General features: G+C 33.3%; 17 protein-coding genes and 2 long non-coding RNA genes across 25 annotated transcripts; 10 read left to right on the plus strand and 9 right to left on the minus strand.

The window, feature by feature from the left end:
* Window positions 1–298: 298 nt before the first annotated feature.
* On the minus strand, window positions 299–2,717 carry LOC123197063. Its single transcript, XM_044611247.1, has 3 exons — window positions 2,380–2,717; window positions 1,733–1,756; window positions 299–800 (listed from the first exon to the last, which is right to left on the minus strand). Exons 1-3 carry the CDS (start codon window positions 2,570–2,572, stop codon window positions 454–456), a joined length of 564 nt encoding a protein of 187 aa, XP_044467182.1. The 5' UTR covers window positions 2,573–2,717; the 3' UTR covers window positions 299–453.
* A 1,343-nt stretch (window positions 2,718–4,060) lies between these two features.
* Window positions 4,061–7,477, plus strand: LOC123196965. 4 transcript variants are annotated; one of them, XM_044611131.1, is made up of 4 exons: window positions 4,061–4,508; window positions 4,709–6,226; window positions 6,501–6,570; window positions 7,158–7,477. In XM_044611131.1, the coding sequence occupies exons 1-4, from the start codon at window positions 4,185–4,187 to the stop codon at window positions 7,256–7,258; spliced, it is 2,013 nt and encodes a 670-aa protein (XP_044467066.1). In that variant the 5' UTR covers window positions 4,061–4,184; the 3' UTR covers window positions 7,259–7,477. The 4 variants fall into 4 exon arrangements, with proteins under 4 accessions (XP_044467066.1, XP_044467065.1, XP_044467064.1 ...); XM_044611129.1 differs by having other exon boundaries at window positions 4,062–4,508; window positions 4,709–6,427; XM_044611130.1 differs by lacking the exon at window positions 6,501–6,570 and having other exon boundaries at window positions 4,709–6,427; window positions 7,158–7,308.
* Window positions 7,478–8,063: 586 nt separating this feature from the next.
* Window positions 8,064–12,445, minus strand: LOC123196576 (cell differentiation protein rcd1-like). Its single transcript, XM_044610629.1, has 9 exons — window positions 12,284–12,445; window positions 11,202–11,273; window positions 10,919–11,008; window positions 10,315–10,357; window positions 9,609–9,715; window positions 9,405–9,500; window positions 8,854–9,044; window positions 8,694–8,763; window positions 8,064–8,347 (listed from the first exon to the last, which is right to left on the minus strand). The coding sequence occupies exons 1-9, from the start codon at window positions 12,443–12,445 to the stop codon at window positions 8,243–8,245; spliced, it is 936 nt and encodes a 311-aa protein (XP_044466564.1). The 3' UTR covers window positions 8,064–8,242.
* Window positions 12,446–17,406: 4,961 nt separating this feature from the next.
* LOC123196164 (cellulose synthase-like protein B4) lies at window positions 17,407–21,830 on the minus strand. The gene is made up of 9 exons (XM_044610069.1): window positions 21,513–21,830; window positions 21,109–21,433; window positions 19,731–19,856; window positions 19,507–19,623; window positions 19,198–19,392; window positions 18,973–19,084; window positions 18,635–18,819; window positions 18,162–18,512; window positions 17,407–17,993 (listed from the first exon to the last, which is right to left on the minus strand). Exons 1-9 carry the CDS (start codon window positions 21,767–21,769, stop codon window positions 17,469–17,471), a joined length of 2,193 nt encoding a protein of 730 aa, XP_044466004.1. The 5' UTR covers window positions 21,770–21,830; the 3' UTR covers window positions 17,407–17,468.
* A 6,771-nt stretch (window positions 21,831–28,601) lies between these two features.
* Window positions 28,602–32,890, minus strand: LOC123196166 (cellulose synthase-like protein B4). Its single transcript, XM_044610072.1, has 9 exons — window positions 32,540–32,890; window positions 32,144–32,468; window positions 31,770–31,895; window positions 30,868–30,984; window positions 30,583–30,777; window positions 30,327–30,438; window positions 30,039–30,220; window positions 29,577–29,927; window positions 28,602–29,262 (listed from the first exon to the last, which is right to left on the minus strand). Exons 1-9 carry the CDS (start codon window positions 32,794–32,796, stop codon window positions 28,753–28,755), a joined length of 2,175 nt encoding a protein of 724 aa, XP_044466007.1. The 5' UTR covers window positions 32,797–32,890; the 3' UTR covers window positions 28,602–28,752.
* A 3,783-nt stretch (window positions 32,891–36,673) lies between these two features.
* Window positions 36,674–40,196, minus strand: LOC123196167 (cellulose synthase-like protein B4). The gene is made up of 9 exons (XM_044610073.1): window positions 39,881–40,196; window positions 39,468–39,792; window positions 39,140–39,265; window positions 38,845–38,961; window positions 38,609–38,755; window positions 38,390–38,501; window positions 38,088–38,269; window positions 37,610–37,960; window positions 36,674–37,323 (listed from the first exon to the last, which is right to left on the minus strand). Exons 1-9 carry the CDS (start codon window positions 40,138–40,140, stop codon window positions 36,814–36,816), a joined length of 2,130 nt encoding a protein of 709 aa, XP_044466008.1. The 5' UTR covers window positions 40,141–40,196; the 3' UTR covers window positions 36,674–36,813.
* LOC123196165 (cellulose synthase-like protein B4) lies at window positions 36,674–60,409 on the minus strand. 2 transcript variants are annotated; one of them, XM_044610071.1, is made up of 10 exons: window positions 60,120–60,409; window positions 59,707–60,031; window positions 59,379–59,504; window positions 59,083–59,199; window positions 58,798–58,992; window positions 58,579–58,690; window positions 58,277–58,458; window positions 57,799–58,149; window positions 57,000–57,512; window positions 36,674–36,810 (listed from the first exon to the last, which is right to left on the minus strand). In XM_044610071.1, exons 1-9 carry the CDS (start codon window positions 60,377–60,379, stop codon window positions 57,003–57,005), a joined length of 2,178 nt encoding a protein of 725 aa, XP_044466006.1. In that variant the 5' UTR covers window positions 60,380–60,409; the 3' UTR covers window positions 36,674–36,810; window positions 57,000–57,002. The 2 variants fall into 2 exon arrangements, with proteins under 2 accessions (XP_044466006.1, XP_044466005.1); XM_044610070.1 differs by having other exon boundaries at window positions 59,707–60,034.
* On the plus strand, window positions 47,352–49,027 carry LOC123196172. Its single transcript, XR_006497624.1, has 3 exons — window positions 47,352–47,414; window positions 47,518–47,577; window positions 48,679–49,027. It is a non-coding gene; the product is annotated as an uncharacterized LOC123196172 (long non-coding RNA).
* Window positions 54,307–55,833, plus strand: LOC123196171. Its single transcript, XR_006497623.1, has 3 exons — window positions 54,307–54,346; window positions 54,450–54,509; window positions 55,611–55,833. It is a non-coding gene; the product is annotated as an uncharacterized LOC123196171 (long non-coding RNA).
* Window positions 60,410–67,131: 6,722 nt separating the features above from the next.
* Window positions 67,132–68,783, minus strand: LOC123196168 (putative pentatricopeptide repeat-containing protein At1g10330). The gene has a single exon (XM_044610074.1). It carries the CDS (start codon window positions 68,721–68,723, stop codon window positions 67,335–67,337), a length of 1,389 nt encoding a protein of 462 aa, XP_044466009.1. The 5' UTR covers window positions 68,724–68,783; the 3' UTR covers window positions 67,132–67,334.
* A 1,874-nt stretch (window positions 68,784–70,657) lies between these two features.
* Window positions 70,658–74,496, plus strand: LOC123196960 (protein usf). The gene is made up of 5 exons (XM_044611122.1): window positions 70,658–70,857; window positions 70,983–71,125; window positions 71,268–71,397; window positions 72,541–72,732; window positions 74,019–74,496. The coding sequence occupies exons 1-5, from the start codon at window positions 70,699–70,701 to the stop codon at window positions 74,223–74,225; spliced, it is 831 nt and encodes a 276-aa protein (XP_044467057.1). The 5' UTR covers window positions 70,658–70,698; the 3' UTR covers window positions 74,226–74,496.
* Window positions 74,497–83,884: 9,388 nt separating this feature from the next.
* LOC123195535 (probable WRKY transcription factor 31) lies at window positions 83,885–86,445 on the plus strand. The gene is made up of 5 exons (XM_044609302.1): window positions 83,885–84,467; window positions 84,547–84,639; window positions 84,751–85,224; window positions 85,311–85,424; window positions 85,541–86,445. The coding sequence occupies exons 1-5, from the start codon at window positions 84,087–84,089 to the stop codon at window positions 86,267–86,269; spliced, it is 1,791 nt and encodes a 596-aa protein (XP_044465237.1). The 5' UTR covers window positions 83,885–84,086; the 3' UTR covers window positions 86,270–86,445.
* A 3,186-nt stretch (window positions 86,446–89,631) lies between these two features.
* Window positions 89,632–96,545, plus strand: LOC123196311 (aspartic proteinase A1-like). 2 transcript variants are annotated; one of them, XM_044610286.1, is made up of 14 exons: window positions 89,632–89,786; window positions 90,591–90,967; window positions 91,067–91,127; window positions 91,767–91,861; window positions 91,943–92,055; window positions 92,261–92,469; window positions 92,564–92,628; window positions 93,134–93,247; window positions 93,430–93,494; window positions 93,626–93,782; window positions 93,858–93,977; window positions 94,609–94,697; window positions 94,869–94,977; window positions 96,205–96,545. In XM_044610286.1, exons 2-13 carry the CDS (start codon window positions 90,599–90,601, stop codon window positions 94,951–94,953), a joined length of 1,542 nt encoding a protein of 513 aa, XP_044466221.1. In that variant the 5' UTR covers window positions 89,632–89,786; window positions 90,591–90,598; the 3' UTR covers window positions 94,954–94,977; window positions 96,205–96,545. The 2 variants fall into 2 exon arrangements, with proteins under 2 accessions (XP_044466221.1, XP_044466220.1); XM_044610285.1 differs by lacking the exon at window positions 96,205–96,545 and having other exon boundaries at window positions 94,869–95,138.
* Window positions 96,546–101,824: 5,279 nt separating this feature from the next.
* LOC123196697 (mitogen-activated protein kinase kinase kinase 18-like) lies at window positions 101,825–103,195 on the plus strand. The gene has a single exon (XM_044610779.1). It carries the CDS (start codon window positions 101,929–101,931, stop codon window positions 103,192–103,194), a length of 1,266 nt encoding a protein of 421 aa, XP_044466714.1. The 5' UTR covers window positions 101,825–101,928; the 3' UTR covers window position 103,195.
* A 1,542-nt stretch (window positions 103,196–104,737) lies between these two features.
* LOC123196577 lies at window positions 104,738–108,106 on the plus strand (the record flags this gene model as incomplete). Its single annotated transcript, XM_044610630.1, has 7 exons — window positions 104,738–104,876; window positions 105,070–105,191; window positions 105,329–105,396; window positions 105,769–106,191; window positions 106,273–106,899; window positions 107,492–107,712; window positions 107,887–108,106. Coding segments are annotated over 4 exons (453 nt in total), but the record flags the coding sequence as incomplete, so codon positions are not given.
* Window positions 108,107–111,378: 3,272 nt separating this feature from the next.
* On the minus strand, window positions 111,379–113,191 carry LOC123196896 (S-type anion channel SLAH1-like). The gene is made up of 2 exons (XM_044611046.1): window positions 112,056–113,191; window positions 111,379–111,748 (listed from the first exon to the last, which is right to left on the minus strand). The coding sequence occupies exons 1-2, from the start codon at window positions 112,932–112,934 to the stop codon at window positions 111,476–111,478; spliced, it is 1,152 nt and encodes a 383-aa protein (XP_044466981.1). The 5' UTR covers window positions 112,935–113,191; the 3' UTR covers window positions 111,379–111,475.
* Window positions 113,192–122,721: 9,530 nt separating this feature from the next.
* On the plus strand, window positions 122,722–124,509 carry LOC123196980 (B-cell receptor-associated protein 31). The gene is made up of 2 exons (XM_044611144.1): window positions 122,722–123,195; window positions 123,943–124,509. The coding sequence occupies exons 1-2, from the start codon at window positions 122,913–122,915 to the stop codon at window positions 124,323–124,325; spliced, it is 666 nt and encodes a 221-aa protein (XP_044467079.1). The 5' UTR covers window positions 122,722–122,912; the 3' UTR covers window positions 124,326–124,509.
* Window positions 124,510–127,606: 3,097 nt separating this feature from the next.
* On the plus strand, window positions 127,607–131,321 carry LOC123196102 (dihydrolipoyllysine-residue succinyltransferase component of 2-oxoglutarate dehydrogenase complex 2, mitochondrial-like). Of its 2 annotated transcripts, none has more exons than XM_044609984.1 (14): window positions 127,607–127,881; window positions 127,973–128,038; window positions 128,122–128,182; window positions 128,281–128,308; window positions 128,494–128,567; window positions 128,654–128,728; window positions 128,918–128,973; window positions 129,084–129,128; window positions 129,262–129,552; window positions 129,666–129,760; window positions 130,069–130,159; window positions 130,277–130,387; window positions 130,619–130,813; window positions 130,919–131,321. In XM_044609984.1, exons 1-14 carry the CDS (start codon window positions 127,846–127,848, stop codon window positions 131,108–131,110), a joined length of 1,416 nt encoding a protein of 471 aa, XP_044465919.1. In that variant the 5' UTR covers window positions 127,607–127,845; the 3' UTR covers window positions 131,111–131,321. The 2 variants fall into 2 exon arrangements, with proteins under 2 accessions (XP_044465919.1, XP_044465920.1); XM_044609985.1 differs by having other exon boundaries at window positions 127,610–127,881; window positions 128,497–128,567.
* A 37-nt stretch (window positions 131,322–131,358) lies between these two features.
* LOC123196101 (DNA repair protein RAD16) lies at window positions 131,359–139,222 on the minus strand. The gene is made up of 17 exons (XM_044609983.1): window positions 139,031–139,222; window positions 137,850–138,131; window positions 137,398–137,514; window positions 136,051–137,102; window positions 135,599–135,721; window positions 135,437–135,510; window positions 134,523–134,583; window positions 134,281–134,427; window positions 134,100–134,185; window positions 133,859–133,928; window positions 133,441–133,566; window positions 132,773–133,003; window positions 132,342–132,446; window positions 132,113–132,265; window positions 131,865–131,953; window positions 131,683–131,763; window positions 131,359–131,595 (listed from the first exon to the last, which is right to left on the minus strand). The coding sequence occupies exons 1-17, from the start codon at window positions 139,074–139,076 to the stop codon at window positions 131,523–131,525; spliced, it is 2,916 nt and encodes a 971-aa protein (XP_044465918.1). The 5' UTR covers window positions 139,077–139,222; the 3' UTR covers window positions 131,359–131,522.
* Window positions 139,223–140,925: the final 1,703 nt, after the last annotated feature.

Here is a 140,925-nt window from a genome sequence, read left to right on the forward strand (position 1 = left end):
GGGGTTCTGAATAGTGTTATGAGCCTTACCATGCTATGGGCTGACATAGCGTGCACTTTGACAAACCATGACCCTGCACAGCTCGTGGGCACAATAGTCCTCGCCAAATATGCCCCAACATGTGGCTGTGTCTATTTGGAAGTGATGCCTATGGTTACCCCAACTGCAAATCTTAAAGCTGAAAAACTTGGCTTTTATCTCGCATCTGTTTCATTTTACCGTAGGGTACTTTTAAGTGTTACAAATGGGAACTAACACAACAAAACAAGCTAATTTGAGCTTTTCCAGAGAAATTTGGTTCCTTCAAAGAGCTTCATTTCATAAATGACAAAATGCGTATAATAGCTATTAACCACAATATAAAGAAATGAGATTTGAGAGTTCTATCAAATTCGTGAATGTCATGCCCTTGGGGCAGACCTCATGAATATTTATACAAAACCATGGCCCAATCTACGCAGCTTGGGTTGCTCCCTGAGTCTGAGCACGTGACTTGGTCATCCCTTCTTTCCATCCTTTCTGACGAGCCCTTTGCTCCCAAGTTGCTGTCAGTTTCTTCTGCGCCTCTAATGCTGCTTCAGCTTTCTCCCTTGCTTCTTCACATGTTTCCATACCTGAATTACACTTGTCTGCTTCCTTCTGGTACTGTGAAGTTAATTTCTTAGCCTCCAGCAGAGCCATGTCAGCACGTCGCTGATTCTCCACAGCTTCAGCTTCTCGGAGCTTCAGTTCCTCTGTCAGTAACTCTGCAAAATTCCTTTCATTGTCTTCACTCACTTCTGGGTCATGCTTTGCACAATCTGCCCAATAAACACATTGAACAAAAGATATAGGTTTCACAAACAGAGTGCACGTAAGGAATCAAATAGATCAGAGACTAGAAAGATTCTATAAGTACATCATTGACTTAAAATTTCTGAACCAGCCAGTACATACAGTAAAAACAAAAATGGAAATTAGACTTCTAACTTGAAATTCCTAATACAAAAGTTCGTGAAGCGAACAGAACTACAGAATTTGATATCTAAATTAAAAAAAATGATATTGATGATTATGGGTAGTTATTTCTAAGGGTTCTTTCATTGGTAATTACCTGTACGTGAATATGGGTTCAAGCAAAATGAAGAACAACAACTAACACCAGGATTAGGCTATGAATACATAAAACACACATAAATGACCAAATACCATCAATAAATTAGCTACCATGCCTTTTGCTTCATCATCTCAAAGCTCAGTCAGACTGTTCTCAAGTTAAAAGCAGTTGAACATCAACAGTTTGGCCTCATCACAAGGTTAGTTAATTCATTTGCAGGGAAACCAGGATTTGGTTTCTAAAAACAGCTTCTCATGAGCGTATAAAAGCCATCTATGGGCAATAAGATTTAGTTTATGGGTCCAAGACTATAACAGGGCAAAGGAGAAATATATTGGTACCATTTTTAGGATAGGAATGGTAGAAGAAAGCAACCAGAAAACGCAAGTTGCATTTTTTCTTTGATCATACCAAAAAACCAAGGAATTTTCATAAAAGTTCATTGAATTCAAACCACATTCTATTGCTGACCAAGCAACAAGATGCATTAGAATAGCTTGAAACTGAAGGGTATTAGGGATTGTAACAATTTTATCTATGTTCCTAATCTTATGCATACATACATTTAACAAAAATATAAACAAACTGAAATCAATAACATCCTAGTCTAACTAGACATCTGATGAAGGAACTAACCTGTGAAGGATGCGTTGCTTAATCCTGCACAACCATAGACAAAGACACTGATATAAGTACAAGTTTGATGCTAATTCGAATTGACAAAAAAAAAGTAGCAGAATGTTAAAAAGTCTATATAACTCAACTTATTAGATTATGTAAATGCTGAACAAGTTCCTCGGTTACACATATCACACACAAAAAGCCATCACAATACATTCACATCAAATGCATATTCAGAAAAACTAAGACATACTTGCTCAGGTCTGCGCACACAGCACAAAACTATCAATACACATGAGATAAGCAAAATTTAAACGCTTATTTACGCAAGAGAACCAATTTTGCAAACTTGATCAGGACCAATACATTAAAAAATGTTACTCAACAAATTAAAGTATTTATTTTTCTCAACGAATCATGTTAAACTATGGTCCATCTAAAATCAATTACGCTTTAATAAGAATTTGCAAAAGCATACAAATCAACAATAACCTGAAATAATAATTAAGCATTTTTTTCAAGTTAATTAAAGTAAGAATTATAGTAGAAAAGGTTACTAACATTGAAATCACATATGAAAGGGGCAAAATTAGAGTGCAGATCAAAAAGAATGAGAGGAAATCAGGGATCTGGGGAGATCGGAGCGCAAAGAAAGAAAATACCGTCAGGGATGGAAAGGAGAGGCTGAGAGGAGCAATCACAGGGGCAAGGATCGCAGTTGGTGGAGGAACGGCTCACAGTGGCTAAACCCTCCATGAAGTGCCAGTACAAAGGTCGACCCACTATGTAACCGAACAAGCACACTCCCATTAAAACCAAGCCCACTTTCAGTATTGCCGCTTGGTTCATCGGCATGACTATGGAGAATGATATGACCGTTCGTCCCTTTCCTCTTCCAATCACCTATGCTCGTATTTTATAATATTTTTTTGCTCTACGCGGTAAAGAATTGGGCTGTCAATCACCGGCAGTGCACGGTGCATTGATAACCGCAGATTGAATCATACGTATTTTGTAAATATACTGATATACGTATATATTAGCCAAATTTTGAGTATACAAATATTTTATTATATCTGATATTATATTTTTAATTCAAAATCATTCGAATATGTAGTAATATACATTAAATATATATTTATTTGCATACGCAAAGCGGATACGTATGGTTTTATTAAGGGCCAAAGAATTTATTTTCACCTAACTTTTGATATATTTTCAAAGTCTCACTTATGAGTTTCAAAAACTCAAATATCCATCTATAAGTTATACGATGTTAACTTTAATCAAAATCGTTAATTATATTGGATAAAATCATTATTTTATCGCTAAACTTTAAAACTCTAAGAATTTACATTTTCTCCCACAGTTTATAAAACTAATAATTTTTTCTCCATCCAAAAGTTTAAAAAACTCATCGCCCCACCCCAACATTTTCTTCTCTAGCCATCAACCTTTCCATCGGAGCAAGTTCGATAGACGAAGAGTCTCTTCGTCTCTTTGGTCAAACGAAGATGAATTATCTTCATCTGATCGATGGATTAGTATAAGAAGAATCTTCTGATATAGATCTATCAATTGAATGAAGACGATTCGTTTTTGTCCGATGAACCTACTCTGATGGGAAGGCCAATAACCGAGAAAAAGTTGTTGGGGTGGCCAGTAGATAGCGATATCGGATTCTGATTGTCTAAGAATGAAAAAAAAAAAAAGGGAATTTTTCAAACTTTTGGATGAGAGAAAAATTGTTAATTTTTTAAACTAGGGAGAAAAAATGATATAAAAATTTTATACTTTATAATTAATGAATTTAGTTAAGGTTTATAATTTATAAGTGGGTATTTGAGCTTTTAACACTCGAATATAGAACTTTGGAAACCGATCAAAACTTGGGTGGCAACATCCCTTGGCCTTTTATTCGGCCATTAAATACACAACTGAGGCTTGGTCAGTTTATGGACGAAATTAACCTCTTCTCCCATTTTGTTAAAATTTCAGTCCATACAGTTTAGAGATTTGGATAAAAAGCCCTTGGAAAAAAACTATGCTGGTTAATTCAGTTTTGACAACCGTCCAGGGGTTAAAAAGAAGAGTAATGTTATGTGTATTTATTTTTTGTACATAATTTATGTATATAGTAATGTGTCATCATATAATTAGATGATTTTAAAACATGTGTTATCATATGATAAAAAAATATCTAATCATATGATAACATCTTATTTGTGTACATAAATTATATACTAAAAATAAATACACATAATTTTATTGAAAAAAGAAATCTGATTTTGTAACACAACTTCAGAAAAATTCAGTTTTACCAGCGATGAAACGTAGCGTTTTATATCTGCCACTCGAGGAACGACATCGTTTAGAGAAACGCTGAAGCTCTGTCCTGTCTGGTAACACTGAAACATAACTAACTTCCAACGCATAACCGCCGATCTGGATCTCACGAACCCTAACAATGTCGGTCGAAATTCCGTACGATCTAATCAAACAAGTACAGTTCGCAGTTCTCAAAGAAGCCAAACTCTCCTCATACGATCCAGACGACGTGTCGATTCCTAAGTTACCGTCCTTTGAATCTTCCATTTCTGAGCTTGACCCATCTCCGCCGTGTCTCCGATGCAGGCATTGCAAGGGAAGACTGCTCAGAGGTGTAATGTCTTTAATATGCGTGTTTTGCGGCAAAGAACAAGTTCAAGAAGAAACGGCACCTGAGCCTCTTAATTTCAAGTCCACGTTTGGCTGCAGTTGGTTACTTCAATCCCTTGGCTTAGATGGATCTGTAAGTCCTGTTTTTAACAGTGAAAATTCAATTGAATTTTTAACAATTTTAATTTTTGTAATTTACGATTCATAGCGTTGTCTTCAATTTGCCGATGCTTTTGTTTGTTTATATAAGTATTTATGAGTAACTTGAGTGGGTGAGGAGTTAATTCTGGTGCATGAATGATGCGTTGTTAGAACTGGGACTTTGTATTGTAGGAGATTGCTGGGGTGCCTGTTAAAGCAAATGAACTAAACAGAGGACAGCGTACAGGACAGGAAGAGTTTCCATTGTCGGATACTCTAGATTTAGAAATTAAATGGCAGCCTGATTTGGAAAAAGTTGAGAGTGAGAGTGATAAAAATCCTTTGCATTTAGTTGGTATCAATCTTGACAACTTTTTCACTGAAGGGGACAAAGACATTGTCTCAGAACAGCAGGTGGTGGAAGACGAAAATGATGATGCTAGTGGAGATCATGATTTTCAAGTTCGGGATTGTCATAGTTCTTTTGAGAATGTTAAGCATTTTGAGCCAGCTGTGAGGTCTACAGAGGATGTGAGTGGTGGTGACTCATTTGAAGGTTGGGAGGCTACCTTCCTATCTGCTGATGATGGAAATACTAATGAGGAATCTAAATTGGATTATCCTGTTGTGGGGTTGTCAGTAGATCTTTCTGCCCACATGGATGCAGTGTTTGGATCTGAAAATATTGGTTCTTCTGCAACCAAAACTAATGACTGGCTTCAAGATGATCTATGGCATAGTTCCAACTCTGGGAAATCAAGCAAATCAAACCAGGTTGATGTGACTGCAACTACGGGCGATTTTGGAATGGGGGAGAATGTGAATAATTCTTCTTCCACGAGTATTAATTTTATTCAAGATGCCCAATGGAAAAGTGAAAGCAACATTGCACCTGATAACAAAATCATTCATGACGAAGATGATTCATTTGATGCTTGGAATGATTTTGCTGGCTCGACAACTTTGGAAAATCCTACTAATATTGGTGAGGCCAAGCAGTTTAAAGTGACTGCAGTTGTTGAAGATGGCGGAGAAGTGGAGAAAGCAAATAATTTGTCCTCTGGAGGTGTTGATTTGGTTCAAGGCGATCAACTGCAAACTGATAACAATGAAATACATGATAATAAAGTCATTAATGATGAAGATGATCCATTCAATGCTTGGAATGATTTTGCAAGCTCAAATAGTGTACAAGATACATATAACATACAAACTGGCCCGGCCAAGCAGTTTGAAGTGAATGCAAATATTAAGGATGGCGAAATGGAAATGGTTAACAATTCTTCTTCCATTAATGTTGATTGGTTACAAGATGATCAATGGCAAACCACCAGTAAGAAAGCACCTGATAATAAAAATGCTGATGTGGATGATGATCTCTTTGATGCTTGGAATGATTTTGCGAGCTCAACTAGTGCACAAGATACTTTGAAGAAACAATCAGGTCAGGCCATGCAGTTTGAAGTGACTACAACTACCAAGGATGATGAAATGGTGGGAAATGCCAATAATTCCACAAGTATTGCTTGGATTCAAGATGATCATTGGCCAATTAGCAGCACCAAGACTCTTGATGGTAAAATCATCGGTCAAGGCATTGATTTATTTGATACTTGGAATGATTTTAGAGGCTCAACAAGCATGCAAGATGTTCCTAATCAACAAACTGATCCAGCCAAACAGTCTGAAATCACAGCAAATGTTAAGGAGGTGAATAATTCTTTTTTTGATTGGTTTCAATTTGATCAAGGGCAAACCAACAGGAACAAGGCCCCTGGTGACAAAACTACTGAGGAAGACTCTGATTCATTTAATGCTTGGAATGTGTTTACAAGCTCAACTAGTGCTCAGGATCCTTTCGTTAAAGAATCTGTTAATCATGTGGCATCATCTATTGAGCAGACTTCAGAGGTCAAGTTTATAGGAAGTAACAACAATTTGAATGATGATTTTGGTAGTTTTACTCAAGCACATTTCATTTCAGGCACACTCAGTGATCAAAATGGTTCTAAAGATGTTAATTTTATACAGTCACAGCCTTCTGTCTCAAAAGGGTTTGCATATTTGAGCTGCCTTCTTCTTTCTGTGGATTAGAGTTTACTTGAATTTAAGTTTTTGTTTTCAAAGCACCTACTAAATTGCATGGGAAACTTATCTAAAATCCTTAGGTGATATACAGACATTAATTTTAAGATAGTATCAATACTCTTTGTCATATTTTCACACACAAACTGTCTCAGGTTATATAACACTTCTAGGAAGAAAGTTAGCAGCAGAGATTCGCTTTTAGCAGAAATATAGTTTTGCAAGGTAGTTGTTTGCTTGGGTTAGCCATGCTGCAGGTTGTTTGATGGTTAATCTGTGAACCACTGTTTTTTGCTAAAGGACATAATTCAAGGTTGATTACAGTAGTGAATAGAAGGATAAGAGGACTTTTGGAATTGCATGATAGTGCAGAATGGCACTTGGTACTTCATCTTTAGTTCCTGACAGGATTTTAAATGTAAAGCACTAATAAAGTTTGTTAAAAAATGATTTGCCTGCAACATGCAAATAATCTGTTGGCCTTCCTCTGGTTCTGCTTGTCGAACAAAGAATTGAAGCAAGTAACCTTTTTTTCATATTTTCTGTCTTGTTTCAGCATGCTTGATGTTAATGCAACAACTGGCGGAAATGCTGGAGAAGCTGCAAAAAGTGAAAATGTTTCGAATACAACCACTAAGTCAACAACTAATGATGTAGAGATGCTAATGTCAAAGATGCATGACTTATCATTCATGCTTGCTAGTAATCTCTCGGTTCCATCAAAACAAGATGAATTTGGTTCATTTTCTAAACATTGAGACATTTTCTTTTACTTCAGTTAATCAGTATATATTATTCGACGTCTACTCTGTGTTCTATGCTGTTTGATCCATATTCCAGTATTCCTTTATGTATTAAAGTCAGCATATGCCTTCATCTTCTGCCCTTTTGTTTTATTCATTTTTACTCCAAATCATATATTTTCTTCTGTTGTGTATTGATTAATATCTTGTAGTCATACTGGAAATGATATAATTTAAAACTTGGGATATGAATGTTTTATAATGCTTAATTATTTTTAGTACCTCATTTTTAGGGGTATTCACAAATTTGGAAACTTGGGCAACATTAAAGAATAGAACGTTGGTTTTCAATTTTATTTTAATTTTTTTGTCGTCCACATCGTCATTGTCGGGCATTGGAGCAATGAGTAATAGACGCAGGCAAAATAATAGCCAAGAACACGAAAATGATGAACTGAACTTTCCCATTGCTTTTGCCATCTTTCTCTGATAGTAGAAAATTTAGTCTCATTTTCAAACTGGATTTTGGGAAAAGAAACTCCACAAGATAAGTGGCATGATTGCAGAAACAAACACTTGGACATCTGCTAATATTTTCTTTGATTCTTCCTGATTGAACTGGATCATGGGCAGAGCTGTGTATGGCTGTGCCATTTAAACACTAAGATATGGGTGTGTGTGTGAAGGTACACACTTGAAAATCTGGACAAATTTCATCATATTCAGAAAGATAAATTAAAATTTATTAGGCATCACGTCTGGCCTAAATATGGTTTACAGTTAAAAGATGCATAGTTTTCTGGTTACACTAAATTACATCTCTCTTTAACACATAAAGCATCTGGATGCGCATTGATAGCACAACATAGATAATATTAGATGATAAAGGCACAGTGCCCTAGCCTCTGATGCGAACATGTGATTCCTCAAGAGCTACTGGTCGTTGTCTGACAGAGACATTGTTGATCAATTTTCTAAGGCATTCCATGGTATTGGGGTCACCCTAAAAGTGAAAGAAGCACAAGAAAAGGTCTAAGTAAAATAGTATTTGTGAAATTTCTAAATAATAATCATGCTGTTGCCAATATTCATGCAGTTCATTACAATATCAGCAAAACTACTGATCTCAAAACAGATTAAGAGATTCGGAACTCTGCCCTCTCTCTCCCTTACATAAATGAATTTGAAGATCTAATATTGGGCACATTTTTTTTTTATATTATAGACATCAGTTTTACTGCAGACTAGATATGGTAAATCCATGTCTGTGTTTGTAGATAAAATGAACTACTTTACTAAGAAATTTCTTAGTAGCTAACAGGAAGAAGAAAAGTTTCGGAAGAGCATACTTGTAGGAGGCCAAAGAAGGTACTGTCTGTTAAACTTAGAGGAAAACAGCATCTTAGTCCATCGCATGCTCTACGTGTCAAAATAAAAATCTAAAATTACAAATCTATGCTGGCGTTGTGTGCGTGAATTGTATCGAAAATGCATTTAAATTGTATTAACCTTGGATTTTCTGAGAGTCTAAGATAACAACCAATAATAAGTTTTAGCAGCCGTTTGGAGGGTTCTTCTGCAAATTTTTCAATCATTTGCCTCAAAAGACGAGCCACTGCAAAAAACCTTTCCGCAAAAGTGCAGCAATACTTCAAACCCTCATCATCCAGTAAGATTTTATGAACAATAAAGGTGGCAACCTGTGAAAGTTGATGCATAAGCAGAGTTCATTAGTGTACAGAGACTTGCAATACATTTTAAATGAATTGTTCAAGCCATATATCATGAAGAAATTTGTATCTATAATTCTCTAGACTCATAGATGTCAATAAATATGTTTAAAAGGGAAACAAAAATAGAAAAACTTTAAATTTGTGAGTTGTCAAGCTTTTATATCATGATTTAAAGAAATCAAGAAATTTCACTCCCCAAAGAGGATCCATCTTAATCTATTTTTTGGATCCATTGGCTCAAGCTGTTGTGTAATTGCTTGTATGCTTTTACTTTTGATATTGCTATACTGTACACTAACAATAGTTTGAGAAGTAGCAGTCACTTACTGTTTTTGATAGCTCAGTGCCCACCTCCATGCTGACCAGGCAACTAGGAAATGCTTGAGTGTCAAGAAGGAAAAGAACAGCTTCTGGATCATTGGACTGCACAGAATGAAAACATTCAATACTTCTGTTTTGCTACTTTCAAATAGAGAACTAAACTCTGCAGAAGTAGGAATTAATAGTTAAAGAACAAAGCAGAATAACTACCTTCACCAAGGCACCGATCACACCTAAGCTGGCAAGCCTCAGATATTCATAAGCCTTTTCTTTGTTCTTAATGTTCAGAAAGGGGTACAAATACTGCGGCAATTGAGCTGCAAAAGACGAAATTGAACTACTAAAGAGGTCCAGTCTCATATGTAAAACTAGACGAATTGATGATGCTATCTTAGCTGAATGAGATAAATACTCTTGAACAGCTATATCAAGTTATGCATTATTAAATATATTCCCTAATCATAAACCTGGAAGAAAATATCTTCAGAAGCCTCTTCTTACAGTGCTCATAATTAAGTCAATCAAATACATACCTTAAACATTGCAGAAGCAAAAACTATATATCTCTGGAATCACTTGTGTGAACAGAATTGTAAATATTATGTTTTAACTCAAGGAGGTGAAGCTCAATGCATTATTACTACTGAAGCATATGACAATCAGTAGGTCTATGTGATAGTCAAAACACCGTACGAATCGTATAAAATTTTGCCGAATAATTGAAAACAGAATTTGTAAAGTATGCAGTGTCAATGGATGTTAACAATAAGTACACATTTAAAACCTATCGTTTGACGCATATGTTCGTTTTAAATTATCTCAACTATATTTAACTAAACTGAGATATTACTTGAACTTCACAAGATTGAAGCCATGAGGTTCTTGTACATTTGAAGGATAAGAAATGTTAAATTACCCTTGAGAAACTTCTTTCTTGTATCTGGGTGGGAAGCTATACACTGCAGAACAAAATAATGCATCAGTTATATGTCATGGTGATTGAGATTGATAGAATGCATAAAGCAGCCTATGCTCACTAAACTGAAAATAGATTAAAAAAAACTGGCAGTAATGCTAAGGTCAAAAAAAATATGGGGCATATATATTCTGCTGCTTAGATGGTATTGTTTCTTGACCATTTAGCACTTCGCAGATTCACTGCAAGCATCAAAGGCGGTAGGCCTTGAGCCAGTGTATAGACCTCTCACCTAGAGTTATTCTTTTGCATAATTTTCTGATACTATAATCTTTTCACTGAAACTAATTAAGTTGTATTAGAATAATCATCTCGGACCATCCAAAACCTTGCCAAATACTAAGAACCATAAAACTCAGAATCTGTGTCCACATCAAACATAGGAACAATGCTAATTTAATGAAAACTTTGAAAGGGTTAACATCACAAATTTTCTCCGAAACATCTATCAAACTTAAAGAGAATAATAAGCAAAGCATATATATATGTGTGAGTATTTAGGAAGGGGGTTGCAGAAGAAAATTTTGAAACTTTAGAATACAACCTGAAATAAAGCAAGGGCATTAGATACCCTGTTTGATACTCTCTCTGTAAGATTTGAAGAAGATAGCAAAACGTATACCGATATTATTTCCTAAAATAATGATAAAAACAATTTTTGTGATTAGTATCATCACTAATATATTATACGCTGCAATAACTCTCCGAACTAAAGTGTTTATAACACCAGAAACCAGGGAAAATACTAGTATGTATGATGCATTACAAGGAAAATTTATTACTACAGAAGGCATCCATTAAATTTGCAGCCAAATGCAACACCCTACCTGTAACAGCAAAGTAACTGTGCCAAACGAGTCCCATAACAATGGCGCCAAATCTTCACGATTTTCTCTAACCTGGGAAAACAAGTACTTACATAAATTGTTCAAAAATATTAGGCACAAATAATGCATATGAAGTGGCAGTAATCTTTCCTTGTAGTCATTTTGAAAAAAACTTGGCTTGGGATTCAGATAGAAAATTTGATTCTTACTATTGCAGTATATGTCACATATAGACTTCAGGTGGCCAGAGCCTCTAACTACATGAGGCGATAAGAGATGGACTGCATCAACAGGAAATTTTTTTTTGTTGATTCTTATGATAATTACATGTTACTTTATTTTCTGATTACGTGTCAAACGAGATCTAAGTTGATAATCATTGTTCGATTTACAACTATGATTATCAGTTTATAGAGAAAAATCTATGCATTTAATTCGAATGCGACAAATCCTAATGATTGTTAAGTACACAAGTGAAAGACAAATATATAAAATTGATATATCATATATATAAATAACAAAATATATGGTTATGTGGTTCGCTATCTTGAGTTTGAGATCAATGACTTTAATTTCTCAACCGAATCCTTGGAGGTTATCAATATATCAACAAATCAATCAGATTGATTAAAGAAGTGTGTTACATTAAAATCAAGAAAAGGAAAATAGAAAGTGTCAGCCTACCAAACAGCCCTTTCACATATTTAGCAAAGTAAGTACATTAGAATGTGATCATTGTTTCTCAATCAGGATTAGATTCAAATCAATATGCCATATCTTAAACCCAATTAAGGATCTCCATTCTATATTAATCTAGTTCATGATCAAGAACTAAAAGATGAACAAAACAATTAATCAGCTAATTGCTGATCAAAAATCAAAACAAAACAATAACGATGAAACAATATGTTGTGACTTATGGTTTGGTGGTCGTGTTTGTTTACCGAGAAAACAAATATCAAACTAACAGATATTGCATGTTAGGAATTCTCTTTTCTGCCATCCTTTTTTTTTTTTTTTAAATTATTATTCTCAGTTGTTTTCTCGGTAACCAAACAAGTCCAATCCCAAAGAGATTTCACCTTAGAAAGGACAATGAGAGCACGTTCTCGGGTTTCATGGGATTGGAGAGCCTTAATCCACTGCTCCAACGCTGCCAATCTTTCAGCATTAGCGGCAGTAGACTTGTTTGGACCCGCCACTGATGGTGAGTCTCCCCATATCGATTCTGGTAAGTTTGCCATTCCCCACAGAGAATTATTTTCTTTCAAACAAGATAATTAAAATATTTACCAGAAGTTATAATCTTATATAAATGTCGAATTTGTCTCTTCTGTGTTGACCAATATTATATGAGTTGAGTGGCACCACACGACTGGAGCAACCAGAGTGAAGACAGAGTTACTCTAGCGTAATGTTTTTTGTCAGGAGTCTCAGTCTTCCCATCTTGACTAAACTTTTCCCCGGTATTAATTCAATGGATTTATTGTTAGGGTTTTTTTTTTTTTTTTTTTTCAATAACACTAAACATACCGATCACATAATCACATAATCACATCTAGGGTTGGCAGTGAAAGGGGATGGAAAAGATCTCAATTTTCATTTTTATCCCTATTACGAGTATAAAAATAATCCTATACCCTTTCATTATAAAAAAAAGGTCTTCTCTTTGTCCTTGTCCTGTTCTTGTTCTTATCTTAGTTCTCATGAAAAAAAACTTTTTTTTTATATTTTCTAAATACAACATAAATATATTAAATAATAAAATTAACTAAAATTAAAATTAAAATATAATTTTAAATATACCAAATATTATATATCAATTACATTAATATATATAAAAAAATATAAAAAAATTAAAAAATATAAAATTATAAAAATATATTAATATTTTATATAAATATATTAATATAAAATAATGATGAAGGAGACGAGGATGGGGCATAAATAAAACAGGGAGATATAATAATTTTTTTGTCTCTATCTTAATCTTTTTTTTCCATTTATATTGAAAAATTCCTTTTTTATTAGAATAAAAGACTTTAAACTCAAACCAAAATTACCATCTTTAATCACATATATATAACTTGAACTTGGTCCGCCCATGGTTTTAATTAATAATTAATTAATTGCCAGGATCTTTTTACCAAAATTGAATTTTAGAAAGTGGTTATAATTTATTATACGCAGAATCCTAGTCCTCAGAAGTGCAGTTGGTCTTATATATATTTATGCGTATGAATTTTGGTCTGAACAAGTGACGTCAGAGGGTGGTGAAGTGGATGCACGTGTGGCTCATGCAATATATGTATTTATTGTTAGCCAAAAACTAGAAGAAGACAAAGCTTAAGAATGATGGCTTCCGGTTTTGATTGACTCTTGAATTTCCACGTGGTGATAATAAGGTGGTTCAGTTGACCACTTTTCGTTTCTCTGGAGTCAACTATTGGTTCTGTCGTCTTACAATGACCTGGATTTACAGATCTTCCTCTGAAGATTGGTACTTTCTAAGGTTCCTAGTAAACTACCCTGTCAAAAATTGCCCTTTTTTTTATATTTAATTATTTTATTTTATTTTTTATAAAAGACTAAAAGACAATGCTTTCACCTAATATCTCAAATAATCATCTTTATCTTAAATAAAAACACTCCAATAAAGACAAAGATAGAATCTGATTGATAGAAAGAGATAAATAAAAAGAGAGTTAATAAGACTGAAAATGATAAATTTTATCGTATTTGATAATAGTTTCAAAATCTTAAGAAAAAATTATTATTTTTCAAATTTTAAGTGAAAAAAAATTATTATATTTTTAAATTGAGGAGAGAAAATTTAATAAAACTTTAATTTTTAAATTTTTTTTATTAAATGACAGTTTTATCTTTAACTGAAATTTTTAATAAAAATTTTCTTATGGGTGAGACTTCGATTTTTTTAAAGTTGAAGAGTATGAATTAGGTTTACACCTAACATTTGGGTGGTTTTATAAAAAAATTTTGAAATTTATATATATATTTTATTTTTGGGATAGTATCTCTAAATTTACTCCTCTCAATTTTTAAATCTTTGTGTTTTAGGTTTGGAGTCACTAATAATACTTGATTTTATAATAATTATAATAAAAATAAAATTTATTGTTCATAAGTACTCGTATTCATTTTTATTTTTGTTGGATGAAAAAAATAAAAGATTATATGCAATGTTAATCTTAGGGTGCGTTTGGTTGACGGTTTTTAAGTTTACTTTGGTAATCTATCTTTTATTCCCTTGTTTGGTTTATCAGTAATAAAAGATTACAGTAATCTTCTATTACCAATGCTGACGTGACAGGTAATATAGATGGTAATCTGATTACCACCTTCACCTTAGGTATTTAAAGATTACTGGGGTAATCTTGAGTTTATTATAGAAAAATTATTATTTATTAATTTTTTGAGATAAAAATAAATTTATTTTTAATTAATATAACAAATAATATAAAAAATATTTAAAAATAATTATATTTAAAGACATTTAAGCAAAATAATTTACTAGTAATCTTTTATTATCTTTAACCAAACACAATAATTATTTATACCTATCAAATTTTATCAAACACAATAATTATCTTCTAAGTAATCTATCTTCAAGATAATCTTTCTATTTTAGTAATCAAATATTACCCAAACCAAACGCTCTCTTAAAGTTATGTACAAAGAGAAAAGACAATCCAGCGGACTTGCAAAATGTGGACATGGGAATCCCCCCTGGGCCCTGACCCCCGCCAACAATGACCAATTTATGGTTGCAGCCCCAGTAAACCTGTTGCTAATGCAGTCAACTGCACCATTAAAATAGTCATGCCTGGTACAAGCATGGGGGACTCATCGAAATGTCATCTCCATAGGAAGAAGTAGATTGGTCGCTCTGGATAATTTCGAATACGGTGTCAGCTAAGCCGAAGTAGTTGTGGTTATTCTTGCCAATTTTTGGGTAGTCCACCATGACCGGAGCGAATCGCTTGTTTGAAGAGATTCTGATGGAGTATGTAGGTTGTATGTCACAAAAATTGAATCAGATATGTATATGACTGGTTCCTGAAACCACATTATTGGCACTATTTAAACTGTTAGAATTACATAATTTGTAGCTGTAATTGTAGTGTAGATGTTACTAGCTTTGTGATTTATGGGCTAACCTTGGGCAAGAAATTGGAGCTGGTGATGATGCAATAGGCCGGTAGAGCAACACAATGGAGCTCAGGGAAAGAGCGTAAGCTCCATATAAGGACCCAAATATAACCCAAGCACTGCCTGAAGTGGAGCTTGCCAGAGAAGGTAGCAAATACGGGGTTGTGTTTGCAGATTAAAATTTCAAGTAGGCCAGTGGTCCTTTTTTTAGTCATTGAAGCCGGTCCGCCAGATGGTGGACACTCTAGAAAGGCTGTTGTGATCGGTAAGCAACAGCCGGGTTTCCAGCCCCTTTCATGGATCACTGAATTAAGTTTAATGAATTTAAAAAAAATTAATTTTTTATATTGATCGAGTCAAATCTAGTTTTATATCTGATCTAATTGAATAGTTTAAACATTTTAATTCATTTAAAAAAAATTACATGGGATGTTGAATTATTGAAATTTTCATGTATCAAGTAAGGCTAGACGGCATACTTCTCAATTTAGATTTGAATAAATTATTATTTTTTATTCAAGATTTGGAGATCCCATAAATTCACACTTCAGAATAGTTAACTTATAAAGTTTCATTCAAATTATTATAGCTTTATTGAAAAAACAATCTAAAAAGATTAAAAGTCGTTTCATCTCCCGAATCCTATCATCTACTTGCTCACCCTTTTGTCGTTCCAATAACAACAATTCCAGCAACAACCTCCATCACCATCCATTCACCTCCAGCTCTACCTTCTTTTTTTTTTTTTAATATTTTTTCCGGCGAGGGGGTGTAGGGATGACGATTGGGTTCTTGTATGTTGATTTGTAGATTTTAGGAAAAAGAATGAAGGTGCTGGTGGTGCAAAGCACATGGATCGGACCACACGGATGTTGGTTTTGATGTGATGTATGTACTATCAGACAAGAAATCGTCACATGAGCTCAATAGTTGCCTGCACCATGTCTGCTTCAAAAGTTAGAGCACAACTTTGACTGAGTGATTGGATCTGTCCATTGGATGGGCTCTGATATCATCTTCATAATGACGACCACACATATGGAGATATATGGCTACTAGGGTTTCAGGGTTCTTGTCGTCCTCCATCTCAGTGTCAGTCATGTCCTTGTGGGTCATCTTTGTAATTTCTTTTAAGTCTTGGACATAAGAAGGTTAAAACTTTTGTTATCGCAAAACTTTTGCAATTTTTTAATATCTTTATAGAAAAAGCCATGGCCATCTAAAATTTGGTCAACTGGCAGCCATGGCTTTAGTTTTGAGAAAGAGAGATTGAAGGTAGCGGCGATGTGTGAGAGAAATGAATCTGAGAAGAGTTCTGGAGTTAGAGAAAGAGAGAGATCTATGGGTGTTGGGCCACTAAGAATATTAGTGATGGTAGTAGTGTGTGAGAGGCCATAAAGATTATGAATGGAAGAAGATGAAGTAATTAGTAATTTAAATAACACATTTTTTTTGTTATTTTAATGTTATTATAAATATAAAAATAATTAAATTTATTATATTAATATTTAAATTTCAAAATTTATTAATTATATTTTTATCATTCCTAAATTTTCCCACAAATTATTACATTTCTATTGAAAATCATCTAATCATATGATAACATATTTATGTATAATATTGTGCATATAACATTAGTCTTAAAAAAATTCTAAAAAGATAATTAGATATGAAAGTCATTTTATCTCTTGAATCCTATCATCTCTTCTTGCTTCTCTCTGATTTGTTGACTTGGTTTCAAGAAGAAGAATTAATGTGGTAGGAGTAATACTATGCACATACTTTCGTATATAATTTTTTATATAAACAATAACGTGTTATTATCTGTTTATAAAAATTGTTGCACATGGTTTGATTGAATGTGTTAGTGGTGTTTGAAGGTTAGAATGAGTGGAAGAAGAAGAGGGTGTTGCTCATTAAGATTTGAGATCGATGTCGGTGGTAAAGGGAGTTTGATGAAGATCGCGATTCTGTGGCATTGTGAAATATAGGTAGAACAGTACAAATGATTTAAATTGACTAATAGCCACAATGATGAATCCAACACTTCATATCATCAGCAAGAAAATTTATAATCTCCATTCTCGGAGATTTCTTTTAAATTTTACACCAATATACAAAAAGTAACGCCAAAGCAGCAGATTTAAATAAGGTGGGTAAAGGGATCCCATATTTTCCTTTCCGAAACAGACCTTCTACAAACGGCCAAAAAGCTAGAACCACAAGCCCACTGCACAACAACTCCCCCAGGCCTGACCCCTTCTCAACTGATACTGGCCGTGACCCCAACAAACCGGTAGCCAATGCGGTCAGGTGCACCAGCACAACCGTCGTGGCTGACACAAATACCGGGGACTCATCGAACACAAATTTACCTTCATCATCACTAGAAGTAGATTGACCTTTCTGTGTAATTTCAAAAACTGTCTCAGATAATCCTACGTGCTTGAGTATCACGTTTATAACTCCAAACAACCACGCAGTTATTGTCACAACTCTGGCCATACATTGGGCAACCCACCATGAATAAATTGAGAGGCCAGTTCGGACGAACTCTGATAGAGTATACAAATTGTAGATCACAAAAGGAGCAACAATAAAATATATGCCTGGTTCTTGAACCTGCATGAATTACAGTATTTTAAACAGTTAAAAAAATGGAAGTTTGTTACATAAGATCCACTTCAATCTTAGCGGTTTCATGAATTGGCAGTTGATACGAAATTATTGAGTATCACATGCATGTATATAGAAAAGGACAGATGACTGCGATATGTCCACTGCCCGTACCTTCGGCAAGAAATTGGAGTTAGTGAGGATGCAGTAGGCTGGCAGAGTAGCATAGCAAAGCTCAAAAATGGAACGGAAGCCCCACAGAAGCACCCACAGATACGCCAAGCACTGCCTGAATTGGAGCTTGCCTTTGAGTGTACCGATTATTGGATTGTGTTTACTGAAAAAGATTTCAAGCAGTCCAGTGGCCCATCTCTTTTGTTGGACCATCACCGCCGGGCCACCAGGTGCAGCACACCCGAGAAAGGCTGGAGGGTCCGGTGAGCAATACCCTGTTCTCCACCCTTTCTCATGGATGGTCAAACCTGTTAAGATATCTTCTACTGTTGATCCATATCTCCAACCAAACTGATACACAAAAACATCCATCGGTATATAATCTTAGATGGACTTCTTCAGTTTTTGCCCTTTTTTTTCGGAAATTAAATTACTCAAAAACAAGCAGTTCAACATGTTAATTTTCTCCTAACCTTTTTGCCCCAGCCGCCAGTGCAGTACTCATAGCTACAACTGGCAACTTGGTGAGCTGCCTCGAGAGAGTTAGATAGGCTGCTACGAAAATAATCTGTCTTCCCTTTCAAAGCATCAACGGCCGATTTCATGAATTCCTTTGAGTTTCCATATTCTTTTAGTGATTCATTGTCATATAATTTTCCTGCAAAGGAAGTCAGAAATTCAAGAAAATGTTGGAGAGAAGTTACCGCATATCTTACTTTTTTTTTTAATTGTTCATGAAAAGTTTAATATAGGTGAAAATTAGCAAGCAAATTAAAGAGATGTGTAGATTAACCTAAATTTACATATTTACCTTGATTTTTTATCTCATCCGGCCATAGACCATAAATAACTTTTCGTCTATGAAAACATCCTGTGCCTCCATAGAAAGGTCCTTGGATTCCCACTATTCCTTTCCCCATATACTTTATGTAACATAAACAAAACAGTACACAAATTGTGTGTCTCAATTATTCTTAGGTAGAGTTGAATGAACAGATAATTTTCATTTGAAGTTAAATAAAGAAACATCACTTACTTCATGCAAAAGTAGCAAGTCTTCTGGTCTATCATAGAACATTTGTGGACACATAACAAATGCGCAGTCTGCTTCATTCTTGGAACCGAGCATGAGACACATTGCCTGTCGAAAAATCTCTGTGTTGTTGACAAACATGTCGCAATCCAGATTAAGCATGAACGGAGCATTTGTCATCAACCCGGACACTCTAGTCTATTTATCGTGTAAATAAGTAGAAATCAGAATCAGTTAAGATGTTGATTCGGAAATTGTGTGCATAGAGTTTGTTAATTATTTATTTGGCTTGGAAGAACAAGAACAACTTACTAGGACATTCATAGCTCCTGCTTTGTAATGATGTGGATGCTTTGACCTCTTCTCTCTGGATATGTAAATTAAATGTGGCACCCCATCTGAGAGACCGTCTTTGTTCTCCCATAGGACCTGAACAGTGATTAACCCAGTTAATGTTATTAATTACCGAGTGCCAATTGAAGACAAGATTATGTAAGTGGCATTGAATTATCTATGTAACTTAATTAAATAGCAACCTTGACAATTGCCGGATGGTTTCGCAGCTCAGTATTTGAAAAAACAGCCAGCTCGCCAGTTAGACCAATGTTTAAAGGCTGCGGAGCTGCAGTTTCTATGCGCCAGCGAAGCTGCTCGTACTCTTCCTATAAAATTAGACAGGTAAGAAAACGAATTATACTAGACGTCAATGATGTCCAGTCAGTTAAAAAAATTTTACATTTGAATATTTATTCACGAATATCTTGATAAAGAAGAATTCTTTTTCATAAGGGAAAAGGCCTATTTTCCACCCATTTTTTACCCATTCACAAACCTATATCCACAATAGGTGAAAAATCCATTTTTTCACTCATAACCAAATTACCGTCTAAATTTTTAGTAAAAAATAAAGGTAAAATCGTCATTTTAATTATAAACCTTAAAACTTTAAAATTTTACCATTTTTACCCTTTTTACCCTCCAGGTTTTAAAAACTAATACCTCAACCCATTCTCAAAGTTTGAAAAATTTAGATTTCATCCTTAGGGTTTACTTCCTTCTCCGACCACCACCGATGACTGACGCATTCCACCGATCTTCCATCTCCGACTATAAAGGATGACCCTTCGTGACCCAAATTTGGATGACGAAGCGTCGTCCATATCTGAAAGAACAGACAAAGGACGACGCTTTGTCGTCTTTCGTCATTGCGTCTTAGATGACACGATGAGCGACGAAGGACTTCAAAGCGTCGTCCTTTGTCGTCTGGATGGAGCGACGAAGAGGTCTCTCTTCGTCGCACGGTGGTGCAACGAAAAAATCTTTGTCTCTTCGTCGCATCGTGCAATGAAGAGATCTCCGTCTCTTCGTCGCACTATGCGATGAGGAGATGAAGATCTCTTCATCGCACCATCGTCGTTGCACCAGAAGAAGGAGGAGGTTAGTGACGATGTCGAAAGATGAAGTTGAAAAATGGAGGTGAAACTGCTATTTTTGAAAGTTATGGGGGGCGGTTAAGTTTTGAAAATTATGAAAACCCTTAGTTTAGGGGTAAAAATATTACTTTTCAAAGTTTAAAACCTTTAAGTAAAGGTGAAATGTTAGTTTCTAAAACCTAAGGAGGGTCAAAAGTAATAAATTTTATAATTTTATAATATAAATAATAAAATAACTATTTTATCTTTCTCTTTAATTAAAAAAAAAAAATAATAACAAAAGTTTTTGCTTATGGATAAAAAAAAGAATTTTCATTTACCGTGAATATAAGTTTGCCAGTAGGTTAAAAAATGGGTGGGAATAGTTCTTTTCCCTTTTCATGATATATTTGTTGACTATAATATGGGAAAAGAGAGCAGCTTAACATCGCTAAAAAATAGTTGATTGAATGGCAGGTCTGACACGCAACTTTTGTTTTACCTTCACATTTTCCCAGGCCCGTTGGAAATCCCAAGAATTTGCACTGGACGGTTTAGACTCGTCTGAGAAGTACCGAAAGGGAGCTCTAACTTGAATATTATATTTCTTACAGAATGGCACCCAGAGCTTGGCAAATTTAGATGCTTCAACGAGAGAATAGAATATAAGGGGCGAGCAGCCATCATCGGAGACGTAGCAAGCCACTTTGTCAGCTGGATAGTCAACTGCTAAGACAGATAGCACAGTGTTCACTGTAAGGATAGGCGGCTCTAGCACAGGATCAGCCGTTGTTACAAACACATCCACCGGTGGAAGCTCCGGCACCCTGTTCAGTTAAAACTAATTAAATAAGAACAATTATACAAATTTAAATATATGTTGTGGTTAAAGTTGATTTGTTATACCATTGCTGGAGGCGTTGAGGAAATGGTTTGTACAGCATAGGAGTCCATCTTGTGCAAACAATGAGAACCCAATTGATGGCGAACCAAAACTCGCATAAGAAAGCGAGAAACCAAGCAACTCCATGGTTATTGACAGAAAGGAGACGATAGATTAAGAGACAAAAGAGAAGGAACAAGATAGTGAAGTCTATAGCTCTTTGGTATGTGTTTTTAGGAAACACCTTTTCAAATAGAGGCACAGGAATTGGATTAGCCATGAAGAACAGATGAAGGTTTTCTTTGGCGGCCGATTGACCTTGCTTCTGGCTGCAGAACTTTATATAGAACTTGTCCCAACTATTGTGATTATCGATTGGTAGGGAATTGAATCATTGTTAATTATTTTACCCAACACTTTATTATACGAATATAAAAATACCACCTTGTTAGAACCAGGTCTTACAAGTTTTCATTAAAAATATTGAAAAATTTGGACTCCCTATCGAAACCTTGTTTGATTACATAAGTGGTGATGAAAGTTCCTTGCTGTGGAGCAATAATTTGAAAATCAGATTGGAGTAATTGATTCAATCAATTAAATAAAAAATTGATATCAAATTTAATCTTATTAATATAAAAATCTATTTTTGTTATTAATTTGATCAAATTTAATCAAAAATTAAGTTTGGTCAAATAAACCGATCAAAATTAAATTTGATTAAATTTAAATTTTAAATATTTTTTATTTTTTATTACTCTTTGACTAAACTGATTAAAATATAAACTAATAAAGATACTCAATTTAATTATTAACCCGGTTCTAGAAACATTACTGTAGAATGGGACTGGCAGCTGAACTATATATCGATCTCCATGATGTCACGGGCTTTGCTTGCCTCCATAGTCCTTTTCTCTCTCTCTCTCTCTCTCTCTCTCTCTATTACATTATAAGACGTGACACCAAGAGTAAATAAAACACAAGCACTGCCGACAACCTTTTTCCAATCATATTGACCGATTGATAATTTCTTTTAATTTGGCATTCTCGTGATTTACAGCAAGCTTACTGGTCTGATGTTTATCGGCGGAAAATACAAGCAGAACGTGAGGCATATGTGTGATACCTCTAGGCGAATCCCACATCGACAAAACACGGGAGAGATGCTGGGTCTGTGTGTGCTCTGTCTATAGATCCCACATTGGTTAGTGGTGGGAGAATTGAATTGGTTAAATAGCCTGTGAGCTCCTTAACTGTTAAGACGCGTTTTGGGTTACAAAGCCCAATAGCAAAACCATGATAGACTGTATGTCCAAAGTGGACAATATCTTGACAGTGGGTCGGGCTATTGGACATGGGGTATTACAAATGGTATCAGAGCAACTCCGCGTGGATCCCACATTGGTTAGTGGTGGGAGAATTGGATTGGTTAAATAGTCTGTGAGCTCCTTAACTGTAAAGACGTGTTTTGGGTTGCAAAGCCCAGAAGCAAACTCATGATGGACTGTATGTCCAAAGTGGACAATATCTTAACAGTGGACCGGGCTATTGGACCTAGGGTGTTACAATATGTTGAGACTTTTATGCATAATAGTGATAAATTATCAGGAGCCTCATGCATGATACGCTGACAGAGGGAAAATGACATGTTAAGGCGAACAACTGCTATCTTTTGAACAAAGATGATAAGTTCCTCAATTAAAATTCTTAATCCGGTGAAATTTCTATGCAACACATAACAAACAGAATAATTGACGGAATAGTCCCAACCAATTGATCGCATAACATTCTATTGATAGGAAAATAGGGATAAGGTATCTAATTTTCCTCTAATAAACTTTAGGGTTTGAAATCACTATTCAAATTGGGGATTTCTAAATTCGAACTATATTGCTTCAAATTGGTGCGAATAGGTGAAAAAGCAGGAAAATTTATAAAGAAATTCAGCATCAGCTTTGGGTCTACACAAATTGTGAGTGGGAAACCCACCTTGAACTATATTTTTTTAAATTATGCAACTTATGTTTTTGTTTTCAATCCTTGATGAATGGTATTATGAATTTTATTATGCATGTTGTTGATTTTGATTTTGGGTAACTGTAAAGGCAACTTAAATTCAATGTTGTGTATTATTGTAAATTTGAATGTTAAATTAATTGAAGCCATACGTGTGGCTGCTAGCAAAAGTCAATTAGTTAAGAAATGGTTGGCTGAAATTCTAAATATTTAATTATTGATGTTGAGTAGCTGTAGAGTTGAAAGACATTTAAAGAATTCTACGGGTGATTGAGATTTGTTTAATGTTAATTGATTAAATGTTTGTGTAGCTTTAAAGTTGAAAGTATTTAATTCAGTTCTACAGGTGACTGAAAGTTTTTAATGTTAATTGATTTGACGTTGTATATAGCTGTAGAACTGAAAGATATTTAAATACAGTTCTATAGAGGCTTAAAATGGCTAAATGTTATTTGAATTGATGTTGTGAGCGTGTAGAGTTGAAGGTGATTTAAATCCAGTTTATGGATGACTAAAGTTGCTAAATAATTTATATATTAATGGGTGTATAAAGGTAGAGTTAAATAAAACTTAATTTAGTGATGGATATGACTATATTGTTGAATGCTACCAAATTGGTATTATAGTGGGATGTAGAATTAAATATAGTTAATTTACTATAGCGAGGTCGTGGTTACCTGATGATGATGTTCTAAGATTTTATTATTGAGTTACTAAATTATGAATATTGTATTAAGAGAATTATGTTGTTGCATATCTGATGATCAGTTGCTCTGCCTGTGTAGTATTTTATGTCAGGTATGACAGATTTTCAGTTGCTCTGCCTGCGTAATATTTCACGTCAGACATGACAGATGTTAGTTGCTCTGCCTGCACAATATTTTATGTAAAGTATGACAGATTTTTAGTTGCTCTGCCTGTGTAGTATTTTACCCCAAGCATGACAGATTTCAATTGTTCTACCCAAGTAAGATTCAACATGTCAGATATGACAGTTCTTTTTCGCTCTGCCTGTGTTAGGGACATCTACCGGGTATGACATATTTCTTCTTGAGAATATTAGTAGTGATGTACAGCTTAAGTTATTGTATTGGTGAGAAGTTCAAAAAGAAATAAAGAAAATAAAAATATAAGTTGTTGACAACCAGATCTTCTTTTTAAAGATGATATTTCCTAAGCATAATTTTATCACTCGTGCAATGTGTGTTCCTTTAAATTTATTCAGAATATTGAGTATGCATAGGAATTGTTGGCAACCTCATTGTCATAAGTGTGTTACCATATAAAGAAAAATATATTTGAATGCAGTCATGAATTTTGTTTATTGGTAAATGCAACTTTTGAAATATTTTGGGAGGTTATGTGTTCATTCAAAAAGAATTGCAATAATGCGTTCAAATGCGATATTCTTGATTTATCTTAATTATTAGTAGTAAATGATTTTATTTTAGTGGTGATGTTTCTAATTATTTCCTTAGAGATTAAATATCTTCGAATGAGTTAATATTATAAACTCTTGCATATTTTTATTGATATATATGTAGTATGCAATAATGTTTTATGAACTGCCCACTCACTAAGCTTTTAGCTCACCTTTATAGAATTTTGCCCTTCAAGACATCTCCAGGACCGTATCGAGCAATGACTTTGCCTAATGTTGTGCCACAATATAGCATCTTCAATAGGTGTCCCAGGTTGCATACATATATTTGGATTTTCTTTGAGAAACTTATGAAACATTGAAAGCCGGAGGCCTAGTTAATCTATTTTCATGATTTAGAGTGGAAATCAAGATGTAAAATTTTTGTTATGCATATGATATGGCTGGAGGCCTAATTAAAAGCTTATTTCATGTTTTGAATTTGAAATCAGGTTGTTATTTTGCTATATAATTATGGTAAGGCTAGACGCCTAGACATGATGTTAAAAACAAAAATTAAAAATTAAGTGTTATAGATATGTGTGTTGCAGAAGATTTAAAAATTTTACAAGATGCGTCTCGATCTTCTAAGTTCCCATGATGTTTGGGTATTATGGGGTTAGAGAGTTGGGACGATTCCTGTCAGTAATAGTATCAATTTCCAACTCAATTGAGCCTTGAATTATTGTCGAAAACTCCTTTAGAAATCAATCACAATTTTGCAGCAAATACAAGCAACAACTTTGCTTGAGCTACTGCCGACATGGGCTATAAGGTTGCACCCAATAATTACTCATAACAAGTGTCACATTAATAGTTAGAGAAAGCAATAGTGAGTCATCGAGCTTAGGTTTGTGATTCTTATGTCTACCACAATTATGCAGCTGAATTCCAGCATCGAAATCATCTAAGGATGTCAAAAAGGTGAACAAAAACGTAAATTAGGGCTATTAGGAACAAATAAATGATCAGAGATGGAAGAATTAGGCATCGACAATGATGAAATCGATGACTAGGGTTTACAAGAATCCTCGATAGTAATCAAGTTTTCCCAACTTGATTATCTAACTTGAAGAGTTGAATAAACCAATGTTCCAAACCAGTCAAACTAGATTGGGTCACGTCAATTAGGTGATGAGATAAAGTACAAGATAACAAGAAAAACAATTTTTGGTTTATTGGATGACTGATAGAGATATAAAGATCTTATAGAACACATGTGAGACCTAATTACTTCGAGAGTGCATGTGAGAAAATGAGAGTTCTTGTATAATATAAGATGAGATATCACCCATGAAAAAACATATAATCTGAGATATGTTTTTGAAAATGTTGTCGCATTGGGGCATCTGTGACACAAGCTTGTGCCATAGTAGGGTGATAAGATAGTCCATCGATTGGTGTCCATTATTGTGTATACCAGTAATGAGAGTTTATACATACCAGGATATAGTAAGTCCATCGATTGATGTCTCTAGTATGATATGATAGGACTAAGAGTCTATTGATTGATAACTAGGACACAAATAGCTTTATAAATGAGTCACATAACAAGGGTACTAAATCTCTACCTCAGTCTATCTAGTCAACTTAGAATGATGACATAAGAGAATGACAGATAACATGCTTTTCACCATAGATGAGATATATTTTGTGTGCATACTAGCATTTTTGGTCATTCAAGATGGGGTAGAGTTGAACCTTAGATGACTAGAGCTTTTGAGATAGAGAATGTGAGATAGAATTAGAAAGGGGATATATATGAATTGATTTATGTATGTTGGGTACTCTAATCTACTGAGTGTTTTATCACTTGTTATGATACTCTAACACGATTAAAATATAACATGTGTTTTAAGACTTAGCTTTCTCTTAAACATGATAATTGTATGTGTATGTTTCATAATATATCGAGTAAGGATTGAATATATATATTTCATTAGAAGCAAATGAATTTATCTTGTTTTACTTTAAAAACGTAAGGGTTAAAGATAAATTAAAAAAAAACCGATACAAACATAATACTATTTGGTATCACTTGATTGGGTGTAATTTTTGTTATATTTCAGATCATTGATCTGTGTTGATTTAATTACTAGTAATTGTGATCATAGATGATTTTATGTTGATATAAAATATCAATAATGTCTTAGTCCATTATTAGAATTTATGGTAATTGGATTTGTAATTGTAGTATTATATATCTTTAAACTATTTTATTTTCATAAAATAATAGTCACTTAAAGTAATTGGAGTTAACAATTTTTTTTCTTAATATAATATTAAAATAATTTATAGTGACCAAGTGGGAGAATGTTAGAGATATTTTTAATATAAACTAATATTAATTAAAGTTTTGGCTTAATAAAATTAGATAATTAGATAGTTCAATGACGGTTTATGAATTAGTTTAAAGCGATTAATAAGGTCAACTCTAATACACTCCCCAATTTATGATTTAGGTTGACAGTTCAGAGCAAGTTTTTGAGTTATTAGACAAATTGGCTAGCTCTTATCTTTGAAACTCTAACACAACAATTTTTCTATTGAAAGTTGTCATTAAAGAGGTTTTAAGAAAGGAAGACCAGTCACTGCATACAATAATTTTCAGGTGATTATTAAGGGCTCTATGAATGCAAAATTTAATTTGGTATTCAAATTGATCTATAATTTGGTATTTTATATTCTATATGTAAATTAAGTTGAATAAAATTAAAACATGACTTTTTCATCTTTAAACATGTCCATTGCCTCCTTCCCTCTACCATTACTAGCTAGCAAATAATGATTGCATTTCAAATACAATCTTCTAGCCCAAACTAGGGTTAGACCTGAATCAAGCTAACTCAAGCTTGAAAGTCGACTTGACTTATTTGATTCGATTTGAATTCATTTAACTCAAATTCAAATTGAGTTCGAGCCAAGAGATTTGACTCATTTTTAAATCTAAGTCAAATTTGAGCTAAAAAGAGTTTAACTTGATTTTGGCTCATAAGCTGAATGAATGACTCAATTCAATTCAAACTTAGCTTATGACTTGATTCAAATTACGTTAAACAATTATTAAAACGATATCTTTTTCTCTATTAATAAATAAAATAATATTATTTTGTTAATGTCTTACGAATTTAAATTATGAATCTAAGTCATAGAATCGAATTAAAAACTCAAATCGAACTTTGACTAAATCATTTTTATTTAAATGAAACTCAAACAACCTTAACTGAACTTGAATTGAACAATCTTTCATTTAAGTCGAACTAGAATTGAATTACTTTTCATTTGAGTTGAAATAGAGCCAAAGGGGCACTTGAACTTAGATTTGGTTCATATTCAACCAAGCACAGACAACACACCTATTGTGCTTACAAAGAACTTATCCAACTTTCATTCCTCACAATATATCCAAGAACTTGCTTCCCTAAATATAGTCCAAGACCACCTCCCTCAAACTAAACCGCTGCATGGAAAGAGTGCAATAATAAAACTAGCCTTATTTCATTTGGTTTCATTATCGTTCACATTTATATTCTCTACAAACTTAATTGCTACCACGAAACAATCGTTCCTCGTTAACCCAGTAATGACACAAGTCCAAGAAGCAATCACCATAGTAACATAATAATGTGGAAAAATTGTCAAGATATTTTTTTCTTGGGTAAGAGACACTGGAATCTTCAACAAATATGAAAACGAATTCAAAGAAATATGAGAGTTTTTATGCATATATTTGGTGTCAAATGACAAGGGCAATGCGATTATGATTCCATCAAATTTCTTTCATCGAGTAAAAGCAACATTTATCAGCTCAATCCCAGGACCTTCTTTTACAGTTTACACAAATATACAAAAAATAATGCTAGAGCAGCAGATTTAAAAATGGTGTTTAAGGGGATCCCATATTTTCCTTTCCTAAACAGACCTTCTACAAACGGCCAAACTGCTACCAACACAAACACGCTGCAAAAGAATTCAGCTAGGCCTGGCAGTGGTTGTGAGCCCAACAAGCAGTTACCCAATGCGATCAGGTGCACCAGCACAACCGTCGTCACTGACACAAAAACCGGCGACTCATCAAACACAAATTTACCTTCATCATCACCAGAAGTCGATAGACCTTTCTCTGTAATTTCAAAAACTATCTCAGATAATCCTATGAGCTCCAGTATCGCATTTATAACTCCAAACAACCACGCAGTCATTGCCACAATTCTTGCCATACATTGGCCAACCCACCAAGAATAAACTGAGAAACCAGTTCGAATGAACTCTGATAGAGTATACAGATGGTACATCACAAAAGGAGCCACAATAAAATATATACCCGGGTCTTGTACCTGCACAATTTAGCAACATGTTAAACAATTCAAAAAATGAAAATTTGTAAATTGAGATGCACGGTCGATGTGATAGCTAGCATTAAAGATTGCCAATATAAACATATCGTACACGGTTGTTAGAGCAAGTTATCTAAATAAAAGTAAATAGAAGTTTTGCTTATTTTGAAGTTTTAAGGTTACACGTATAATTCATTGAATAGTTATCTATGATAACGATGGAAAAATGACAAAACAGCAATCATCCAGCAGAGCCGGTAAATGACAATGAGCAGGCCATGTTCATGACTGCTATATAAGTCCATTGGCCTTACCTTGGGCAAGAAATTGGAGTTGGTGAGGATGCAGTAGGCTGGCAGAGTGGCATAACAAAGCTCAAAAATGGAACGGAAGCCCCACAGAAGGACATACATATACGCCAGGCACTGCCTGAATTGGAGCTTGCCTTTGAGAGTACCAATTATTGGATTGTGTTTGCTGAAAAATATTTCAAGTAGTCCAGTTGCCCATCTCTTCTGTTGAACCATCACTGCCGGTCCGTTAGGTGGAGCACATCCTAGAAAGGCTGGAGGGTCTGGTGAGCAATATCCTGATCTCCACCCTTTTATATGGATGGTCAACCCTGTTAAGATATCTTCTACTAGAGATCCATACATCCACCCAAACTGATACAAAACCACCGCCATGTAATATTAGATGTCACCATTACTTCAAATTTTAGTACTTTTGTGAACTTAAATTTCAATTTTGATCCATTTGATGTGTTTTCTCCTCACCTTTTTACCCCAGGCAGTGCCGTACTCATAGCTACAACTTGCAACTTGGAGAGCCGCCTCAAGAGATTTAGACGGGTTGCGGGGAAAATCAACTTTCTTCCCTTTCAACGCATGAACGGCTGATGTGATAAACTCCTTTGAATTTCCACATTCTTTCAGTAATGCATTATCGGATAATTTTCCTGTAAATGAAGTCAGAAATATTGGAGAAAAAAAGTAGTCTATATCTTGTTAATTTTTATTTTTTGGGTGTGCGTGTGATAAACTAACTTTAATTTACATCTTTACCTTGATTTTTGACTTCATCTGGCCATAGACCATAGATAACTTTTCGTCTATGAAAACATCCTGTACCTGCGTAGTAAGGTCCCTGAATTCCCACTATTCCTTTCCCCACATACTATGATATATCATAAGCAAAACAGTAAACAAATTGTACGTTACAGAATTAGAATCTCTACACCGTAGCTCAAGTATTCTTAGGTAGAGTTAAATGAACAGATAATTTTTTCATTTCTAAGTTCAAGAAAGAAACATTACTCACTTCTTGCAAGAGCAGCATGTCTTGTGGCCTATCATAGAATAATTGTGGACACTGAATAAATGCGCAGTCTTTTTCACTGTTAGAACCGAGCATGAGACACATAGCCTGTCGAAAGATCTCAGTGTTGTTGACAAACATGTCGCAGTCCAGATTAAGCATGAAAGGAGCATTTGTCATCAACCCGGACACTCTAGTCTATTTCGCATACCAAATTAGAAATTAAAATCATAAAATATTAGTTTGCAGATTGCGTTTGTGTGGCCTGGAGGAAAAAGCACAACTTACCAGTACATTCATAGCTCCTGCTTTGTAATAATGGGGATTCTTTGGCCTCTTCTCTCTCGATACATAAATTAAATGTGGCACCCCATCTGTCAGACCCTCCTTGTTCTCCCATAGGACCTAAAAGAGGATTAATCTGGTTAAATTGAATCCTTTGGGTCGAGAGAGGTTTGATCATCAGCAATAATTTTAAAATTAGATTGAACCAACTGATTCAACTGATTGAACTAGGAATTAGCTCTAAATCTGATCCAGTTAATATAAAAAACAATTTTTTCATTTACTTGGTCAAATCTGATCAAAATTAGATTTGACCAGATGAACCGATCAAAACTGGATTTGACCAAAATTTTGAACTTTTTTGAAATTTTAATTATTTTTAGTAATTTGATTATTTTTATTAGATTAGATGAATTTTTAAAATTTGTAAGAAAAAAAGATCAAAAATAAAATAAAAAAGTATCTTATATTCATTAAAATGTGTTCTATAGTCAATAATTTATAGAATTATGTTTTTTATATTATAAAACTGAGGTTTTTTTTATTTTAATTACTTTATTAAAATCAAATAAATAATTGTTACTTTTTAAAAATGATATGTTCTAATCTCCATAAATATAAACATTTTGATTGATTTTATTTTTTATAAATTTTTAAATAAAATATATTTATTATAATTTAATAATAAATTGAATCGATTGATTTTTCAATTGGATTAATTAAACTATAAATCAATGATACACCTGATTTGATCATTAGTTAAATTTTAAAAACATTAACCACTAGATTACATCTATATTAGTACTGCTAACAAGTCAATCTGATTAACCAAAGTACCAGTGGAAGGCACAAAATATGTTGAGTGTCATAGAGTTGACTATGCGTACAGCTTAAACGGTGGCTACCTTGACAATTGTCGGGTGGTTTCGCAACTCAGTATCAGAGAAAACGGCCAACTCGCCAGTTAAAGCAATAGGAAAAGGCTGCTGCGTTGCATTCTCTATGCGTCTGCTAAGCTGCTCATACTCTTCCTGTGAAAAAAAAGGACATATAAATTAACTAAATAATCGTACAAGACAATAACGTCCACTCAACATACAAGACTGTATTCATTAAGTATATATATATATAGAGAGAGAAAGAGAGAGAGAGAGAGAGAGAAATATGAATAAAATATACAGACGCTGGATATTTGTTCACGATTGTGTTTGATAATAAGTTCTTTCTTGTAAAATATTTTTCTTTGAGTGAATTGTCATAATTAAAACCTCTCTTTTACCTTCATATATTTCCATTCTTGTTGGAAAGCCCTAGAACTTGCACTGGACGGTTTAGACTCATCCAAGAAGTACCGAAAGGGAGCTCTTACTTGAACATTGTATTTCCTACAGAATGGCGCCCAAAGCTTTGCAAATTGAGTGGCTTCAACTAGAGAATAGAAGATTAGAGGTGAGCAGCCGTCATCGGAGACATAGCAAGCCAGTTTGTTAGCTGGATAATCAACTGCTAACAAAGATAGCACAGTGTTCACTGTGAGGATAGGTGGCTCTAGCACAGGATCAGCCGTTGTTACAAATACATCCACCGGTGGAAGTTCCGGCATCCTGGCCAATTAAAACTAATTAATATAAGAACAATTATACAAATTTAAATATGTGTTTTGATTTGTTAGTACCATTGCTGGAGGCGTTGAGGAAATGGTTTGTACAGCATAGGAGTCCATCTGGTGCAAACAATGATAACCCAATTGATGGCGAACCATAACTCGCATATGAAAGCGAGAAACCAAGCAACTCCATGGTTGTTGAGAGACAGGAGACGATAGATTAAGAGGCAAAAGAGAAGGAATAAGATAGTGACATCAATAGCTCTTTGGTATGTGTTTTTAGGAAAAACTTTTTCAAATAGAGGCACAGGAATTGGATTAGCCATGACGAACAAATGAAGAGTTTTCTTTGGTGTCCGCTTGACCTTGTTAGTGGCTGCAGAAGTTTATAGAGAAGCTGGCTGCAGAATTGAGTTGTTGTTAATTTTTAAACCCAACCATTTATTATTTGAAAATAATACAAATGTCGGCCTGGCCTGGTAATATTACCTCCTTGTTAATTAAATCCAGTCTTACAAGTTTTCATTAAAAATATTGCAAAATTTGGAAACCTTGTTTGATTACATAAGTGGTGACGAAAGTTCAATCTCCTTGATATCATCGGTTTTGTTCGCCTTGATAATATTTCTCTCTCTCTCTCTCTCTCTCTCTCTATATATATATATATATATATATATATATATATATATATATATATATTACAAGATACAATATCAATACTAAATAATATATAAACACTCTAAACACCCTTTTTATAATCATATCGACCGATTCAACAATAAAATTTTGAATATTTGATTACTTTCTTTAATTTGCAATTCTAGTGATTTCCACAACCCCAATTGTCTGATGTTTACAGGCAGAAAATACAAGTAATACCTAAAGCATATACTCTTATATATATATATATATATATATATATATATATATATATATATATATATATATATATATATATAGTCAATGGCATATAAGGCCAATAATTGCTATCTTTAGGAAGTGGATGATAATTTTCTCTATTAAAATTCTCAATAACATGATTTCGATCATAAAAAATAACAAGCAAATTGATCATTCCAGCTGATGCATAGATTAGTCATACAAAAATGAAATTATCAATTAAAATCTGATCAATTTGTGCATCAGTCAACACATAGATCTGTGCAATGACTTTGTGTCAATTTTGGCAATGTTTTTGTGTTTTTTTTTCATTGGAAAACCACTAGAGAGAGAGAGGATGCCATTGATGAGATTAACGGCGTGTTAAAATAAATTATTAGAAAGAATAGTGTTTTGAACTTTGAAGATGTATTTTGTTAGAGTATAACTATAATGTTTTGAACTTTGAAGAACGGTTGTTAACTCTAAAATATGAAAATATTAAATGATAAGGAAAAAATTATTTTTAAAATTAAGATAAAAAATTATCAATTTTCAAAATTAAAATGAGAAAAGAAAATAAATTTTTATTTTTAAAAATAAAAACATTAAATTATTATTTTTCTCTTTATATTAATAATAAAATTTAATAATAAATAAGTATTTAAATTTTTAAAACTGAGCTCCTGAATGTTTGAAAATGGACTAACGTTGTCTGAATATGTCTTTTGGGTTTTAATTAATATTTTAAAAATTAAGCAATGGATATACCCTAATTACATCCCTGCCAAGTAACCGTCAGCTTCAGACCAACCTTTTGGAAAGTCCAAAGACGCAACCGCTTTCAAGCCCAACACGCTATGTTGGTCTATATAGGACTACCTTCCCCTCACTAACAACACAAACACATGCAGACACCATGTGAACAGGAAAGAAACTGGAAGTATTACTTCAAAAATTTGTACTTTTCGTTCCCATATTTGCTCTTGACGCGGGCATTTCAATCATAAAGAACATGGCTCCTGTTAAAAACATCACTGAATTTCTTATACAGTGAGAGATTGATATTAAAATAGTTAGATCAATGTTATTTTGTACGTGTAATTGTCGGTAGTTTTACATTCAAAGCTTGCAGAACAATCCCCGATTCAAAGGGAAGAGAGTAATGGAGAAGTTAAATGGGAAACGTCTTTGGTGACGAAAGTTTCGAAAGCGCAAGACTTCGTACCATAATATTGACGTAGGGTTAGACAATCCCTCAGATTAGTAATAATTTTTTCAGTTTTAATTTGTAACCCATTCAAAACCTGCTCCCTTGGATACAATTTTATATTATATGAAGAAAACAAAACAGGATTTTGTGACTCGTAAGATTTCAACTGTACTGTATGCATACAACTCTTTGATCTGATGTTATTACGTTTTTTTTCCCCTGTTTTATTTGGAGAACTCCTTGCGTTGATGATCAAAATATGGAGGATCAATCAATCTTTAAATTCTTTACCCCATGACTTCCACATTTAATTTTTATTTGAAACTATCTCAAATTAGAATTTCTGGAACAAGGGAAATTTAAAAGCCTAATCGTCTACACATTAACAAAATTTCTTGTGAAGAAATGTTCTAATCATGTTGTTTTGTCATCACATTTCTAAGAAAAATAAATAGACCAAACTCTTCTTTTCTATAAAGCTAACGTCAATTAAAATTTTAGTTTAATAAAATCAGAAAAATAAATAATTTGATAACAATTTATGAATAAATTAAGATGATCAATAAAAATAATTCAAACACTCTACAATTTATAATCATAATAAATGATTTACGGTAAGTTTTTGGGTTATTAACCCATGATGAATAGTCTAATAATCTCTGGTTAGATCATATTTCTGAAACTCTTAACACAACAACTTTTCTCACTGAAAGTCATCATCATGGAGGTTTTCGGATAAGAAGATTAGTCACTACATACAATAATTTTCGGGATGGATTCAAATGCATAGCTTGTTGAATTTTTGTATAATCCTATTGTAATCTTGTATTTAAATTAATCTATCATTCCGTATTTTATATTATATGCGTAAATACGATTAAATAGAATTTTAATTACAACTTGTGGTATTAGATAGGAATGTCATTGATGATAGAATTTGAATTTTAAAATTGAATTTAGGGTTTGAAATTTAATTTCAATTGACGATTTTCAATCAATTAAAAAATAAAATACTAGAATTATGGATCAATAATAAAAAATTGTGCCAATTAGAGACTGTATTTTATATTAGGTAAATCAAATTTCACATAATAGTATCTATTTTTGGCTTGATTGAGTCTTAAAAATTGTCATTGGAAACAACTATAGACATCAACCGTAATTTTGTGGCGAATACAAGTGACAACATCTCCTGAGTTACCACCGATGTGGGCTGCAAGCTCACGCCAAATAATTACCCATAATAGGAGTTGAATTGGTGGTCAAAGAAAGTAGTAGTGATTCATCAAGCTTATGTTTGCGATTCTTGTCTCTACCATGAATTTGCAGCTAAATTCCAATGTCAAAATCATCTAGGATGTTGGAAAAGTGCAAGAAAACATAAATTAGGGTCATTAGGAACAAATAGGTGACCGAATATGGTGGAATTAGACATTGACAATGATGAAATCGATGACTAGGGTTTATAAAAATTGCAGGTTAAAATCAAAATTTCTCATTATGACTATCTAACCAAAAAGGTTAAATTACTTGATAATCCAAATCGGTCAAATTATACCAGATCAAGTCAATTAGGTAAAATAACTCATATGACCTTTAAGGTTAAAGTGACCTAGCTAAATTTGACTTGAACTTACTGTATATGTATTGCATGGACAAGAGCAAAAAAATTAAGATGTGAAATGCATGTGAGTGCACGTGTAGAGAATGGTTGGCATGTAAGCACACGTGTGAAGAGTAATTGGCACGTGAGAGCATGTGGGATTGATTCTTGGCACATGGAAGCACGTGAGGGTATTATGGCAGCATGTAGAAGGAATTTTTCGGTGCATATTGGCATGTGTGTTATTTGATGTGGCTTTAAGGTAAAAAATTTTCTTCTATAATAATATATTTTATAATTTTAACACATATGATTACATTTTAAAAGATAATAATTATCTATATTAATAAATTTTTGGTTTAAGCAAATCAAATAATTGAAAACTTAATTACTTCCACAAAACCCGTTAATGACACTAGTCGAAGAAACAATCACTTTAAAGCATAATAATGGGGTACGGCTGTCGAGATAATTTTTGATTTTGGGGCCTCAGCATTTAGACGAAATCTGATGATAAAACACAGTATGATATTTTGATTGAACAACTTCTTGTTCTTGCATCGAGTAAAAGCAACACGATGAAGGCTAAATAAATATTAATCTTATGACATGTTGCAGGAACATTTATCATCTCAATTCCAGGACCTTTTACAATTTGCACAAATATACAAAAAATATCGCTAGAGCAGAAGATTTATAAATGGTGTTTAAGGGGACCCCATATTTTCCTTTCCTAAACAGACCTTCTACAAACGGCCAAAAAGCTACCAACACAAGCACACTGTAAAAGAATTCAGCTAGGCCTGGCAGTGGTTGTAAGCCTAAGAAGCAGGTAGCCAATGCGGTCAGGTGCACCAGCACAACCGTCGTCACCGACACAAAAACCGGCGACTCATTAAACACAAATTTACCTTCATCATCACCAGAAGTCGATAGACCTTTCTCTGTAATTTCAAAAACCATCTCAGATAATCCTAGGAGCTTCAGTATCACATTTACAACTCCAAACAACCACGCAGTCATTGCCACAATTCTTGCCATACATTGGCTTACCCACCATGTATAGACTGAGAAACCAGTTCTAATGAACTCTGATAGAGTATACAGATAGTAGATCACAAAAGGAGCCACAATAAAATATATGCCCGGGTCTTGTACCTGCACAATTTAGCACAAGTTAAACAATTTACACCCTTGTTAGAGCAAGTTATCTAAATAAAAGTAAATACAAATTTTGCTTATTTTGAAGTTTTAAGGTTACACGTATAATTCATTGAATTGTTATCTGATAACAAAGGAAAATTGACAAAATAGCTATCATCTAGCAGGGCTGGTAAATGACAATGAGCAGGCCATGTTCATGAATTAACAACTGATGCGAAATTATTAAACTGTTGTATTTAGAGAAGGATATATAACTGCTCTATAAGTCAATAGGCCCTACCTTAGGCAAGAAATTGGAGTTGGTGAGGATGCAGTAGGCTGGCAGAGTGGCATAGCAAAGCTCAAAAATGGGACGGAAGCCCCACAGAATGATATAGTAATACGCCAAGCACTGCCTGAATTGAAGGTTGCCATTGAGGGTACCTATTATTGGATTGTGTTTGCTGAAAAAGATTTCAAGCACCCCAGTTACCCACCTCTTTTGTTGGACCATCACCGCCGGCCCGTTAGGTGGAGCACATCCTAGAAAGGCTGGAGGGTCTGGTGAGCAATATCCTGATCTCCACCCTTTTATGTGGATGGTCAACCCTATCAAGATATCTTCTACTAGAGATCCATATATCCACCCAAACTGAAACAAAACCATCGTTATATAATATTAGATGTCACCATTACTTCAAATTTTGATACTTGTTTGCCTAATGGATCGATGAAAAGGATTACACAATAACAAGCTGTTGAACATGCTATCTCCTTACCTTTTTACCCCAGCCAGTGCCGTACTCATAGCTACAACTTGCAACTTGGTGAGCTGCCTCAAGAGATTTAGACGGGTTGCTGGGAAAATTGTCGGTCTTCCCTTTCAACGCATCAACGGCTGATGTGATAAACTCCTTTGAATTTCCACATTCTTTGAGTAATGCATTATCAGATAATTTTTCTGTAAATGAAGTCAGAAATTTATGACTATAAATATTGCGGAAAAAATTATGATATATCTTTCTTAATTTTTATTTTTTGGGAGTGGGTTTGATAAATTAACTTTAATTTACATCTTTACCTTGATTTTCCACTTCATCCGGCCATAGGCCATAGATAACTTTTCGTCTAAGAAAACCTCCTGTTCCTCCGTAGTAAGGTCCTTGAATTCCCACTATTCCTTTCCCGATATACTATGATATATAATAAGCAGAACAGTACATAAATTATTTGTAATAGTTAGAATCTACACCGTAGCTCAGTCCTTCATTTCTAAGTTCAAGAAAGAAACATTACTCACTTCATGCACAAGCAGCAAGTCTTTTTCACTATTAGAACCGAGCATGAGACACATAGCCTGTCGAAAAATCTGTGTGTTGTTGACAAACATGTCGCAGTCCAGATTAAGCATGAAAGGAGCATTTGTCATCAACCCGGACACTCTAGTCTATTTTGCATACCAAATTAGAAATTAAAATCATAAGATATTATTGAACAAATTGTGTTTGTGTGGCCGGGGGAAAAAGGACAACTTACTAGTACATTCATAGCTCCTGCTTTGTAATAATGGGGATTCTTTGGCCTCTTCTCCCTCGATACATAAATTAAATGTGGCAACCCTTCTGGCAGACCCTCCTTGTTCTCCCATAGGACCTAAAAGAGGATTAATCTAGTTAAATTGAATCTTCTGGGTCCAGAGCGGCTTAATCATCAGTTTATTTCTATTTTATTACTACTAACAAGTCAATCTGATTAGCCAAGTGCCAGTGGAAGACACAAAATATGTTAAGTCTCGCAGAATTGACTATGCGCACGGCTTCAACAGTGCTACCTTGAGTATTGTCGGATGGTTTCGCGGTTCAGTATCAGAGAAAACGGCCAATTCGCCAGTTAGAGCAATGGGAAAAGGCTGTTGCGCTGCATTCTCTATGCGTTTGCTAAGCTGCTCATACTCTTCCTATAAAAAATTAGACATATAAATTAAATAAACAATCGTTCAACTGTTTGTTGTTTCTGTCTGTATTCATTCAGTATATGTCGACATGAATAAAATATACTGAGGCTGAATATTTGCGCAGGAATATGCAGATAATAAGTTCTTTTATGAGAAATATTTTTCATTGGATGACAACTTCCATACTTAAAAAACTTTCTTTTACCTTCATATATTTCCATTCCCGTTGGAAATCATTAGAATTTGCAGTGGACGGTGTAGACTCATCCATAAAGTACCGAAAGGGAGCTCTAACTTGAACATTGTATTTCCTACAGAATGGCACCCAAAGCTTAGCAAATTTAGTGGCTTCACTGAGACAATAGAAGATTAGAGGTGAGCAGCCATCATCGGAGACATAGCAAGCGAGCTTGTTAGCTGGGTAATCAACTGCTAACAAAGATAGCACAGTGTTCACAGTGAGGATAGGTGGCTCTAGCACAGTATCAGCTGTTGTTACAAACACGTCCACCGGTGGAAGATCAGGCACCCTGCTGAGTTAAAACTATCATTGAACAATCAATATTACATATGAAATATAATTTATGGTCAAAACAAAATGTTTTTGTTATCTGTTACCGTCGCTGGAGGCGTTCAGGAAATGGCTTGTACAACATAGGAGTCCACCGAGTGCAAACGATGACAATCCAATTGATAGTGAAGCATAACTCGCATAAGAAACCGAGAAACCAAGCGAGTCCATGATTGTTCAGAGACAGGAGACGATAGATTAAAAGGCAAAGGAGAAGGAACAAGAAAGCGATATCCACAGCTCTTTGGTATGTGTTTTTGGGAAATACCTTTTCAAATAGAGGCGCAGACATTATCGGAATGGCCATGAAGAAAATATCAAGTGCTTGTTTTGTTGGCCGCTTGAACTTGTTAGTGGCTGTGGTGTTTATGGAAGTTGCCTCACTGATTTATCCTATAACAAGTTACAGTCATAACCTTTTTTACTGTTAACTGATATTGTAATATTACATATATAAATAAGAATGTAAATAAATAAGCAAATTATACAAATTTATATATATAAATGGAAATAATAAAATTATCTAATTACAAATTTTCCCCTCATCCTCATCCTACTCGATAAATTTGTTCAATTTATTTTATTTATATACGCATTTTACTCTACATGTAAAAAGACAAACATGCGGGTCAGACAAGTCCCAAGGCTTTAAAATATTTATAGCAAATTAATATGAATAATTTTTATGTATAAGTTTATATATAAATAATTATATATTATCATATAATTAAATATTATTTTATCTCTAATTTTTAATTTTTTAATTATATGATGATGCATTATTGATTATATATAAAAAATATGCATATAATTATATTGATTTTTAAATCATGTCAATTCTATCATTATGACTATGAAGATTTTTTTTGTTCTAATTTCAGTGATTTTACCATAAGATTGACATTTTAATGATGAATTAATATTCTTATAATCAGATTAGATTAGATAGTTATATTGGTTTAATCAGAAATCAGTTTTTAATTCAATATGATTTTTATTTAATTGTTGGTCAACTAAAAAGTTAATCGAACTTAATAAAAATTGATTAACCAAAAAAATTATTTAAAATCATACTAATCCTCCGTAGTGGTAAATTTAGGAGCATTTGATTGATAATAATGATATTAATTAGGGATGACAATTTAGACCCGACTTTAGGAGTCCTGACTCTCCCCAACTCTAACGGAGAAGAGATTCTCTGATAGAAACGGGGAAGAAGATAAGGACGGGGATGGGGATGAAAAAAATCTCTGCAATCGGGGACGGGCCGGGGATGGGGATACATGTGTCCCCTCCCCGCCCCGACCCTTCCCCTCCCCCCCCTATCCCCGTCTTTTTATATTAATATATTTATTTAAAATACTAATATATTTTTATAGTTTTAAATTATTTATATTTTTCAAATTTATTAGGTTTTTGTTGTGCATATTAAAAGAGTTAATATATTATATTTATGATATTTGAAATAGTAAATTAATTTTAATTTTGCTTAATTTTATTATTTAATATATTTATATTGTATTTACAAGGTAAAAAGAATATATTTTTTTTGTGGGTACGGGGAGGAAATTTTTCTCTACGGAGACGGGGAGGGGATGAGAAGGAGATTTTTCTTTGCGGGGAGGGGACGGGGAATCATTTTCATCTCCGTAGCGGGACGGGTCAAGGACGGGGATTGATATCCCCTACGGGGACGGGGCCAGGGATTGAGATCCCCTCCCCGCCCCTCCCCGTTGCTATCCCTAATGTTAATTAATAGAATAATATGAAATATTATAAAATATTAATTCAACTCTTTATAATTATTTATTCAATTATAATAGTTTAAATTGAAACTAATCAACTGAATTAATTAAATTAATCAAATCATAAATTAATAAGACAATTAATTTAACTATTGAATTGATTTTTAAAAAATTGATTTTAATAAATAAATACAAAATCTAACTTCATTGACTAAAAAGTTATGGTAAAAGGTTCAAAATTACCATTTGTATTTCCTAAAATTAAAGCAAAATAGAAAAGTTGATTTTCTTTCCTTTTTTTCGTCTTTTCCATTTTCTTTCTTCCTTGACCCATCATCCAAGCTTAAATTCTAAACCTATATTCGGTGGCAAATCTATCCCCTATCTCCATGATGACACCATCATCTCTCCACTTCCTCACTTGTTGATCTCTTCTTTTACCACGTACTTATCCAATTCTTGTCCTGGTCTGACCTCTGGTAGATCTCTCCCTCTAGAATTCTCATACGCCAAAATTTCAAAAGCCAACAAAACGACTAGGAGCCAAAAAAGTAATTATATGTAGGAATAAAACCTGCTCTTCAAAGCTCGGTGCTTGCTCTCTCTGCCCCTCGCAATGTTGGTGTCGGTGTGGCCAGAGGTGATATGGCAACGAATGACAAAACTAAAAGAGAAGAATGTCTTGGCTATGGAGGTTAAACAATCGACATCCGTGTGGGCTTTTAAAAGAAGAACCCCAGTGAGTTGCTTGACATTTGCCTTACGAGGTTTGTTTATGTCTTTTGAGCTTAAGAAATACCATCTTCAGATAGGGCTTAAAGTTTGACAATTGATCAGTTTGGATTCCCCATCTTCACAACAACAGAAGTGCCTATATGAGACTCTTTTTTTCATCAAGTCATCGTCGAGTTTTGTTTATTTGTTGTTTGTTCTTGGAACTTTAAGGAAAAAACCAGAGAGTTTTAAAACGACTAGTGAAAAGCTCGATGCATCAGATGAGGGTTGGTGAGGGAGGAGTGTTGTATCAGAGGAATGATGCAATGGTGGGATCATGATAGGGGATAGTGATTTACTGGAGGGAGAGACATCAAAGATAATTCAAGGAGATAAAAGACAAAGATGAGCAGATGGAAGAGGAGAGGTCAAAGAAGACTTTAAAAAATAATGGATTTCCAAATAAACTTTTATGTGTTACAATATTATTAGGTATTGCTATTTGTCAATTCATTCAAGAATCACATTTTATAAATATAATAAGTAATAAGGATATTTTAGTTATTTTGAATATTCCTAAATTATTAATAACAAAAACAAACATTAAAAGTTATATATGTAATTGAAGACCCTACACCTATTTTATTAGAGATTTTTTGTTAATAGAGTTGGGTTTTTAAAAAGAAATTGTGATTTACGTATCAATAAAGTTATGTTTTTCAGTTTTGTCATTCGAACCAATTCTTCATCTTCGATTGGTTATCGACCAAAGCTTCTTCACTTATCATTGGAGTCATCAGCAGTGGCAGAGAGAGAACGGAGGAAGGAGATGGCAGTCGTCACCATCATCGGAAAGAAGAAAACCTTAAGGATGAGGGTAGGGGGGAGAGAGGGAAGTCACTTTTCAAAGTTGAGATATAGGGTAAAATGTTAATTTTTAAAACCTGAGAGAAAAAATAAGATAAAATTATATATAATTTAATATTACTGATAAAATAATGATTTTGTCCTTAATCTTAACTAAAAATTCTAGATCTATGGGTGTGTGTTTAGGTTTTTAAAACTCCGCAAATGTGTATTTTAAAATAGAGTAAACTTTGGATGAGAAAAAGTCTTTTGGCCTTTAAAAAATGGGTATACATGATATTACTCTTTTATGTATTCAAGTGTAGAAAAATGTTTTAAGATCAAACTCTATGCGGGAAAATGTTTATCATTCTCTGTAAATTAACCGATACGTTGGCAGGAGAAAATGACATGGAGACCAACTAATACTATGTGTAGAAAAAGGATAATATTTTCTTCATAAATATTCTCAATAGGATGATCTTTTACTTAAGATTTGGGGAATTACAATTTTAACCCATTGAATATTTAATTGTTAATTCACCCAAATGCAACATTGCTAACGAAAAAAAGTCTTGATATAATGTTAAATAGGTAATTCATAGTATCTCAAACCATTTTTTATACATATTTCATTTCAATCTTAAAAAGTTGTCACTTGTGATTTGTTTTAAGTCATCTTGAATCTAAACTGAATCGAGTTCAAGTTCAACTCAACTAATGAACAAACAAGCTCAGGGTCAGTGGGCCAAGAAAATGTCTGATTGAGCTTGCAAACTGTTTGCAGTTCCTTCAAATGGAGCAAAGAAAAAAAACACCTCACAAATGCTTTAACAATTCTTAATCAAAAGTAAAACTTGATATGCCTATGTCTGAAAACAACTCACAATAACACAAAAGAGAAATAATAGATAAAACCCCTAAATTAGAAACTTTAATTCCAAAATTAGAGTTTAATAAATTCTAGTAAATAATTAACAAATTCAAGTAAACAAATAACAAATTTGATATGTCTTTGTGTTATCGTCATTGAACACAAATATTGGACAAATAGAGATGCTCAAATGCCAAAGATGATATGTAATTGGAACTAACAAAGTGTTTGAACTAGAATGTTGGATGGTGTCGATTGGAACTGACATCATCAACAGAAACATAAACTAAGGAGATTGCGATTTGCAAAAGCTGAAAGAAAAAGAGAAGGCCAAAAGACTTAAGTGAAGACATGTGCGTGAAGGGTGAAACAAGGGAAAAAAAACCTTTAACTTTCATTCTAATTTTTGACACCATCCACTTAAAGTTTGTAATGAGTCTAATGAAATTTAGGCGACTCTATCAGCTTGCGAGTTGCTTGGCTATACAGCTCAGACTTGGGCTCATTTATATTGATATACAAAACTAAAGCTCAAGCTCATTTATGCTTAGCTTGTTTCAGATTTAAGCTCGAGTTCAAGTTCGGGTTTGAACTTGAACTTAAACTTGAATAAATTCAATTTAAATCTAATCTTATCTGAATCTCACCAACCAACGAATTGCACTCGACCTAGTGTAATTCTAACTAAATTCAACTAGATTGCGCCTTTTTGGATATGATCTAATGATTTGATTTTGTCATATTACACCTCATGTAGTGTGGTCTTGCCAAATATCACCAGATTGACATAATGCGATTTGATGCTAACAAAAAAAAACAAATTTTTGGAAATTTAAAATAACTTTTTATGCTCTTCTACTATTAGCTTTCTTCTGACAACATTATAATTTAAGTGAGAGTTTGTAGTTTAACCATTTTATAGGTGGGAACTTACGATCTACCAGGACCATGGGTAGAAAATATAACCTACATAATAAAGCATAATGAGTCTTTCATTTGCTAATCTGCTTCAATTAATATTTTAAGGCTATTAAGCAATTAATTTATATACATCTAGCATGATTGGATTCAAGGAACAATTAGTTTGAGATAAACTTAAATAAGAATTAATTCGAATTCGATTTGAATTTAGAATAATTAATTTAAGAACGGATTTACATTGTTGAATGATTAAACAGAAGAGGAAGAAAGAATAATTGAAAAAATAAAAAATCATTAGCTACATGACCTTTGATACAACATCACCAACAAGACAAGATCATTCAGACCAAGTCAAACAACCACCTGAACTTGAGCCGTCTCAGACTGAATGCAGGCCTACCAGCTAGCCTTATCAAAGGATCGTGAACTTCAGGCCAATGCTTTTGAAGAAGCCCTAGAGACCACATATGTCAAACTCAACATCACCAAGCTGAGCATACAGGACCGCGTTACATTAACTAACGACAAGAATTCCTGCAGACATCAGCCCTACTGGAAAAAGATTGAAAGAAATATTTCAAATTTTACGCACTATTGTTTTCTTTGTCACTCTCTCTTGTAGTTATCAGTATATGTATTGAATTAGTTTGATCAATGTCATTTGGTATTTGTAATTGTCAGCAGTTTGCTGTCAAGGCTTTGGCAGAACAATCCCGATTTGTTGGAGGAGATGAGTGGAAAAGTTAAGTGGGGAACGTCTCTGGTGACGAAGAGTTTTGGAAAAAGACTTTGTGCCATTATGTTGACGTAGGCTTGAAGAAAATTTCAGATTTGCAATAATAATTTAAGACTTCAAGTTGCAATTCTTACCCCATTCCTGACCCCTTCAGATTTGCATTATATAACGCATCATATTATATACATTAATTTATACATAAATAATGATATATTATTATATAATTAAAAAATTAAAAATTAAAAATAAATTAATATTCAATTATAAAAGATACGTTATAATTATGAATAACATTATACATATAATTTTATTGTTATTGTTATATAATTACATAGGCTGAATGACAATGTGCCAACTTAACTTTTACAAAATCACATGTTTTCACCCAAAGAGTTTAAAATATAGTATAAACAAATTATATTTTTTACCATACTAAATTATAAATTTGTTTTCCTCTCGAAGTTTCCTGTTTTGCATTCTCGTTTCTTGGCCACTGAAAAACATCGCAGGAAAGTTGACGAATCTGGAAGCTAAATCTTAAAAGGCAAAAGATTGTTTTCTTTTAAAATTAAGACATGAGGCGGTTATTTATTCAAGGAATGCAACAATAGGATATTCTCCAATTTAGTTGATAAAACCAAATTTCATTTTGCAAAACACAAAAAAGATTGTTTTGTGATTGAGCTCCGATGAAGATGTAAGGAGAGAGTGAGAGATGAAGCAATGGTGTGTGGTAATGATAATGTGAGGAGATGGGGTGAGCAAGGCAGAGAGTAGCACTCATGAAGTGTGGCAAGTGCAGTGTCATGTGATAATCACAGGTGGTGAGTCGCTGATGTAGGGCTAAGATGGCGTGAATGGATGGTGGTGAAAGGGGTAAAAAAATTCCACGAAAATGAACAGCAATGATGCTTGCGTTTAACCACAATTGAGGGAAAAAAAAAAAATGTGTAAAGAGATTATGGTGCAGAATGATACTCCAACCATTCCATTTAATAGTTTTCATTAATAGAAATGGATAAAAAATAGATAAATAGACTTTTTAAGTTTAATAAGCTGCTTGAAATTCTACCAAATCCTGTTGAGGACGGAGAGGTGACCTTCATTTCTCCTTCTCAGAATCTGAATTTCAAGAATTCAATCATTCTGCTTCCATTGTGAACAAACTAGCATAACGGATCAATCAAACTATATGCAGGAATTTTTCTAATCCCACCCTCTACCATTGCTTTCCTTATATCAGCAGCCTGACTCCATCTCTCAACCCCAGCATGAATGTTGGATAACATCACATATTGCCCGCAATGATGAGGCTGTAATTCAAGCAGCCTTTCACCGATTTCATGTCCCAACTCAACAGCCCCATGAATCTTACAAGCTCCTAAAAGAGCTCCCAAAACCGAAGCATCAGCCTTAATAGGCATATTCTTTATAAATTCTGTGGCTTCACTCAAAGCCCATGAAATACCCAAATCTTGGTTATATGTGAAACTAAAGGGGGCTATACGAAATCTTGGACATACATGGGGGTTAAGTGGAAATTTCCCTTTTATTTACAAATAAAAGTCAGTAGCCTTTTCTTCTTCAGTAAGAAGAAAAGAAAACAGAGCACAAACGGGAGAAAACAGAGAAAGAAAGGGAAAGAAGAGAAGGGAAGAAAGAAAAGAAAAGAAAGAAGAAGAAAAGAAAGAAAAAGAAGGAAAGGGAAAGGAAGAGAAAAGGGATTTATAGAAAAAGGGAATAGGGTATTTCATTTTTATTCAAAAAAAAATTTTAGGGTTTGTTATATTTGTTCAAATTAGGGATTTCCAAAATTTTGATCATATTGTTTCCAATTGGTTTGAATAGGTGAAAAAGAAGAGAGATTTGCAAGAGATTTCAACTCTGACTTAGAGGCTACCCAAATCAGTGAGTGAGAATAAACTTTGCTTTCTTTATGATTTTTGGGTATAAATTTTATTTATAGTTTTGTGAAACTTTATGCTATTTATTGTGAATCCTTGAAAATGGTAGCATGGATTTGGTGGAAACCTCTCAAAAAGAAAAATAAAATAAAATAGTTTTTTTATGTATGTTGTGAATTTAGGTTATGAAAGGCTATAAGGTAAAAGTTATATTATTCAGTGGATTCAGAATACTTAGATTAAGTTATGTGGTGACCAAGTGAATTCTGGAAATTATTAAATTGATGTTTTGTGTTGTGGTTGAGTTGGAAGTGGTTTTATTTGAGCTTCATGTGAGTTGGAAGTGTTTAGTTGATATTTTATGTGTGATTGAGATTTGCTCATGGTGATTGTAGCACTTGCCAATGAGTATTGTTCTAAACAAAAATTGATATGGTGAAAATAAATTATATTAATTGAATGTTTCTGGTTATTACCTATTATGCGATTTGTGCTCTGCCTGTGCTATATTTATGCCAGGTACGATAGATTTAAATGCTCTGCCTGTGCGATACCTATACAGGTACGACAGAATTTAGTGCTCTGCTTGTGCTTTATTTCATGCCAAGTATGACAGAATCGAATGCTCTGCCCATGTGAGATTTTAGTATACCGGGTATGACAGTTGTTTTTCTTTTGCTCTGCCTAGGTGGGGACACCCCCGGGTATGACAGATTTCCTTTTATATGATATTTCGATGTATATCTTTATATTGGAATGGTGGGATATCTTTATATTTCAAAATCTTGATATGGAAGGAAACCTATAAGATAAAGATAGTATTGCTATTGAGTTGGAAGTGGAAATTCTTAAATGATTGATATGTTCCTATGAGAAAAAGGTAGTATGGTTAATTTCTTTCTTGAGACAATCAATTTATGTGATGATTGTGTGATGAACGTTTCAAGTTAAATGAGAAGCATGTGGTTTAAGCATAATTAGCATAGTGTGTGGCTCATATTTTGGCATACTATTATATTTTGACATGCATTAATATTCTCAAGGATTTAAATTTCCTACTCACTGAGCTTTTAGCTCACCCTTATAAATGTTTTCCTCCCTTCAGGACATCCTCCAGATCGTGTTGGATAGTGTTTCGTTGGGTTGTGCCACGGTGTAGCATATTTAGTGTTGGATATAGACTTTTTGTTTTGTTTTTTTTATAAACTTATGAAATGTTGAAAGGCCGGAGGCCTAATCACCATATTCTCATAATCTTTTGAAATGAGTAAAGATGTAAATTATTTTGTTATGTATGTGATAAGGCCGGAGGCCTGATTTCAAGTTTATTTTCTGATTTCTTGGTTTTAAATCAGGATGTATTTTGATATGTACTCATATAAAGGTCGGAAGCCTATAGATGATATTATATTATGTGCTAGGTTATGGTGCAGAAAAGTTTTTAAACAAAATTACAGGATGCATTTCGCCCTTCTAAGCCTATAACGGTTCTCAGAGGTTATAGGATAGAGGGTCGGGATAGGTCTTGTCAACTTGGTATCAGAGCAAAGGTTGTAGATTCTAAGGGCATTTCAAGAAGCATGCATATATGTTTCTAAATCATTTGAAATTGTATTTATAGACACCAATATGAGGCGATGTGGCCAAGCTCGCATGAGACCTCTTGGGGATTTGTTAACTCCTCAAGTTGTAAGAAGGGAAAATGAACTAGTAACGAATATGGTGGGAGAGTCGGTTGCCCATGGACCAGATTCTCAAGTACCACCTGTAGACTCTGTTGTACATAGTCCTAATGTAGGTGTTGAACCAGTAGCTGAGCCAAATGTGGAGCCTCCAACTGATGGGATTAATGTGGAGCAAGCTATTGGCAGATTGGCCCAGTTAGTCACTAGAGTGGCTCAAAATCAGATTCCAGTGCATCAAGAAAGTGTCAACACCATTGAAAGAGCCAGAAAATTAGGTGCTAAAACCTTTGATGAGACCGGAGATCCTACAGTTGCAGAGTCCTGGATGAGTAGGACCGAGAGCATATTTAAGGTGATGGAGTGTTCAAACTCTCAGAAACTACGGTTCGCTACCTTCCTTTTGGAGGGTAAGGCATATCATTGGTGAAAAATGGTATAACAAAAATATAGGGATTCGATAAAAATAACTTGGGAAAACTTTTGTCAGGAGTTTTCAGATCACTACTATTCAAGAGTGTATTAAGATACAAAAAGAAGTGAATTTCTTAGACTGACCCAAGGAATTATGTCGGTGGAGGAATATATGAATAAATTTATTGAGCTCTCTCGGTTTGCCCCGTTGATTGCAGGAGATGAGAGAGAGAGGTGTAGAAAGTTTGAAGAAGGTCTCCGAGGGCGAATTAGAACAGTAGTGATTGCAAGCTCTTACTCAGAGTTTGGGAAATTGGTAGAAGCAGCCATGAGAGTTGAAGGAAGCCTCACAGAGACAGAGAAAAGAGAGTTTCAAGGGCAAAAGCGAAGGGTTAGTGGTTGGATACCAAGTGGGCAAAGAGAGAGAATACAGAAAAAAGAAGGCAAATTTTCTGGACAATCAAATGCATCATTCCAGAGTGTAAGATCTAAATTTCAAGAGGGTCAAAGACAGTTTCAAGGGCAACAGTCAATGAGGAGCAACACTTGGAATCAAGAGTCTTTGGGAGGTACACCTCAAGGTAGTAAAAGTCAACACTCTCAATGTAATAATTGTGGAAGATTCCATTCGGGACAATGTCAGAGAGGGGCCCTGAGTTGTTATCGTTGTGGACAGATTGGTCATTTTAAAAGAGATTGCCCTTTATCATCTCAAGTTGGGAGTGTCACTCAAGGATCAATTAAACAGAATTTTCAAAGGAGTAGTGGTCAGTATCAAAGACATTAAGGGCCTCAGATTAAAGAGGGGTCTAGTGTGGGTACTCAAGGGCAAGTTAGTGGTATTCATAGTGGCAGTAGTCAGCAAAAGAGACCGGGACGACCTCAAGCTCAAGCACGTGTTTTTGCTTTGACTCAACAAGAAGCCTATACCTCTCCAGATGTGGTTACGGGTATGTTGTTTATCTTTGACCGAGAGGTTTTCACTTTAATTGATCCTGGTTCCACTCATTTTTTTGTTTTTTATGCATTTGCTAAACATGTCAATAAAGAGTTAGAACCCTTGGAATGTAAATTGGAGGTAGCTACTCCTATAGGAGAGTCAATTTTAGTAGAAAATGTCTACAAGGGTAGTAAGGTAAATGTGGGAATCCATGAGTTAGAGGCAAATTTGATTCCTTTGTCCATCCAAGATTTTGATGTAATTCTGGGGATGGACTGGTTAGCTTGTCATCATGCTACCATTGATTGTTTTCGCAAGGAAGTAACCTTCAGGAAGTCGGGTAAACCAGAGTTCATTTTCTATGGGGAGCGTCGCATTATTCCTTCTTGTGTCATCTCTACTGCTGTTGCTAGACGATTCATTCAAAAGGGATATCAAGCTTATATAGCACATGTTGTAGACACTAGAGTGGATGAATCAAAGATAGAAGATATTCCAGTGGTTAGAGATTTTCCAGACGTATTCCCTGATGATTTACCTGGACTACCACCCGACAGAGAGGTTGAGTTTTCAATAGATTTGATTACTGGTACAGCTCCTATATCATTAGCCCCTTATAGAATGGCTCCGCTTGAGCTAAGAGAATTAAAGGTGCAATTACAAGAACTAGTGGAGAAGGGATTCATTAGGCCCAATGTATCTCCATGGGGAGCACCGGTGTTATTTGTTAAGAAGAAGGATGGAACTTTCAGATTATGTGTTGACTATAGACAATTGAACAAAGTGACAGTATGTAATAAGTACCCACTGTCTCAGATTGCTGATTTGTTTGATCAATTACAAGGTGCTAAGGTTTTCTCTAAGATAGACTTGCGTTCAGGATACCATCAACTAAAGATTAAGGAGTCAGATGTTCCAAGGACTGCTTTCAGGACTCGTTATGGACATTATGAGTTTTTGGTGATGCCTTTTGGATTAACTAATGCACCGGCAGCATTTATGGATTTGATGAATAGAGTATTTCGCTCTTTCTTGGACCGTTTTGTCGTGGTATTTATTGACGATATTTTGGTTTATTCCCAAGTAAGATAGAACATGAAGAACACCTTAAAATGGTTTTACGAATTTTACGAGACAAACACCTCTATGCTAAATTTAGTAAGTGTCAATTTTGGCTAGATAAAGTTGCATTTTTGGGGCATGTCATTTCAGCAGAGGGAGTTTGTGTCGACCCACAGAAGGTGGAAGCAGTTTTGAAATGGGAGAGACCTACTAATGTTACTGAAATTAGAAGTTTTCTTGGTCTTGTTGGGTACTATCGAAGATTTATTGAAGGATTCTCTAAAATAGCAGCACCGTTAACTAAACTAACTCGAAAGGAGGTAAAGTTTGACTGGAATGTTGAATGTGAGCAAAGTTTTCAAGAGTTGAAAGTAAGATTTACTTCAGCCCCTGTACTTACTTTACCCTCGGGTACAGATGGATTTGTGGTTTATAATTATGCTTCTAAACAGGGTTTGGGTGGTGTATTGATGCAACATGGAAAGGTGATAGCTTATGCCTCTAGACAACTCAAGAAGCACGAGATGAATTACCTAACTCATGACTTAGAACTTGCAGCTGTAGTATGGGCATTAAAAATCTGGAGACATTATCTCTATGGGGCAACTTGTCAAATTTATACAGATCACAAAAGCTTGAAATATTTATTTACACAGAAAGAGTTGAACCTTCGACAGAAGAGATGGATTGAGCTTATTAAATATTATGATTGTTCAATTGATTATCATCTGGGAAAGGCAAATGTCGCCGCAGATGCACTTAGTAGAAAATCTCAAGGTGTTGTAGCACATATGAAGGTGAAACCTTGTTCCTTGTTGATGGAATTAAGGACCTTCAGGGCGAAACTGAGTATAAGTACTTCAGGAGTCTTATTAGCTAGTCTTCAAATTCGACCCATCTTAAGTGATCGAATCCGAGAAATGCAACATTTAGACCCTCATCTAGTGAAGATAAAGGATGAAGTAAGTAAAGAATTGCGGGCGGATTTTATAATAAAAGATGATGGCATCCTTATGATGGGAGATAGAATTTGTGTACCAGATCACCAGGAATTAAAGAAGGACATTTTAGAAGAAATTCATGCCTCAGCCTATGCCTTACATCTAGGTAGTACTAAGATGTATCGTACCTTGAAAGATCATTATTGGTGGCAAGGAATGAAAAGAGAGATCGCAGAATTTGTTTCCAGATGTTTAGTGTGCCAACAAGTGAAAGCTGAACATCAAAAACCTACTGGACTTTTGCAACCGCTTCCTATTCCTCAATGGAATGGGAGCATATCACCATGGATTTTGTGTCAGGTCTTCCCTGTACCAAGAATGGGTATGATGGTATTTGGGTCATTGTGGATCGTCTAACAAAATCAGCCCATTTTCTGTCAATCAAAACCACACATTTGCTTGATAAGTTGGCAAGTATTTATGTAGCTGAGATTGTACGTCTTCATGGTGCTCCAGTATCTATACTATAGACAGAGATCCTAGGTTTACTTCTCGATTTTGGCCAAGTTTACAAAATGCTTTGGGTACAAAGTTGAAATTTAGCACAGTCTTTCACCCTCAAACTGATGGACAGTCAGAAAGAACTATCCAAACTTTAGAAGATATGTTAAGGGCTTGTGTGATGGAGTTTAAAGGTAGTTGGGATAACTATTTACCTTTAGCGGAATTTGCCTACAACAATAGCTATTAAGCTAGCATTGGAATGCCTCCGTATGAAGCCTTGTATGGTAGAAAATGCAGAACTCCAGTGTGTTGGAATGAAGTGGGTGAGAGAGTTTTGCTAGGCCCTGAGATCGTGCGAGACACGAATGAAAAGATTTGTCTTATTCGCCAACGACTAAAAGCAGCCCAAGATAGACAGAAAAGCTATGTTGATAAGTGTAGAAGAGAATTAGAGTTCCAAGTGGGTGAAAAAGTGTTTCTACAAGTTTCACCTTGGAAAGCCTTACTAAGATTCGGGAAACGAGGTAAATTGAGCCCAAGATATATTGGCCCATATGACATTCTTGAAAGAGTAGGTGTTGTCGCTTATCGACTAGCCTTACCCCCTGAGTTATCTAAGATTCATAATGTTTTTCATGTTTCCATGCTTCGCAAGTATGTGCCCGATCTCACTCATGTTCTTCAGCATCAACTGTTTAAATTAAAAAAGGATTTGAGTTACCAAGAAGGGCCAAAGAGAATTATCGATGTGAAACAACAAGTGCTTCGTACTAGAACCATTCCTTGGGTTAAGGTGCATTGGAAAAATCACTCGGTGGAAGAAGCAACTTGGGAACGTGAAGAGGATATGCGGGCTCAATATCCAGAATTGTTTCAATCAGGTATATAATTTCGAGGACGAAATTTGTTCTTTAGGGGGGGAGAGTTGAAATACCCAAATCTTGGTTATATGTGAAACTAAAGGGGGTTATACGAAATCTTGGACATACATGGGGGTTAAGTGGAAATTTCCCTTTTATTTACAAATAAAAGTCAGTAGCCTTTTCTTCTTTAGTAAGAAGAAAAGAAACAGAGCACAGACAAGAGAAAACAGAGAAAGAAAGGGAAAGAAGAGAAGGGAAGAAAGAAAAGAAAAGAAAGAAAAAGAAAAGAAAAGAAAGAAGAAGGAAAGAAAGAAAAAGAAGGAAAGAGAAAGGAAGAGAAAAGAGATTTATAGAAAAAGGGAATAGGGTATTTCATTTTTATTCAAAAAAAAAATTTAGGGTTTGTTATATTTGTTCAAATTAGGGATTTCCAAAATTTTGATCATATTGTTTCCAATTGGTTTGAATAGGTGAAGAAGAAGGGAGATTTGCAAGAGATTTCAACTCTGACTTAGAGGCTACCCAAATCAGTGAATGGGAATAAACTTTGCTTTCTTTATGATTTTTGGGTATAAATTTTATTTATAGTTTTGTGAAACTTTATGCTATTTATTGTGAATCCTTGAAAATGGTAGCATGGATTTGGTGGAAACCTCTCAAAAAGAAAAATAAAATAAAATAGTTTCTTTATGTATGTTGTGAATTTAGGTTATGAAAGGCTATAAGGTAAAAGTTATATTATTCAGTGGATTCAGAATACTTAGATTAAGTTATGTGGTGACCAAGTGAATTCTGTAAATTATTAAATTGATGTTTTGTGTTGTGGTTGAGTTGGAAGTGGTTTTATTTGAGCTTCATGTGAGTTGGAAGTGTTTAGTTGATATTTTATGTGTGATTGAGATTTGCTCATGGTGATTGTAGCGCTTGCCAATGAGTATTGTTCTAAACAAAAATTGATATGGTGAAAATAAATTATATTAATTGAATGTTTCTGGTTATTACCTATTATGCGATTTGTGCTCTGCCTGTGCTATATTTATGTCAGGTACGATAGATTTAGATGCTCTGCCTGTGCGATACCTATACAGGTACGACAGAATTTAGTGCTCTGCTTGTGCTTTATTTCATGCCAAGTATGACATAATCGAATGCTCTGCCCGTGTGAGATTTTAGTATACCGGGTATGACAGTTGTTTTTCTTTTGCTCTGCCTAGGTGGGGACACCCCCGGGTATGACAGATTTCCTTTTATATGATATTTTGATGTATATCTTTATATTGGAATGGTGGGATATCTTTATATTTTAAAATCTTGATATGGAAGGAAACCTATAAGATAAAGATAGTATTGCTATTGAGTTGGAAGTGGAAATTCTTAAATGATTGATATGTTCCTATGAGAAAAAGGTAGTATGGTTAATTTCTTTCTTGAGACAATCAATTTATGTGATGATTGTGTGATGAACGTTTCAAGTTAAATGAGAAGCATGTGGTTTAAGCATAATTAGCATAGTGTGTGGCTCATATTTTGGCATACTATTATATTTTGACATGCATTAATATTCTCAAGGATTTAAATTTCCTACTCACTGAGCTTTTAGCTCACCCTTATAAATGTTTTCCTCCCTTCAGGACATCCTCCAGATCGTGTTGGATAGTGTTTCGTTGGGTTGTGCCACGGTGTAGCATATTTAGTGTTGGATATAGACTTTTTGTTGTTTTTTTTTTATAAACTTATGAAATGTTGAAAGGCCGGAGGCCTAATTACCATATTCTCATAATCTTTTGAAATGAGTAAAGATGTAAATTATTTTGTTATGTATGTGATAAGGCCGGAGGCCTGATTTCAAGTTTATTTTCTGATTTCTTGGTTTTAAATCAGGATGTATTTTGATATATACTCATATAAAGGCCGGAGGCCTATAGATGATATTATATTATGTGCTAGGTTATGGTGCAAAAAAGTTTTCAAACAGAATTACAGGATGTATTTCGCCCTTCTAAGCCTATAACGATTCTCAGAGGTTATAGGATAGCGGGTCGGGATGGGTCCTGTCAGCCCAGCTCTTCCTAACAACCACACACCCATAGTGTTCCATTGTTGGCTTTACAGCAAACGCACTAGACATCGACTGAAATACCTCCAAACCCAACTCACAAATTTAGCACGAGCACAAGCTGTAAGAACAGCAACAAAAGTAACTTCATTAGCACAAAAACCTTCTTGTTTCATCTCTTCAAACATGTCCAAAGCCTCCCTCTCTCTACCATTGCTTGCTAACGACTAAATAATTGCATTCCAAGTAGAAACTTTTTTGTGCACCATTAAATTAAAAACCCTCTTTGAGTAGCCCACACAACCCACCTTGCCGTAGAAATCAATCAACGCCGTCCCCATGAAAGCACTTACAATAGTTTCATTCCTCAGAATATATCCATGAATTTGCTTCCCCAAATGAAGACCAAGGCCAACTGTCTCAACTAAACCAGCGCATGAAGAGAGTACACGAACATGTAAGCGCACGTGTGAAGAGTAATTGGCACGTGAGAGCATGTGGGATCGATTCTTGACACATGGAAGCACGTGAGGGTATTATGGCAGCATGTAGAAGGAATTTTTCGGTGCTCATTGACACGTGTATTATTTGATGTGGCTTTAAGGTGAAATTTTTTCTTCTATAATGATATATTCTATAATTTTAATACATATGATTACATTTTAAAAGATAATAATTATCTATATCAATAAATTTTTGGTTTAATCAAATCAGAAAATTGAAAACTTAATTACTTCCACAAAGCCCGTTAATGACACTAGTCCAAGAAACAATCACCTTAAAGCATAATAATGGGGTACGATTGTCGAGATAATTTTTTATTTTGGGGCCTCAGCATTTAGACGAAATCTGATGATAAAACACAGTACGATATTTTGATTGAACAACTTCTTGTTCTTACATGAAGTAAAAGCAACAACGATGAAGGCTAAATAAATATTAATCTTATGACACGTTGCAGGACCTTTTACATTTTGCACAAATATACAAAAAATAATGCTAGAGCAGAAGATTTATAAATGGTGTTTAAGGGGATCCCATATTTTCCTTTCCTAAACAGACCTTCTACAAACGGCCAAAAAGCTACCAACACAAGCACACTGCAAAAGAATTCAGCTAGGCCTGGCAGTGGTTGTAAGCCCAACAAGCAGGTAGCCAATGCGGTCAGGTGCACCAGCACAACCGTCGTCGCCGACACAAAAACCGGCGACTCATTAAACACAAATTTACCTTCATCATCACCAGAAGTTGATAGACCTTTCTCCGTAATTTCAAAAACCATCTCAGATAATACTAGGAGCTTCAGTATCACATTTATAACTCCAAACAACCACGCAGTCATTGCCACAATTCTTGCCATACATTGGCTTACCCACCATGTATAAACTGAGAAACCAGTTCTAATGAACTCTGATAGAGTATACAGATAGTAGACCACAAAAGGAGCCACAATAAAATATATGCCCGGGTCTTGTACCTGGACAATTTAGCACAAGTTAAACAATTTACACCCTTGTTAGAGCAAGTTATCTAAATAAAAGTAAATACAAATTTTGCTTATTTTGAAGTTTTAAGGTTACACGTATAATTCATTGAATTGTTATCTGATAACAAAGGAAAATTGACAAAATAGCTATCATCCAGCAGAGCTGGTAAATGACAATGAGCAGGCCATGTTCATGAATTAACAACTGATACGAAATTATTAAACTGTTGTATTTAGAGAAGGATATATAACTGCTCTATAAGTCAATAGGCCTTACCTTAGGCAAGAAATTGGAGTTGGTGAGGATGCAGTAGGCTGGCAGAGTGGCATAGCAAAGCTCAAAAATGGGACGGAAGCCCCACAGAATGATATAGTAATACGCCAAGCACTGCCTGAGTTGAAGGTTGCCATTGAGGGTACCTATTATTGGATTGTGTTTGCTGAAAAAGATTTCAAGCACCCCAGTTGCCCACCTCTTTTGTTGGACCATCACTGCCGGCCCGTTAGGTGGAGCACATCCTAGAAAGGCTGGAGGGTCTGGTGAGCAATATCCTGATCTCCACCCTTTTATATGGATGGTCAACCCTGTCAAGATATCTTCTACTAGAGATCCATATATCCACCCAAACTGAAACAAAACCATCGTTATATAATATTAGATGTCACCATTACTTCAAATTTTGATAATTGTTTGCCTAATGGATCGATGAAAAGGATTACTCAATAACAAGCTGTTGAACATGCTATCTCCTTACCTTTTTACCCCAGCCAGTGCCGTACTCATAGCTACAACTTGCAACTTGGTGAGCTGTCTCAAGAGATTTAGACGGGTTGCTGGGAAAATTATCGGTCTTCCCTTTCAACACATCAACGGCTGATGTGATAAACTCCTTTGAATTTCCACATTCTTTGAGTAATGCATTATCAGATAATTTTTCTGTAAATGAAGTCAGAAATTTATGACTATAAATATTGCGGAAAAAATTATGATATATCTTTCTTAATTTTTATTTTTTGGGAGTGGGTGTGATAAATTAACTTTAATTTACATCTTTACCTTGATTTTCCACTTCATCCGGCCATAGGCCATAGATAACTTTTCGTCTATGAAAACCTCCTGTTCCTCCGTAGTAAGGTCCTTGAATTCCCACTATTCCTTTCGCGATATACTATGATATATAATAAGCAGAACAGTACATAAATTATTTGTAATAGTTAGAATCTACACAGTAGCTCAGTTCTTCATTTCTAAGTTCAAGAAAGAAACATTACTCACTTCATAAAAAAGCAGCAAGTCTTGAGGCCTATCATAGAATAATTGTGGACACTGAATATATGCACAGTCTTTTTCACTATTAGAACCGAGCATGAGACACATAGCCTGTCGAAAAATCTCTGTGTTGTTGACAAACATGTCGCAGTCCAGATTAAGCATGAAAGGAGCATTTGTCATCAACCCGGACACTCTAGTCTATTTTGCATACCAAATTAGAAATTAAAATCATAAGATATTATTTAACAAATTGTGTTTGTGTGGCCTGGGGGAAAAAGAACAACTTACTAGTACATTCATAGCTCCTGCTTTGTAATAATGGGGATTCTTTGGCCTCTTCTCCCTCGACACATAAATTAAATGTGGCAACCCTTCTGGCAGACCCTCCTTGTTCTCCCATAGGACCTAAAAGAAGATTAATCTAGTTAAATTGAATCTTCTGGGTCCATAGCGGCTTAATCATCAGTTTATTTCTATTTTAGTACTACTAACAAGTCAATCTGATTAGCCAATTGCCAGTGGAAGACACAAAATATGTTAAGTCTCGTAGAATTGACTATGCGCACGGCTTCAACAGTGGCTACCTTGAGTATTGTCGGATGGTTTCGCTGTTCAGTATCAGAGAAAACGGCCAACTCGCCAGTTAGAGCAATGGGAAAAGGCTGTTGCGCTGCATTCTCTATGCGTCTGCTAAGCTGCTCATACTCTTCCTATAAAAAATTAGACATATAAATTAAATAAACAATCGTTCAACTGTTTGTTGTTTCTGTCTGTATTCATTCAGTATATGTGGACATGAATAAAATATACTGAGGCTGAATATTTGAGCAGGAATATGCGGATAATAAGTTCTTTTATGAGAAATATTTTTCATTGGATGACAACTTCCATACTTAAAAACCTTTCTTTTACCTTCATATATTTCCATTCCCGTTGGAAATCATTAGAATTTGCAGTGGACGGTGTAGACTCATCCATAAAGTACCGAAAGGGAGCTCTAACTTGAACATTGTATTTCCTACAGAATGGCACCCAATGCTTAGCAAATTTAGTGGCTTCACTGAGACAATAGAAGATTAGAGGTGAGCAACCATCATCGGAGACATAGCAAGCCAGCTTGTTAGCTGGGTAATCAACTGCTAACAAAGATAGCACAGTGTTCACAGTGAGGATAGGTGGCTCTAGCACAGTATCAGCTGTTGTTACAAACACGTCCACCGGTGGAAGATCAGGCACCCTGCTGAGTTAAAACTATTATTGAACAATCAATATTACATATGAAATATAATTTATGGTCAAAACAAAATGTTTTTGTTATCTGTTACCGTCGCTGGAGGCGTTCAGGAAATGGCTTGTACAACATAGGAGTCCACCGAGTGCAAACGATGACAATCCAATTAATAGTGAACCATAACTCGCATAAGAAACCGAGAAACCAAGCGAGTCCATGATTGTTCAGAGACAGGAGACGATAGATTAAAAGGCAAAGGAGAAGGAACAAGAGAGCGATATCCACAGCTCTTTGGTATGTGTTTTTGGGAAATACCTTTTCAAATAGAGGCGCAGACATTATTGGAATGGCCATGAAGAAAATATCAAGTGCTTGTTTTGCTGGCCGCTTGTGGCTGTGGTGTTTATGGAAGTTGCCTCACTGATTTATCCTATAACAAGTTACAGTCATAACCTTTTTTACTGTTGACTGATATTGTAATATTACATATATAAATAAGAATATAAATAAATAAATAAATTATACAAATTTATATATATAAATAGAAATAATAAAATCATCTAATTACAAATTTTCCCTCATCCTCATCCTACACGATAAATTTGTTCAATTTATTTTATTTATATACATATTTTACTCTATATGTAAAAAGACAAACATGCGGGTTAGATAGGTCCCAGGGATTTAAAATATTTATAGCAAATTAATATGAATAATTTTTGTATATAAGTTTATATATAAATAATGATATATTATTATATAATTAAATATTATTTTATTTTTAATTTTTAATTATCTAATTATATGATGATACATTATTGATTATATATATAAATTATGCATATAATTATATTGATTTTTAAATCATGTCAATTCTATCATTATGACTATGAAGTTTTTTTTGTTCTAATTTCAGTGATTTTACCGTAAGATTGACATTTTAATGATGAATTAATATTTTTATAATCAGATTAGATTAGGTAATTATATTGGTTTAATCAGAAATCAGTTTTTAATTCAATATGATTTTTATTTTGGTCGACTAAAAAGTTAATCGAACTTAATAAAAATTGATTAACCAAAAAAATTATTTGAAATCATACTAATCCGCCGTAGTGATAAATTTAGGAGCATTTGATTGATAATAATGATATTAATTAACCAATAAAACTATGTATACCCACTTTGGGTACACAAATGTGTACACATTTATATGTGTCATTATATGATTGAATGATTTTGAATTAAGAATAAAACAATAACCAATCATATGATGATACATATGAGTGTGTATACATTTGTGTACCCAAAGTGGGTACACATAGTATTGCTCTTAATTAACAGAATAATATGAAATATTATAAAATATTAATTCAACTCTTTATAGTTATTCATTTAATTATAATAGTTTAAATTGAAACTAATTAATTGAACTAATTAAATTAGTCGAATCATAAATTAATAAGATAATTAGTTTAATTCTTGATTTGATTTTTAAAAATTTGATTTTAATAAATAAATACAACATCTAACTTCATATTGACTAAAAAGTTATGGTAAAAGGTTCAAAATTATCATTTGTATTTCCTAAAATTAAAAAAATTAAAGCAAAATAGAAAAGTTGATTTTCTTTCCTTTTTTAGGTTTTTCCATTTTCTTTCTTCCTTGACCCGTCATCCAAGCTTAAATTCTAAACCTATATTCGGTGGCAAATCTATCCCCTATTTCCATGACGAGACCATCATCTCTCCACTTCCTCACTTGTTGACCCCTCTTTTACCACGTATTTATCTAATTCTTGTCTTGGTTTAACCTCTGGTAGATCTCTCCCTCTAGAATTTTCATAAGCCAAAATTTCAAAAGCCAACAAAACGACTAGGAGCCAAAAGAGCAATTATATATAGGAATAAAACCTGCTCTTCAAAGCTTGGTGCTTGCTCTCTCTGCCCCTCGCAATGTTGGTGTCGGTGTGGCCAGAGGTGATACGGCAACGAATGACAAAACTAAAAGAGAAGAATGTCGACGCAATGGAGGTTAAACAATCGACATTCGTGTGAGCTTTTAAAAGAAGAACCCAAGTGAGTTGCTTTTGCATTACGGGGTTTGTTTATGTCTTTTGAGCTTAAGAAATACCATTTTCAGATAGGGCTTAAAGTTTGACAATTGACTAGTTTGGATTCCCCATCTTCACAACAACAGAAGTGCTTATATGAGACTCTTTTTTTCATCAAGTCATCGTTGAGTTTTGTTTATTTGTTGTTTGTTCTTGGAACTTTAAGGAAAAAAACTAGAGAGTTTTAAAACAACTAGTGAAAAGCTCGATGCATCAGATGAGGGTTGGCGAGGGAGGAGTGTTGTATCAAAGGAATGACGCAACGGTGGGATCATGATAGGGGATAGTGATTTACCGGAGGGAGAGACATCAAAGATAATTCAAGGAGATAAAAAACAAAGAGGAGCCGATGGAAGAGGAGAGGACTAAGAAGACTTTAAAAAATAATGGAATTCTAAATCAACTTTTATGTGTTACAATATTATTGGGTATTGCTATTTGCCAATTCATTCAAGAATCACATTTTATAAATATAATAAATAATAAGGATATTTTAGTTATTTTGAATATCCTAAATTATTAATAACAAAAACAAATATTAAAAGTTATATAAGTAATTGAAGACCCTACACCTATTTTTACTAGAGATTTTTTGTTAATAGAGTTGGGTTTTTAACAAGAAATTGTGATTTATGTATCAATAAAATTATGTTTTTTAGTTTTGTCATTCGATCCAATTCTTCATCTTCGATTGGTCATCGACCAAAGCTTATTCTCTTATCATTGGAGTCATCAGTGGTGGTAGAAGGAAAAGGGAGGAAGGAGATGGTGGTCATCGCCATCATCAGAAAGAAGAAAATCCTAGGGATGGGGGGAGGGGGAGGGAAGTAACTTTTCAAAGTTGAGATATAGGGTGAAATGTGAATTTTCAAAATCTGAGAGAAAAAATAAGATAAAATTATATATTATTTAATATTATTAGTAAAATAACAGTTTTGTCCTTAATCCTAACTGAAAATTCTAGATTTATAAGTGAGTGTTTAGGTTTATGAAACTCTGCAAATGTATATTTTAAAATAGACTAAACTTTAGTTGAGAAAAAGTCTTTTGGCCTTTCAAAAATGGGTATGCATGATATTACTCTTTATGTATTCAAGGGTAGAAAGATTTTTTAAGATCAAGGGTGGAAAAATGTTTTAAGATCAAACTCTGTGTGGGAAAATGTTAATCACTCTCTCTAAATTAACCAATACGTTGGCAGGAGAAAATGACATGGAGACCAACTAATGCCATGTGTATAAAAAGGATAATATTTTCTTCATAAATATTCTCAATAGGATGATCTTTTACTTAAGATTTGAGGAACTACAATTTTAACCAATTGAATATTTAATTGTTAATTCACCCAAATGCAACACTGCTAATGGAAAAAAGTATTGATATAGTGTTAAATAGGTAATTCATAGTATCTCAAACCATTTTTTATACATATTTCATTTCAATCCTGAAAAGTTGTGACTTGTGATTTGCTTTAAGTCATCTTAAATCTAGGGTTGAATCTAAACTAAATCGAATTTAAGTTCAGCTCAACTGATGAACAAACAAGCTCAAGGTCAGTGAATCAAGAAAATGCCTGATCGAGCTTGCAAACTGTTTGCAGTTCCTTCAAGTGGAGCAAAGAAAAAAACACCTCACAAATGCTTTAACAATTCTTAATCAAAAGTAAAACTTGATAAGCCTATGTCTGAAAACAAATCACAATAACACAGAAGAGAAATAATAGATAAAACCCCTAAATTAGAAACTTTAATTCCAAAATTAGAGTTTAATAAATTCTAGTAAATAATTAACAAATTCAAGTAAACAAATAACAAACTTGATATGTCTTTGTGTTATCATCATTGAACACAAATATTGGACAAATAGAGATGCTCGAATGCCAAAGATGATATGTAATTGGAACTAACAAAGTGCTTGAACTAGAATGTTGGATGGAGTCGATTGGAACTGACATCATCAACGGAGACATGAACTAAGGAGATTGCGATTTGTAAAAGCTGAAAGAAGAAGAGAAGGCCAAAAGACTTAAGTGAAGACATGTGCGTGAAGGGTGAAACAAGGGAAAAAACCTTTAACTTTCACTCTAATTTTTGACACTATCCACTTAAAGTTTGTAATAAGTCTAATGACATTTAGAACTCAATCAGCTTGCGAGTTGCTTGACTATATAGCTTAGACTTAGGCTCATTTATATTGATATACAAAACTCAAGTTTAAGCTCATCTATGCTCAGCTTGTTTCAGGCTTGAGCTTGAGTTCAAGCTCGGGCTTGAACTTGAACTCTAACTTGAATAAATTTAGTTTAAATCTAATTTTATCTGGATTTCACCAACCAATGAATTGCACTTGACCTAGTGCAATTCTAACTAAATTCGACTAGATTACACCTTTTTGGATATGATCGAATGATTTGATTTTGTCATATTACACCTCATGTTGTGCGATCTTGCTAAATAGCACTAGATTGACATAGTGTGATTCGATGCTACAAAAAAAAATCAAATTTTTGGAAATTTAAAATGACTTTTTATGCTCTTCTACCATTAGCTTTCTTCTTACAACATTATAATTTAAGTGAGAGTTTGTAGTTTAACCATTTTATAGGTGGGAACTTACGACTTACCAGGACCATGGGTAGAAAATATAACCTACATAATAAAGCATAATAGGTCTTTTATTTGCTAATCAGCTTTAATTAATATTTTAAGGCTATTAAGCAATTACTTTATATACATCTAGTAGGATTGGATTCAAGGAATAATTAGTTTGAGATAAACTCAAAGAAGAGTTAATTTGAATTCGATTTGAATTTAAAATAATTAATTTAAGAATGGATTTATCTTGTTTGAATGATTAAACAGAAGAAGAAGAAAGAATAATTGAAAAAATAAAAAACCATTAGCTACATGACCATTGATACAACATCACCAACAAGACAAGATCATTCAGACCAAGTCAAACAACCACCTGAACTTGAGCCGTCTAAGACTGAATGCAGGCCTACCAGCTAGCCTTATCAAGGGATCGTGAACTTCAGGCCAATGCTTTTGAAGAAGCCCTAGAGACCACATATGTCAAACTCAACATCACCAAGCTGAGCCATACAGGACCACCTTACATTAACTAACGACAAGAATTCCTGCAGACATCAGCTCTACCGGAAAGAGATTGAAAGAAATAATTCAAATTTTACGCACTATTGTTTACTTTGTCACTCTCTCTTGTAGTTATCAGTATATGTATTGAATTAGTTTGATCATTGTCATTTGGTATTTGGAATTGTCGGCAGTTTGCTGTCAAGGCTTTGGCAGAACAATCCCGATTTGTTGGAGGAGATGAGTAGAAAAGTTAAGTGGGGAACGTCTCTGGTGACGAATAGTTTTGGAAAAAGACTTTGTGCCATTATGTTGACGTTGGCTTGAAGAAAATTTCAGATTTGCAATAATAATTTAAGAATTCAAGTTGCAATTCTTACCCCATTCCTGACCCCTTCATATTTGCGTTATAGATCGCATCATATTATATATATTAATTTATATATAAATAATAATATATTATCATATAATAAAAAAAATAAAAATAAATTAATATTCAATCATAAAACACGTTATAATTTACTAATAACGTTATACATTTAATTTTATTGTTATATAATTACATAGGCTGAATAACTATGTGCCAACTTAACTTTTACGAAATCACATGTTTTTACCCAAAGAGTTTAAAACATAATACAAACAAATTATATTTTTTACCATACTAAATTATAAATTTGTTTTCCTCTCGAAGTTTCCTGTTTTGCATTCTCATTTCTTGGCCACTGAAAAAAAATGCAGGAAAGTTGACGAATCTGGAAGCTAAACAGTTACTACTAGATTCAAATCCAATCTTAAAAGGCAAAAGATTGTTTTCTTTTAAAATTAAGACATGAGGCGGTCATTTATTTAAGGAATGCAACAATAGGAAACTGGCTAAAAATTCTAGATTCATTTTTTTTAATTCTCTAGATTATTTTGTCCATTGACTCAGATCGAAGATTTTTTTTTTCTTGGAATAGGTAAAATAGGATACTCTTCAACTGAGTTGATAAAACCAAATTTCTTTCGCATTTTGCAAAACACAAAAAAGATTGTTTTGTGATTGAGCTCCGATGAAGATGTAAGGAGAGAGTGAGAGATGAAGCAATGGTGTGTGGTGATGATAATGTGAGGAGATGGGGTGAGCAAAGGCAGAGAGTAGCACTCATGAAGTGTGGCAAGTGCACTGTTATGTGATAGTCACTGGTGGTGAGTCACTGATGTAGGGCTAAGATGGCGTGAATGGATGGTGGTGAAAGGGGTAAAAAAATCCCACGAAAATGAACAACAAAGATGCTAGGGTTTAACCACAATTGAGAAAAAAAAAAAAAAAGGCCAAAGGACTATTTTCCACCCAAATTATGTTGTTATCTCAAGTTTTCATCCGTTAACTTTAAAAATCTTATTTACCTACTCATAGAAGGTTAAAATTAACGGTTTAAAAGACAAAATCATTATTTTATCTATAATATTAAAAATAAATTAAAATTTAATCTAGTTATCCCTCCTAACCCCTAAAAACTAACAATTTCTCTCTAGGTCAAGTTTTAAAAAATAGTATCCCCTCCTTAAGGTTTAGTTTTCAATCCCCGGCGTCATCGCCGATGACGAAGCTTTTCGACTTTTCAAACCAAATCTGGGCCGACTAGCATTCTCGAGAAGGGAAGAGAGACCGTTGGAGCATGATGATGTGTCGAGAAAGCTTCGCCGTCAGCGATGGTGTTGAGGATTGAAAACTAAACCCTAGGGAGGGAATGTTATTTTTTAAAACTTGGCCTAAGGGGGAAATGATTAGTTTTTAGGGTTGAGGGAGAAAAAGAGATAAAATTTTAAAATGTTAGATTCCGTTAATTTTAATCGTTCATGGGTGGGTAAATGAGATTTTCAAAATTAACAGGAGAAACTTTGTGATGGTGCGAAATGATACTCCAACCATTCCATGTGGGGGCGGTGTGGTTTCTGCGGGGGGTGGGGTTGGGGGGTTTGGATCTGCAAAGATTCAGATTGCAGATTTTAAAATTCTACTAAATCCTGTTGAGGACGGTGAGGTGACCTTCATTTCTCCTTCTCAGAATCTGAATTTCAAGAACTCAATCATTCTGCTTCCATTGTGAATAAACTAGCATAATGGATCAATCACACTATATGCAGGAATTTTTCTAATCCCAGCCTCTGCCATTGCTTTCCTTAGATCAGCAGCCTGACTCCATCTCTCAACCCCAGCATGAATGTTGGATAACATCACATATTGCCCGCAATGATGGGGCTGTAATTCAAGCAGCCTTTCGCCGATTTCATGTCCCAACTCAACAGCCCCATGGATCTTACAAGCTCCTAAAAGAGCTCCCAAAACTGAAGCATCAGCCTCAATAGGCATATTCTTTATAAATTCAGTGGCTTCACTCAAAAGCCCAGCTCTTCCTAACATATCAACCACACACCCATAGTGTTCCATTATTGGCTTTACACCAAAGGCACTAGACATCGACTGAAATACCTCCAAACCCAACTCCATAAATTTAGCACGAGCACAAGCTGTAAGAACAGCAACAAAAGTAACCTCATTAGCACAAAAACCTTGTTGTTTCATCTCTTCAAACATGTCCAAAGCCTCCCTCTCTCTGCCATTGCTTGCTAACGAATAAATAATTGCATTCCAAGTACAAACTTTTTTGTGCACCATTAAATTAAAAACCCTATTTGAGTAGCCCACACAACCCGCCTTGCCGTAGAAATGAATCAACGCCGTCCCCATGAAAGCACTTACAATAGTTTCATTCCTCAGAATATATCCATGAATTTGCTTCCCCAAATGAAGACCAAGGCCAACTGTCTCAACTAAACCAGCGCATGAAGAGAGTACACTAACATAAGTAGCCTCATTGGGTTTCACTAAATCTTCATTCACAATCATTTTCTCAAAAAACCTAATTGCTTCCAGAAAACAACCGTTCCTCGTGAACCCATTAACAACACTAGTCCAAGAAACGACATCTTTGTTTAACATGCTCTTAAACAGCACAACAGCAGAACCCATGTCGTCATTTTTCGCATAAGCATCAATCATTGCATTACAAGCAACAATGCAAGGATTTGTAATTTCTTCGAACATTAAGTGTGCATTACATAAATCATTGGCTTCACCGTAGAGGGTTAGCAAGGATGTTTTGACAAATGGGTCAGATAAAACGCCGCGTTTAATGGCTTGGGCGTGGAGAGTGAGGGAAGATAAAGAGGGCGGAAAAGAAGAGGCTTTGATCAATGAAGGGAAAGTGTGGGAGTTGGGCAGGGCTTGTTGGGCAAGCATGTGGGTGAAAACAAGAAGGCAGTTGTGAGGTTGGTTGATGTTGAGGTAGGCTCTTATTAGAGTGTTGTAGAGAAGAGTGGCTTTGTGAGTTTTGGAGTTTGGTGGGACGGTGATTAGATGGGAATGAATTTGTTTGATTTTGTTAGGGTTTTTCATGAAGCATCGGAGAACTTGGAGTAAAAACTCTAGGGAATGAAGCATAACAACCTAATTTTTCATTTGTTTGGAGCTTAAGAATCTAACTGTTTATAAATAAAGTAATTCTATATGTTTTGTACAGAAAAATTATATTGATTAATATGATAATAATATGATAATATCATTTTATTTATCACATATTAATATTATCATGTTATTATAATTAAATTACTACCATATGAGTTTGTATAATTTTTCTATACATATAACATTACTTTTATAAATATACATGTAAGTTGAGTAAATAATACTATATTTAGTAACCTTTTATAAGTTGTACATGTTTGGGATGTAACAAAGAAGTCCCTCATTAGTATTTAGAAAAAGATTAAATATTATGTGTATATTTTTTAATATAATTAAATATATAGGTAATATATTATTATATAATTAAATATTATTTTATTTTTAATTTAAAATTATTAAATAATATTATAATATATTATTTATATATTTAATAATACATTTAAAAATATATACATAATTTTATTATTAGTAAATTTATAAATAGACATGATGATGAATCATATCGGATTGGTTTCAATGCAATTGGTCGTATTGATGGGCCAAGCTGTGTCTATGCTTGTTGCTGTGAGGGCCTTATGAGCTGATAACCACAGAGATGAAAAGCACCCACAGTACGACCTAATCTCTTAGGTTATACTATATCAAGCTCTGGATGGGCCAACTTATATGCTTTTATGCGTTGGTCTACCAAATTATACTATTTTAAATAAATTTTAAAATTTTAATTAATATTTAATTAATATTAATTTTTAATAAATTTGTACAGATCATGCCAAGCTAACATGTAAGTGTTTTCTTAAAAGTCTTAATATAACCTGTTCATTTAAAAATTTTGGTTTGATTTGGTTTTGGTTGAAATATTTTAAATTATTTTTTTCAATTCAAATTATGAATTGAGTAATTTTCAAATCGAACTAAATCATAAACAGCTATATATATATAAAAAATTGTATTGGACAAAAATATTTAATAAACAATTAGATATACGACTTTTTTTTCATATTTATTTTATTATTTTCTTTATATGTATATTGTATATATATTTTATATTTATTTTACATATGTATATTATATTTTAGAAAATATAATTCAACTAATTTTATTAAATGATATAAATATATATATGTGATTTTAAAATATTGAAATTATAATAGTCAAATTGTGTATCATATAATATATCAAAAACTCAATTTACCATATTATATATCATATTATATGATACACTTTTAAAAATTAAAATAATACATTACTAATAAAATATTAATTGAGACTTCATTATTTTAAAAAATATCACAAACACATTTAATATTTTAAAATTTTTTATATACAACCCTAATGCATTCATTTTCTCTAAAAAAGTGTATTAATTCATATCAGAAATATATATTGTATCGTATAATACGTATTATATCAGATGATACGTTCATTGTATTATATTAATTCAATACACCTTATAAGATGTATTATTTTTTATTTATATCATATTATATTATAAAATACGATATATATCGTATATTATAAGATACTGATTATTATTATTTAAACCATATTTTTTAGTCTGGTTTGGTTTGAAACCTAAAATGATTTAATTCAGTTTAAAAATTTTTAAATCGTTTTCTTCAATTTGGTTTAAAATTTTTTTTAAACTATATCAAATTGGATCATATACACCCTTGGTCCGACCACAATAGAGGGTTGGATCTCACAGGCCGTGAAAAAAAAAAGGGTAGGGCCAACCCGCCCCTTGATAGTCTACCTGTGAGTGTCAAATTTTGCGGGTCGGATTTGGATCGATCAATGAGTGCGAATTGATTTATTCTCGTCCTCTGTTTACTTGAGAGAATAGCGTCAACAACCTGCCAAAGCGACAGCGTTTCTGTCGAGGTGCCCCGTATTTATCATTATCCCCTGCATATATAAATATTGATTTTGAGTATGATTTCAGCGAAGAATGCTAGCAACAGCTTCCAGAGTCTTCAGCAAAACTCCTCTCCTTAAACCCTCTCTCGCCCGCACGCTCTCTCCCTCCCGTTTTCGTCTTACCGTCCGGTCAATGGCTGATTCTGCAGCTTCACCCTTCAAGAAAGTCCAGATTCAGAGAGACGATACTGTGAGTATTATTTTACCAATCACAATCATTTCTCTTCTATCATCTTTTTTGGAACAAAAATCGAACTTTCATTTATTATAATAGTAATGACTAATAAAGCCTGCGTTTTGACATGAATGGAATAGACATTTGATGCATATGTAGTTGGGAAAGAAGATGGTCCCGGGATTGTTGTGATTCAGGAGTGGTGGGGTGTTGACTATGAGATCAAGAATCATGCTATCAAAGTCTCCCAGCTCAATCCTGGATTTAAGGCACTTATTCCTGAGTAATTATCTCTTATCTTTTCAGTTTTTTCGTTTTTTCTTTTTTTTTTTTTTGGTTAAGTTCGTTTTTTCATTTTACCCTTTTCAATGCATTATCAGTTGCCACTTTCTCGTTCTGAAGATTTAATTTTTCTATGGTTTCAGTTTGTATAGAGGAAAAGTTGGTTTGGATGTTGCGGAAGCACAACACTTAATGGACGGTCTTGACTGGCAAGGTGCTGTCAAGGACATCAGTGCTTCAGTTAACTGGCTTAAGGCAAACGGTTCTAAGAAGGTTCTGACCGTCCACATCGTTGACTTAGTAGTGTAAATGCTTTGTGGCTGCTTCCTGATGCGTACCTAATATTTGTATTTTTCGTATTGTATTTCAAAAAGAACTTTGAGAGTTGCATATGCATATCTAGATGTCCATAATTGTGATTTATCGTGAAAAACATATGGGACGAAATATTTCTTATTCCTTGGGAACTTTGTTTAGTTCAAAATTTACTCTGTTAACATGATGGTTTGGAAGGACTTGATTGCCTGAATGGTGCATAAATATACTCTGTTTAGTCCCATTTTGTGTTCTATGAATGCCTTATGATAACTTGAAGATTACTTAGAGCCATCTCCAGCATCCTGTTTATTCAAAGTCGCATCTGTTTCTGTTTATGAATCATGCAGTTTGCCAATTGGATAGCTTATAATGGTTTCAGCTGCCCTTATTTTGACACACATTCTAACAAGTGTCAGCCTACCTCTGCCATAACAGGTCAAAGCAAGTTGATTCAAAAACCATGTACAATATAGCTAAGTGCTTTCCTCCTTCTAGCCACCTCACTAAAACATGTCAGCTACCTGAGATCTGCTGTCATGATGCAGTTTTAGTCTTTTGACCAGCTGCACTGCTCCTAGCCCAAGCCTTAGCTTTAATTCCTTCACTTGAGCTTGGTCACACATCTTAAGACAACTTTAAATTGATTTCTGTCATGCCTGTGGATGCTTGATTCTCCCCCTTGGGCTCTTTTTTTCATCATTTCATGACTCGTGGCAACTTTAGCCCATATATCTGCAATGGGTAACATGTCAGGCTATTCAGTAGACAAGGATGAAATCATTTCATAGAGTCTATTCTCCAAATCTTGACTTTGAAATATTTTTTGATTTATGCCTTGTCTCTTTTTCTGTAACATAGCATCATAGAAGTATTACATGAAAGGAACACATATATTGATGGTGCTAGTCACAATGCATTTATTGAAATTTTTTCTCTCTCTCTTTTTTTTTTTTTTTTTTGTTTCATCACATTTATGGTTAATTGGTTACATGCCTTATAAACTTCACTTTTCTGTTTATAAAGTTGAAGATTTTAGATATGATGGATTTAATTTTACACATTGCTTTCACTTGTTAATGAACTTGTGGCACTACATAGGTTGGTGTGACTGGATATTGCATGGGGGGTGCTCTCTCTATTGCAAGTTCTGTTTTAATTCCCGAGGTTGATGCTGTTGTTGCATTTTATGGAGTTCCCTCATCAGAGCTTGCAGATCCTGCCAAGGCTAAAGCACCTGTTCAGGCTCATTTTGGGGAGCTTGACAACTTTGTTGGCTTTTCAGATGTGACGGTATGGAATATCTTTTCAACTCTCAGATTTTACAAATATTTTTTACTTCTGTTAAATCTTGAAGTCACTTCCATGTCCTTGGATAAGTTGCTAGAATGATGTCCATGATCAGTCTATATATTTGTTTGCATTTATGCAGTGCATGTATTATGTGAGTCTTGTGCAAGTATCAGTTATGGCATCGATTTTATATCTGAACAATATTTTCCCTTGCTTCATCCCCCTCTCTCACTGCCTCCCCTTCTCCTTTCTCTCTCCCCTTTGTCTTTCTCACCATCCTTGCCTTGTCCACTGCAAAAACAGAGATAGGGAGGGAGATGGACTTTAGAGAGGCTTTATTACATTAGCTATTATTCAGCCTCTTCATCGTAAATTTCCTGTTACACAGTCATTAGTTTAACTTCTTGGTCAGATTAACTTCTACCATTTGATCAAGTCAATAAAAATAGAGCTCAAAGATCGCATTGAATCTCTTGAAATTAAAAGACTCATTTAACAATGAAACTTGGATGGCTAGACTGAGTTTGGTCCTAAAATATATCCCTGAATTTGTAAAGATTTTGAATTTGGAAAACAGTGACTCCTTATAAGGTAAAAGCCACTGTAAATCTGCTACTAAAACTCAGTAAGAAATTGTTTTCTTTTTCTTTTTTTCCCCCCTCTTGCTTTGTGTCTGTCTCCTTTCTCATTAATTTCTCACCGAATGCCCATCCACAATGTGATGCCTTGCTAAGCTAACGTAGTAGACCATTTTATATCATAGCTGAGTTTAAATTTGGTTAATTGGTTCTATAGTTTTTATTTTATCTTGCAGTAGCAATGCAACTTGCAACTAAAGCTATTTACTAATTCAATGTTTAGTTGAAAACAGAGAGAGTCTTTATTTACCTTCATGGATTGGCTGCCATGCAATAAGTTATAATAACCAAACTCTACCTTACTTTCCATAAGTACAATCTCCTTTCTGGATAACCTGATCTTAAATTTGATCATGTGGTGTCTTGTAATGTTTTATTCTATTTTCACTCTTACAAATGAATGTAATATAGTTGAGATCATGAGAAAATTAAGATAGTTACTGAATATTTTGAGAACTATAGAATGACAATATGAGTTAATTTATGTTGAATAAGTTGTATCATTATCTCATATAATATATATATAAAATTCTTTTATCACTCTAGTGATCAGATGCCTGGATAATATCTGTTTGTTTCCTATGTACTTGCTGCAAGTTGAAGTTTTAACCTTAGAAATTTCTAATCATGCTTTCTTTTGAATTTCAGGCTGCAAAAGCCTTGGAGGAAAAGCTGAAACTTTCTGGTGTTCCATATGAGGTTCACATCTATCCTGGCAATGGACATGCATTCATGAATAGGTCACCAGAAGGGGTGCAGAGGAGGAAGAGTATGGGAATGCCTGATGAGGATGATGCCGCAGTTGAGCTGGCATGGTCACACTTCCAATCATGGATGACTCACTACTTGTCTTAAATAATTTGCTATTTGGATGCATTTCTGAGAGTCAAATTTGCATGGTTTGTTAAATATTAGCCTGCTGTATTACCTAGACTAGACATACTGGAAGGTTGGGAATTATGCTCCCTTTCCTTTCCCAAAAAAATCCTTATTTCTAAGGTTGTGTTTGGGTGTGACTTTGGAGATTTCACTTGCTGAATTATCTAAAATGCGTTTGGTTGATTGCTTGTAAATGTTTATGCTGTGGCCTTCATGCTTAAATAAAGGTATCCTATCTTTTTCTTTAGGTTGGATAAGTAGGCATATTGCTTTTTCTTTTACCACGGAATGCTGACGGCTTTCTTCTTTAATTGAAGTAAAAACTTCAAAAAGAACCTGTGTGAACAGCATGGCTTTGGGCATCTTTGAAGAAGCGAACTTTGACGGATTTGGTTTCCTTGTGTGGACCAAAGGAAAAGGAGTTGTGTGGACATACGGCCTGGAGCAAAGTCTTGTTTAGCTGACCACATTGGAATGTGGACATGCATTATTCCAGGGAAGGGGCTTGAGATAAATTTGTTTCAGTGTCTCGGGATCTGTGATTGCATTGCATGCCATATTTTTTTATGAAGAACTGTTTACCAATGGCTTTTATAATAAGCATCAATGAGCGTTTGGGCCTGGATCTTGTTATATAAAATTCTGATTCAAGCAAGGTTGGCTCTCTCCTGTCTCATATTTTCAGCTCTCACAGATTTTCTTGAATGAGAATTTCTTTCCATTAAACATTTTCGATCATTGCCAAATCTATAGCTTTACTTGTGAAGATATGGTTTATATGGTTGAGAAACTACTTGGAAGTTAAAAATTGCAACATTTCACTCAAAATATTCCATGGATCAAATTTGTATTTATATATTGCTTATTTATTTATATTATTTAGGGTGTACCAAAAGCATGTATATGTCTTTCCTCTTTTAATTGTCAAAATTATTCATGTGGACGTATCTCTATCCTCTAGACCAAGCTTGTTCAAATATGCTGGAATAATAAAACCATACATATTTATTTTGGGTATATAAATAAATACACATTTAAAATGTGTTATTATGTGATTGAATAATTTTAAATTAAATATAAAATAACACACCATCACATAATAATATATATAAGTGTGTATATATTTGTATATTCAAAATGGGTATATATAATATCGATCGTGATCGAATCATATTACACATGAGAACACTGGAAATACTTTTTTTCATTTGTGGTTTGAAATCGGCGCCCTCTGTGTAATTCTTCAAATAAACATGATTGGCTTCTCCTGTGAGATGGAATCTTGTTAACTCTAAGCAGTGCATTAAGTTCTACGCTGGCAATCTAGTCTGGGGTAACCCCAGACACAAACTCCATTTCTTTCTACAGGATTTACTGAATTATGACTAATCTAGTTTCTTTAAGATGGTAAAATTTAAAGGAAGGGCAGGGATATCTACAAGGAAAGGTAGCGATAACTAGGAAAATTCTCAGTAATCTAGGGGAGGTCAATGATAGTTCCAGGAAGGTTTTCTTTGAAATTATTATCCAAACCCGTGAGAGGTTAGCATAATAGCAGTCGTAATTATAGCAACAAATGCCGATAGAAAAGAAGAAAACGTGAAGTGAGGTTAAACCCAACTGGCCAACTTGGTGTTCATTCGTGAAGGCAGGAGCCGCCATTGCCAAATGGAGAGAAGAATATGTGTTTGATCACATTAATTACTGCATGTTAGGTTAGGTCAACTAATGCAAGCGATGACTACAGCACTTTGTAGTTTGCGGTTCAACCTCTCACAGATTCAAATCAAAATCAAATGAACCACACATGGCCACGCTTTCAAGCTTTTCAACGCTACTTATCGTCACTATTTTCACATGCTCTCTGTTAAATCGCTAGATACATTGTTGGGTTGTTGAATGTGAACTCACTTCTTCCATCCTTATTCTCTTCACATTGGTTTCACACTTCAGAATTATAATCAATTTATGTAACATCTCTGATTTAATAGTTCTATTAACTATTGAATTAATGCACCCAAAGTTTTTCTTATAATATTATTCTTTTCTTCACATTAGTTTCACACCTCAATTTATAATAAATTTATGTAACATCTCTGGTTTAATAGTTCAGTTCACTATCAAAATATTATTCACCTAATGTTTTTCTTATAATATTATTCTCTTCTTCACATTGGTTTCACACTTCAATTCATAATAAATTTCTGTACATCTCTGATTTAATCATTCGGTTCATTGTTAAGATATTATTCACTCAAATTTGTTTTTATACTATTATTCTCTTCTTCACATTGGTTTCACACTTTAATTTATAATAAATTTCTGTAAAATCTCTTGTTTAATAATTTAACTCACTGTCAAGATATTGTCTACTTTTGATACATACTCTATCATAATTTTACTTATAGGGTTTACAACACAAAATAAGTCTTGAGAAGAGCTCACAAACTATTTAATCAATTTTATCTTTTCATTTTTAAATAATGTGAGATGCACATACATGTTCAATATCTCTTCTGTATTTTATTAATGTAAGATTTATTTAAGAGTGTCACAATCACCTTTTTACAGGACTCAACATTCTAATTGAATTTTGACCTATAATCACCCAAAAAGATATGCATCTTAAATTATAAAATTTTAAAATAAAATTATAATAAATTATTTATTTAAAATAAATAATATCTTAATAATAAAATAAACTATTAGACAAAGAAGTAGTCTTCAATATTAATAGCTGATGAGGCCGATGGAGTGATGCATGGATATGCATGCTTGCGTTGATACATATAAAATAAATAAAGACCATGTTACACATCATGCTACCAAAAAGTAGAGGCAGCTGCTTTTAATTGTCTGTGTTTGGTGTAGACTTTTGAGTGCATGACAATCTGTTCCTTACTATTTTAATCACCATTAGCAGCGCTTTAAGAACCAAACAAACTGGGAATCCCAGTAATACAATTTAATTAATGGCTAATCTAACATAGTTTATCTACTTCCTTAATTTCTGCACTGCTTGATTATTTGGGCAATGGCTAGGTTACCCGTCTGCCTGCTTCTCCATGATCATTATCTGTCGGCTCAGATCCAAATCTTCTTTGACATTAGCACTCCATTGATGACGATTTGTGGAACTCGATGTGTTTTGATTTCAGTGCTATAAATTATTCGATCAATGGCTCGCCAATTAATTCTTAAATATATCCAGATCACACGTAAACAGTGATTTTTGACTAGCACCAATATAATCAATCTTTGATCTATGCTTTTAAAATTATTTGGATATTCGAATAGATTATATAATTGGTTTATAACTTGAATGATTTAATCAAATTAATCTATTAATTTTAATTTAAATTATTATAATTGAATAGATAATTATAAAAAATTAAATTAATATTTTATAGAATTATATAATCAATGTTTGATTATAGTAGGATTATTCGGTGCAAAAAATATATATTATATAATTATTTTAATAGTAAATAAAACAATATATATAAAATCTGTCAAGTTAGATTAAAACTACGTTTCTTGGATTTAATAATTTTTTCAATTAATTATTTTTATTAGATTTAACCAAATTTTTGAATTGGTAAACAATTAAATAAAAATCAAACCGTTTGGATTGGTTTCAATAACATTGCCTTTGATACATCATATTTCTGAAAAAACATGAATGCCGAGTCCTGGCATTCATATCAATTCACACTTAAGTCTAATTATGTCCTCGTGTATCGATTGTGACTGCATAATATATATATATATATATATATATATATATATATATATATATATATATATTTATTTATTTATTTATTTATTTATTTATTTATATGTCACAACTTGCTGCCGTCAATTAATTAGGGCTCACCTTTCTCGTCCTTTTAATTAATATTCAATTTAATATCCCCACTCTTCTTCAATACGCATTATTATTTTCTGAAAAGTACCAAAGGGTGCGAGTCACGATGAAATGTTTGATGACTGTTTTTGTAAGATTTTCTTTCCTGGAGAAATTTAATCTGTTGTGTGTTTATCTTGCATTTGAAGACAAAAATAAAATAGAATTGCAATCCAAATTCTCCTTTTAAAAATCAACTCATCTAACATTGACCATCATTCTGATGAACGATGAACAACATTCAGGATGAAAATGAGGGTCGAGCTCGAGCATGCTGTTGGGTTGACAATGAATGATGGGTTTCCTTCTTTCTTGTAAAAAAATTATAATAGAGATCTAAACAAAAAATGATGTCTAAATATATATTATATATTGAAATATCTTTTTAGAATTCTATTTGTATTGATTAGACAGATAAACCTAAAATAGAATAATCAAATTTATAATTATTATATCAAATAAATTAAGATTTCATAAATCTAATAAAGACTCGAATCTAAACCTTCTTTTAAAAATTTTAATATTTTATTAGTTTTACTAACTTAAAATGTCTTTTTTTTTAGTTTTGTTGTACCTATATGTGTAATTAATTCATTGAAATGATCATAAAGTAGGTTTGAATCTGGAGAGAAACTGGTTTGAACTTTGACAAAAGTGAGCTATATTTCAAATGCTTTATTATTGTGCATCCTTTGCAACAAAAGAAAGTGAAAGTGTCTGAGCTCAAAAAAAATGAAAGAAGCGATGAAAACGATGCCGTAATAAGTTGGGGGAATAAAAGCATGCATGCACGTACTATAGGGCATCTCGTTTACAATATGAAAATCAAAATCTGTGGGAAAGGTATTTTTTAAAATTTTGAGGCAATCCCCCAACTGTACAATTTAATTATGTCAAAGTTTCAAGTGTCTGCATTATATATCAAAGCGACGCCTTTTCAGGGTGAGTTTGGGCCATTCTTGAGAAGTCTTTATAAAAGGGTTTTTATCTTTAAAGTACACTATTTTTATTTATTTATTTATTTATATATTTATACTCTGCCTAATGCAACTTCTCGATTTATAACAAAATTATGATATAAAATAATATATATTTATATATATTATTAAATAATTAAAAAATTTTAAATTAAAAGTAAAATAATATCTAATCATATAATAATATATTTTATATATACTAATTTATATATATATATTATAAAAATACTCTAAAAACTTTATATTAAAATATGGGTTATGACAATACTAGTGTAAACTACAAGGTTAATTAGGCTTTTAATAGTAGAATTCAATAAATTGTTATAAAAGAGACTATATCTTCTTTTCCAATACACGCATGGTATAACATTTATCAAAATATCGTCATTTTGATAATATATGAGGAAGGAAGACCAATTTTCCAGTTTCAATAGATTGATAATTGATCGTATTTGGAGTAAATTCTACATTAGTTATGATGCAACAGATTTGCCTAAATCCCTAAAATTTTCTACTCCGATATCCTCTATATCAAACGGTTGAAAATCAAATAAAGGTTAGAAAAATCGTATGTGAAAACTTTGTATAGAGTCATAAAATAAGAAGGCCAATAAGTTTATATGGAATAAAATGTGTTTTCACTTCTCATCTAACATGTCGACCAAATTGTTGAATATTTGACCCAATCGTCGTGTCATTCTCTCCATTATGTCATTGTATACGTGCTTAAAGTTGCTTTGGTGATTGGGCGGTTGCTAACATTTTAACCTTACATATACCTAGATTAAAAATATAATAAAACTAAGTGGGTTTATTTTGAGAATATAAATAAATATGTATCTTAATTAATAAATATGGAAATGAAAACAATATAGTATAAGTATAAAATGATAAATAATAAAAAAATACATTTAAAAAAACATAAAATTTGAATACAAAACATGTATATATAAGTTTAATACGATATGTTGTTGATAATATGTTTATAAAAATATGACAATATCACACATAATTTTAATATTTTTTATAGATATTTTGGTTAACAATTTAAATGTACAGTATCTGAGTGACTATTATACCTAATAAAACATAATATGTAATTAAGATTTAATCATTATAAAAAATTATCGAAAAATATCATACATTTTCGTACTTTAAAAAATTCATAAAAAATAGAAAACATAAAAAAGAAAATATCGGAAACATATAAAATACACGTTTGATATATTTTGGGTTTAAAAATTTGAAACAACATATTTAAAATACGAATAATTTCTATTTTTATTAACTAAAGTACATACTTGATATATGTTATTATGTGATTGAATGATTTTAAATTAAAGATAAAATAACACTCAATATATTACTGATTTATATATTCAGAATAAGTATATATAATATAAACCCTTTAAAATAAGCTATTTCTTGAATTTGATTGGAAAGTGCTTTAACTCAAAGCACAAGCAAAGGTGGTCTTGGCTTTTAATTTTGCACCCCTTTACATGATTCTTTTTGACCCTCTCAAGTTTTAGGTAAAAATCTGATGATGTTCAAGTTGAATGTATCGAAATGTAACACAAATTAATTATTTTAATATCATTGGCGATGTCAATAAGAGACTTTTCATCTCGCTAAATTAATTGAATCACGTTTTAGGGGTGGAATATATTATTAATATGAAAGCTAACACTTTTAATTATACATAGTGACATATCTTATCAATTAAATTTTTCATGTTGGTTTTTGTGTGTGTATCTTGGACTATGCACACGCCTTTTCTTTTGTTGGCCCTCCTTGTCTCGCCATTCCATAGGCAGTTGTTGCTTTTTGAGTAAATTATATTTACCACCCTGAGGTTCGGATGTACAATTCTAGCTAGATCACATTTAAAAGAAAAAAAAAAAGGCAACTTTACTAATCGAAAATGTGTGATATTGATGTGATTCAAACGAGTGATATGATTGAAATTACATCAAACAGAATACAGTTCAATAAAATCGTATTTTGGTTATGATTTTACCTATTAGATAACATATTTTCTACTGATATTCAACTTAAATCCCACTTGTAAGAATGCAATCTAGTTGAATCCGGCCACGTCGTTGATATTGATTTTAGGGGTAATATAATAATTTATTAAAAATAATATAATAATTTACTTGTTTAATATCGTATCAAAACCAATTTTAGTTATCAAGTTTAAGTTTTGAATAAAAATTTATAACTTAAGAATTTTATGGATGGAACCTATCGTTTCCGAAACCTTAGGTTTCTCAATACTAATAATATTTCACCTCTAACTCAATTAAAATTTCTTTTTCTAGTAGAATTCATTAATTTTATGATGAATTGGGGTGAAATTTGATCGTCAACGAATAATTGATGGCATGCACTACGTTTTCCATGCAAGGTCTTTCATTATTTTCCAAAAAAGAAAAATTGGTAAAATTCAACAGTTTGAAAAGTTTTAATTAAAATGAGAAAAGTTTATTCAATATTTTTAAATATATAATCTATAATTGACTTAATAATATGAATTAATAAGAACCACTCAAATGTTATTTATTGTTTTTTTTTTCCCTCTAAAAATAATTTTGGATTCTAAATTAAAATCCATAAATGAATGTAAACATGCATGAACTCTTGTTACAACTAAAAAAAAGATGTATGAATTTAAATCTTTTTTTACGATATATTACGACCAAATTATTGATTTATTTGATTTAATAATTATAAAATCGATCATTAAATATAAAATTTATCTTATTTGACGTGATTGATTTTGATTTAATAAGATAATTTGATTCAAATAAATTTTTTATATAAGAATAAATTACTATTCTTTGAATTTCTAAACTAAAAATTCTCGTTCAAACCATAATTACAGAAGAAGAAGGTTTCGACACGGTGTTATAAAAATAAATTATTATATTAATTTTAATTATTATATTTTTAATAATTATTATTATATTATCTATGAAAACGGTGATCAATGATTTAGAGAGTTTCGGTGACTGAAATCACACGGAAAAGATGAGATCTTGATAGACTGCACCGATTGTATATAATATAAAATTTTAAGGAGGAGTGAAAACTTGTCACTTCCGTAATTTTCGGGTGAGAAATCAATTTGCTTTAAGAGAAGTAGATAAATAACTTGTGAGTGAATTGACATGGATTTTAGGTTCCAAAAGAGTCAAAGGGAACATGGAAAAGCAAAGAAAGTGTTTGATCGTTGGGCAATGCCCATAATGCCATTTATAATGTTTGACTATTATTCTCAAACTTTAGTATAGAATAACCAAAAGTATAATAAAGGCCAAAAGACTACCCTGTTATGTAATTTTTGATAAAATTTATTATGAATTATGAGGTTAAAATTGTTATTTAATTAATAATATTAAAAACTAAAATGTAATCTTATTTTCTTTTCTTCTTTCTTCAATGATGTTCTCCGACTAACTATTTATCTGTCGATACTCTCCCTTGCATCCTGAACAAAAACGTAACCACCATTCTTTGATCATAAATGTGACGGATCATTGCATGATGAACATGTTCATGGTTGAAGAATGATTTGGATCTGGATAGACCATCTAGATCCAAATTATTCTCCAGCCACAAATACAATGAAAGCGTGACCATAAAAGCATTTGTTGTGTGACGATTTGTCATGTTTGTGGCCACATCTTTGTCCAATATGTGAAAGAGAGTATCGATAGATGAGATGTTAGCCAGAGAAGGAAGGGAAGGAATAAAATCTTAGGGGGGAAAATATAATTTTTTAAATTTTTGAATAAAAAAATTATTAATTTTTTAAATTAAAGAGAGAGAATAAAATAAAATTTTAGTTTTTAAATATAATTAATTAAATAACGATTTTACTTTTATAATTATTAATAAATTTTAACAAAAATTATATAATGAGTGAGTATTTAAATTTTTAAAATCTCATATATATTAGTTTAACTTCACACTAAACCTTTGGTGAGGATAAGTCTTTCGGCGTAAAATAAATTTTCAAGGAAGGGTGCTAGTATTGAAATTTGAAAAGAAGCTAACTTTAATTTGCTTTAGTAATTCATGTGACCAGCGTCATGTGCAGGCATAAAAGGCGAGTAACTATTCACATTATAATATACTGTTAATGATTATAAATTTTACACACTTTTATTTTTAACTGGACTCAACGCACGAGTAACATGTCACGTAACATTTTTTCATCTATAAAATATATATTTTATAATATAATATATATTATTGATATAAAAAATAATAATATAATAAAATATATTTAAAATTTTAAAAATATTTGTAATAGTTTACAAAATAGTAGGTTAATAATTAAAATTTTTTATTATTTTTATTTTTTCTATCACACTAACAAAACTCATCTTTATTTCTAAATTGGAAAGGGTATTATAGTAATTGAAAGGCAATTATATAGCGGTGGAGCGGCAGTAGAAAATGTAGTCAAGGGATTCGGTCCAGACGGATGACGGAGTCAACCAATGTAGTCCGTCCGGACGGAACCAACCAACTGTCAGAAGTCAACTTTCCTCGTCAGCAGTAGCGTTGACTTAGACTGCTCTTTTTCACTGATCCAGAGACGCCGGGCCAATCAGGGCGGTGAAGATTAGGAACGCGTCAATCTCCACGATTGTCCTATTTCTTTTATCTTAAAGAAAATATTCACTAAAATTAAATATTCATATCGAATGACTAATTAAAAAAAAAAAAAGAAAAGAAATCCCTTTATTTTCTGAGGATGGAGATCTTCTAATAAATATTAAACGCAACACAACAAAGCACTAATCACTTAAACTAGCTGTGTTTCTGTTTGGTCTTCTTGTAAAAGTCTCTGACTCTCCCTTTTTATTGCCGAGTCCATTGCACCGTCTCAAAGACTGGTTTCATTTCTCCTCCTCTTTCTCTACAAACAGTTGCTGATTCATGGCCAAAGGCAGCAGTGGACTCTCTCTTGATTTAGATCCTATTGCTGGTAACAACTTCTTTCTTCATCTCCCAACTGTGCTTAATTCTTTTCCCGAAGATCAACATCACCATCACCATCACCATCACCATCATCACAACAAGTGGAAAATCACTTCTCTCATGGATGCAAAGAGGTCTCCTCCTTCAACTATTCAGTTCCCTGTCTGTCTTAATTCCTCTGATTATCAACAGTCTTCCCAACTGTCTGATGATAAAAGAACGGTCATTGATGAGATGGACTTTTTTGCCGACAAAAAACATGAAATCACCAATATTAATGATAACCCTCGGGATAAAGATAACTCTAACGAACCCAACGGATTACAACTTAATGTACATGTAAGTGATTTCTTGTTTGATCATTTAGCTGGCTTTTGTTATTGGTATTTTATTTATTTACTTTTATATGTTATTGTAGACTGGTTTGAATCTTCTCACTACTAGTGATCAGTCCATGGTGGATGATGGGATATCTTCAAGTAGGGAAGAAAGAAGAAGAGCTAAAAGTGAGGTCAGAAAAATTTATGTATTTATTTTGTTGTGTTACAGCTTTTTTTTTTTTTTTTTTTCAGTTCTAACTGTAACTGATAGGATTACTGTACTATTGGTTTCTCTCTCATAGTATGCCCTTGTTCAAGCTGAGGTTGAACGATTGAAAGCGGAGAATCAACGTTTAAGAGGCATGCTGAACCAGGTTAAAAGCAATTACAATATTCTGCAGATGCATTTGATAACACTTGGCCAACAAGAAGAACAAAAATCTGGCAATAATGAAGAACAAAAGGGAGAAAAGAAACAAACTGAAGGTTTTTTAGCACCAAGGCAGTTTATGGATCTTGGTTTGGCGTCCAATACCGAAGATAACGATGAGCCTTCACATTCTTCGTCGCATACAGGGTCAGGAAATAATGAACAGAATGGTGCTTCATTTGATCAAGATAATAAAAAACTTGTTAGAAGAGATGACAGCCCAGATCAAGGCTATGGGGCTAATAAGGTTCCTAAATTTAATCCTTCCTCAAAAGATGTTGATCAAACTGAGGCTACCATTAGGAAGGCACGTGTATCGGTTAGAGCAAGATCGGAGGCTCCCATGGTAGGTTAATTGAATTGAGATAGGTTAAGTGATTAATTTGATAACTTTTTTCAGTTGAAGTTGATCAAAATTTTGTCGGCTTTCAGATTAATGATGGGTGCCAATGGAGAAAGTATGGACAAAAGATGGCTAAGGGAAATCCTTGTCCGCGAGCATACTATCGATGCACCATGGCAACTGGTTGCCCAGTTAGAAAACAGGTATGTTTTCGTTTTTCTTATTAGATATGAAACATCATAGTCAAGGTGTTTAATTTTAAGTACCATTACAAAACTTCGACATTAATTAATCAATCAAAATTTGATGCTTTATTCAGGTACAAAGATGTGCTGAAGATCGGGAAATTTTGATCACAACATATGAAGGAAATCACAACCATCCCTTGCCACCAGCGGCAATGGCTATGGCATCAACTACATCATCAGCAGCACGGCTGCTACTATCGGGTTCAATGTCAAGTGCTGATGGAATAATGAACCCAAATTTTCTAGCAAGAACTCTCCTCCCATGTTCCTCTAGCATGGCCACAATATCAGCTTCAGCCCCTTTCCCCACTGTGACATTAGACCTTACAGAAACTCCCAACCCTTTACAACTCCAGAGGTCACCAAACCAATTTAATATCCCATTTCCAAACTCACCTCATAATATTTCCAATGCCCCAGTTGCTTCCTTGTTGCCCCAAATATTCGAGCAGGCACTTTATAACCAATCAAAATTTTCTGGCCTACAAATGTCTCAAGACATAGACCCTTCTCAATTGGGTCATCAGTCACAGTTGCAACCACCAGCATTGCACCAAGGCCAACCTAACTCATTGCTTACTGATACTGTAACCGCAGCCACCGCGGCCATTGCAGCTGATCCCAACTTCACTGCCGCTGTAGCTGCAGCTATCACGTCAATCATTAATGGCAGTGCCCATCCAGACAATGTCATCAACGATAATACAAAAATCCCCGCAACAACAACCACAAATAGCAATGGCAAATTTACTCCCAGCAACAGCATTGGCAATGACAAGTTTTCAAGTGAATTGAAGTAAATTAAGTTGCTGTAAGCTCTTCATAATTTCTTTTTCTTTTTCCAAGTTTTATGTACACATGTTCAAATCTTTGCTCTTAAAGTCGGATTAAATGTAGGTCCGTTATCCTTGCTTCAATGCGAAGTCAAAAAAATTGAAGAAATAAATAAAAAAAAGTAATGCGTGTTAGATTATAATTCTATGGTCGAGGAAATCAAAAGAAACTGCTATCCTTTCTCTTTTTTTGTATCTTTGTGTACATGAAGCCAAACCTTGCCCAGAAAGAATGAAAAGGCTCAAAGGAAAAGGTGAAAGAGCGAACATCTAATTTATTATTAATTTGTTGGGGTTACGTATATGATAAGCCAAGGAATTTAAGAGAGGAAATCCATCCCCTGGAGACACTGACGAGTCAAAGAAATCCGTCCCCAGGTAGTTAAAAAGGATGGGATTTGTTTGACACGTAACGATAGCCAATTCTTCCATTTCTGCTTGTCGTTTTTGTAATTTTGCCCCACTGACACATCATAGACAAGACTTGGGGGTTAGAGATGGAGACTAGAGAAAGAAAGTTTCCGATTGCGCTTCTCATTTTGAATATCGTTTTGAAGGAGATACAAAGTTAAAACATGCATCACTTTCTGTTTTTGAAATTTTGTCGTTGAATTATAATCTTGTTTCGTAATCACTGGGGTTGATTTTGCATGAAATATAGGAAACTAATATCCATTGAAACTGGAAGGAAAATAATCTCGACTGCAGGTTTCAGCATTGATTTGTGGATATGACAATCTTTTCAATAGCATATAATAGTTAGGTCTAGAACTTAGATTTGAAGTGAGTTTGTTAAAACTTGATACGAATTTTGTTTGAATAAATCCTAATCCAAACTTGACATGTATGAACTCAAATAAAAATATATTTGAAAATCGATCACGAGTCCAAATCTAAGTTTGATATATACAAACCTGAATCCAAGTCTAAGCTAAAGTATGTTAAATGTTTTTTCAAATGACGCTACACAAGCTACAAGGAAACCAAATTTGAGCAAACGAGTTTAGTGAGCTTAAATCAAGTTCGACTTGTTTACATGAACATGAAATCTTGATCTACAAAATGAGCTAAACATAAACGAATTATTCTCCATACTCAACAAACATGAGTCGAGTCTCTCCAAAAATAAAGTTTATCTTGCTCAAACTTAATTTAATTCGAATTCAACCATTTTGATGCTTCATTGAGCACGTCAAGAATGAGTGGAGAAACTCTAGTCAGACTAATTGGTTTGATAAAGCCGAAGTAGACTATCACATAGCTGTTATTTCACCAAGGCCTGTGGGTTTTGACCATTGCCTTTGAATGTGAATCAACAATGTTATAATGCTGCCTGGGGTATTAATACTGTATAAATATTATGTTTATACAGTATTGAATATATAATACAGATAAAATATTATCATATAATTAGATATTATTTTATCTTTGATTTAAAATTACCTAATCTTATAATAAAAAATCTTAATTAGTACCAAAATTAATATTTATTATAATTACTTTTATTGAATGTAAATGAGCTACCCAAAATTCAATTTCAATTTATTACGAGTACTTAATGTGAAGTGAATTGATTGTCAATTAGGTCAGATAAGTCTGAGGTTCGATTAGGGATGGCAACAGGGAGGGACGAGGAGGGAATCTCTATCCCTGTCCTCGTTTTTGTAAATGATATAAATCCTTGTCCCTGTTACGAGAATGAAAATGATTCTCCATCTCCAACCCATGAAGAAAAATTCTCTCCCTATCCATGCGAGAAAAAATCCCTTCTTTATATCTGTAAAAAAAAAATATTTTCCTTATATATTCTAAACATAATATAAATATATTAAATAATAAAATTAAGTAAAATTAAAATCAACCCATTATTTCAAAATCACAAATATAATATATTAACTACTTTAATAAACATAACAAAAATCTAAATAAATTTAAAAAACATAAATAATCTAAATCTGAAAAGATATGTTAGCATTTTAATAAAATACATTAATATAAAAAGACAAGGATGGGGACAAGATAAGTCGAAGTGGGATAGAGAGAGGACACATGTATTTTTGTCTTTAATTGTAGAGTTTTTTCTATCTTTATTCTCATCTACTTTCTTATTTCTATTGAAAAATTATTTTCTCATTAAAGTTGGAACCCTTAAAGTTACGCTGAAATTGCCCTCTCTAACTATAATTATTTGGCTCAAAAAATTTAGTTTTTGACATGATAGAATTTAGCCACAGGTGGGTCTACACAAAAAAATTATTTATTAAGTGATCGGGCTCAAACTTTAAAACAGAGGTTATTCAACCTCGACATCCAATAGGCCTGAAAATTAATTGTGGGCATGATATATTTAACAGGTTTTCAAACTTATCATGAAATTGTAAAGATGTTTTTACATGGTTTTAAAGTTATAAAATAGTCCTGACAGAAGCTTGGAACTTGAAAATTTTTATTAAACCGACTCTCAATAAAATATCTTAGCCTGTATAGGCAGATGCGAAGCCCAAGTCCGAATATTTTTTGCTAGTCTGGGCTTGAGTCCAACTTCATGATAATTTTGAAATAAGTAAAAATTGAGATGATATTCCCCTTTGAGTTAGTCTTAGACCGAACTAAGTTAACTCAAATTTAAAAGTTAATTCAATTAGATTTAATTTAATTTAAATTTGTTTATTTTTAATATAAATAAATTACAAATTAAAAGATTTAATTCATTTTAAAATCGAACTTAACTTGAGCAATAAAGAGTTTAATTCAGTTTAACTCACAAGTTTGATAGATAACTTGATTTTATTAAAATTTGATTTGTGATTTAATTCAAATTATGTTAAATAATTATTAAACGACGTTATTTTGTCAATGAGTCAAAAATTTAAATAATAAATTTAAACCATAAATTTGAGTCAAACTCAAATTGAACTATTTTCATTTTAATCAAATTTTAATTATCTTTAATATTTGCTCGATGAATTTGAGTTAAACTTAAACTGGGTTATTTTTTATTTAAACTGAATTTAAACTGAAAAGTATTTAAATTTGATTCGATCTGTATTTACTCTTATTTAAACTGGGCTATTTTTTATTACTGGGCCCATATTCTTTGGATTAAGAATAAGCCTTCTCGCAACGCTTCCTCGTCACTAGTGTTGGGCCCAAAAACGATCCAACGGCTCAGTTAATTTTCTTCATAAAGTTGACTGGCAGATGAGCTAAAGAGACTGGTGGATGACCTAGAGAGACTGGTAAACACATTTACTATCTTCAGTCATTGCCAGCATGTCACAATCTCATTGCGCCACATTATCACAGGGCTGGTCCACTAAAAGCCATGACCCTCTTACACCCCCAGATGAAAAATTCAAACTTCAATCAACGGTTAAACACTAGAGATCACCAACTACTTTCTCATCCTTCTGTTCTCTGACTCGATTCCACGGGTCCGTTAATTCGCCCTCTTCGCCTTGTCTGCTCCTCCGTCAACACGCAGGTATGTAAACTGAAAACCTGTTGTATAAACTTTGTTTGGTTGCTGAGAAAACTTTGGAAAATATCATCGAATTCTATTTTTGGCTCCTGTTTCCTGTTTCAATTTCGCATGTGTTGAAAATCGTATACGATAATTGAGAAATTGTTTAGTTTTGACTTTGCTGCCGGTGGTTTTATCTGCTAGTTACGTATCACCTTAAGATTATGATGGCTCAATTAAGTATATTTTTAACCATAAGTTTAAGGCTTAATTTCATAGTTATGTTGATCTTATTTTCTGAATAGTTTGTTTGGTTCCTCATAATTTGGAGGGAAAGAAAACAATGAGTTTTGGATGTAATTTATCGAGCTGCGTAATTGTATTTGTTCCTAACAATTTATAATCAGGTTTTCTTAGAGTGTTTTACAAGGATTCATGTTAAGGAGATAGAAGTCTACTGTATATAAGATTAGAGTACGTATTTTATTTGCTGTAATGGAGAACTTGGTAAATCCTATATTCTTGGGTATCAAAAGAAAAGTAAAAAAATTGATGTAGTTATTCTTGTCTTTTTGCAAACCTGAATTACTGAATGGATCTGTGCTCTATAAATGTTAAAATTAGCCTTCTAAATTGTAGGTCTCTACAATCCTATGACATGGTAAGATCATAAGAGTCAAATTTTAATTACTTACTGTTTGTCACAATCTCCTTTTTTCCAAATGAAAAAAATTTGTGTGATTAGTTTATCATGATTTTTCTCACGCTGGGTGCATCCTATTTATGATTTCTAAGCAAATAATGGCATATGTTTGGATTTCACAGTTATCAACATGCGAACCAAATTTAGAGCCATCTGGGTTGCTTTTCTCCTTTCTCTCCTCTTGTCCCCTGCTGTTTTTTCGTTGCCTCATGATGGTTTGATTCGGATTGGACTGAAAAAAAAGAAATTGGATCAATTAAACCGGTTTGTTGGACAGATGGACTCTAAGGAAAGGGAAACTGCAAGGGTGCCTGTCAGAAAGTATCATCTCTGTGGTAATCTCAGAGATTCTGACACTGACATTGTTGCACTTAAGAACTATATGGATGCTCAATATTATGGTGATATTGGCATTGGTACACCTTCCCAAACATTCACTGTGATATTTGACACAGGAAGTTCTAATCTTTGGGTACCCTCTTCTAAGTGTTATTTTTCAGTAAGTCTCTTTAACCTTTTTTGCTTGAGTTATTCAAGAATCCTTGTTCAGTGGTTGTTTGGATGGAAAATTTTTATATAATTTTCCATTTTGATGTAGGTTTCTTGCTACTTCCACTCTAAGTATAAGTCCAGCCAGTCAATCACCTATGAAAAGAATGGTATGATCCTTATTCCTGGTTCAAGGAATTTTCTATTTGTTCCCCCAACCCCCTTCACTTTTATCATAGTCAGATTCATTCTAAAACTTGGGTGTGCTCATTTGAATCACCTCTGGACTGTAGATGGATGCATGGGACAATTTCATAGTAGATTGTGAAAATACTTTTCATCGACTGTCTGTTTACAGCTGTAAAAGTAATTTTGCTATTATATACTTATTCATTTAAAAGTTCGTAATCATATTTCCCCAGCAATGTAATAATTTAGTTTGTGTATGCTGATATATTCTAATCCTAACATAAGAAATTTTTTACAACATTATAGATGATCAGAAGATCTAGAAATATACGATTATTAATTCATTGTGTATACTAGGTATGGATATCATTTATTGGTACTGAAATGCAGGATTATTTTCTTCTGCTTTGATGTCTATAGAATTTGACAAACAAAAAACTGGTTAAACCCTCTCATACCTACAATTGCTTTAGTATGTAAAATAAACTGCTGGCTGTGAAAACCAAAGAAATTGATCTGTGGTGTATTTTGGAAAGAACTTTGAAAACCCTCTGCAATATTCTTTTGTTTTTATGTCAGAAAATTGCATGAGATTTTTCATGTTATCATAATTCCCACAGGGACAACTGCTGCAATCCAATATGGTACTGGGGGAATTTCTGGTTTCTTTAGCCAGGATAATGTCAAAGTTGGTGATCTAATTGTTAAGAATCAGGTAAAATTGGCAAGCTGCAGACCTATTGGTCATAAGTTCAATATATACTATTTTGTGTTTGCTAATGCTATTCACCTATAGGATTTCATTGAGGCAACCAAAGAAGCTAGCATCACATTCTTGGCAGCCAAGTTTGATGGTATTCTTGGGCTTGGATTTCAAGAGATCTCAGTTGGAAAAGCTGTTCCTGTTTGGTGAGTCAGTGCATGTCAGTTGTTTACACATTGATTTGCTTAAAGGAATCTTAAAATCATACAATGAGAGGTGCTCAGTTTATTTTATTGACTCAAAGATATTTTTAACAACTTTTGCTTTCTGGTTTTAAGTTGCATCTAGTAATTGTTTTTGGATTTGGACTACATTATTTCTAAGATTTTGGATTTCTGTGAATTCTTATAGGTATAATATGGTCGATCAAGGCCTTGTTAAAGAACCAGTTTTTTCATTTTGGTTGAACCGTAATATTAAAGGAGAAGAAGGTGGAGAAATTGTGTTTGGTGGGGTTGATTCTAATCATTACAAGGGTGAGCACACATATGTTCCCGTGACCCAGAAAGGCTACTGGCAATTTGATATGGGTGATGTCCTAATTGATGGTGAAACAACTGGTATTATACATGTTCTTATTCCCTTTGTTTTCCCTTTATGTTTTTTAATAGCTGTACTTGATATGGTATTGAAAGAGGATAATACCACTTTCAGGGTATTGTTCTGATGGTTGTAAGGCAATTGCTGATTCTGGGACCTCTCTGGTGGCTGGTCCAACGGTATGTATTGTTAACCTTCATTATCTTTTTTGGCTGGTGAAGTTGTAGGTGTTGCTCACCTCATCATCTTTGTTGGTTGTCCAACAGTAGGTATCGTTACCCTCCATAATCTTTTCTTTTTTCACTTTCAGTCATGTTTTGACATGATTGTATTTTGATATGGATGGTTTTTTTTTAATACTGGTATAATGAAGTAAATTCATCCTTCTCATCCATTTAAGTTTATTAATTAATGCTGATGAACATATACATATCTCTCAGAGTTTTGAATTAGTTTTGATTTAGCTGTCTTTACCTCTTAGATAGATGCATAAGCTCTTTTTTAAGTCATGTTGTGAAGGGTACCTGCGGGAATATAGAATGTGTTGGGTTTTAAAGTCTGTGTCTGATACATATGTCACCTATGTTTGAAGTATTATGCCGTTGAAAATTTAAAAACCTGTGTATTATTTCATAAAATTGAATTCCATCTATGTGAGAGGATTGATATCATTCGAATTTTCAGACTGTCATTACTCAAATTAATCATGCCATTGGAGCTTCTGGTGTTATAAGTCAAGAATGTAAGATAATGGTTGATCAGTATGGAAAAACCATATTGGAGATGCTGATAGCTCAGGTAATTCTGATGCTAGCTTTCTTTATTCTTTTCAAATTTCAACCTTATTAACTTATGACCAATCTTCCATTTACAAGAAATTTTAGCTGAGATAACATGCTACGTCTAGTTTTGTTAGCTGCCATCCTTTTTTAAGAACTCTTTGACTGGTTGAAGGGTTCCTTGTCACTGTTGTTTTATAGACACAACCACAAAAGATCTGCTCTCAAATGGGTCTTTGCACTTTTGATGGCACTCGAGGTGTTAGGTCAGTCTCACCCCTACTTTAATATGGTTATGACATATTTTCACGTTTGTTTGTGAGGATTTTTGTATGTTAAATCTGAAAGCTACTATGCTACAGCTGTTATTAATGTAAATTGAATTCATGTATTACAGTATGGGCATTGAGAGTGTGGTAGATAAGAGCATTGACAAGTCATCTGATGGTGTGGATGACGCTATGTGTACTGCTTGTGAGATGGCAGTAGTGTGGATGCGGAACCAGCTTAGGAGAAATAAGACAGAAGAACAAATCTTGGATTATGTGAATCAGGTATTTTAGCCTTCGAATTCACATTCAGATGAAAAGGTTCCTTGCTCCAAGCTCATGCCATACATTATATTGCAGCTTTGTGACCGACTGCCCAGTCCAAATGGAGAATCGGCAGTTGAGTGTAGCAGTCTATCTTCCATGCCCAATGTGTCATTCACCATTGGTGGTAAAGTATTTCACCTTTCACCGGATCAGGTACAGTGTTATGCTGATATTTAAGGCATTGGAGTTATAAATTATTGAATAGTCATGATTTCAGTGCTACTGATAAGTCTATTATCTGTCACTTGATTATCATTAAGCTTAATTGTTACATGTTTAATTTGAGATCAAGATTTTGGATTTTTTTGGTTTGTTGCGTCTTCTGTTTTTCAGCTTTGCTTGATGCAATTTTGTAAAGATACTATGATATACCCTGTCATGTGTATATGACCCATATATTATATTTTTTAGTATCCATATTTGAGTTCTGACATCAATTTGCGGTGAGCAGATATTTTGTTGTCTTGAGAGAGTGTAAAATAGGATAATGTCAGAGACCTTGAAACTCCCCATAAAGTGGTACAAATAGTTATATGTTCCAAGAGAAAGACGATTTTGGAAAGAGAGGAGGTACCTGAGATAATGAGATTTTGAATATTAATGCTTTATATTTAAGTTGTGATAAAATGAATAAAATGGTATTGGAGGAAGAAACTAAAGTGATATAGACTGAGATGGATGACACTGGTTAGAAATTTATACTATTTACCGTCACTGCAGACTGTAATTATTCTTTTCATAAAGCTAATGGTTTTTTCTTCTGGATGGTGGTTTCATGAATCAGTATGTTCTTAAAGTGGGAGAGGGAGTAGCAGCACAATGTATTAGTGGATTTATTGCTTTAGATGTTGGCCCACCTCGTGGTCCTCTCTGGTAGTTTTCTTCCTTCTGTCTTTGATATAGCATACTGTTAATTCGACTTGTATAGTAACTGGAATGAACGACCGCAGTTAAAAATCTTATTAACATTTTGGTAATTAATTTTCGCCTGGTATTAACAGAGCATGATGAGCACATAATATGAGTGTTGTTACTTTGATGCAGGATATTGGGAGATATATTTATGGGGCGATACCACACTGTATTTAACTACGGGGACTTGACTGTTGGATTTGCTGAAGCGGCTTGATGAAATCCACGGTTCTCCTTCTCTGTAAGTCTTTCGTCTTTCCATATGGTGTAAGTTTGTAAGATAAACCATACAGTCTGGTTGTTACAGGAAAACCTTTCCGCATGCCCCAACTACTGTGTAAACTAAACTTGTGTCTGTGAATACGTGTTTAACTGATGAAATTACTTTCACTTCCGCTTGAATTTAATTCCTACCACTTGTTTGCATTCATTCAACAGTAGTTGTTAGTGTTTCATGTTTGAGTAATGTATATGCACACAGTTTTGAATACACAATTAATACTCAAATGATATATTATCAAGTGATTAAAAGTTATTTTATACTTAATTCAAAATTACACTTCATCTAGATAGCTAATTGTATGTTATTATTGTCAATGTTATTATTGTTGTATTATATTTTTCAACTTATTTTATATGTAATTACTAGCAATATTAGAGCCAATTATTGGCTTTACATTGTTGCGTTGTGGTTGATACTAGACATGGTGGTGGGCCGTGTCGGACCTAAGGCCCATATAGTTGTAGGCTTTCATGTCAGGTTGACCTACAAAAATATATAGGTCCATGGGTTGGGTTAGAGGTGTCAAATAGGTTGGGTCGGGCCGCAAAAAATGGTTTTCCTGGAAGAGCCCAGCCTGTTACTATAGCGGTCAAGCCTTGGGCCAGTGTATCGCTCTTTTCATAATTATTAAAAAATTAATTAATTAATAATTATAATATAAAAAATTATTTTTTTATTAAAATTAATGGGTTTGGCTCTATCCATTATTGTAGAGTTCGGCTCCACTCTATATATATATATATATATATATATATATATAGTTGGGTCATGGGCCTCATACTGGTAAGGCCCAACAGATCATATCGAAGCTAGTCTAACCCATTGCCTTCTCTAATTCGGGTTGTGTCATGCCGTGCTGTTCATGGGTTGGCTCGCTTGATTTTGGCAAGATGATCCATTAATTATATATATTTTTATTGTTTTTTATTATATTTTTTGAATTTTTCATTTTATTTTTTTAGTTTTTCTTATAAAAATAATGAGAAATAATTAATAAATTTATATATCTCATTATTTTTTGGTTTTTCATAAAATTAATAATAAATTTATTATTTTTTTAATTTTTCATAACATTAATGAATATTCTTAAATTTTTTATGTAAATTATTTGAATTTCTTATGTAATAATAAATATTAATAAATTTTTTAAAATAATTGATAAATTTTTTTTTAAAATGTGTACAGTGTTATGCCAGGCGGCCAGCCTGTGGACCAAATTTCAGAGCTTGCATGGCTCCTGGGTTGCCACAGTACGTGTTGGGGCCCATTGGGTTTGCCAAAAGAAGTGGACTTGGGTTGGGCCTCAAGCCAGCCCACCCCTTTGACATGTTTAGTAAATACTAAGATGTCGATCGAAAACATATAATAATCTACCTTCTGTTGCTGTTAGAAAAAAGAAGAGTCAATTTATATGTCACATAATTAGATAACAAAATCTTATATAGTTATAGAAAATATACGAAAGAAATGATAAACCTAAAATGATATAATTGTTTTTAATATGAGATATTGGGTTATTCCTATAATGATCTATGCATTGAAACTAGTAGTTGTTTATCATACATACTATGCATGATGGAGGCGTCGTGCAAATCAAGTTTTCCATGACTCTTTCCTCCACATTTAAGTTACTTGTGTTTAGAGGTGATTGGTTTGTGAATATACGAAGAGAGAGAGTTGAAAAGGCAAGTTGAAATAAATTGGAGATACACGTGTGTAAGCAAGAATGATTAGACTAAATCACTATATTCCACCCAAGGTTTTGGTTAAAGTCCCCACCCCTTTGAATTTGAAAATTGTAAAATATCATCCAAAATGAAACATCTTTAGGAAACAAAGAAAAAAGAATTGTAGAAGAGCACAATTATGATTTCCCTTTCCAAAATTTTTTAAAATGAAATTTTGTTGTTGAATTGTTGAATCACATAAGAAAATGTGCCATTTCGTTGGAATTGCTACAAGTAGGTGTGATTGAGCAAAATTGCACATTTCTAAATCCAATTTTGATAGATTTACATTTAGAAATGAGTGATTTTGATTGGAATCACACAAAGGCAATTGTGATTTCAATGGCTATAATTGTAACTTTTGGATATGATTTTACCACAATCGCATTTAGAGAGGTGCAAATGTGTTAGAGCATGCTTACATGGTGCAATTCCAACAACTTAAATTGTCAGAATTAAAGTTTTCGTATATGAACTAGATGTTAACTTAATATAGTGAACTGATCAATTTTAATCAATCAAAAGTCAAATTGATTGATCTTTAGTTGGATTTGTAAATTGTCTATGGAAGATATTATATCTTTTATTTTGTTTAAAAGTTAAACTGATATGTATTTAGGGTTTATTATATCATTTTTAGTTTGTGTAGGGACCATATCAAAAATTCTCCCTAAGTGTATAAAAACTATTTCAAAAAACCTTTCAAATATGTTGTTTTTTTAAATTTTTCTCTTTGCCAATGCTCTCCTCACTAGCTACTTTCAACGAAGAAATTGTCATTTTCATTTCCTCCCTATGTTAATCTCATCATTTCTAGTGTTGATCTCATCATATGATTCAATTTCAACATCAATCTCATATTTTATGACAAATATTTAACTCATGAACCAATGAAAATCTTTAGATGAAACCAATTAAATTGATTGATCCGATAATTAAAGAAGTTGTTATCCCAGTTAATTACGATTAAACTAATTAAATTAATTGATCCGATCTAAGTTTTAGAATATTGGTTAGAATCACAATTAATTACAAGGTTACATAGCCTGAAGGCCAAATGATAACAAAAAGTGTGATTAGACTATATTTGACATGATTATAAATTATCAATGTGATTTTAATTACAAAATCCAAGTCGACCGGTGTAACGCTTTTAGGGAAAAAATAATTTTAAAAAAAATGGAATATCAGGGATAATATGATGATTTTAGCAATCTGACACTGTTAAAGTACATTTTTTAATGATAAAATTGGATTTTGGGTGAAAACGTAAATTTTTAAACTGAAGGAGGAAGAATGTCAGTTCCCCAAACCTTGGGTGGGACGAAAAATTTGCTCTAATAATGTAAAGGGTGGTGGGGCTTTACCCTTCGTAACGGAACGTGAAAGGGAGCGTTAAACATGAAGTGAAGCGATTGAAATGAGGGTTAACAAACAACCTTATCATTGCAAACCAACGCTGCTCTTGCACTCCTTTCTTCCCATCTTCGCTATAAATCTCCTAAACAAACAAAACGTTCTCATCATCATCATAACAAAACTATCTACTTTTTGGATCACCCATTAAAAATGATAATTTCAATTTGAACTTAAAAACTTTAATCCTAACAGAAAAAGATTTTTTGATAAAAATAAAAATAAGAAAAAAAAATATCTTCGTAATTGGAGACAGGAATACATGTGCTCCTCCCCTCGCCCTTATATATTTCTTTAAAATATTAACATATCCTTATAACTTTAGATTATCTATATTTTTATTGTGTATATTAAAGTGATTAATATATAATATTTATAATATTTGAAATAATTGGTTGATTTTAATTTTAGTTAATTTTATTATTTAATATATTTATATTACATTTAGAAGGTACATGGATAATATTTTTTTTTCATAGTGACAAGGATAGAATAAAAAGAGAATTTTTTTTCACAGAACGAGGATAGAGAATCGTTGTTATCCTCGTAATAGGGACAATGATGAAGATTAAAATTTTCTCTCCACCCCTCTTCGTTGTCATCCCCTGCTGCCCACTCATAAAATACTTCACTCACTCCAATTTTAGTTGTTTGTTAATTAGTTTAATAAACTAATAAAAACTCACCATCAATAAGATTTAAAAAATAAAAATAGAAATTAATCAATATCATACTTTAAAAAATAATAATATGTTTGATTTATTAAATCATTCTTTGGTTAGCATATGAACCATATGATATATATATATATATATATATATATATATATATATATATATATATATATATATATATATATATATATATAAAAGTTTATTAACAACACAAGAACAGTGTATGTATTAAAAAAAGACCCACCATCTCGATAATTATTTATTAATGTTTATGTATTATATAAAATAGAATGTAACAAATCTTATAATAAAGTTGTTAACGACACGATGAAAATAAGAGATATTGTAAAGTGATAATATATTATAGGCCAAAAGACTTAATCCCATGTTTTAGGTATGTTAAATTCTTAAATTGGTATCTGTTAAAAATTGAAATGTCAAACTGTCATCTATGATTTATTAAAATTTAAAAAATTGATAAATTTTAAAGGTTAAATAATCATTTAATCATTAATATTAAAAAATATAAAAGTTTATATTATTTTTTCTCTTATTTTCAAAAATTAACAATTTTTCTAATAATTAAGTTATGAAAAATCATATTTTTTCCTTAAGATTTTATTTTCAATTCATCTTTCTCTAGTGATTGGAATCCTGAGAAAAAATATAATTTTTCAAATTTTAATTAAAAAAATTATTAATTTTTTAAATCAAAATAGGAAAATAAATAAAATTTTATTATTTTTAATATATTACTAGTTAAATAATAATTTTATCGTTAAAATTAATAATTTTATTAATTTTAATAATTCACAAATAAGAATTTGACATTCCAATATGTAATCAATACTAGTTTCGGAATTCAACCATCTTTAAGTTTGGAATAAGTCAGTTATATTGTACATTAGTTAGAAGGGTCACTTTCACTTGGGCTGTATTAAAAGCATGTAGACGTTACCAATTTCATGGGGACATGCATATCCACACACCTTGTGCACCTATAAAACGTGCTCCTACAGGGTTTGAATTAACACGTGTAAACTGATTCTTATGTTACTTTCTTACATTACATCTCATATATTAAAAACAGGGAAAAATAATACACGTGAGTTGCGTGTGAGAAAAACCTCTTCTTCTCTTTGTATTGTAGTAGTGTATGATTCTTGCGTGATGATTTGAAAGGCAAAGGCTATCTTTATCTTATATTATAAGCTACGCATATTGTGATTGTGAAAGCAAAGCAAAGCAAAGCAATTTCAGTTGGGCTTTACATTTGGTCCAACTAACTCAACTCTCTCAACTATAAACAATTTCAAATAGATGAGCTTTTACTGTTTAACCACTAAACCCCCATCTAACCTTACTTATTAGTTACACCTTCTTTTGGATTTGCTGTTGTTGCCACTTGATTCCCTCTTATCTCCTTCACACCTACTGCAACTTCCCATCTGCAATTTAACCCTAAATTCATACTGGAATAAATAATTTGGTTTGATTTAAATTATTTTTTTAATTTAATTTTTAAAAGAATTCTCAAATTATATCAACCGTACACTTTTACAGTAATCCATTCCCAACAATTTCGCATGAGTGGGTCAATTTCATCTCATTACGTACAGGATCGACAAGCAATCAGAAGCGTCCATGTCTCGATCTTAATAATAGTATTGATTACGTACTTACGTCCAACAATTATGATTATGATTATGATTATTTTGCTTGGAGTACAAATAAATTTCCTCTAATCACGAAACAATTCAGATTTGAAATATTACGCACCGTTTTGCCTTCTAGAAAAAAGTGGGCAGGTTTGGTGTGTAGCATAATAATCTGGGAATTTGATCTAGGGGATTAGGATATTCCTAACTCTGAGCTCTCCACTTGTGTTTTTTTTTTTTTTACCCAGCTCTAATGTCATAATTACGTTGAATTATTATGATTAATTCACACGTGGTGAATTTGAAACATATTTTAAACGTAAATACTATTTATAATTTGCGAATTTAAGTATAAAACGACATTGAAAGTTTCGTCCTACTTTTCAATTTCCCATGTGTAAATATCGGCCTTATTAATTAATTATGTTCCCCCTTTGTTTTTGACTTTGACAAATGACCAAATTTAATAATAAATACCCATTTACGAATTTCAAACACTTGTTCAATTTCTACAAAAATTTCAACCAATTTCTAGCCATTCAATTCAACTTCAACCCAAGCCCTTGTCTTGTTATATCGAATAAAATAAATTTTGAGGTTAACGATTGAGTTTATAATTACTAAATTTGATAAATAAAAATTTTGATTTTAATATATTATCAGAGAAGACTTGAATATATATTTTTTTATATATAAAGTCGTCCATTTTATTACTCAATTAATCTGTTTGTATCCCCATTATAATTATCAATATTTTATAATATGCAATTTTATCTTCTAATAAGATACAATACAAATAAAAAACAATACGTATTATAAATAAAGTATATCAAATTAATATAATATAATAAAAATATTATATGATATGAGACTTATTACTAATATATATAAATATATTTATTTAGAGAAAATAATAATATAGTAAAAGTGTATATAAAAAATTTTAAATTTTTAAAATTATTTATGATATTTTTTAAAATAAAGACATATTAATTATAATTTTTTATTATTTTATTTTTTAAAAATTATATATTACAATATGATACAATACAATATTCAATATAAGATATAAAAATTAGATTTTTAATTCAAAGTGCATAATTTGAGTATCATATTTGACTTACTCAATTTCATTCACACTTTACCTCTTCGAATATTCATCTACTCCACACGTGTCAACACGTATTGGTGCCATGTATGTTACAGGTACAAAGCTGTCAACCCCCAACCAAGTTTTGACACGTTTTGAACTCACGTTGAAGGAAAGAGCCAAGTCACTCACCCAACCAACTAATAAAGCTAACCCTTTTAAAACTCTCTCTACTTCATACAACTCATCTCTGTAATATATATACATATATATAAACTCTTACCTTCTGAAGTAACGAACTTGATAAACTACAAAACCTCTCTTCTTCATTTTCATCGCACCAAATGGACTGGACTAGACGCCACGCCATAGGCCATGGCTCTACAGCCACCGTCTCCCTCGCTACTTCCATCCCCTCTGGTGACGTTTTCGCTGTCAAGTCGACCCACCTTTCTAAATCTGAATTCTTGCAAAGGGAGCAAAAAATTCTTTCTTCTTTAAATTCTCCCCATATAGTAAGCTGCAAGGGCTGTGATATTACCAGTGAAAACTGCCAGTTGTTTTACAATCTTTTTATGGAGTATGCACCCGGCGGCTCGCTTGCCGACATGATTCACCGACACGGTGGCAGGCTAGACGAGTCGATGATCGCGTCCTACACGCGTCAAATATTACAAGGTCTAGAGTATCTACATTCAAGTGGATTGGTACATTGTGACATCAAGGGAAGAAATATTTTGATTGGCGAAGATGGCGCCAAAGTTGCAGATTTCGGATGTGCCAAGTGGGAGGCAGAGGAGAGGCAGAGTGGTGGCACACCGATGTTTATGGCACCAGAAGTGGCGCGTGGGGAACACCAGGGGGTTTCTAGTGATATATGGGCACTTGGGTGCACTGTTATTGAAATGGCTAGTGGTGGTGTTCCCTGGCCGGACGCCACTGACCCAGTTTCAGTTCTTTACAGGATTGCTTATTCTTGTGAATTGCCAGAGTTTCCAGGTTTTCTATCAAACCAAGCAAAGGATTTCTTGTCAAAGTGTTTAAGAAGAGATCCAAAAGAGAGATGGACAGCTACTCAACTTCTTAAGCATCCATTTCTTCGAGAATTCAGTTCTTCTACAAAGCAAATTCAAGCATCGAATTCAATTTCAAATTCTCCCACGAGTATTCTTGATCAAGATATCTGGAACTCAGTGGAAGAAAGTTTGGGAAATTTGATCCATGCAAGTCCCCAGAGCTCCGTTAGTGAGAGAATCAGACGGCTGACGTATTCGGATGGGCCAAGGTGGAACTGGGATGAGAGGTGGATGACAATTAGAGGAAACAACGAGGAAAACAATGCAATTATGAATGACATTGAAGGCAAAGATGATATGATTTGTGGGTCAGTGTTGGATTCTTTTTGTGGTAGCTTAGAGGAGAAAGAAAGCTATGTTAATGGTGGAAAGCTGTTGGATTTCTTAAACGACACTATTAGTTATAGGAAGATTAGTCGTTTTTGTACATATAAAAATGACTGTGTTGTAATTAGTAGTAACCTCAATTTTCAGAGGGACACAGATAGCTTGTTAATTCCTTCAATCAAAGGTTCTCTCTCTTTATTATCATAAATTTACCTCTTATCTTTATACTCAATTTTCCGCATAATATATTAGTGTTTTTCTAGCTTAAAATTAAGAAGCATTTGACTATTGAAGTGGTGGAATTTGGTAAAGTCAAAGGTCACCCTGATGAAAGTTATTACTGAATGCCCACAACCTAATCCTATCTTCTTCTATCTTTGGTAGGTAAGTTTGGTTCATCCGATAACCCAACTCTAGTCTAGGTGCCTATCCACGCAATCTTCAACCATAAAAGCAAAAGCCGCCCAACCCAACTCCTTTGTTTCTCTGATTGTTACGGTTATAAATTGAAATTCCTGTGTTGACAAGGGAGATGAATCATGATTTCACTTCCAATACACAGCTTCTTCATAAGTTAGGTAGGCTCTTGTCTTTCTTACCAGTTCATGCATTTGGCTAAAATCTACATGCTGATTCTGCAGATATGAAGTACAATTGGGTTTCTTTGAAGTCACCCTGTGTGAGTCAAATCTAAAGATAAAATCCCACTTCTAGGTGGATAATAGAGATAATAATATGAATTCGACTTTAGGGGTTTTGACCCTAATGGGGAGGAGATTCTTCAATAAAAACGAGAAAGGAGATGAGGATACATCTGTTCCCTCCCCGCCCCCATCCCCGTTCATTTCTATTAATATATTTATTTAAAACACTAATATATTTTTATAGTTTTAAATTATTCATGTTTTTCAAATTTATTTAGGTTTTTGTTATGTATATTAAAATAGTTAATATGTTATATTTGAAATAGTGAGTTAATTTTAATTTTACTTAATTTTGTTATTTAATATATTTATATTGTGTTTAAAAGACATAAAGAAGAGATTTTTTTTTTGTAGATACGGGAAGGAGATTTTCCTTGTAAAGATTAGGAGGCGATAGGAAGGAGATTTTCTTTTTGTAGGGAGGGGATAAAAAATCATTTTCATCCCCGTAGCGGAGATGGACTGGGGATAGAGATTGATATCTCATACAAGGACAAGGATGGAGATTGAGATCCCCTCTCCGCCCCTCCCCATTGTCATCCTTAGTGGATAGGCTGAAACTTTTAGCAATTTCTTATTTGAACTTCAATGTCTTAATCCATTTTTTTGGTTGGATAAGCCTCAGAAGTTTTTTGTTTTTTTTTAAAGAGTTTTTACAAATTAAATATGAAGTTTCCATTCACTTCTTATAATTGAATAAAACAAAGGACATGTTTTTTCAGTTGAAGTGGGAAGCATAGAAAACCCAAGAAGGACACTACAAAACCAAAAACAGAATAAAAATCCAACAAACAAGAGATAACAATCAAAGCTAAGCTAAGTTTAGTTTATCAAAAACGTCTGCAGCAAGTAATCGAAGCAAAAAAAAAAAAATAGTACATGATTTTAGCTTAGTAGATAGGCAAACTCCTTGCACTTTATGTTTTTAGTCGGCAATAAAAACTCCTTTATCTGGGCTTTGAGGGAGAGACAAACAATAAGCTCAGCCAACTGGATCAGGGCCACATGCTTTTGGGAACTGGGCTTGGGCCACGGAAAATAAATAAATTTATAGCTCTACTTTGGTGGAACACGTCTGTCCGCTCAAAGCAAAGAAAGATTTATCTGATGAAGAAGAGAACGATATGCTTGATTATCTAAATACATCTCAATATCAGATGGCTGGTATTATTGCCATCTCTTTGAGTAAGTTACCTTGTACTTGATTTAACTTAAGAGCTCCGGATTTTGGACCTTTATAATTGTCAAATGTGCATTGATATGTAAACCCGCATGCTTAAAACTTTCAAGTACCCATCTATTTTATTGAATTGAATGTTTGTGGCTCGGGGTTCAGTCATACGTATTTTTTTGATATGTTTTAATTTTATTCCTGTAGGTCGCATCTCTAATGAATACACTGAAAATTATACTCATGCTGTCAAGGAAGACCTTGTGAAGTTCTATGGCAATTCTTTTTACCTGAAAGTTGTCAAGGAGCATGTGACACTTTACTGCCATGTATGCTCTGACATGTAAACGCCATTACTCCATAGCCTAAAATCATTGTTTCCTTCAATTTTCTACTGAAATAACTCATTATTCATGATTTTATTTATGTGCTGCTTTTGGACTCATGTTTGCCACATATTTTACAGGGAATGATTAATGTGGATTTTGAATCTGAAGTTGAAGATGACATCCTTCCTGTATTTGTAAAGGAGAGGTTAAAAGCTACATAGATTTTTGTTACAGTTGAAACTGTATAAATGATATTGTATTGATTAACAACAGGGCATGTCTAATGAAATTTTGTTTTGTAAGTTACTTTCTATAATGAATGAGTATTCTTTGTTCCTTTTATGTCTACATTTTTTAACTTCAGGATATTCAATGAGTAAGTCCTGCTTATGAAAATATAGAAATATCATACATTTTTTTTTTGGAAAAGGATTATAGATGCTCTCATAGCCATGTAGAACCCACCAATAATCAGTTGTTCCCTTCTGATTTTGTTTAAATCCAATACATTACTTGTTGCTAGTTGCCAGTTCTGATGGTATTTTCTCTGAAATAAGTATGTCGCTTTTTGTATCAGAGTTCAACGTTGGTGTAGAGTTTGTGCTTCTAATCAACAGCAATTGCTGAGAGTGCATTTGGTGGACCTGCAGAAGAGGCATTGGCATCACTTGAAAAACCGATTGCTGATTTGCCATCTCTAATTGTCCAAACTACTCAGGGGTGAGTATGATATGAGGAATGTGCAAGTTGATTTTTCCAGTCATAAAATTATCACTCTACATGGTCGTGGTGTTTCACTGATCAACTAGAAAGTCCATTCAAGTTTCAATCAACCATACAGTTTGGGTTAATTAAACTTTTTAATCATGTTGTCAATCAAATATCAAATGTGTGATGCTGTAATTGCGTATCATTTCTCATTAAGATTTGTTTTCAGGTTCAAATATTAATCCCAGCATTGAGGAATACACACATGGAGTAATAATACAGTTTCAATCATGTGAGTTATGTTTCATGTTTTAGAATATCTTTGATTATATGGTGCTGTCTGTTGATTGCTATTTACTGGTATGTTTTGCAGTTGAAGCTTTTGTGATATTTTTGAGCAGCTCAGAATACATAGAAGTAGGGAGACTGACTTATATTATGCTTATATGGGGCATTTCTTACAACTTTGTGCCATCAATTCTTTGCTACTAAAGTTTCAAGTACAAATTCTTAAATTTTGGGTCGCAAAAATTGCTCCTGCCAAAACGGATGCGAGAACTCAAAATTTATTTTGAAAGTTGAGAATTTTAAGTTGTGATTGGCCAGGAATTTATGAAATCAAGTGTGTGTATATATATATTTCTGTCAAGTGAATTTTAACTTTTCTTTTGGTCATTGCACTGGCTGTCGCAACTTTATCAACAGGGAAGATCAATCATAAGAGGAGTGTGAATTATCTTTAAGTTTGAAATAACAGATGTGGAGCAGCAAATTTGAGCTGATCATCAGGAAAAAGCTTCCCATTCATTTCTCTGTTGATCCGGTGGGTAAAGAGCTTATGTAGCAAGGATCCCATTGTTTCTGCTGTGCATTTTTCTGCTCATATAAGCTGAGGAATTATGAAAGGATACATGCATTGTATATGATTCAATGAATGCTAGCAACGGTGGAAAACAATTTCAGCTCAGTGGCCTTCAACTTTCTGCGATCAAGCACATTGGTGAGAAATTTTTTCCATTTTTTCAGAAATCTAACCAACACATCGACTCTTCTAAAACTTTTCTGGATAAGTACAGACATTGTGTACAGTGGAAGACTTTCTTGTATGGCTATAATATCCTTGCTCAAGTTAGTTTCTTTTCCACCAATAAATCCTCCTGGGAACACGTCCATCCCCCTTTTCAGTAACTAACAGTGCTTCTGATTTCAAAGATCCCTTTACTAATCATTTTGATCTGTCCATTTGTAAATTTTTTCTTTTTTTGTACGCATGATTTGCAGACTTAAAAAGTTGTTCAAAACTTAAATTTCCCTTCAGACTTGGCTATTGCTGAACAGAAGAGGAATCAACTAATGCATCCATAGACACAATGATGCATTTATTGAACTCCTTGTGTTTCTATTCTTTATTTAATCATAGAATATATGTCTTGATTGCATCCAATTTTTAATTAACTGACCAATTATAGAAAATTATCCTATAAATTTCTGAAAATCTGTATATAGAGTAAATGTCAAGAGTTGGGTTTGGTCCTCCCCGAAGAAACTCCATAAATTAGGTCTATCTCATCTCCACTGGATGTCTTTGGCAGGCATTTGTGCAGGTTTGCCATGGAAATTGGTAATTGGAATTTGTTTTGACGGCTGGTCTCTATATATTCTTCACTCGCAGTTCTCTGGATATATCTGCAACTAAAAAGCTGGTTCCAATGGGTATGGTGATCAACATGAGCAAGAACAGACAAGGGCTTTGATAGCATAGTTCAATGTTGAACATCTAAGAAGCAGTGGCTCCCATCCTATGATTCACAAGGTACATATCATTTTGTCCAAAGTATGCAATTATTTTAGACAGAAATATGCCTTGACCGTAGTTGATGAAAAGTATGATAGTTCTAAGATTGCTATAGCATCGAAACACAAAGTATCATTTGGTCCCTCAATTTTTTTCTTTTTGCTAATTATGATTTGGTCCTTTGGTGTGCAGTGGAGTTGTCAATACGAACGCCTCTCTCTGTGCTTGTTTTGGTGATTGATGTCGGCTTTTGACTTTGCATCAACTGCATCTCTTCTTTGCCCATGGCTTTTTACAAAGATAATATTGTTTCAGTACATTCACAGAGACAATATGCGGTCAAAGGTGGCTAATATGTTGGATTTTTTCTATCTCTAACTTATTCAATATACTTCACCACCTATACATCGAATATATATTGTTATTCGATAACCCCGAACTCTGAAATATCTGTCCAAAAAGTATCATCTCCTTTTAGTCAATCCAAGCAATCATGGTCAGCGGATCGCTACATTAACCATGACCAAGCATACCTCACTGCCAATCATCTAAAAGCTCATATAGGCTTTCCATCACACAGGAGCGGGAAGTACTCCTCAAGCAATAAATCTCTTTAACATCCACACATGTCAACAAAGGAAAGTTGTCTCTTCTTTCTTAATTGAGATAATGTTGCTATAAAAAATATTTCTTTTTAATTCAAGTAAAATATATTTAAACCATAATAATCATATTTGAATTAAAAACTTCTTATATGAATGTAATTTCTTATTTTCATCCTATAAATATAAATGATTAACAGAGAAAAAGACTTGCATATATACGAGCAAGTGCACACAAAAATACCTATCTCCAAGGATATTGCCTGCAAAGACACATGTTATGTCACTTTACCATACATGGATGATATAACTTAATAAAATATGTGGGGAATTTAAAATAGGCTAAATGACTATTTTTCACCCACGTTTTAGCTTAATCTTAAAAATATATATGTGATAGTTCAAAAATCTAAACGTTTATCTATGACCAAACTACTATTAAATTTTTTATTAGAAGTAAGGGTAATATCATTATTTTACTATTAATATTAAAAAGAATAAAATTCATTATATTTTTTCTCTAGGTTTTAAAAATTAATAATTTCAACTTTGAAAAATAATATTCTCCTCCCCCCGCCCCCCACCCCCTTTAAAACCTAAATTTTCAACAGCTCTTCGACCATTGGCAACTCCCCAAAATTGTCATTGTCCCTCCCAAAAGCAAACCTTCATTTAGAATCATCTGGATCAAACAAATCTAGACAGTTCGTCTGGACGACGCCTTCATCGCGTCATCCAGATAAAACATTTTGGACCAACAGAGATCAACATCATTGTATCATACTGTGCCTCTTCATTGCACTTCATTATAGATGGAGGCTGGATTTCATCGGCTCAACTCATGATGGTGGCTAGAGTTTCATTTACGACTTAAGGGTGATAGCATCGTCGCCAATTGGTTGAGAGGGAAGAAAATAAACCTTAGGTTTTGGAGAGGGGGGGCAGGTGGATGTTACTTTTCAAAGTTAAAAAAATTTAAGTAAATGTGAAATTGTTAGTTTTTAAAATTTATGAGGGAAATAAATTAATTTTATATTTTTTAATATTAATAGTAAAATGACGATTTACCTTTACTTTTAACTTAAAAATTTAATAGCAATTGGGTTATTGATAGGTGTTTAGGTTTTTAAACTGCCATGAATATGCTTTTAAGATTAAACTAAAACATGGGTGGGAAACAGTCCTTTGGCCATTAAAAATATTGCATAATTATTAAAATATCCTTTTATTAAAATCAGCTAATCAAACATAAATATCAAAAGATGTCACTCATACCAAAGTGTGAAGTACTGATCATAACATAACCTATAACAATTTCATATGGACCCTCATGGAATAATGCTATTATTATAAATAATTCATTTTGGTTAAGGTAGAATAAGAATAAATCATCAAATTTATATTTGAATTAGAAATGCTGGAATGTTCCTATTTGAATGTAAGTTCTCCTCTACATCCTATAATAATATAAAAAACAATACAAAGAAAAAGGCATGCATGAATCCGTTCAATCAAGCAGATATATGAATATTATATCTTCTTCACATTTGTTTCCTTTTCAAGATATTCCTTAGAGTAAAACCAACTAAATAACACACTTGGATATAGGCTTTTCAACTATAAAGTCAAATCACATTAAAAATTCCTCTTCTTCTTATTTTTGTTTACATTTTATTCCGTTTATATTGAAAATGATATCAGGGTCTATTATCGAGTCATAACTTGTGCAAAACTCCCAAATTATGTACATATGTTGATGACGATATATATATATATATATACACACACACACACACATATATACAAGAGAGAGAGAGGAATTGCCAAATATCAATAAAGGTGTAAAAATGTTTAGTTTAGACTAGGGTTTGATTTGAGCTAAGTTGACTTAAGCTTGATTGCTAGTTTGACATGATCAAGCCTAAAATGAATACTCATGACTTAAGTTTGAGCTTGGCTTGAGCTCAATAAAAAAAATATTAATTTTAAAACACATATTTTTTTAATTCATATTATGCAATAAAAGAAAACATGAAAGAAAGTTGAATTGTGACTAGAGAGGAAAAAAGTAAGCTTATATATAATGAGTGTGATATGTTATTAGAATTCTTCTCACCTAATATGAGAGCTTTGGAATTAAGTTAATTAACTTATTTATATGAGTGAAGTGGGTAGTTGAAATGTCTTTTTTTAATTAATTTATTTATAGTGAGTAAAGTGGGTAGTTGAAATGTACTTTTTAATTAACTTAATTTCTATTTGCATAAGTCATACATTGGATTTATTCGCTTTAATAATTCATTTCGCTTGTTATAAATAAATTCTCAATTCAATTTTAAAACTTTCACATCAGGGGAAAGAAATTCCAATAACTCACCTCACTTATTAAAGAAGCTTTTTTTTTTTTCCTTTCTCATAATAATTCAGCTTTATTCTGTGTTCTTTTATTAGAAAATATAAACTTTTAGATCATAATTAGTAAATTTAAAAATAATAAATAAATTAAAAAATTGACATAGTATATAACTGAGCTCAAGATTGACTCTTCATATCAAGCTTAAGTTTGACTTAGCCAAAACTTATCAGTTTTGAACTTAGACTGGAGTTTAACTTTTATGAGTTGAGTTAAATTCAAGCAAACTTAAATTCGAGCTCGATTTGGCTTAAATCCACTCTTAGTTTCTACAATCTGTCTTGGTGGCTTTTGTCACATTCAACTTAAATCCCAAATTCATATGAAGCTCAATTAATTGATCTGGCCAAGAAATATAAACAAAAATTGCTAAAGAATCCTTTTAAAAGCTTTTGAAATATCTCGCCAAAAGAGGAAGATAAACCAAAAGAGAGAGATAGAGTCATATTTTGATTAAGGCAAATCCTAGACATCCATTTAAAGAGATATGTATAGAGTTGGATCTCGTAAACTTGTATAAACAGCTAGCTTGCATTATATTATTTGAGAGCACTGCAATATTCCCTTCAATGTTGTGTTCTCGAGATACTCAGCGTTGTTCATGTTTTTAGATACTTAAAGTTCGATTATGTGTTTATATACTAAGACCGCATGATTCAAATAAAATTGTGACACTTAAATGGTCCAATTAAACACAAATTTGTGACTTTCGTGATTTACACTACAAACCAGAGGATGGGGATAATGTTTGAACAGAGTCATTTGGCTAGCTATCGCTGTTAGGACGACTAGTAGTTGAAACACGAAGCCTGTCCAGTACAAGCATGCTTGTATTGATAACAGAGCACACCATTAAAGCAAGAATAACAAGAACTGAGAGTGCTGATAACCCAAGCATCAACGCATGAGCCATGCCACTCTTAACCTCTTCTGCATACTCTACTGATGCCAGTGCCAAGACAGTAAGAGGAAAAGAGTAAGCCCACCACACTAAACTGTACTTTTTCATGGATTTTCTGAAGACGGTCGGCCTTGAAACCTGTTTTTAAATATAATATAATCCCTAAAAGTTAGTTGAAAGAGAAAAAGTTGGTAATGAAGGTAAAAAGTCAGAAAAAGACAGTGGTATTCCATTTATACGGGCGCATAAAGCAGACGCATTAGCAACTTCAGCGGTTGGTGATTCATGTTTCTTCTATGAAAATGACTTAAATTGGGCCCAACATCAAGTTGGAAGAATTTTGTGGACCCAACTAGCTTAATTGTTGGAATTAAACATGGTTATGTCATTATCAAATCAATTCCTTATTCAAATTTTATTCTTCTCCATTAACTTACGTACGTACCAATGACAAGAAGAGGAATAGCGAGAGGAAGAAGAGCATCTTTGAAGCATTGTCAAAAGTCCCTGAAATGGCAACCCAGGCTAAACTTGCCATGCTTGGTGCTGCAATGAATAAGAAAAAAACTGGCCTTAGCATCGCTGGCAAGCTTGTGCTCCCTGATAATCTTTGATATAGAGTAACAAAGAGCACAAGATAGTGAGCCATGGCCAATGAGAACATGCCAATTGCAAATTCTCTCCACCCCATTTGGGATGCAGCTCGAGCAGCCACCAAGTTCCCTATCACCGATATTTGACTTGTGGGATTCGCCACCACCGATACAAAGCGTTTTCCTTTGGTAAACCATTGGCCATATATTTTAACATCAAGCACCAATATGGGAACTGCAAAAACCCACCAAAGTACTATGTAGTACACTGATTTTGGGGTTATGAAAGGTGATGATTGAAGCAACAGAAGCCAAGAAATCCAAGGAGCAAACAAGTAGTTCACTCCTACATGGTGCAAGAACTCAGCTTTCACCATTTCAAAGTGGAAAAAACATCTTAGGATATAAAGAAGTGAAAGGAAGGCTAAAGTGAACGAAACTATTGACCATAATAGAGCAACAGCAGCAGATGGCAGAAAGGAAAGCACTTGCCGGAGGGCGTGCGCATTATGGGGTGGCTCTCCAAGTATTTTCCATAGTAAAGCTTGACTGCACAAAGAGAGGCTTATCCTAAAGTAACCTGCATGGAACTTGGTCAAGACTGGAGTTAATGAGAAAGATAATGAACATTTTTTGGAAACTGGAGGATCACAGTGAGATTGCGTTGTTGTGTTATAACTGGATGGCTCGATCACAAGCTCAGTCTGGGGCTGAGCTGTTATCTCATTCATAATGGTTTTGAATTGGGTACTGCGATATATTCTTCACAATTGCAAATATTGGTCAATGAATGCTGAAAAGATAGAAACATTTGAGTGATGGGCTAATAACTCAACAAGCTTCCAAGTTGAAAAGAAAGATTCAGGGAGGGTTGGAGGGTAAGTGTGGCGCGGCTGACCCGGTTGCTCTTTTTGGACCTTGATTGTCTTCTTGGATAATGAGTTGTTTTAAGTTCTTTACAGCTAGACCCTGTACGCAGTAGGGACACATCATGACTCTTTTAACTGTTTAGAGTATGGCACCTCTCCAAAGGAGTATGCCTAAATATATTAATAACACCTATCTGCTTATTAAAAGGGAAATTTGAGTTACACTAGAGTAAAATTTTAAATAAGATAGAAAGGATTTAAATTCCCCACGATAATATTTTAAAATTAAATTTTTAACTTATTTGATATAATAATTATATAATCAATAATCAGAGTTTTATTTATTTAATATAACCTAATACAATAGTTGTAAAGTTGATAATCATAATTTCAGTTATCTAATATAGGTACGTCTGGCTCAATTAAAGCCCTTTTTCACCTACCAAAAAGGAAAAAGAAAAGTTTAACTAAGTGCAGACTTAATTGTGCATACTGCAGTCCACGATATTTATCATGATACATTGGGTTTTATTGTTGAAATTATTGAGGCAAAAGAATGGTGATTGCTAGCTATACCAAATTAATATAAATGGAAAAAGTATTCCCACTGTAGCAATAAATAATGTTTTGGGCATTTTTCCAAATTCTGAGTATGCCTTCAACGAATCAAGTTGGGCAATGCTGGACGGTTTGCCTGAAGGTTTGAGACTATTTAAAGATACTATATGTTAGCTTTTCTCTAAATTGATGTATATCTTGATTGGGTATGATAAGAACCTTCACAACTAGTGAGCATTATATATAGCTCGATTGAGGCTTACCTAACACTTATATATCGATATGGTTGGTTCAGAGTAAACTCTTATCAAAAAAATTATGTGTATAAATAACGATATATTATTATATGATTGAATATTATTATATTATCTGTGTACTTAAATTGTATATAAAAAATATGCGTGTGTGTATAATTTTATTGTGTACACACACATTAGATGGTTGCTAAAAAAGTGGTGCATTTTTTGGTACACATTCACACATTTGATGGTTGGTAAAAAAAAAGATACAATTTATGGTTGAAAAGGATTAAGCATATATACATATATATATATATATGGTTGAAGGGAGTGAAAAGGAAGGTTGATCAAAAAGCAATGCAATTTGTGGATGAGATTAATCAAGTGTGTGTGTGATGTTTCGCTCAGTTATTGCACATTTGATGATTTGTCAAATATTTCGTCAAAAAAAATCTACTTTCGTTTATTTTTGGGTATTCAAATCTAAAAAGTCACCTCTAACACTCATCACCACCCAATGTCAGTGGTAGTGGTAGAGTTACTTATAGCCCTTCATTAGATGTTCTTCATCTATTATTTAAAAAAATATATTATAATAAAGATAAATTATTTAAAAAATTAATATATATTAATATATTTAATATAATTGAATTGGAGTAATGTTGTGTATATATTTTGTTACACAATTTAAGTATACAGATGATGTGTCATCATGTGATTAAGTGTTACTTTATATTTAAGTCGAAATCATCAAATCATATGATAATATATTATTTGTATACCCAAATTGTGATTCCAAATTGTGCATGCATAGTTTTATTGAATTGATATATAAATAATTATATTATTTAATTAGATATAATAAAATAATATTAAAATATTATTTTACTTAAATACCTTTAAATAATATTATATATAAATTAACATGTATTCTGTATAATTAAACTAGCATATCTTATGTTAAAATATTATTGAAAGTAATATTTAATTTTGAGTCTTTTAAGCAATGGAAATGCAATACACAACATGAGTGTTTTAATTTTGAAAATTCTACTAGTGATTCAAAAAACACTTTTTCTTCTTATTCTCATAACAATTCCTCTTTTCCTACCATTATTAATTTTGTAGTAGACTTTGTTATGATAGGTGTTCTAGAGCTAATTAATTTGATATTTATAATTGTAATTTTACTTTCATTAATTAATAAAAGATTAATTATTATTCAATTCATATGTATGTCTTTTTATATGATTGTATGAATAACATGTCTTTGAAATGGTAGAATTGTGACAAAGAGATCAGACAACTAATTATGTGAACCTTATGTACACATTCAGTAGTCATTCTAAAAACATCCGCAATCACGACATTACAATGAACATGGGAACATATAATAATGATGAGATTATCATAGTGTTGAGTGATCCGATTGAAAGATAGCAATAGTTCGCACATGTCAAAGCTATTCATAAACAATTTGGTATAACACATGGGTACACATTATAGATGTATTCATCATACTGATCTTACTAAATGATATCTATATGGATGGTTGTTTCAATGTATATGAAATAAATCATCTGAACACCACATGTGCACACAATTCTATGACTTAATATTGTCAGACTATCTCGTGTAAGGATTAATATAATTTGACACTATCTAACATACCGTCGTAACTAGAGTATTATAAAGGTATGTACGACAATATCGTGAGATATATAGAGGTTATGGTTTATGAACAAAAAATTCATTACTCTTGAACACAAAAGAAAATATCTCACATAAGAATACTGAATGACATTTATGACTACTTAAATTTGTGACCACAATGAGATAAAGTCGTAGTCTAATCCATGTAAGTCATTAATATGTATCAGTTCATACCAAAGAGCTACTGAATAGACACATTTCTATGTCTCAGCCTCAAAAGATATTGGTTGACGAAAAGATTAAATTGCACATAACTGTAATATTGCAAAATCTTAAAAAATTTCTTCTAACACTCTATCATTCGGATAGCCATGATGTTTTGCTAAAGGCCAATCTTGGTCTATGTCTAAATTTGATCCAAATTCAAGCATTATTGGTTTGATAAAAAGCTTATGAGTCACGTGAATATAGGGGTTGATACGAACTCAGAGGCAAGTATTGTTTAATGACAATCCTAGTGTTTAAGAAAAGAGAGAAAGACACAAATGGATTGGGTTTGTCTTTAGGTTGAAAGATTCAGTTTGACCATGTTTTGACTGAAATACACGACAATGTGTACTTGGTGGCATTGATGTTGGCCATGCATGGCATGGCACGACTACACCATACCCCATAAAAGTATGGCATGATTGGACACTTAATGTCCAGGTCGTGAATGCTTGGACGAAATACATGGGAGGCAAACTTGTGTGCCACTTATGCATGTCACTTTGGCATATGTAATGTTCAAATCCTAATTAAATTAGGTCATCTATGCACTCATATTTATATATGTGTTTTATTCACGCCAAAATTCAATTTAACACATAAGACACATACAAATTAAGAAAACTCTAGCCACTAGGTTCTCTAAATTTTCTCTCTCTCGTGAACACTTTATTGTCTAGCTTAAAAGCCCTAACAACTTTTTTCCTGGACAACCTCTTGTGTTCATGCTCCGCATGGATACTAGAGCCTTGCCTCATAACGGTTGGGTAGCGTTCGTTTATTTACCACATGAAGATTTGGAGGAGCCACCAAAGCAGATATAAACCCTAAAACACCCTATGGATGTTTTACAGGTTTATATTAAATATGTTTAAAACATATACCTTAGTTAGGGTTTTATGAATTTATGTTTTTTATAAATTTTTAATTCTGTTGCGCTGTCAGATAACGACACCCTAAAACCCTACAAACTTAACCTTTCAACCTAGTTCTCTTTCTTTAACACCTTTAGACATTTCCAATACAAGTGTTTGGTCTCAACCAACTAAACTTGTTGAGTCTACTTCAATTCCTATCAACTCTTATATTGTTTCCCAACCAACAAACACACACCCTATGATCACAAGATCTCAAAAGATAATCCTTACAACTTAATTAACCTCATCATCACAACTATTACTTGAGAAAGAACTAATCACTACAATCGAAGCATTGGATGACCTTGATTGGAAGGTTGTTGTGCAAGTTGAATATTGTGTTTTAATGAATATTGTAGTTTGTAAATGGGTGTTCAAGGTGAAATATAATTCTAATAGGTAAGTAACCAAAGATTTTAGACAAACCTCTGGAATTAACTATTTTGAAATCTATAGTCCAATGGTGAAGATTATTATTATCAAAATTATATTTACAATGGTTGTTTTTTAAAATTGGGATATTAAGCAAATTGATGTCAACATTGTATTTCTTAACGAAGATTTAGATAAGCAAGTTTACATGTACCAGCCTAAAGGGTTCTAAATTTCATACCCTGTAGACCAAAGTTAGTTTGGAAACTTCACAAAACATTTTATAGGCTTTAGCAAGCTCCTAGGGCTTGGTTTGAAAAACTAAAGACAACCTTAATTTGTTGGGGGTTTTTATAAGTTTAATCTCAAATTCCAACCTACTCCTATGTAAGTAGACTAAGCAAGTAGTGTATGTATTGTTTTCTCTCTCTCTACACACACACACGCGTGCGCACATATTACATATATAAGGTATGATAGGGAGAAGGACTATTTCCCACCCAACTTTTAATGCGTTCTCAAAATGATACCCACACCAGATGAAAATCCAGTTTTCCCACCCATGACCAAACTGTCGTCCATTTTTTCAGTTAGGGACAGGGGCAAAATTGTAATTTACTATTTAAAACATTAAAACTTTAAAATTTCACCGTTTCCCCCTCCAGGTTTTAAAAAGTAATTAACCTATCCTCAAAGTTTGAAAAGTTTAATTTCACCCCCTAGGGTTTGCTTCCTTCTCCGGCCACCATCTACGGCTGCTGCAATCGATCGATGGGAGATCTCCGATACAAAGGACGACGAAGGACGACCCTTCGTCGCCCAGATCTAGACGACGAAGCATCGTCCAGATCTGGAAGAACAGACGAAGGACGACGCTTCGTTGTCCTTCGTCGTAGCGTCTGGACGACGCGACGAGCGATGAAGGACGACGAAGAGTCGTCCTTCGTCGTCTTGGTGGAGCGACGAAGGACGACGAAGAGTCGTCCTTCGTCGTCTTGGTGGAGCGACGAAGAGAGCGTCGCACGGTGGTGCGACGAAGAGATCTCCGTCTCTTCGTTGCACCGTGCAACAGGGGAAGGAGATCTCCGTCTCTTCCTTCTTCGGCCACCACCGTCGTCGCACCAGGAGAAGGAGGAGGCAGGTGACTACGCCGAAGACGACGTCGGGAGATGAAGTTGAAGAATGGGGGTGAAACTGCTAGTTTTGAAAGTTATGGGGGGCGACTGTTTTTTGAAAAATTTGGAAACCCTAGGTTTGGGGGTGAAAATGTTAGTTTTCAAAGTTTAAAAACTTTAGGTAAGTGGAAATGTTAGTTTTTAAAACCTAAGGGGGGTAAAGGAAAACCCTCACATCAATTTTGGGATAAATTTTGCAGAGGGGTATTTTTGTCATTTTATCTAACAAGGGTAAAATAGACATTTTACCCTTATGCAAACAGAAATCATCCATATTAACGGCTCATGGGTGGGAAAACTGGATTTTCATCTGGTGTGGGTAGTATTTTGAGAAAGCATCAAAAGTTGGGGGGGAAATAGTCCTTCTTCCTTTTTAAAAATTTAAGTGTCTTTCCCATGAATCAATTCTGTTTTCTGTTTTTATAAGTGAAAAGGGCATTTAAGTAAATTTGTTGCATTTATTGTAAACGTTATTTGATGTATTTAAGCTAATTTTATAATATAGGAATTTAGTGAGTAAAAATTGTAACTCTGCTAAATCTTAGATGGGAAATAAAAATTTACCATATAACGTTGAATTGGAAGAAACAAAATAGGTGCCTCTGGCTGCCCATAAACCCTTCCCATCTTGGTAAGGCCAAAATAGGTGCCTTCGGCTGCCCACATCTGAGCATTCTTGTTTAAAGGATAAAGGACTGTTTATGTTGGATAATGTTTTATTAGTAAAATAAAAAGATTATTTTGAAAATAGATTATTTAAAAAATTATTTTATATAAATAATTACTATATTTGATAAAATTTAGTAGATATAAATAATTATTGTATTTGGTTAAAGGTAATAAAAGATTATTAATAAATTATTTTACTTAAATGTCCTTAAATATAATTATTTTTAAATATTTTTTATATTATTTGTCATATTAATTAAAAATAAATTTATTTTTATCTCAAAAAATTAATAAATAATAATATAATTATAATAAAATCAAGACTACATTGATAATTTTTAAATACCTAAGGTGAATGTGGTAATCAAATTACCATCTGTATTACCTGTCACGTCAGCATTGATAATAGAAAATTACTATAATATTTTATTACTGACAAACCAAATAAGAGAATAAAAGATAGAGTACCAAAGTAATATTTAAAAACTGAAACCAAACGACTCTTAAAAGACTTATTCCCACCTAAGGTTTAGTCTATCATAAAAGGGAAATTGAAAATTTTAATCTTATTTTAATTCGTGTATACATATATGTCACTCATTTTAAAACTTAAACAAATACACCACAACAGTAATCTATTTTTTCAAAATACCCCTCTTTAAATGACCCATACAGAGATTTTCTTTTTTTCTTTAAAAATTTGTTTTCTCTTCTTCCTCAGCTTTCAAGTAAGGACTCATGCAAATAGATCTTCTCTCTTTTTCTCTACAACTTTAGAATTGTACTATGAAAAATTGAACAAATGCTTTAGAATGGAGCCAGTTCTTCAAAAACCAAAAAAAGAAGGAAAAAACTAAAAAGTGAAACGAATTTTTCAGAATAAGAATTTTTCGAAGTAAGAATATAAAACAAAAAGAGCAACCTATCATATCTTATATTAGACCCCAACTACTATGATGAGCAAAAAAAAATCATTTGATAGGATTTAACTAAAAAAAAATGAAGGATTAAGGTTTAACTGAAAAAAAAAGTTACTAAAAAATTAAAAAAAAAGGGTTAGAAAAGGGTTGGCATTACTTGCTAAAAGGATAGGTCAGATGCCAACCCTTCTTAAAACGCCAACCCTTTTATTTTACTGTTATGAATTTTTGGATTCTCTTTCATGTGGTGGGGCCAAATAAGTTAAAATATTATTTTCATGAAAAAGAATTTAGAAATCTTCAAATGTAGTGGGCCCTACTGCATGAAAGAGAATAAAAAAATCTTCAAATTCAATAGGGCCCACTGCATGGGTGTTAGCTTGAATTGAATTTTTCATGCAGTGAACTGAATTTAAAAAAAACATAAGTTAGTGGGTGTTGGCGTTGCCACCAAGGGACGCCAACCCATTCTTCGTCTAAAAATTTTTCAGATTTAAAATTTTGTATTTTATAACTATTAATATAATATTTTCACAACTTTAAACCAAAAAAATAACATGAAATAACAGTATTAAACAATTTAATAATATGAAATCACAACAAAATTAAATTTCACATGAACTCATGAACATGAATCTATTATATATTATTTGATTTTCAATTGTTCATAAAAGAAACATATAACATACAAGTTTTATTATTTAATCATATGTTTTCTTTGTTGACGAATTTTTTTTCATATTATAGAGATTTCTTCCTCACTAGAAGGTTGAAGAAAAAAAGAGAGATGATATTCTCTCTTTCTGTATGAGTTACATCAATATAGGTATTTTAGAAAAATGTTATACTGTTATTGTAGTTTTGTTTAAACTTTAGAATGAGTGGTATAAATGTATATACGGTAAAAAAAAGATAAAAATTTTAATTTCCCTTCATAAAATTACAGATACAAAATTTTAAAAATTTAAATATCTATCCACCATCAAATATTTGTTAAAATTTTTTGTTATATACAAAGATAAAACCATTATTTTAATATTAATATTAAAAAAATATAATTTTATCTTATTTTTCTCTCTCATATTTTGAAAATTAATAACTTTATCCCTACCTAAATTTTTTCAGTTTTAAAAAGTAACTATTTTCCTCCACATAGATTTTTTTCGCTCTTTAGTCACCACTTTGTCTCCAATGACTTGCTCTTTCCTCCCTAACCATTAACCAGTTCTCCCTCATTGTCAGCAAATGAAGATTGTCTGTCGACGGAGAGAGATGAGGACGATTCATTGAAGAGTTCATCTTCCTCTACTTGTTGACTTTATCGATGTTTCTTTGTCTGTTGATGGGGAGGGAGAGAACCAACTAATGGTCAAGGATAGAAGAGGAGGTCACCAGAGACGAAGTGGTGGCCAGAGAAAGGTGAAAAAACCCTAGGTGAGAGAAAAATAGTCATTTTTTTAAATTGAAAAGTTTAAATATAGATAAAATTGTTAGTTTTAAAAAAATATGAAAAATGAAATAAAATTATATATTTTTTAATATTAATATTAAAATAATATTTTTTTTATATATAATAAAAAATTTTAATAAATATTTAATAATAAATAGATATTTGAATTTTTAACATCTTACCGATACGACTTTAGGAATAAACTAAATCTTGGCTGGGAATAAGTCTTTTGGCCTTGTTTAAATTTCAAAGCTCTTGTCCTGACGACATGACCTGACCAGACAATATTAAGCAATTGTTACTTGTGGACATGTCAATCACATATTGGACAGGATTCGACAGAATTTATTGTGCTTAGACCCACAAATTGGCGGGTCTAACATGTTGAATCAACCCACTAATATAACAGGGTGCGCACCACAGCTTAGAGCACTCAAGTCGTGTCTTTGCGGCCCTTAACAAGTGTACTATTGTTAAGTTTTTATTATTTTTTGAATAATATTTTTTAGGTTATCATGATAATTAATTATTAATATTTTTCAATTTTTTATTAATATGATTTCAATATTAATCTATTATTAATCATTTGGTTCCATAATAATAATAAAAAATAATTAACATGTTTGAATTTTCTGTATTAATTCATTATTAATCCTATAAATTATATAATATTAATAATAAAAAATTATTATATTTGAGTTCTTCATATTAATTCATTATTAATCATTTGGTTTCCATAATATTAACAACAAATAATTAATACATATTCTCCGCATTAATTTATTATTAATTATACAGCTTGCTATAATATTAATAATAATAAATAATAAATACAATTGGATCTTCCATTAATTATTAATAATTGAGTAATATTATACTTTCTTATTTTAAATATATAAATATATATATATTTATATATATTATTATATAATTGATTATTATTTTATATTTAATTTAAAATTATTCAATCATATAATGATATATATTAGTATATACATATTTTTATATTTAAAATAAATACACATAATTTTATTATTAATAATTTTTTATAAAGTGAATAGTGATGAATTGTGTATGACTGGTCTGGGCATGACTCATAGTTTTGCTTAGTTGAATTAGAACTGATTAAATTTAAATTACTCATAATTTTAATTTAATAAATTTGAACCAAATTCAAATGGGACTACTTTTGTTTGAATTAGAACTCGGTTGGACCTCGATTGTATCCATCTCTTTATAATCAAATCCACGGTTGTTGGCTGTTATCATATTAAACATAAATAAGGCTGACAGTGACGGTCGGCATAAATTTGGCCTACTTCTTAATTATATATTTCTTATCTGTGGTGACAACGTGGTGAAAGCGCGGTCACGCACTCGGTGACACGCCCTATGTCAGATTCACGTGATCACCTCATGCGCCACAGACTGCTGACTCACCATATTTTATTTCACCAACCCGGCGACGTTTCACTTGTTTGGCACCAAACCAAACGGCCACACCCTCGTCATAAATTACGCACAGAACATAACCATTATCATCGCTAAAATCAAAACCCACCATTCTTACTTGCCAAGATCTTTTTTTTTTTTTCTAACTGAACAAACCAAAAAGCAAACATGATACAGCTCTTGTACACGGTGATCTTTTCGGAAATGGCGTTGATCATGACGCTGCTGTTTAAGACGCCGTTGAGAAAGCTGGTGATCATGAGCCTGGATCGGGTCAAACGAGGGCGGGGCCCCGTAGTGGTGAAAACGGTGGGTGGTACTGTTTTCGTTGTGCTCATGTCTAGCGTCTATAGCATGGTTAAGATCCAGAGGCGCACGATCGAGGCTGGAGCCGTTAATCCAACCGATCAGGTTCTCATGTCCAAGCATATGCTCGAAGCTTCTCTTATGGGTAATTCTTCAATTTTTACATCTCAGAATTTTATTTTATTCTTCATTGGGCGTCAACTGTTAATTTCAGCTTATGCTTGATCTTAAAATTTAAGAACTTTTTATGTGCTTGCTCTAATTGAGAAATCATCTAAATGAAATTAAAGAACGGTTATATATATAATGTTTAGGTTCCGGCAACTCGCTAATTTTGGTACTGCAGAATCTATATCTATGAGAATTTAGTATCCATTAGGTGGCCCTGGGGAATTGGATCCTAGATTTTGTGTCCGTTTAAGATTTATAAGTAGTATCAAAGGTGAATTTGCGACATGTTAAGAAAGAATATATTGGGTTTTAGTATCGATTGTTTGGTGTTCAAATTTTTACGTTTATGGGGTACCCTCCTTGTAATTTAGTGTTTCTTCTATTGTTATTTTTTAACTACATTCTTTTGAAGCTTTCAGTTCATATGAGAGTTATTGATTGATTTTCTTTTCCTTGTTGAATTTGGTCACTTGTCTTCACAGTATTCTAGTTTTGAGGTTTTATAAATGATCAATGAATGCTTGTACCAATATTGTCTTTTGCCTTGGTCCTGGTGTCTAATTGGTTTATTGCATTTTAGCTCATTATCTGACTGTTGTCATATGTAGAGTCATTTGAAATTTTTGCTTTCAATATTAGTGCTGTGCACTCACTATTATGCTTCTGATAATCTCCTTTTTTGCTTCCTGTGTTTGATTGTGATATAATTTGTTGCATGCAGGATTTGTGTTATTCCTCTCACTGATGATAGATAGATTACACCATTACATAAGAGAACTTCGATTACTCAGGAAAACCATGGAAGCTGCAAAAAAGCAAAACCGGAGTTTTGAGGAAGGGAAAAATGCAAATGCAGATGAGCTTAAAAGCTTGGAGAGTGAAATTACTAAGTTGAAGACAAAAATCAAGGAGTTGGAGTATGAACACGAGGCAAAAGAAAAGGAATTCAGCACCTGTAAATCTGAAGCAGAGGCACTCAAGAAGCAATCAGAAGGATTCCTCCTCGAGTATGATCGCTTGCTAGAAGAAAATCAAAGTCTTCGTAGCCAGTTAGAGTCACTTGACCAAAGTGTGCCACAATCTGAAGGCAAAAAGAATATGTGAAGGAGCAAATACCCAACAGTGAACTATTATCATCTTGTTTTGTTTAAATGAGAGTAATTGTTGGATGGGGCTTTCAATTAGTTCTGAGTGGCTATATGATGGTGTATGTATTGAGAGAGTGAATTGTTTGTATAGGGACTGTTTACAGCAGTCAATATATAACTAAACTTGTTTGCCCCTTCAACTGTAGTGTTCTTTCCCAGAATTTTCAATTTCAGATGCCAGACCCACTCTTTTTCAAAAACTATAGGTAGGGTTTGTTGCTGCCTTACATATGAAAGGCCGATGGCAAGAATCTCTATGGCAAAACGTTTCATATGATGTCAATTGTTCGTTGTGATGCTTAAGTATTGGCCCCAAAATTGAGTGAAAATCTCTCTATTTGTTAGATTGCCAAATCATGCATAGAAAACTCTGTTTCTAAGCTATTGGTCTGGGAGCAAATTTCGAGATCTCAACTCTTAGGAATTATGAGCATCGTACGAAGTTAATTCCAGTCACCAATGAAAGAAAAATACCTAAATTTGATATATCAAAATAGAGTCCTACCGTACCATCAACAGAAAATGATTAAAAAATTTCTGACTTCCAGTGAGCGACCATTGTAAATAGGTTGGAAATAATAAGTAAGGGAGATGGACTATTTCCCACCCAATTTTTGATGCGTTCTTAAAATGATATTCATGTCAGATGAAAATTCAGTTTTTTCACCTATGACCAAACTACTGTCCATTTTTTTAGTTAAGAATAGGGGCAAAATTATAATTTACTATTTAAAACATTTAAACTTTAAAATTTCACCGTTTCCTCCTCCAGGTTTTAAAAAGTAATTAACCTATCCTCAAAGTTTGAAAAGTTTAATTTCACCCCCTAAGGTTTGCTTCCTTCTCTGGCCACCACCGACGGCCGCTGCAATCGATCGATGGGAGATCTCCGACTACAAAGGACGACGAAGGACGACCCTTCGTCGCCCAGATCTAGACGACGAAGCGTTGTCCAGATCTGGAAGAACAGACGAAGGACGACGCTTCGTCATCCTTCATCGTAGCGTCTGGACGACGCTTCGTCGTCCTTCGTCGTAGCGTCTGGACAACGCGACGAGCGACGAAGGACGACGAAGAGTCGTCCTTCGTCGTCTTGGTGGAGCGACGAAGAGATCTCCGTCTCTTCGTCGCACCGTGCACCAGGGGAAGGAGATCTCCGTCTCTTCCTTCTTCGGCCACCACCGCCGTCGCACCAGGAGAAGAAGGAGGCAGGTGACTACGCCGGAGATGACGTCGGGAGATGAAGTTGAAGAATGGGGGTGAAACTGCTAGTTTTGAAAGTTATGGGGGCAGCTGTTTTTTGAAAAATTTGGAAACCCTAGGTTTGGGGGTGAAAATGTTAGTTTTCAAAGTTTAAAAACTTTAGGTAAGGTGAAAGTTAGTTTTTAAAACCTAAGGGGGGTGAAGGAAAACCCTCACATCAATTTTGGGATGAATTTTACAGAGGGGTATTTTTGTTATTTCATCTAACAAGGGTAAAATGGATATTTTATCCTTATGCAAACAGAAATCATCCATATTAACGGCTCATGGATGGAAAAACTGGATTTTCATCTGATGTGGGTAGTATTTTGAGAAAACATCAAAAGTTGGGGGAGGGGGTGGTGTTGAAATAGTCCTTCTCCCTTTTAAAAATTGGTAATGAGAGTTTGATGGATGTTACATCAAACTAATACTTACGAAATCAGTCTTTTGGCCTTTTAAATTAATACTTACGAAAATAAACATTTTTTTAATTAATAAATTGACAATAACTATCTTAATTAATGTAAAAGATAAATTAATATAAAATTTAAGTTAATTTGATTTTAATGATTATGGTAACACGAGAGATTACATGACAATGGGTTGTTGGTAGACACATTAATTAGGTCGGATTAAATGGAGGTCTGACACGAAGTATGAAAAAAGCTTAGCATGAGAAAACTCGGTCTGATATTGTAGAATATTGGGTTAGGCGTATGGGTTAGGCTTTGGGCTTTAATATTAAGCCCATGGACTGACTCGATCCGATACTATTAAAATTTTTTTTTTTTTAAATTTTTGCTGGTAGAGCTTCTCCTGGTTAGGCAAAGGGAAACAAGGCTTCTGCCTTATAGCAGAAGCCTTGCCCTTCTTTTTTTTTTTTTTTAAATTTTAAATTAATTAATTTATTTTATATAAACTTATTCAATTTTTCTTTATTTTCACTTTCCTTTACAAATCTCTCAATCTCAATTATTTTATTATATTTTCAATCTTATTTTCTCTTATCATTTATCTTTTAGATGATATCTGAATTCATAAATAATAATTTTTTGTGTTTATAATTTTATTTTTATTTTAATTTTATCATTACAAAAATATTACAAATAGATTAAGTATCAAATGAATTCAATCCATTTGAATATTATCATAATATATATTTATTTATGTTTTATAATTTGAAAAATAATTTATATTTAAAAATTTTAAATAATTTTTTTAAATATTTAAAGCTCGATCCAGCCCGGCCCGAAAGCTCATTACTATTTGGCTTTGGACCCGATTTGACCCATTAACCCGATGGGCCAAGCCTGAGCCAGCCCGGCTCGATCCATTGACACCTCTAGTTGCTGACATATTCTTTTATATTGATTCTGATGCCATCTACCAAGTGTAAACTTGTGAATTGATGGGTTTAGCAGACCAGCACAACCCAAGACCCACTTGATAGTGTTTTTAGGGGTCTCTAGCAGACTTACCCATATACTTTTGTGAGCGAGTCCTCAAAATTATATGTTTTATATTTTTAATTATATATTATTTTTAAAAACTAAATAATTTATTTTTAATTATTGTTATTATTATAATTATTCGCAAATATTAGTAGTTAATGTTGGTCTTAATAACTATAAAATTTTAGAAACCTAAGTATTTACAATTATTTATTATTTCTATCATTTGAAAGAATCAATGGGTTATGATTCCCATTTCTAAAATTTTTAAAAAACATACCACTGTTATTATCACTTGTTGTATACAATTATGGTAAAATATATGATAATAGTATTGATATTAAATGATATAAATTTAAAAAAAATTATATTTTCAAAATTAATTATTGTGATTGAATCTTAAAAGCCTATACTTTTCAAACATAGGGTCCAATTCTATGCATGGGATCCTAACATCACCCGAGGGCATGCCTTATTATATAGGCTCTAAGTTGTTAATTATTTGGCTACCCTAGCTTGAGTTTTACGGTCAACTTTGCAGAACCCCAGGATGAACCTTGATTGGCACCTGACGTGTCTTTATTGTTTGGCTCGATCCAACTGAGTCAAAAGCCAAAATCAACACAAAATTAAAAAAAAAAAAATCTAAAAATCCAAAAAGCGCACGTTCGACGATCAGACGAGAAAGTTCTTTCTTCTCGAATCGTCTCTGTATAATTTCCACTGAATCTGTAAAATTTTAGCTCAAATCGGTTCTAGTTCTAGTTTTCCTTTGAAGAAATGATTTGGGGCATTGTTCGCCGGAAAATCACTTCGGTATCGTTTTTCTTTCTTTCTTTCTAATTTTTTCAGTAACAAGAGCTGCTTAATTTATAGTAGTAATTTGTATTATGTTGAAAATTAATAGACTCGCGTGATTGGACAATCATTCTCAACGATTAGGCCAAGATGTTACGTGACTGCGCAGAAAGAGGTGCTGGAAATTTATTTGTTATTGATTTAATTTAGAATTGAATCTTGGATCTGAGCTGTTTACTTCTATCAATTTATGTACAGGCTATAATTTCTTGCAAAGGTTTTGAGCATATTCAGAGGGCGAGCTACCACATTTTTTCAGGTTTTCTAATTTGATGTAATTAAATGAAAATAATTTAGACATATAGGTTTGTATTTGTTTTTTGATTATTGATATACTCATTTTCTTGTTATTTTTAGGAAGTTATGTTCCTTCTAAGCCAAGAAGGTAAAGCAGCACTGATACTTAGCCTCTCTGTATTTACTTATATAATTATTAATAGCTCAGAGTTTCATTCAAAATCTAACGTACTAATAATTTGAAGAAAATGATTGGAAAAAAATTATATCGTGTGTATCAGCTCCCTTTTATAGTTTTCTATTTTGAAAAAAGTAATACTCCCATTTTTCTAGCAGGGAAGTTACTGAACTGATTGACACTGAATCTTTTATCGGATTGAGGAGTAGATCATTCTCTTCGGATAGCGGTATGTGGTATTAGTTAAATGGGTGACATCAGATCTTTATAGTTTCAATGCTGCAATTCTGATGGCAATATTTTCATGGATTGTAGGAGACCAGGTTGATGCTGTTGTTCCTTTCATGGGTGAATCCATCTCTGATGGAACTTTGGCTAAGTTTTTGAAGAGTAAGTTATTCAATTAGTATTAGTTATCTTGTCTATGATTTAAATTGTTAAGAGCTAGTCAAGGCCACAAAAATGAAAATAGGGACAAATAAAGTTTTTTTTTTTTCCTGATTAAATGTGAGAAGATTTGCTCACACACATACATATATTGTGCTTTTTGAAACTCATGTTATGACATATTATGAGCAGAGCCTGGTGACAGAGTTGAAGTTGATGAACCAATTGCTCAGATTGAAACGGATAAGGTATTTCTTTAACAACATGTACTTATAGACCTTGAAAATGTTAATTTCTGCAAAAGGCGGCTGGTAGGAGAAAATATTCAAAAAGATTGATTTGTTTATTTTACTGCCAGGTGACGATTGATATCGTGAGTCCTGAAGCTGGCACTATTCAAAAGGTAATATTTCAGTGCAGGATAATGTTGAATTGTTAAAGGCCATGACTGGTATTATTTCTTACTCTTTGAAATTGAATTGAGTTCTGTTATGCTGAATGCCTTTTCAATTTTTCTTCACTCTGCTTGGTAGTAGCTTATAGCCAAGGAAGGAGAAACTGTGGAGCCTGGTACAAAGATTGCTGTCATTTCAAAATCGGGTGAAGGTGCAACACAAGCGTCTCCAGTAGAGAAGGCTAAATCCCAGCCCTCACCAGCTGAAGAAAAGGAAGCTGTAGAAAAGAAAATTTCTAAAGCAGAAGCTGCCCCTGCTATAAAGGATACAGCCCCCTCTTCACCACAATCCACTGCCAAAAAAACTTTCTCATCACCTTCAAAACCTATGGCTTCAGAACCCCAACTTCCGCCAAAGGAAAGGGAGAGACGGGTAAGTTTTAGATTTATGTTATGTATGATAGGAAGAACATACTGATTTCTTTGTACATGCTTTCTTCATGGAATTTGAATTTGTAATATATTGCATTAATATCTTATTTCTAGGTTCCTATGACACGACTCAGAAAAAGGGTTGCTACTCGCTTGAAAGATTCTCAAAATACATTTGCAATGCTTACCACATTTAATGAAGTTGATATGTAAGTTCATATTCAGTCATCTTGTTTGTTTTAGATGTGGCTTACTTCCACTAATTTAAATAAAAATTTTCTTGATTTTTAAACTGTCTTTGTGTTCTAAATTTAAGCACTATTAATGCTTTTAATAGTCATGAATAATCTGTAATCAGCATCTTGCATATTTTTAGATAAATGTCTTGTTATGACAAAATTGATTGTCTTAATTGCATTTTATATCTCTTGCTTTGCCAAACAAGATACGGCTCTATCATGCAGCATTATACAGCTCTCCACTCCTATGTCCTTTTTTAATATGCTCTATCATGCAGGACTAACCTTATGAAGCTCCGTTCAGATTATAAGGATGCCTTTGTTGAAAAGCATGGAGTGAAATTGGGATTTATGTCAGGTTTTGTCAAAGTATGTGCCATTTGTTGTGCTGAGTTTCACCCTTTTGGTTTTGGAATATGTAAACTTGCACAATCTTTATATTTACTTATTCTTTTGGTTGGTGTGGGGGGGTAATTGTTTGGTTAGGCTGCAGTTAGCGCACTTCAGCATCAGCCTGTTGTTAACGCAGTCATTGACGGTGATGATATCATATATAGAGATTACATTGATATCAGCATTGCTGTTGGCACTCCAAAGGTATGTCAGTACTTCATTTAATTGTTCACACTCTCTGATGGTGGGTTTGAAATTTGAAACTTAAAATTTTGAAATCATGAAGTAGTTGCATGGAGATTTGCTTGACCCTCTACTGGCGACATATGGTCACTGATCTTATTTCCTTTTTGACATTATATAGCAGTTTCCTATCCCATGAAATTTTGTTTACAGTTTTAACTAACCATAAAAAATATATGTTTGTTGACTAAGGGTCTTGTTGTTCCTGTTATCCGGAATGCTGGAGCAATGAACTTTGCTGAGATTGAGAAGGAGATCAATACTCTAGCTAAGAAGGCAAATGATGGATCTATTTCAATCGATGAGATGGCTGGAGGCACATTCACAATATCCAATGGCGGTGTCTATGGAAGCCTTTTGAGCACACCAATCATCAATCCTCCACAGGTGCGCCTAGGCCTCTATATTATGGTTGATTATTTTTTTTAATCATAGAATTCTACTTATACAATGATAATATTTAGAGAATCTCACAATTTTTTATTTTGGCAGTCGGCAATATTGGGCATGCACTCTATAGTAAGTCGCCCTATGGTTGTTGGAGGAGATATTCTGCCAAGGCCGATGATGTATATTGCCTTGACATATGATCATCGGCTGATTGATGGAAGAGAGGCCGTGTTTTTCTTACGACGAATCAAAGATGTAGTGGAGGATCCCCGCAGGCTTCTCCTTGACGTATGATTCACATCTCACTGACGTGATTTAGTATAATTTGTTTTCTATCGTTCACTTTTGCCAGAATAAATCTCCAAGATTTAAAATTTTGCAGTGATACTGATCTTTGATTGCCAGAGAAGCTATTGTTTTTCTGTAAAATATTTTGGTCATGCATTGTTTAAGTTCCTGATTCCGGGGGCCTCATAATAATGATGCAAACTTTCATGTCTTCTCATATGAATTCTATCCAAAGTAGATTGGGAACCTGCAGATATAGAATTCTTCATCCGATTAAAGCTAGTGTTAAAGCCAGCCAAAATTTCAATATAACATCACGAGACTGAATTCTCGGCACATGACAAAAATACACTAGAATGTTGAGAATGTTGAGAATCTGAACAAAAAATAAAATCATCCAGCCTCTGGGGGCAACAGATTATGTCACAAACAGAAATCTCATATCGGCCTCCGTCAATTTCCCCAAAGCATCTGCACTTCCGCCTACAGTCCTATGAAAGGGGCAAAACATTGTTAATGGCTCAATCCAAGTACACGAAGAAGATGCAAAAATCAATGGCAGATAAAACATGGCTTACCCTTCAAACACTAGTTCCTTCTTCTCTTGCAGTTTCAAAACCCTTTCCTCAATTGTGTTTTCAATCACAAATCTCACAATCCTACAAATGACAGACAACGTTACCCTCTGTACAGAATGAATAAATGTGGCTTAAGTTTTCAGAGATCTTGTGACATCAAAGCAACGAGTAAAAAGCCCTACCTGATTGGCTTATACTGTCCTATCCGGTGAATTCTATCCTGGGCTTGTCGTTCCACTGCTGGGTTCCACCAAGGATCCATCAGAAAGACCTTGACAGCAACAAAACATGAAAAGCCAATATTCAGAAAACAATACAGTGAAAGCTTTCATGTTTGACAACTCACGGGCATACTTGGTCGAAGAAATGGAAGTTAAAACAGCGCAGTTCCAACAAAACAAATATAAGAGAAAAGAGTTAGACTTCTCACATGTGATGCAACTGTAAGATTGAGGGCAACACCCCCAGCTTTCAAGCTCATGAGAAAAATCCTGCAATCAGGATCTTCTGTAAATTTCTTGATCACCGCATCTCTGGCATCTATAGACATACTTCCCACTAACTGAACACAACCTATGCCAGACTACAGAAAGTTTATAATCAGCACTGAAATCCTTTTCAAATGCAAATAGGAAACTCCAGTTGTGCGGTTACTCTACCTTATGAAGAGAGTAATTTATAAGATCTAAGAATGATGTGAACTGGCTGAAAACAATTCCTTTTGCAGAACCATCTCTTTCAACCATGAACCTAATTTCTTCTCTCTACAGCAATGGAAATCCACTTAAGCAGCGTATAAATATTTTCGGATAAAGAAATTTAAAAGGAATTGAGAATTAGGATTAGTTAACAAGTTCATAGAGACAATTCATGCCATGGTCATGCTGATGAAAGCAAAAACAGATCCTTGAAAGTTGAGACTCCGTGATGATAATCATAAGAATGGAACTGATGCATCTACATTTACATTTACAGTTGATGTGCTAAAGGATGCCACTTCACAATTGAACATCAAACAGCTTGCTTTTTTAAAACATATTTATATGAAGTGGAAAAACAGTGAGAGAACTCAGTTTCCAGTAACACTTACCAAAGCCTCTATTTTTGTGCTTGTCTGAAATTCGTCAAGTTGAATTCTGTTTAGAATACTTGACGACTTAAACCCCTTAATTGTTGTTTTACCAGTACAATCTCTGGCACTCTCATGGGTAATAAAATCAACAGTAAGTGGAATTAAACATGTAGGGCACTTTGTTCTGAACTTTAAAGCAGAAGAATCCAACAAACAAGCTTTACAAAAGGCATGTGCACAAGTGGTAACCTGCACAATAAGATAAAAAGTTTGGAAAAGTCAAATGAAGACTATGCACAGAACAGCTCAGATTTAAAGGAAACAAAGTCAAGGACTCCCTAAAGGCAAGTTCATTTAGCATTTGAAAACTCAAGTGTATTATTATAGTTGTAAAATGTACCAAACAACACAGAGGTAGTATGACAGTAAATTTATATGCTATAAAGCCAAGATAATATATGAATAGGATGATTCCTAGTCACTTGCAAGTACATTTGACCTTATAATGACAAAAATAAGCACATCTCTTCAATTAACTTAATTTTCCATCAGGGCTAAAAGGATAAATGTTAGTAATGACACCTTTAGTGCAAACCTATGCAAAATGAGATAAGAATCCGAAAAAAGCAGACATTGGAGAAAAATAATAGGTTGAAGTAAGCTATAATTAGAGAATGATAACTCACCACAGGATCATCAGCTAAGTCATGGCAAACACCACATATTTTTTTAACAGGTTCAGCATCAGCCCCGCTTCCACCTTTTAGTGCAGCAGTTTGAGAATATACCACTAGGTAAGGATGATCAACTGCCTACAGTTTTACACATAAAGACATAACAAACATCCTCACAAATGCACAAGTGTATATAATATAACAAATTTATGTTAACTTATAGAAAAAAAATAACTGTATTATCTTAAAATTCCTACCTGAGAATTTCCATAAAATATATAACTAATTTCATAAAGTTCTCAGCCAGGGCCAGAATAAATTGGTTGCATTCAAATTCAATCAATAATTTCTTTACTACATAATCTTCAATCAAGGGAAAGAGAATTTAAACAAATCAGAAGGTAAAAATCTATGAAAAGGAATCATTCACCTGCCGCAATCGTGTGAGGAGATCAAATATATGAGCATAGTTATTCATCACTGTACCTGCTTGGACATATCTGAATAGGAAAAGCATATACTTAAACTTATTAAAATCTTATGAAAATTGAAAGTAATTTGTCAAAAATTAAAATTGACAAAGTTCAGTTAATTCGAAACAGTTCCAGAAGGTTGCCAATTGTCAATCAACAAAATACAGTTTAGAAAAGAACAATGTGGGTATAGCATACGTGTTAAATTGTGCCTGGCTTTCGCTATATAACGACTCATAATAGTCTGCTTCTCTAATATCCAGGCTATCCCGCCTCAATGAAATCTGCAAGACACAGACATTGAAAGTAAAGTAGAATGTCAAAACATTTAGAATAGGGTAAAAGAAATAATATCAAATGATCAGGAAGGAGAACTTACAACTCTAGGAGGAAGAGCAAGATCAGCAGCTCTGCCTTTTTTAGTTCGTCTTAGAACTATGTTTTTCAAAATTTTATGCTTCAGCAATATCATAGCTCTTTTTCCTTTGTCAAGATTTCCGTGTGCTTGCACTGGAGTGGCCACATACTGGCAAGGATTATACATGAAAAAATATTTACCCCAAAAAACATTCTTAAAACTATAACAATAAACCAAATCAAGGAAGAACTCTTAAAACTCACTCGATTCCACCAACAAAAATGCCTCACAGAACTATGAGGGCAGTTTGGGCATTCCGTTGAACTGTAAAAGTCATCAGCATCAAATGATGTAAACAACCATCCAGGAAGCTATTAAAAGATTCCAGCCAAAAACTAGTCCAGATAAAATTGCAAAAAAAAAAAAAAAAGTGAAAGAAGAGAGGAACCATTGGAGAAAAATAAAACAAAATATGGTTGCGGTCAGCAAATTGGCCAGAGACAGGCAACAAACTGAACAACCATTACTTCTGAAATACATCACTTTGTCCAACATACAAAAAGTTGAGATGGGGAGACATGGAGAAGCAATGAAAAATGAAATTGAACTTGAACAGTGGATTGAATATAGAATCAACTAGATTTATCAACAATTATATAAACAAACTACAAAATGTAGCCAGCACATTCAACCGTTTCCTTGCTGGCCAATACACAGGCAAATAAAGAAAACTTGTATTTTGAATAGGATTTCAGGATAGCATACTCGAGAAAAAGAATAGTTAATCCAAATGCAAAATAAAATACAGAGGTCAGACAGAGGTAAAACTGCTTTCAGAAATTCCCATGTTACAAAGATTACAATACAAGAAGATTAAAATAAGGTTAATAAGCAATTTATGGACTCCATAAAGAACTTTAAAAAGCCAGAATCTGTCCCAAAGATGAGCTGTCACCTCATGGAAAAGTTATTGTAGTGCATTGCTTGTAAAGAAGAAAACAAATCTAGTGGAAGAAATTATAATCAAATCTCCAAAATTCCTAGAAGGAAGGAGCATAGCACAAATAAGTCATTTACAATTTTACATCCAATTCACATAATACAAACTAACAATGGTAAGCAGGAAGGTCATCAGAAAAAGCACACAGATATTTAAAATCTTGAAATGGAAACCAACCTGTAATCAAGAACCCTGCAGTCACAATCCTTGCACAAGTAATATGAGTATGGAATTATTTGTAAGAAGCGAACCTGTTGGAAATGCAATTACAAGCTTTTAGCTTGAGGAATGAGTTGTGTTATCAATTTTACTGGTTTTTAATTTACAAAGCAATCTTACCAAAGAGTAAAGTTCCCCAACACGGTTCTGAAGAGGAGTGCCACTTAAAGCCCATTTGTATGAAGACTCTAAAGCAAGAACAGCCTTTGCAGTATTACTGCGTCTATCTTTTATATAATGAGCCTAAATTTGGGATGAAACTATAAATATTATTGAAAAGATCAATAGTCACCATACTTTGACAACACAAAAAGACAAGAAAACTTAAGCAATGAGGTGTAAAAGATAAAAAAGGAGCCTTAAAGTAATAAAGACTTCATTCATAATTCTTTTAATTTAATGGTGTACTGGAAGTAAATTAAACAGTAAGATTTATACTTGAGAGGAGATAGAGTGACAGAGCATGCCAAGAAAACACACAGTGGCATATAGCAAAGTAAGTCTTGTTTGAATTAAGAAAATTATATTAATTCATGCAAGTTTGTACTAAACAAATGCTCATGTGAACTCACCTCATCCAAAATAATTCGCACCCACTTCACAGAGTGCAAAAGGGATCTCCCTCTGGACAAGTTATTTACACCTGCTGATGAAGAACCCATTTCAAATGATTTTCTCTTGCCATGTCTCTTATCCATACAGGCCTCATCTGGCGTGCTCTTTCCTTCAGCAGATTCCATACATTGATTCAACATAAATTTTGAAGCTTTCGTCTTTTTCTTCTCTTGTTTAGATTGCTTAGCAGTTCTCACAGCATTGGGCCCACAAAAATATTTCAGATGAATAACAAGCTTCTTCTGATAAAAAGGCTTCCTGCAATATGGGCATTTCTGCTTGGGTGGCATCATGTACTTCCTGTACTCAGCTTCAACGGTATTGTATGTTGTTATGACAAAATCATAATCCAGAAATTGCTTAGCACTCTTCTCTCTGTTGGATCCATGATAGACCAGCACTTTGGTGCTTCCTATTGATGTAAACTTATTGATCTCAGATTCCCACTGTCTCACAGCAACAACGGGACAAATTACAAGGGTGCATTTAACTCCAGGAAGAATGGTTGATGAACCAGACAGTCCTTCAGGTTCACCCATTGTCAGGGAAAATTTTCGCTTGGCAAGGACAAGGGCTATTGCTTGAACAGTCTTCCCCATTCCCATCTCATCTGCAAGGATTCCCCCCCTGACAACAGATTCTTCCTGTTTTAAAGCCCAGGCCAACCATTCCTTCTGATACCTCAGCAGTGGCTTGACCAAATCCGGTGGCTCATCAGCAGTCTCACTTATTATTGTATTCTGCTGATCCAAATCAACATCATTCATTTGATGCTCGTCAATCCATCTTTCATGCTCTTCTTCCCAAATTTCCCACAACAAAGTTGGATGTTTCTTCTGCTTTTTCCCCCTTCCTGTAGTTTTCTTCTTCCGATTGAAACCATTTCCATCCCCTTGAATTTCTTGTAGTTTATTATTCCCTTGCTTCGAATATTCAACCTCCTCACTACTCTCTGATAAGACAGCACAGTTTTGTCTTTGAACATAGTCCAAAAACTCTAATCCTTCACCTAAATGCATATCCCAAAGTTGGTTACAATACAATTTACATCCAGAATCAACTATAACATCTTTTTCAACATGCCACATTTGTTTACATGCATAATAACCCCTTGATAAGCATTCCCAAATTATTGCACTCTTATTCCACTTCATAAATATTCTATTGAATACAGTAAATACAGTCCATCCAACATTTACCATAAAACATAGGCAGTTGTACTGAAATCATGCAACTAACATTCCAACTATAACAGTGAAATATTTTACTAACAACAAATGAAAGGATAGCAGAAAAAAACTTACTTTCATCGCTGGACTTGCTAAGATCAGAATCTGAAGAAGGCACGTAAAGCTCATCATCATAAAAAGCATGTGGCTTAGTCAGGTAATCTTTCTTATGATTCTTTACTTGCCAACCACCTGCTTCATCATTAGAGATCAATATTAATGGATACTGGAACCAAAAACCTCTTTGGGTTAAACAAATCAAGCACATTCCATTACCATTCATTTCTTATCCATAAACCAAACAGAATTTAACCAAAATATTCAACAAATGTACTTATGGTATTTATACCATAGCACAACTGAAGAAAAAATATACACAGCCAAATTCTATAATTATCAAGTGTTAGTAGGAGTACTAACAACAACAACAATAAATAAAAAATAATAATAATTAATCTATGCTAATAACACAAACAATTAGCAAATAACTCCATAATGTACACGCACTATAGATCTCAAATGAAAACCTGGAATCATCTCACGATTGGATCTCTTCTTGAGAGGCTGTTCTATCTTCATATCAAATTCAATATCCTCCTTACCATGCACAGGGGAAAAGAAAGGCCTCTTTTCCTCCAATTCGGCAGGTGCACCAACATCACCTTCTGTTGCAACTATGTTCTGATCCCTTGCTTCCATGAATATGGCATCTGACTCACAATTGGCTCTATTTTGGGAAATGGTTAAATTTTCCTCTACAGTCTCAGTTCCTACCCCTTTTTTACCATCTTCCTGGTCTTGCTTATTTCCTACATCATAATTGAAGATTGTTATAAACAGGAGAATCACTTTATCACACAATCTTGTAATGTTGCAGGAGACAACAAAACTCATTAATGTGGAACATTAGATTTGTATGAGTCTCACATAGATAGTGATCAACATCACCAGTTGGGTACACAATGTAAAAATGGTGAGAAGGAATAAGTGATTGATACCAGTCACATGCCGAAGCTGACCCAATAATAGTACCAAGCAGTACCATGCCATAAACTTTTATTTCTCTTCTTTTTAGTTTATTGGAAATCATTAGTATATTGAAAACCATTTGTATATCGAAAATGAGAATGAAAAATTACAATGGCGGAACAGGTGTCAACTGCAGGCGTGCCAGATCTTAAAAATAAATAAATAAAAACCTGTATAATCTGTATATAACAGCCAACAGAGGCCCGAAAAAGCAGTACATATAAACTAAAGACACTTATGAAGATTTATTAATAAGATGCATTGGATCCCATGTCATGATACTACTATCAAATACACAGATACAAACCATGTTTGATTCACAAAAACCACTAAATCACAAGCATTCTGTTCCTACAACTTTCCGCCCTATTCAGAAAACAGAATTCAACTAAAAAAGTTCAATAACCATTTAAATGCAAAAGATTCAATCGTAATTTCACATTTTTGAAGAACCAATCAAAATAAAAATTTCTAGCGCGCCAAGCAACCTACAATAACAGCGAACAAACAGCGCTGATTCTCAGAATGAAAACAAAAACAAAGAAAAAAACCTAGGAGTTCTTGCGTTCCAAGAATTCGAAAACTGAGGTTCAAAAACTAAATCGTTCTCTTCCCGCACATTCTTTCAGGAAACAAAACAAAAAAAAAAATACAAGAGAAGAAAAGATAGAAAAGTTACCGCGGGAAGATGATTCACCAATTCGTCGACGAGAACGAAGCTCCATGGGAGAGTTAGGGTTGGGAATTAGTGGATTTTTTCTTTGCTTTTTTAAAAAAATTAGAGAGAGGAAAGGAAGCGTTTCGAAGGTTAGTCAAAGAATGGACACGACTAGTGTGTGAATGTACGCTGATGAGTGAGTGACGATTGGACAAGGGAGGCGGGAGAGTGTCGCCTAAATCCTCGCTACTAATTTTTACTGTTTATTTTTTATTATAAGAATTAAAAAATTATTATGATAATATTTAATTTAATTAGTTTTTAATTTTTATTTACAAATTTTATGATAAAAATATTTTTATTTATAATTAATAAAATAGTTAACATAAAATATATTTTAAAATAATTATGTTTAATAATATTTAAATAAAATAAAATCTGATAATATTTTATTACAACAAACTAAATATAATAATTATTTTTATTTATTATTTTTATCAAAAATAATAATACTTTATACTTAATAATCTATTAAATAATATATTTTTGTGATAATATTTTATTTTAATATATCATAAAAAGTTATAAATTTGATTGTAATATTATCAAAAAAATGATAATTGATTTTATAAGTTGAATATTATATATTTAGGCATTTACAACATGAAAGTTGTGCAATCAAACTCATTCATGTTGAGGTTACCAAGCTGACGTCTTGTATGATTTGTCTACCTATTTAACCCTCTAAGATCAAGAAGAATTGGGAGAAGCATGTGTCCTATTTGAGGTGTAAGTAAGCTATGAAACTACCTTCAATAACTATAGAGGAGAACTGTCCAAACGTGAGCTACTCTCTCTATAGGTCCATTGTTCTTTTTTCTGTATCTACATTGTGATTAGAGACTTATTCTCTCTTACTTGATGTGGATCTAGCACAGAGGGCATATAGAAGTATTGCCCAAAAAGGTGGTTTGCTCAAGGCAAGACCCTAACTACGGTTTCTCAATTCTCGTTATTTTATTCAACTAAAGGATGTGAGGAGTTGATGACCTCGTATAATATCTGTGAAAGTAATTAGAGTCAACCAATATGATAAAGAATCAGTCTGAAAGAATAACAACTTATAAAAGACTATTTACAAGTTTTTTTGGTACAATATTTAGCCAAAAACTCAACACAAAAACCTTAGTAGCGAGTTTATACCCTAACCTCAAACACGAAATCTACATAAAGACTACATTCCGATGTCATACCCTGAAAGCTATATTCAAACAACTTAAAACACACAAACTAAAGAATCCAAAAATGCGACTTTTACCATCACCAACAAAACCCATCTTTGGAATAATCGACACTAGAAACACTTTGGTAATATGTTCATTTGGGAAATAGTGAATCAATGTTGTTTGATTAGAAGAATTGAAAAAGACATTGTGAAAGTTTGAGAATTCAAGTGTTTAATTCTAGAAACTTGAAGGCTCTAGGGTTTGTTAAAAAATTGAATGCTTAAAAACTTTAACATAAAGAACAAGCGAAAACATAGGTTCAAGGCGTTTTTATAGACGATTTATGATTAAAAAGGAAGTGATCTTAATTGTCTAAGTTAAGTTGGTGACATGTGTCCTCAATCTAGCAAGGCACACAAATAGTTTCTAATAAGAAATCCTTGAAATTTGAATCATCACAAAAAGCATACAACACGTGATGTAATGCATTAAATTTAAGGTGCAGACATCATCATCATAACATACTATGAAGTAAAAGACTTAAGCATCCACATATTGTTCATGTGTAGAAAAAGAATAGATTATTAAGTCATACTCACACTTTAAAAAACAGGGACAGTTGTTGTGTGGTCATCTTCCTCCTTAGTAAAACTCACGAAAATGACATCTATAGAGATAACTAGCTAAACA

This window comes from Mangifera indica, chromosome 14 (assembly GCF_011075055.1).
Source record: "Mangifera indica cultivar Alphonso chromosome 14, CATAS_Mindica_2.1, whole genome shotgun sequence".
NCBI classification, from domain to species: Eukaryota; Viridiplantae; Streptophyta; class Magnoliopsida; order Sapindales; family Anacardiaceae; genus Mangifera; species Mangifera indica.

What these genes read in the sequence shown, in the direction of transcription:
- LOC123196167 (XM_044610073.1), bottom strand. Translation starts at nt 40,140, where the DNA reads ATGGCCATTCCGATAATGTCTGCGCCTCTATTTGAAAAGGTATTTCCC. An exon ending in ACCATCCGACAATACTCAAG is followed by an intron (nt 38,962 to 39,139) that starts GTAGCACTGTTG and finishes ATCCTCTTTTAG; the next exon opens with GTCCTATGGGAGAACAAGGA. An exon ending in ACTTGCTGCTTGTGCATGAA is followed by an intron (nt 38,502 to 38,608) that starts GTGAGTAATGTT and finishes TATATATCATAG; the next exon opens with TATATCGGGAAAGGAATAGT.
- LOC123196165 (XM_044610070.1), bottom strand. Translation starts at nt 60,379, where the DNA reads ATGGCCATTCCAATAATGTCTGCGCCTCTATTTGAAAAGGTATTTCCC. An exon ending in CCTGAACGCCTCCAGCGACG is followed by an intron (nt 60,035 to 60,119) that starts GTAACAGATAAC and finishes GTTTTAACTCAG; the next exon opens with CAGGGTGCCTGATCTTCCAC. An exon ending in CAGGAGCTATGAATGTACTA is followed by an intron (nt 58,993 to 59,082) that starts GTAAGTTGTTCT and finishes TATGCAAAATAG; the next exon opens with ACTAGAGTGTCCGGGTTGAT.
- LOC123196101 (XM_044609983.1), bottom strand. Translation starts at nt 139,076, where the DNA reads ATGGAGCTTCGTTCTCGTCGACGAATTGGTGAATCATCTTCCCGCG. An exon ending in TTGCTCTTCCTCCTAGAGTT is followed by an intron (nt 134,186 to 134,280) that starts GTAAGTTCTCCT and finishes TGTGTCTTGCAG; the next exon opens with ATTTCATTGAGGCGGGATAG. An exon ending in GCACAAAAATAGAGGCTTTG is followed by an intron (nt 132,447 to 132,772) that starts GTAAGTGTTACT and finishes CCATTGCTGTAG; the next exon opens with AGAGAAGAAATTAGGTTCAT.
- LOC123196697 (XM_044610779.1), top strand. Translation starts at nt 101,929, where the DNA reads ATGGACTGGACTAGACGCCACGCCATAGGCCATGGCTCTACAGCCACC.
- LOC123196166 (XM_044610072.1), bottom strand. Translation starts at nt 32,796, where the DNA reads ATGGCTAATCCAATTCCTGTGCCTCTATTTGAAAAAGTTTTTCCTAAA. An exon ending in CCTCAACGCCTCCAGCAATG is followed by an intron (nt 32,469 to 32,539) that starts GTACTAACAAAT and finishes TTAATTGGCCAG; the next exon opens with GATGCCGGAACTTCCACCGG. An exon ending in GCACTGCCTGGGGTAAAAAG is followed by an intron (nt 29,928 to 30,038) that starts GTGAGGAGAAAA and finishes GTTTTGTATCAG; the next exon opens with TTTGGGTGGATGTATGGATC.
- LOC123196102 (XM_044609984.1), top strand. Translation starts at nt 127,846, where the DNA reads ATGATTTGGGGCATTGTTCGCCGGAAAATCACTTCG. An exon ending in AAGCTGGCACTATTCAAAAG is followed by an intron (nt 129,129 to 129,261) that starts GTAATATTTCAG and finishes GCTTGGTAGTAG; the next exon opens with CTTATAGCCAAGGAAGGAGA. An exon ending in TTGCTGTTGGCACTCCAAAG is followed by an intron (nt 130,388 to 130,618) that starts GTATGTCAGTAC and finishes TTGTTGACTAAG; the next exon opens with GGTCTTGTTGTTCCTGTTAT.
- LOC123197063 (XM_044611247.1), bottom strand. Translation starts at nt 2,572, where the DNA reads ATGCCGATGAACCAAGCGGCAATACTGAAAGTGGGCTTGGTTTTAATG. An exon ending in TCTCCTTTCCATCCCTGACG is followed by an intron (nt 1,757 to 2,379) that starts GTATTTTCTTTC and finishes ATGGTTGTGCAG; the next exon opens with GATTAAGCAACGCATCCTTC. An exon ending in AAGCAACGCATCCTTCACAG is followed by an intron (nt 801 to 1,732) that starts GTTAGTTCCTTC and finishes TTTATTGGGCAG; the next exon opens with ATTGTGCAAAGCATGACCCA.
- LOC123195535 (XM_044609302.1), top strand. Translation starts at nt 84,087, where the DNA reads ATGGCCAAAGGCAGCAGTGGACTCTCTCTTGATTTAGATCCTATTGCT. An exon ending in CAAGATCGGAGGCTCCCATG is followed by an intron (nt 85,225 to 85,310) that starts GTAGGTTAATTG and finishes GTCGGCTTTCAG; the next exon opens with ATTAATGATGGGTGCCAATG. An exon ending in GTTGCCCAGTTAGAAAACAG is followed by an intron (nt 85,425 to 85,540) that starts GTATGTTTTCGT and finishes TGCTTTATTCAG; the next exon opens with GTACAAAGATGTGCTGAAGA.
- LOC123196980 (XM_044611144.1), top strand. Translation starts at nt 122,913, where the DNA reads ATGATACAGCTCTTGTACACGGTGATCTTTTCGGAAATGGCGTTGATC. An exon ending in GCTCGAAGCTTCTCTTATGG is followed by an intron (nt 123,196 to 123,942) that starts GTAATTCTTCAA and finishes TGTTGCATGCAG; the next exon opens with GATTTGTGTTATTCCTCTCA.
- LOC123196965 (XM_044611128.1), top strand. Translation starts at nt 4,185, where the DNA reads ATGTCGGTCGAAATTCCGTACGATCTAATCAAACAAGTACAGTTCGCA. An exon ending in CCCTTGGCTTAGATGGATCT is followed by an intron (nt 4,509 to 4,708) that starts GTAAGTCCTGTT and finishes TTTGTATTGTAG; the next exon opens with GAGATTGCTGGGGTGCCTGT. An exon ending in CAGCCTTCTGTCTCAAAAGG is followed by an intron (nt 6,571 to 7,157) that starts GTTTGCATATTT and finishes GTCTTGTTTCAG; the next exon opens with CATGCTTGATGTTAATGCAA.
- LOC123196576 (XM_044610629.1), bottom strand. Translation starts at nt 12,445, where the DNA reads ATGGCAAACTTACCAGAATCGATATGGGGAGACTCACCATCAGTGGCG. An exon ending in CTCTCATTGTCCTTTCTAAG is followed by an intron (nt 11,274 to 12,283) that starts GTGAAATCTCTT and finishes TTGTTTTCCCAG; the next exon opens with GTTAGAGAAAATCGTGAAGA. An exon ending in AAGAAAGAAGTTTCTCAAGG is followed by an intron (nt 9,716 to 10,314) that starts GTAATTTAACAT and finishes CGTCTTTTGCAG; the next exon opens with CTCAATTGCCGCAGTATTTG.
- LOC123196164 (XM_044610069.1), bottom strand. Translation starts at nt 21,769, where the DNA reads ATGGCTAATCCAATTCCTGTGCCTCTATTTGAAAAGGTGTTTCCTAAA. An exon ending in GGGCCTGGGAAAATGTGAAG is followed by an intron (nt 19,857 to 21,108) that starts GTAAAACAAAAG and finishes CTAATTTTATAG; the next exon opens with GAAGAGTACGAGCAGCTTCG. An exon ending in CTGGCGGCTGGGGCAAAAAG is followed by an intron (nt 18,513 to 18,634) that starts GTTAGGAGAAAA and finishes TTTGTGTATCAG; the next exon opens with TTTGGTTGGAGATATGGATC.
- LOC123196960 (XM_044611122.1), top strand. Translation starts at nt 70,699, where the DNA reads ATGCTAGCAACAGCTTCCAGAGTCTTCAGCAAAACTCCTCTCCTTAAA. An exon ending in AGGCAAACGGTTCTAAGAAG is followed by an intron (nt 71,398 to 72,540) that starts GTTCTGACCGTC and finishes GGCACTACATAG; the next exon opens with GTTGGTGTGACTGGATATTG. An exon ending in TTGGCTTTTCAGATGTGACG is followed by an intron (nt 72,733 to 74,018) that starts GTATGGAATATC and finishes TTTGAATTTCAG; the next exon opens with GCTGCAAAAGCCTTGGAGGA.
- LOC123196168 (XM_044610074.1), bottom strand. Translation starts at nt 68,723, where the DNA reads ATGCTTCATTCCCTAGAGTTTTTACTCCAAGTTCTCCGATGCTTCATG.
- LOC123196311 (XM_044610286.1), top strand. Translation starts at nt 90,599, where the DNA reads ATGCGAACCAAATTTAGAGCCATCTGGGTTGCTTTTCTCCTTTCTCTC. An exon ending in ATCTAATTGTTAAGAATCAG is followed by an intron (nt 91,862 to 91,942) that starts GTAAAATTGGCA and finishes ATTCACCTATAG; the next exon opens with GATTTCATTGAGGCAACCAA. An exon ending in CTCTGGTGGCTGGTCCAACG is followed by an intron (nt 92,629 to 93,133) that starts GTATGTATTGTT and finishes TCGAATTTTCAG; the next exon opens with ACTGTCATTACTCAAATTAA.
- LOC123196896 (XM_044611046.1), bottom strand. Translation starts at nt 112,934, where the DNA reads ATGAATGAGATAACAGCTCAGCCCCAGACTGAGCTTGTGATCGAGCCA. An exon ending in TATTCCTCTTCTTGTCATTG is followed by an intron (nt 111,749 to 112,055) that starts GTACGTACGTAA and finishes ATTTAAAAACAG; the next exon opens with GTTTCAAGGCCGACCGTCTT.